Below are 141,488 nucleotides of genomic sequence, written 5' to 3'. Positions count from 1 at the left end.
CTTGCATGACTGATCTGGCCTTTTTAAGTGGTCTGCCTTCCAAAGAGATATGATCCTATGGGAATTCTTTGAACACTTACTTCTCATATGAACAGATCCTACTCTGGGTAGTGACCCAAACTGATCCTCCTGCTCTGCTTCTGCTGCATGAACCAGTCTCTTTGCTGTGATTCCTTGCAACAATTTCCATCCAGGAGACAGGTTTATCTTTTGTTTCAAAGAATTTTGTGAGAAGAATTCAAGCTGCTGCTAACATCTTAAGGTGCTATATTACACACACCTTAAGAGAGCTCTGCATTGAGTTTTAATACATGATTTATGATCTTTGCTTTCATTTTTTCAGCTTTGTTAAGATTCCTTTGCAGTCTACGTGCTGTGCAGTTCACGTGGCCTACCACATCAGAAGAGCTGATGTGTTACTTCTGACAATGTGGCCAAGGTGTCCTTTTGCCAGAACTTGTTTGTCACCAGCAATGAAGCAAGGGGACCCTGAAATGTCACTGAGAGCCATTTTGGCAGCTTCAGTGCATTTGCTGTTGTTCCACCGAGTGTGATCTAATGGAAAGCAAAATATTCTTACTATAGCAAACCGTAATTCACTGGCTGAACTCTCAAGTGTATTCAGTGACCAGCATAACAGCTTTAGAGCAGCAGCTGGGCCAGGAATCTGTTGGCCGCACCATTCTCCCAACAACATAGGAAATAACTATTTTTCCCATCTGCTAAATGTCAGTAATTTAAAAAATGTGTTCATACTGCACTGGGATGAAAGCAAAATATGTTCTTGCAAGAACTTGTCCAGCATTTAGCAGACTGGTTTGAGAAGCTGAAAAGAAATGTATTCCCTACCCTGCAAGGGTGGTAAGTATTAAGTTATGAATTCAAACTGGAACAGCTCTGACAGAGGTGACTGAAAAACTTTCAGATAGGTTGATGGTGAGATCATGTATCTGCAACATGCAAACCAAGTCCCTGGTGTGAGCCAAAACCATGAAAGATGTATTTCCTCCCCAGTCAAGACTATGTCCTTTTCCCTGTGAAAGCAGGGATGGTAGGTACTCTCTTGCGGTGGCCAGAAATTCATTCTGAATCCAACAAACATTTCCCTGATGCTAATGTTGTCAAACCTCATGCAATGTTGTGCACTTTGATTTTAGCAAATGGGAATTTTTTCATCTCATCCTTGTTGAATTGCACTCTGCTTTTTTAGGATCATGGCAAGAGCCTGCTAGGATCGTCCAGAGGTACGAATCTTTACTCCCAGGATGTTTACGGACAATAGATGGACACGAGAGAAGGGACAGTGGGCAGACCACTGCTGAAATGCACATTTTTACATGATGCAGTAACTCTTGACTTGAATGTTCTTCCCCTCTTTCTCCCGTGTCCCCGGAGCCTCCAGCAGTGCTGGCTGAAATAAGCATTTGCTGGCTTTCCCTCGGCCTTTCCCCCGGTACTGCCCTCAGCTTCCCAGTGGGACACCCTTGTCCCCGCGGCCGCAGCACGGCCGCCTGCCCGGGCTGGCAGGGACGCGTCAGCTCCGGCTCTGCCGCTGGGTCCGTCCCCGGCTGTCCCTGCTTGTCGCCCGCGGGGAGCCGGGCGCCATGCCCGGCCTCTGGTGCCCTCCAGTGTCTCCTTCCCGGAACAATTCGGGAGAGCAAAACCCTTTAGAGATCCCGCGTAGAGTGATGATCCTTCGGGATGCGTGAGCATCAGGTGCCGAATTGAGGATTGAAACGAAATTAACTGGGCAAGCCCTGTGCCCTTGACTAAAGGGAAGAAATAGACGCTCTCAGCTGACATTAGGCCAGGCTGAGAAAGACAGGCTTTGCTACGTTCAGTCAAGCATCATGGTGTTCCTGGTTATTTGAGTAACAATTTGGAGAGCAACTTTATCAAAGATACTCCCTGCATAACCATTTGCACCGTAGTTAAAAGGTGGCATTACCCAACACAGAATGAGAAGTTGTGATTTGTTCTGTAGCCGCTTTCACTGAAAACATAAATTGCAGACTGAAAGACCTTTAATCTGAATTTATTACTTCCTTTAGAGAACTTCAATAAATTTACTGTTTGGCTCAGGATAATCCCATACAAAAATAACACAAACCAAAAGCAGTCTGTTCAATTTGCTGTTTCTAATTAAATTCAGCAGAATTCTGACCCTACTCAGCTGTTCTCACAGAATCAGAGTCATGGGATGCGTCAGGTTGAAAGGGACCACAGAGGGTCATCTGGTCCAGCCTCCTGCCTAAGCAGGTCATCCTAGAGTACATGGCACAGGATTGTGTCCAGATGATTCTTAAGTGAAGGATACTCTACAGGTTCTCTGGGCGACCTGTTCCAGTGCACAGTCACCTGCACAGTTAAGTTCTTCCTCATATTCAGGTGGAATTTCTTGTGCTACTTAGGAATTTTACTTATAAAATACATGGTGTCCTTCAAATGAAAAAAGAATACAGTGCCATAGGATTGAGTAACATTTATCTTATAAGCATTCCATTAAAACAAGCAGCACACCAATTTATAGGCCTCTACTTACTGGGTTTAAGTTGCTATAATGGACACCATAAATCTATGCAAGACCTAGAGCTAAATTATGGATAATTCACAGAAAACCAGCTTTCGCAAAGTAAATAGTTCACTCATATTATTTAACTGTTTTTGAAGGGAAATGATGACATAATTAGCTCTAAAACATAACTGCAATACAGAAAAATAAGTTTTCTCCAGCCCTTAAGTAACAAGGCAAATAGAAGAAATAAAGGATCCAGATAGTTTCTACTTTAATCCATGTTTACTTTAGTAATGCTGGAAAATAATGCATTTGTCAAGACTTGCTTAAAATATTTTTGTTTTTATAACACAGTCTAATTGTAGTCTAATTCTAGCAGTTTTTGCAATACAGATTCATGGCTCGACTCTTCAAAACCATCCTTGAATTTTGAAGCAAAATAATCCCTTTTGTTTCCTCAAAATCCTCATCACTCCCCAAGGCAGCCAGGACTAGTGGACATACCAGCATACACACAGGTCAGCCATTCACTCTGGACTGCAGTGTGGAGAACAGAGGGGCAAATAAGTGCTCCAGGCTTGACTTAGTGGCCATAGCTGGACACCCAGTGCCATTTGAAATGCTCTGCAGCACCTGGGGCGTCTGAGACAGACAACTGAGTTCTGACTCCCAGACTTGATGTGCAGGTAAGCACACTCACAGGCATGCAGTGGCTTTTCAGTTGCCCTAAGGAGCCCAGCTGCTGCTCCAGATGTGCATGGGTCCTAGTTCAGAGCCAGCAGGCTCACCTGGCTGCCTTGGCTCTCCCAGCTGTGAGCAACCTGGTTAGAAGAGGAAAACTGCTATACAGAAAAATTTGTTGGTTGAAAATCATGAGAGAGAGTGGTCTGCCAGCCTGGGATTGTGAGGCTGAGGACTAGGCCTAGGAACTGCAAGCATCCTTGCATCCTTGAAAAGTGTAGCCAAGGACCTAGAGAACAGAGACATCCCAAGGTATCAGGAATAAGTGCAAACCCAAGAGACTGTAATGACAATTTACTGCCTGAGAAATTGGAAAACAATATAGAGATATAAAATTGCTGTAAAAATATCAGAAAACAGAATCATCTATTGCCTGTTAGAGGTGAAAACCAGAAATTAAAATAATTTATTAGATTCTCAAAGCAGAATATCCTACACACACTTAATGTCTCTGTTATAAAACAGACTAAAGTTGTTTCCCTCTGAGAACTTCCCAGCTGAATCCCACATGAACTGTCCATTCTCTTGGATTCAGTGGGAATGCTGGCTGACTCCACACTCTGTGTCAGGGATCTGTTCTGAAGGGAAACTCTGTTGTCTTACTGCTTGGGTCTTTCTTCCCTTCTTTTGGGGATGGTTGGGTGTTCCTCCCTTTTGGACTGGTTTGGCTTCTTAAGTCTGGATAATTTTCTGACAGTAAATATTATATGTATTAAGCATATTTGCTGTTATATTATTGTTGATCAGTTTGTTTCAGTGGCAAGCTCCAGTAATTGTAGAAGCACACACCTACTTGCTGCTGTCATTGGGTGTACTACCATACTGCTTGATGCTAGTATTGATTGACACCATACTATTGACTGATATTATTGATTGCTGATAATAATTGTAATAGCTTGATATTCATATTAATTCATATTCATCCATATTAATTCATATTAATTCATGTTCACTTTATTAATCTTCATATTGGCTGTAATAACTATTGGTATACTTGCTAGTAGTGATCTTTGTGGGATTCTGTAATGAAGTAGAAAATTTTAGAGGATAAAGCCTCTGTGTCCTTGTGTATCATGGAATCTTAGGAACCCACAGTCATGACCTCTGCACAGCCACAGGCCAGGTTGTGACCTATACAATGACACTTTGAACCAAATCCTTGGTGTCACAAAACAGGGAACAATTTTTGACATCTCAAACCCTCTCATCTGTGGCACAACTTAATTGCTCTTCAGAATTTCGACTAATTTTTTTTTCCTTGAAATTTAGATGTTTTTGGTTTTGGTACTGTTAGCCATACAATCCAAATGAAAACATATTCAGTTGCTAGTCAGACATCTGCTTTATCATCACTTCTTGTTAGGCATTTTGATTACAAAAGAATGTGAAGTTAATTAATTGTAAAAAAGCAAGTTTTTGTCTTTGTTATAAAAGGGAAAAAATAAAAGTAGTTCCAGTGTCACATTGTGCAGCTTATTGTGAAGGTGGTTTGACAGCCTGGGTGTAACAAACATTCCAGTTGGCTGATATGAAAGCAAGGATCAGCCCAGGGCTCAGAAAACAAAGCATATTTCAACTGCAACCAGGCGTTTGTAAGAAAGGCAGTCGCGCAGTTTCCAACTGATTTTACAATAATTTGTTTGTGCCATGTGTCTACAGCTTTATTTAAAGCACACAATGAAAAATACCAACATGCTGTTTTCCTCTTAAAGACAACTTGCTGCACTACAAATTTTAGTTTTTAAGTAGTAACATTCTCACATTACACTTAACAGATTTTTTTCTGTTGTATTATGTTCCCTTTTGTTATCACAGTCCATCTTCAAAGTGTACACTTAGAAAACCTTTCTGTATAAGCAATCTAACACTTATAAGCCAGGAAAATGCTTCATACAAATAAGTTGTATTTTAAACTTTTCTTGTCAATAAAGGAACTGATAAGACTGCAATTAGAGTAACAACATTTTGCTTTCACAGTGTATCTAAATGTGTGTGTTCCCATTCTTACCAACAGAAATTGTCTATTCCTCATAAGTTTATTAATTGCCTATATTGTTATTGAAAATTTTCATTGAGACAATTATGTCTTTTGCATCCAAAACTTATCTGGTATTAACCAAATCTCTCACACCAGCTGTATAGAATTGCATGTATTTTCCTTTATTCTTTAGGGAACTTCTAGGAACAGAGCTCTGTGCAGGGTCACACTTGCAAATGAGCACCAGCAATTCATTTCTTAACAAGGTTGTGTGTCTGATCCCATTACAGGCCATTCACTTAAAAGTTGAACGCTGTGATCCTTATGGGTCCCTTCCAATTCAGAATATTCTGTGATTCTGTGATGTTTCACCTTTTTTTTATCCAGAAGGCATTTCAGAATGTGTCCTTTTCTTTATTGTGGCCACCACCCATGAGATTTTTATAGATTCACAGTTGAGCTTTTATGCACTGTTCACATCTGTGCATCTTCTTTGGTGCTCTTGACAGTCACTCAGTTATGGATAAGAAAAGAGAAACTAAAAGAGATGAGATCTTCCTCTTTCAAGGAGAAGTCAAATTATAAGCCTGTGCATTATAATGTGCTTATACTCATTCCAATGAGTACTTACACAAAGCAAATCTTTGACAAAAGATAAGATTCATTGTAAAAAGGTCAAGAACCTGCAGTAGGACTACTGGCTCCAATTGCATTCTCTGAGCAAGTGAATTCAGACTTTGAAAAAGATCTCCCAGCTTGGCTAAACAGTTAAAATGGACTGAAAATTCAGTTCAACTGAGAATTGAAATTACTGACAATTGAAAATTGATCTTTGCTTTTCATTAGAAAGATGATGAAAATCTCCGTAACAGAACATAAGCAAAGCTGCTTATGGAAAGATATGTGTTGAAGTAGGTGCTTCTTTCCAGCACATTTTTCTCAAACATCCTTGAGGACTGGGAGCAAAATCTTAGTTTGCTGATGGTCTAAGTGGCTCCATTTTGGCCTTTCCATGGACTAGAGCATCTCCCATCCTGTATGTTGCACAAAAAAACCTTTGGAGTATACATAGGATTTCATTGAGCAGCCAGTCCAAGGAAATATTATCCTTACAGGGTAGTTGAGTCTCAAAAAATGCCATGTGCTGATATGGTAAGTGAATGGTGATGTTGAGGATCAGTCTAATACCCTCATGTTGGCTATAATTAGACATTGATGTTTGCCTGCTCATGGATTTAGTTCTTATATTTTATTTTTCCAAATATAAATCCTTGAGAGTAATTTCTGTAGCAGAAATCCCACTGAATGCAAGAATGTATGCATGCTCATACAAATATTTGTGTGACTGCTCGGTTTGCAACTAGAATTACCAAGCCCAGCTGCTACTAAAGAAAAACTGCTCCTAAACCCAGTATGATTTGGTAAGAGTTCGAACTGTGAGATAAACTAATCTAGGTTTCAGGATGATATAAATGTTCTTACTCAGTCATTTCATTAATTGCATCCCTTTTTTTCTGCAAGAACTGCCATTTAAAAATCTCAACACAAAGCCCTTTTCAGGTTAATTTCAAGAAGAGATTAAATGATCATGATCTTGATTAAGAACTAAACACAACATCTTCCTTTCAGCACAACTTTCCAACAGTAAGTTTCTCCCTCACACTCTCTAACACACTCTCCCATACAACTAAACAGTCAGGACTAAACAAGAAAACAAACCCTTGCAAACTGCTTCTCTCACAGACTGAAGAAAAGGTTATTTTTCAGATCTGAATTTGAAGCACAGGTGTCAAGTATAAAATACATGGACATTTTATACAGAATTTTGAGGATAACAGCTTATATTAATTTGTTTGGTTTGGTTGGTTTTTTTCCCTACTACTAGTATAGCATTAAAGAAGATCCCTGTAGTGCTTTAACAGTCTGCATCTCATACAGTTGGAAGTCCTCTGCTCTACTTAATATTACCGTATACAGTACTTCCTTGTACTTTAGAACTTCTTTTTGGTATACACAGTATTTCAAGTTCAACTGAGATGTCATTATTAAACATGTAGAGATCGAATATACGGTACCAGACAATGAAAGAACACCACCCCATAAAACAGAACATACAAGTAATTTTTCACAGTTCTAACAAAAGAAGGTCATACATAAAATGTCACAAATAGCTCAGTACATAGCATGATTCAACATAATATTAAATCCAGCTAATAGTGTCACATATTAAGGGCCAAATCCTGGCTCAATGTGCAGTTGAAGCCTAAACAGATGTTTAGAGAAAATAATGTAAAGCCAACCTGTATTGTTATATTGGTAACAATACAATTTGTTGATCTACCTAAGATTTTTGGCCTGAAGTATGTACCTAACTTGTGCTACAGAAGGAACACGTGGCCAGTGGTATTTGGCTCCTGTCTTAGGACATGTCTTCATGGATTTGTCATAGCCAAGGGCACTGGAGGCAGAAGAGCAGTCTTCCTTCTAGGTATGACACTTTCATCTACTATTCTGCCAGAATTTGGCCAAGAGTTCAAAATCCTATACATCTTATTCAGCAGTCCCACTGAAGTCAATGGAACCTTTTTTGTGAGTAAGATGAAAAGGATTTGGCCCCCAAAGTTTTTAACCCTTTAAGTAGTAAGAGAGAAGTTTCATTGCACTTAGCCCATCATTCATAAATAATTTACTACTCAAAAACAAGATGGTTGTTGATGTACATGAAGTGCTAGCTCATAAACAGGAAAGCATATAGCAATGTCTGACTATTCATGGCAATTTGGAACTGAATTCCTAAAGGGAAAAAGAGACACTTGTATATGACAATTCCATCCAATGTCTGTTTGAGGCCATAATAGTTGTTTTTTTTTTAATTAATAAATACAACCTCATGGATACTTTATAAAAACTAAGTAACTACACCATGAATACAATTATAATTGAATTTGTACAGGTGCCCTCATTGGACGAGACAGATTTCAAAAATTACAAAAAAATATTGGAATAGATGGTTATTTATAAAGAGCTTCCTAAATGCATTTATATGGAACACATGGTCATGACTTGGGAAAAGAGAAATTTTTTCTCTCTTTCAGGAAAAGCTTTTGGTGACTGGAATGGGCAAGAACAGAGTTTTCTGTTCTTAAAGTAATAAGTACTTAAAGTAATATTACTATTATACTGTTCCACATTAGTTATTATTTAAATTACACAGAGCAACTATATGCCAATTAAATGAAAATTATATGACAGTGCTACTCTGACCACAATTCATTGGTGGCAGTATATTCTAATAACATGCAGCATTCAAAAATACAATTTGAAATTTAAAATTGTGTAGTCAGGATGCAAAGATGAACTCTAAATTAGAACTGGCAAACAAGACTGAGTACCATGGAGTTTAATCCCAACCGACAGAGTGAATTACTTCATCTCTAATACCATGTCACGCTCATGCTGATCCTCAATATGCAGCTTTAACAAAGCTACAAAGAGCCTGGGTCCTGAAAATGCTTGTCTCGACAACATCTGCACTGTCAGACAATTTTATAGTGTTCTCTTTTTGCAAATGAGATTAAAATTTGTCTGCCTTATAAGCATTGCTTAGAGTATGGCTTCTCATTGGCACTGAAGCCTGGAGGTGTTAATGATAATCTGAGGAAACTGAATGTGAAGCCTTCATGAAAAGAGTAAGGTGAGTGCCCTTCTGGTTATAATAAATCATTTTAATTCCTTGCCTTCCCTCTTTCCTCCCCAAAAGAAGGATGTAGACATATGTAGACATTTTGTGCTGATGTGGACATTTTGTGCTGACAGCAGTCATTTGCTATCAAATCTTCACGGGACATGATGGGCTGCATATCCCTTTGGCTATGGGAATAGGATTAGGTTTCATGCTTAATTCCCACACCTCATGCTGAAATCAGGAAGAAAAGTTCTTGGAGGCAAACTCAGTTGAGTGAAGACTCCACTCTATTCACTGGGAAAACTTCAACACAAAGAGCATTAGTCTAGCCTTTGGAATAATATGAATGAAATCTCCATAAAAAGGGCTGTAATGAAGGCTTCAGAAGGAGATGCATAATGGTGTGCCCAGGAGAAGGTTACTTTGGGTTTTGTTGTGCCTACACCTGGCAAGAAAGATGTTAAGGTATCTCTTTATTTCTACTAAGGGAGTTTTCTCATGATTTCCTGTTTTCCACACAAATTCTAAAGGGCAGATCTGGAAGTCTTTATTCCATCTTTGTTCCTCATTCCACTGTTTTTTTGCTCAAGTAATGTAAGGGAGTTTGCTCTGCGCATCTTCCCCATGTTCAGATGCCATTAGCCCTTGGTGTCTCCTGGCACGAACTCAGCTTCCAGGTTTTTCCGCCTGGAATGAGAGGTGTGTCTCCCTGGCATGAGGAGGAGGATGAGGTGATGTTCCCTGGTGTAAACAGAGGTCAGGAGAGCCATCTGGCACCCGAAGTACCCCCTTGGGGCTGGCCCATAGTGCTTATGGGAGCTAAAGTATTTTGTGGATTCAGATCTTGAAAGCCATGTCACAGCATTTGATAGAGGAATTAAAGGATTTCATGGCAGAAGATGAGGAACTCTTTCTACCTTCTGAAAGAGAAAATGCTTTGAGAAGTTTTTGTGAATACTACTGCACCAAAAGAAAAGTATGCACATGCTATGTGTGGTATTTTTGGTTTGCCTTTTTTTCCCCTTCTGTTGTGATAATAGAAAATGCTTAGAAAAGAACAAAACTGATCAATGTTATGATGACATGGCACATTTCTGATCTATATTGAGATTTATTACTGGTCATATTGGTTGATTTATTACTGGTCATACTTTCATTTTGGGTTCTGAAAGTGTTTAAAACTTAGTATTAAAGAACCTCATAACAATATTCTGAAGCAAGTTTATCTCAATTTTACAGGTAAGGAAACCAAGGCATAAAGAAATGAAATGATTTGCCACAGATAGTGTAGTAAATCAGTGGCAAAGTCAGGAAGAGAATGAAATTCTCTGGTTATCAGTTAACTCTCTTTTCCTGCTAAGAAAATTGATCTTATCCCTAATGTGCTGTTTCATGCCACCTGTACTAAAGTTCATGAAAACTGGCCAGTTTGCACTGTTACAAAGCACATTTGCAAAGCCAATGATTTTTTTTTTCTATATAAGCACAAAAATTCTACTTAAAGGGTTAATTATATTGCTGTGCTGGTAAACATTTTTACTTATTGCTGGTTAGACCTGTCTTTAGATACTGACTGGGACAGAAGAGACTGAGCTAGCCCTGGACTCCCTTGTCTTGGTGTTGGGCATGGATATAGTACAACAAGATACGCCCACAGTGGCCTCAGGCAGCTCATCTTCCTCTGTCCATTCATTGAGGTCGGGGTTATAGCACTGAATGCATTTCTTGTACTTTTTCTCTATTTCATTCCAGCCACCTACTAAATAAATTTTCCCGTTAAGGGTGGAGGCGCCAGCCGTGCTAACTCCGGTTTGAAGTGGCGCCACGTAATTCCACTGCCCCGTGTATGGGCTGTAACGCTCCACAGGGAGAACATCAACCCTTTCCGCTCGCCCCCCAAGCTGAGACCCACCCATGACGTAGACCCTCTCCAGTAGGGACACCGCGCAGTGCCAGCCCCTTGGGGTGCTGAGGCTGGCCTTATCCTGCCAGCTATCTTTGCTGGGGTCGTACATGCACACCGAGCCAGAGTAAGCGTTATTGATGTAACCTCCCGTGACCAGGATCTGGCCATCCACCACTGCGCTGGCATGGCAGCACCGGGGCACCTCCAGCGGGGCCTTCATCTGCCACTGATTAGTTGCAGGCACGTAGCACTCGACAGAGGAGAGGCAGCCCTCGGAGTTGCGGCCTCCCACTGCGAAGAGGAGGCCATTGAACACATTCAGGCTGAAGTGGGTGCGCCGCTGATTCATGTTCGCCAAGTGAATCCAGCTGTTGAAACGAGGGTCATATCTGAAAGGATTCAAAAAAGAAGGTAACACTTACTGCTCTGCAAATCATACAGGACTCCTATGCCACTGCTGCAAGAGCAAAGTTGCTAGAATTCTAGTTAGTTAGTTAGCCTATTAAAAGTCAGCATAATGAAACTGGTATTCCTGATTAAATTTCAAAATAAATTTAGCTTTTGATTGGAGAAAAAATATTTTTGTATCATTCAAACCTGGGATTATTTTAAAGAAGTAAATCTGATTCTTCTGTAATTTGATTTTGTACAATAATCTCATTAGAATACTGGGAAGAGATAATTTCAAGATACAATAGAAATTTTAGAAGTTCTTTTGCAATTTACACCCACAGCAAAGACGTCTAAATCTACTCAGAGAGTTTTTAAAAACTTTACGTTGTGATTTATACTTGCATCCTCTTAGTGCTTTCTAAATGGTGAGTATGCTTTCTTCGCCACTCCCATGGAGTAAGTTTTATGTGGAAAGAGCATCTGTGCTTTCTAACACCATTCCTATCTGAAATAACATTCTTTGTCCTTGACATTTAAATGAGCAACTTTGAAATAGGAAATGGCAAATTATGACTCCTGAAGATGCTGTGTGAGGTATATTAGTGGACCCACACATTTCTGTTGCATGCTAAGGGGACCAGAGAATCACATGAGAAAAAGACTATGGGAAAGTAAATACTAATTGTCATTCAGCATTGTCATCTGCAAGTCCACAGACATAGTGACATCACATTATGTGACTTGACATGCTTAAGGTTAAGGGCACAACGAGGATTCCCTCACCTTCTCCCTGAAACCAAGGTCTGCACTGAGGACAACAACTCCTTGTGACAATGTGAGGCATAGCTTAAGGGCAGAAGGTCAAGAGAGCAGATATTTTTATGACAAAGTAGATTACACAATAAAATTGATTTAGAGGATGTTCCTCATTCATCAACTTTGTCTACTGGTTGATGTCCTCGGGAGAAGCAGACTGTTCCTTCTGGGAGCAGAAAAGGAAGCATTAGTAGGACTGTGGCTGTGTAATGTCATTGCATGTCCATAGTCTGTTAGTAGATAAAAGGCAGATAAAAGTTTTCCCACCCCCAGCCTTTGCTTCAAGCTACTGTGCACTGCCAGATTTTAGTCTGAACTATTTAAAAACTACTACTGCCCACGTGACATTGCATGTTAATGTATGCACTCTTCTGACCTTGCTATCACCAGTGCAGTTTTGGATGACTATAGATAGGAACTGCAAAATTTTAGAAGCAAGGTATTATTTGGGGTACACTGTAAAAGACAGACTTCAAGCAATGGCACCATTGTTTTTAAACTCTTGATAATAATAGTAATAATTAAAAAAAAGAGGATATAAAATCCAATATAAACACTGTTGAAAATATGGGGAATGGTGAATAGAAAGTGAAGGCTATAATATCTAAAAGGTGTTTTTCCAAACTTTCTGTGAGGCATCAAAAGCTTTTTAAAATTTGAGAAGTCTCCTTAGATCATCCCATAACTTCCTATTTATGTTCCTATCTATTTCCTTCACTTGGAATAAATTTTCTCAGTTTTTCCTCACTTCTCAGTGTGCATGGTAAATTTTTTTGCATAACTTCAGTTGTATATTTCTGTTCATTCAAAGTTTAATATAGAATAGCATCTATACCTCCCCTACATTGTCCCCTTTCTCTTTATCCAAGTGGTTCAAGTTGCATGACACAAGCCAGCTTATTTATTTACCTGCCTTCTGTGGAATAGATACCTATATCCCTTTTAAAGAAATAGCAGTTACCTGCAGAAATTGCTGACTGCATGCTTGGCTTGGTTCCTGGCATCATTCTGGTCTTCCCCACCAGCCACATAGAGAAATCCATCCATCACTGTGACACACTGATTAAAACTTTTAGCAGGCATTTCACTTAGCTTCTTCCATCCATTTTCAGGATCTCTGTATAAGATGTCTCTGCTAAGAGACTTTTCTGTTAAAGCAGGGCGTCCCCCAACAGTAACTAAGACTCTGAAACCTCCACGGATCCTTGTTCTTCTGGACTGAAGTGTATTCTGGTGATAGGGAAGCAAGTGATAGTTCATGGCATCCACTAGGAGCTTATGGCAGTCTGCATCTTGCATCATTCTTGGCACAGTTTGAACGTAATTGACAAGATCTTGAGCTGAGATGGTACCAAAACGGATGTTACTTAAGAGGTTGGCAGCAAACTTTACTCTTTTTTGGTCAAATTCCAGCCATTTTATTGCAATCTGGAATGCAACAATTTCAGAAGGCAACTGTAAGTCATCATCTGCAAGAAGTTCATTAATCTGATCAAAAGTAAGTTTTAGGAACTGATCAGTTTCTGAAAATTCAATGAAGTTGTCTTTAATAAATTTGTGGGCTGCTTCCTTGGTTGTTTTTAGTCCGTATGTTTCTGCAATATTGGCAATGTACATACAGTTCTCAACACTGATTTCTTGGACTAGAAAATCACAGCACATCTTTATAAGGGTGTGAATCTGTAAATAAATTGCTGTGGAAATAATACTACCTATTGTGTAAAGTGAGAGAGTAAGTTTTCCAGTGTAAGCATAGGTGATGACAGTAGCTAGACCCACTGGGGACACATCATTGAGATCCACTCTTTGAGTGGATGGATCTTTCTTTAAGATGTTGTGAAAGTATTCACTGCTTGAAGCCATCACTACCTTATGAACACTGAATGATTTGGTTTTGGTACTGATAGTCAAGTCACAAAGGAAATTTTCTTGTCTCATTTTGCTTAGACCTTCCAAGAGGTTTGGGCAGTATGATGGGTCGGAAACCTCAGATGAGATGCAGCTGAAACCATTTCCTCCTTCCAAGAGTCCATTCAAGCCATTTAGTTTACTGAGGGGGCCATCTTCCACAATGATAGTAGTTTCGTTGATATCTGCTTTGTTCTTTTTCACATTCTTCTTCTTAGGGGCCATGACTGCAATGAAATATTACAGCCAAGCACTTGCTAAAAATAAAATTAAACACCACAGTTGTGAAATTTAATAGCTATGTGATTATGCAACAAATCTAATCTTTGTCAATACATATAATGCCACAAAACCAAACACACAGGATAATGTCTTCCTAAATTCTAGGTTGCAGCATGGCTGCTTATTAATAACAATCAATACTCCAACTGTGAAGAATATACTACAAGTAATTCAGTAATTCCCTTTTGTTTTAAATAACAAGATCATAAATTAACATTCACCTATTATCACCACATTCAGAGAGTTAAATTCTCTAAATGGGTTTGCCAGAGTGTAGAATTTTGTATATAGTTATTTAAATCAGACAGGTTCTAGACCTGAATTCATTAGCCTGAAGCATAGGAAAGGAACAGGCCCCCAGCTTTATTCATCCTTACTCCAGGGCTGCTACAGACTTACAGGTGAGTTCAGAACTTGACTAGGAAATATTAAGAATGGGAAAAAGTCTTAAAGAAACAAAAGCCAGATGAGACATAAAGAGAAAGAGGATTTTGATATGATGTCATATTGATTTTAGATTTAGGTCCTGCGTGAAACCACTTCCAGGTTTTTGTAACTTTTGGTTTTATAGACTGATAGTGTTTGATTTCCTGTGTCAGATGCACAAATACTTTCTGCTCATAGCATACTTTGATCACTTTGCAGTATCAGTAATTGGAAATCTATAATCCTACTTGTAGGATTTTGTGGAGATTTAGGGAGAAGATATTTAACTTCTATTTGAAAAAAATGTCACACACACTCTTATCAGGATGTGTTATTTTAAACAAGTTCTCCATAGGGAAGGCAAGAATCGATCCCATAGTTACGTTAGAACACATATTTGAATTATATATATCAACTCTAGGTAAGCTCTCAATTAAATAAAGAGCCACTTTTTTTTGTCAAATGTGATGTGAGACAGCGCCTAGTAACAAAGGAGTTACTTTGAACAAATACATGCATGTGCAAATATACTTGAAGGAAAGCACTGATCTTCAGTAACACAATTTAAACAGAATTGTGGAGATCACCATTCAAATAGATTCAAACATAATACTTATTTCCAGTATATCCATTGATTTTAAAACAATTTACACATGCTAATTTTCTTTGTGATCCTTGCAGTCATAAAAACTCGACCATGAAAAAATGCTAATTAATGATAAATCAAATGACTGGTTTATTTAGATAATTAAATCAAAAGACTTCAGTAATATTTCAATCTAGAATCTCAGCACATCATTTCTTCCTTAAGCACAGAGCATGTAACAAAATGATAATTTAATTATAGAAAGGAATGGTTGGTGCCTGTGAGCACCAGCAGTTTGCTGCTGCTGCTGGGTGACGGCCATGTGCAGAGCAGGCGAGGGAGAGGCCCATGTGTGCCCAGAGTGTCAGTGTCAGCCTGTGCTGACGTGAGCTGTGATCCCTGATATGCCAGTGTGCCAGCGCAGGGGTCAGCTGCTGCCCGGCTCCCCCGCTCTGACTGCATTCCAGGGGCTGCATCTGTTGAGACCTATCAGAGTCACCTCCCAGAATAGCAACCTCCCAGCAGCTTGCCATTTTAAGACAGGTTCAGTTGAAGGTATAGCTGGTGTTTTAGTATACTTGGTTGTTTAACACAACTTTTGTTGCAAAAACCCGATGATGTTGCAAGTGTTGCAAATATTTGTTGGCATGAAAAAGAAGCAAAACAAAACTTTTGGATAACTTTGTATGTTATACACATAGTTATAGCTTTGCATATTAATAGTCACAATTTTAAAGGCGGCGATGGCATATTCTTTTGGCAGCCTTATTGTTGTTCTAAGTATTTTTAGAGACTTGTAACTTAAAATTTTTAATAGATGTAGCACTTAATGCTTATTGCCTCATTGCAGAGCTGATTTAAACACAACATTTTAAGCTCTCTGTTCAAAAATGCTCACTATCCAAAGTTTTTTCCTGAGAAACACTTTTTCATCAGCAGAAATTTCGCAAGCTAGCTTTTAGTGTACAAGCACTGTAAGTGACAGGACATGCAAACCTACTGAAACATATCAAACAATCCTATAATAAAACCAAGTTACTGAAGTCTGAAAACCCTGAGTGATTTGGTTTTCTATGATTGTTTGCTTTCACCTACTTTATTTTAGCTTAAGTATCAGTCATGCCAAAGAACACTTGGGGTCCCAAAATAATACATTATACCAACCAGCCTCCCCCTGCTTTAAAATGCCACCTTCTAAAAACTATCAAAGTGAGGAGTTAAAAACATCTTACCCTCCTCAGAAAGATACTGTCCCAGAGCTGTCCGTGAAAAAGCCTCTTCCTTGGAAAATGCGAACACAGAAAGAGAAGAACACAGAAAGAGTGGGGAAAAAAAGAGTGAGAAAGATCAGAGGCCACTTAAGTCCCAGCTCACTGGTTTTCAGTGAGGCACTTCACTGTCACAGTGAGCTCTCGACCGGAGCCTGTGCTCGGGTGCTCTTTAAAATGACCCCTCCTCTCCATGCCTTGCTCCCTGCCTCTGCCCAGCCACAGGAGCTCAGCTTCCCTGGGCTGCCTGGCTACTAGAATTCAGGAGGACAAGCCTGGAAACTGCAAATGCACAGGTACAGGGGAAGAGAGGGAGGGGAAAGTGAAAATAACTACAGCAGGAGTCAGGTAAGTGGAGTTACCTGTAGTTACCTACAGTCAGCCTCAGGTAAGTGTAGGGTGAGCCACTGGGTTCAGCTCCCAGCTGGGAGCCTGGGCAAAAGCCCTGTGGTTAGGGAAGGGCCCAGGTTTAGACTGGACACAAGGAAGACACTTTATGATGAGGGTGGTGAGGCACTGGAACAGGTTGCCCAGAGAAGCTGTGGATGCCCCATCCCTGGAAGTGTTCAGGCCCAGGTTGGACAGAACTTTAAAAAACTTTGTCTAGCAGAAGATGCCCCATGGCAGGGGGGTTGGAACTACATGGTCTTTGAAGGCCCCATCAAAACCCATTCAATGATTATTATTATTCTATGACCTAGAGTAACCCACAGAAAACACCATGGAAATTCTGGCACTTCACACTTAGATTTCCCATGCTAAACTCCAGGAAGAGGAAAGGAGACCAGCTGATGAGGATTCAGTCATGTTCTGTTTTGTGGAGTTAAATCACTGCTTTTGTAAAGACTTGCCTCAGCTTTCAAAGATTATGGCTCACATCGTGATACATTTTCAGAGATGTGAACTTTGATCTTCTGTCTCTCGTGTGTATCCTGACTTGGGGGTTATACTATACACTGCAATAATTTATCTCCACATCCTTGCCAGGCAACTTCAAGAATAATATAAAGCCAAACATCCACATCCCAGGAGAATTTCATCCCATGGGACAGACAAAAGAGTGCAAGTGGGAAGGGAAGAGTACTGGGGAAAGTGGAAGTCTGAGAATAGGAAGATTTTCTCTTGACTGTGCTTTGTATAACGCTTAATCATACAGATTTATTTGGCTGCCTTCAGGCTCAGATGGGCTTTTGCAAAACCGCTGCAAAGTAACACTTGTCACTTTGAACAAAAGGGCATTGCTGTGTGGGTGGAGGTAAGAATGAAAAAACAGAATAGGAAATTAGAGTCAGTCAAATGTGTGAAATGAGAGTGGATGAGAGGGACATAAGGCTCAGCCCTCCTAACAGCAACAAGGTAAACAGCTTTCCTTTTGAAAAATAGGTCCACAGCTATAAAAAACTAAGGACAAAGCCTCATTTTCATAGATTCACGGAATACAAGGTTGAATGGAATACCAAGGATCACCTGGTCCTACCTTTCTTGGCAAAAGCATTGTCTTGACAACATGGCCCAGCTCCCTCTTCAGGCAAATCTTAGAAGTGTCCAACCTTGGGGAATCCACCATTTAGTTCCCTGGGGAGATTATATTATAATTGTGAAAAATTTTCTTCTTGTGTCAAATCATAATCTTCTCAGGAGTTATTTGTAGCCATCCCCCTTCACCTTTTCCTTGGGATTTCCTTCAGAAAGGGAGTCTCCATGTACTATGTTGTTGTGGTTTGATACTGGCCAAATGCCAGGCACTCACAAGAGTCACTCGCTCACCTTCCCCTGATACAGTTGGGCAGAGGAGACAAAAATAACGAAGGTTTCATGGGTGAGATAAGGACCAGGAGAAATATTTCAAGGGCAAACCAGGCTCAACTTAAGTTGCAAAGTTAATTTATTACTAACAAAGTCAGAGGAGGATAATGAGACATAAAACAAGCCCTTAAAACACTATTTCCCCCCCAGCCCCTCCCTCCTTCCCACCGGCAGCGGAGGAAGACAGGACATGGGGATTTGGTCAGTTCGTCACCCGAGGTTTTCTTCTGCTGCTCAGGGAGAGGAGTCCTTCCCCTGTGAGGCCATGGAGTCCCTCCAACAGGAGAGGTAGGGAATTCATTAACTTCTCCAGCATGGTTCTCTTCTCATGAGCAGCAGTCCTCCTAAAGCTGCTGCAATGTGAGTCCCTCCCACGGGCAAACAGTCCTCCCAAAACTGCTGTGATGTGGGTCACTCTTCCACGGGGTGCAGTCCTCCAAGGACAGGCTGCTCCAGCCTGGAAGCAAGGGCTCTCCCGCTCCATTTGGGTCTCCCACAAAATCACCACCTCCTTCAGGCAACCATCTGCTCTGGTATGGGCATCTCCCCCACGGCCTGCAGGTGGATCTCTGCATTCCCCATGGATCCCCAGGGGCTGCAGGTGGATCTTCAAATGCACTAATCTGAATGTATTGGGTAATCACACCAGTTATGCCTTTAGGAAGGGTGAAATTCCTTATGCAGACAGGAGGTAAATGTGAAAGCATACTGAATTTCATGTGAAAGCATACTGAATTTCAGTGAGAACTGCAGTCTTTTCAAACAAAAGAGATGGAAAAGAAACGTAGGGTTTTTTTAAGCTGCTGAATTAATGTAAAAACAACGTTAGGAACAAATGCACAGGGCTTGATTTCACAGAGGCGGCTCTGAGTTACTGTGTTCAGCAAGGCACCCAGCCCCAGTGGGTCACTCAGACCTCCCCCTGTACTTGATCATCTCCTCCCACTTTCTTGCCTAGTTTTGCCAGTCAAGTCTCATTGATCCATCCTCTGAAATTCTCACCAGGCTCTTCTCCTGAGCTCAAACAAAGCCTATTCCTCTTTCTGGTTTCAATCTTTCCTTGGAAACTCACTAAGCACTGGCAGTAGGGCATAGAGAGGTCCTTAAAGGTTAGAAGAGAGTTTGCAAGCCTTCAGCAGAGCTGATGGTACAACACACCCCTTGAGCACGCAGTGTCAGAGCAATTTTTGGAGCAATATTTTTGTGTATGTCAAGCTGACTTCTTCCTAAGAGGAGTCATGCATCAATGCCAAACAAACAAATATTTATGATAATCAGCATTGACTGCAGTTTTGAAGGACTGAATAAACTTTGAATTCTTTCCTCTTGACAGTTATGACAAGCAATATGAAAAATGCTTCAGTTAGGTCTGGGCTAAAAATATTTTGCTCATTCTAGGAAAACATTTGAGATTTTAAATTTTGTTTTTGCTGTCATGAAATCATGATCTTTCAGAATAATTGGGCAGCAAGAACATCTTCCTCATCCCAGGAAATCCAGTAGTTTGATAATTAGGCTTTCAAACAACATATGGGAATTCCAGCTTCAATCACATAATCCGTATGACAATCTGACCCTCAATTTCCCCACTCAATAATGACTTTAATCATAATGCTGGTGTGGGCTGAATTTTTCTCAAGATTTCTTCTGCATAAATACCACACTGTATAAATAATGTTATACTATTTGGGCCAGAAAACTGAAGAGTGACTAGCTGTGAATGGCCTATTTTAAGGTATGGTTAATGAAGTCTCTACATTCTGTGAAAATGACTTAATTATTTCTGTAAAATAAAAACATGAGTATGGTAACTGGAGAGACAGTCTGCATCAAGGACCTGGATTTATTTTTTCCATTTCCAACTGGAGTGCTCTACCTACTGTATTGCCCTATCAGCTATTTTGGTTTCTCTGCTGATGAGTTTGTTATAAAGGGTGCCAAGCTGTAATGAGATCTATTTTGCAAGAGCAGCAATCCTAACGTGCAAACACCAGACTTTTACCTACTTAAAATTCCGTTGTAGTTCAGACTGGATGCACTTTTTTTTAACACTTTCCTCAAACACCACTTTAACGAGTGAAAGGTGTTCTGTGTACCTATTATTATTACATCTCTAGGAACTTCACAGGAAATTCTGCAAACACACATTTTTAGGAGGGACTCGTGCATCTTGGGAGTCTTACAAGCACATGCTCAGCCCCGGCAAGCTCCATGGCAGAGATCTCGCTTCAGATGTGCGGTTCACGCAGCGCAAAGACGGACTCCTTGTCATAAGCTTTGTAGTTAATCCATGGGAGAGCCCTGCTGAAAGTTGTGGGGCCCAGAAGTGCTCAGACCACCCCCGCGCAAAAAACGAACAAAAAAGCAAACAAAAAGGCAGGACCTAAAGAAAAGGATGTCCCCTTCAGCCCGAGTCAGGACTGCAGTGGGCTGCTTGCGGGTGCCAGTCGCGGCTCCATGGATGGCTCGGCCTGGCACGCAGAGTCAGCAGCGATGCCACGGGCCTCGGGGCTGCTGCAGGGAACAGGACAGATGTGCACCAGCAAGTGACGCTGTCCGTGTCCCACCTGCCGCACGCAGCACAGGGCCCACCCGGGGCTGGCACGGCCGCCCCGACGGGCTCGCCCTGGCAGGGACACGGCGCACAGCGCCCTGGGCAGGCCGCTCCTGACCCATCTCCGCGGGCTCGCCCCAGCTGCGCTGGGCTTGCTCAGTACCGCACTGTGCGTTCAAATGGAGCCCAGCGGGGCACAGAAAAACACGCAGTCCGCGCTGTTACTGCTGCTAGCTGGGGAGCGAACAACCAGCCCGGCCGGGATGAACGACCAATGGCGGAGGGGGCGCGGCTACAAGAACGCCGGGCGGTGACGGAGGAGTCCCGGTGGCGGTGCCGAGGCCGAGGCGGAGAAGGGGCGGAGCGGTGGCGGTGCCAGGGCCAGGGCCAGGGCGGAGAAGGGGCGGAGCGGCGGCGGTGTCGGTGTCGGTGTCGGTGCCAGGGCGGAGAAGGGGCGGAGCGGCGGCGGTGCCATGGCAGAGGAGGGGCGGAGCGCTGTGCGGCGGCTGCAGGAGCTGCGGGAGCGGCTGCGCTCTGCGCAGCAGCCCGCGGAGGTAGCCGGTGGGCTGTTATTTCTGTGTTCATAAGAGCTTTTCTGTGCGAAATAGGCATTTCTGCCTGGTTTTAGCGGCACGCATCAAAGAGGAGCGGGGCCTGTCACGCCCTGCCTTGTTCTTCCCGGTCGAAGGAGGACTAAGCTGTTCTTCCGAAACAACCCCTGTAGGGTGGCCAGGCTGCTCAGTCCTTGCGAGAGGTAGCTAAGGGACACCTGAAGCAGGCAGAGATGAGTGGGGAGTGCGATCAGAGCAGGGCTGAGGCTGCTCCGGCCTTCGGAGGTGCAGAGGGGACCGAGGCACGCCCCGCTCTCTGAGCAGCAGCCGGCACTCCCGAGGAAATAGAAGCAAAGTAGCGTGTGCCAAATTGACTTCAACGTTTTATGAAGTAATAAATTTTATTTGACTGAAGAAGGTGTATTCGAAACAGTGATGTGGTTTCTTCTTGTGTTTTTGGAGTGTCACATTTGCTATGAAAAACACAGGATGCTTTTACCTTCATGGGCTTCAAAGGCATTAGAACTTGACACAAGTTTGTGGTTGGAGGCAGAGGGCAGCAGTAAAAGCGGCATTGTATTTGGTAGTTGCTGGGAATCTTAGCTATTAATCATGTCTACAATGTGTTTTCAAAGCATGTGTGTATGCATATAGAAGAAATACTGATTTTCATAGCCACTAATGGCTTGGTTTCTTGAATGCCTGGTATGTAGACGCTATCTGTCTGAAATGCAAATATCTGTGCAGGTGCTTTATCAGAAGTTTTAATTTGCAGTTCAATGAACCTAAAATCTCTTCATATGCTACAGGAGCAATCAGCTGTTACAGTGTCTGAATTTGTACTTGGGATTAGTGTTGATACGCTATTTGAACAAGAGGTAGCAAAGGAACAGAAAATAAACAATTCTAGAGGCAATAAGTTTTTAAGTGATCCCAAACCAGTAAGTTTCAAAGCATTCTACTAAAGTGAAAAATCAGAACAACTCTGGCTAATTTGGATTCATTAAGGGAGGAGATACAATGTTTTTATGTAACATAGCTGCAAGTAGGTGCTGCATAAAATGGAGCTAATGATGGTGCTGCAGCACTTCTGTCCCTGGTAAAACTGTCTAGTGAAATAGAAGTATTTATGAGTAACACGGCCTAAGGAGTGGTAGGGAAAGTGACAAAACTGATAGCTGTAAATTGGCAGTCATGAAAGGTACTCCTAACAGAAGTTGAATCTAATAAGAGAAATTATGTGGTTAGTGTCTTTAAAGGCAAAGAGGAGAGTTCTAGAAATTGAGAAAAGAATTAGAAATCAATATTACAGATGTGTATGTAGGCAAGCATTGTTGTCAAATACTTCTGTTCCATACTGAGAATAATATTTGTCTTTGGACTTTTTAATATTGCTAAAAAGTTTTTGATACCCACGCAGAACATCAATTCTCCATTTCAAAAGCTTCTTGCTGTGTGAGGTTTGATAGCTACCCACTGAGTTTTCAGAAAATTGACAAAGAAAGAACAGTTGTTGAGTGCTGCTTATGGCTCTAGGGAAGGTACGGGAAAAAAGTACTGTGTAGTGTTAAAGGTCAGTGAAATGGTCTTCACTGGCATTGATCATAAAAGAATGATGCATGATGTTAAGATGTACCTGATGTAGAATTGAAGAGTGGTGCCATGATCCATACCACTCAATGAGATGTTACCTTCTGCCAAATCTCTCAAATTGTATTTGGCTGACACTAATTATCGTGAATGTATGCAAGCTTCCAGGCATTTGACTTGCTTCTGTGTGATGCTGATTAGAGCAGCAGTATCATGGGCCTGATATAATACATTAAAGTGATTTCAGTTGCACTAGCCAAAAATAAGAGCCAGACCTCATAAAGAAACAATGTCGGGTTGTGGGTTTGTGGTGGCTTTTTGGGGGGTAGGAGAGTGATTATGCATCTCTTTGTGACATGATGCTGCTGAAACTTCCTTAATTTGGAAGACAGAAAACATTGTAGGGAAATGCTACACATACTGAAGTAATTTGTATCAAATGAAGTGAATCCCTTCTAGAAACCAAATTTGATCATGTGGTAGACTACATTCATTTGAGCAACACATGTTTTCCCATGGCTCAGTGGAAAGTCACAGCTAGGAGCTATGAATATAGGTCATTCAGCATAGGAGACTGTATTTTGGAAAGCATTGACTCAGAAAATGATTTGGAGCTCTGATGTATTACCAGTTGAGCATGAAATTGCAGTAGAGTGCAGTGGCTTATGGAGTAAGTGCTATCTTTGGGTAGCTTAGCAGGGTTATGTTATTATTGCTATATGGCATTAGAGGGACAATTACAGGAATATTATGTCCTGTTCTGAGGACTGTTTTTAAAAACAACACTGGTCTAGCTGGAAAGATAATGAGATAGCCAGAGATTGGCTGTAGCTCTGGCTAGCATAACTTAATGAAACTAAAGAGCCAAGGTAAAGTGTGTGATTAGCATTTACATTTATTTCTGTATTGTGCAAGATGATTGGAAGAAAGCTCCTTCAGTGTAATTAACGGATCATTAGATTTAGTAGCTGAAAACAAAACTAGGCAATTGTTTTAGTGAACAGCTGTGCTTGCTTGGGGTTTTTTTTTGTTTGTTTGTTTGTTTGTTTGGGTTTTGGGGGGGTTTGGGTTTTTGTTTGGTTGGTTTTTGTTAGCTGAGGGCATAGGGATGATCTGCTTGGGACAGGGTTGGGTTTTTCTAAGATGTTTTCCTCAAAGTCCTGATGTTCTTTTAAATGAGTTGTCTAGTTCAGCCAGAAGTTATTGACATGATGGAATTTCACAGGCTTTGTTATAGAAGAGAATAAGCTAAAGAATCATAGGGGTCTCTTTGAAAGGGAAATGCAGCTATTGAGCAAGGAAAGAGAGAAAACAGGAGTTACTGTAGAGAAATGCTGTCAGTCTCCTGAGGACAGATGGTCTGGGAACCTGTTAATGTTCCATCCTTCCTGAGGTTCCAGTCTCAGACAGGAAAATAAGAGGAGTCTGTATAACACTTGTATGAAGGATGATGGAGCAACACTGGAAACGACCAAACCCAGTGCACCTGGCAGCTGTTGTTAGCACTTAGCTTTCAGTTTTGGCTCTGGAAAATTTTGTTTGCTTACATTCTTTCCCATTGCTTCTTACCATTGGTCTCTGCTTCCCATATTCCAGCTTGCTTTCCCTTCTTCCCCGCATCTTTGCTTGCTTTTGTTCCTACTGTCATCTTTGTTTTTGTCTCACACCACTATGTGGGTGCCAGCTCTCAGTTTGTCCATAAGGCTTTGCCTGTTTATATTGCATGAAGACCTAGGTCTTGGTTTTTCTTGGAATACATTTTATGGGAAAAAACTCCTGCCCTATAGGGTTTTGATTGTTCTTTATAAAAAACAGTATTTAGGAATTATGTAGACTAGTCCAGGAATTGTATATGAAGATAAATTTTCTTCAAAATTTTTCTATGAAGTTTACAGTCACTTTTAGAGTAGATGGGGTTTTTCCACAAGGATATAGCTGATAGTGGTATGTGAGGTAAAATAGTCTGAAAACCAGTGGAGGGTTACATATGTATTGTGTGCATATGGAAGGTCTTCCCTGAAGAAATTGCCAGACCCAGTCCAGTGAGATAAGAGCCAGATAGGCCACAAATGCTGTGGTGAAAGAAATAGTTAGAGAAAGATCCCTCAATAGTCAGTCTTTATTTTGTTTTTGAAGGCCTGCTCAGAACAGACTTCATAATTTTGCCTTATTTTATGCAATAATTATAATGGTATACTATATATAGGTATCATGACAACAAAGTTGGTGTTTCTAGCAAGCTGTAGTTTTGGTGACAGACTTTACTGTATCTTGTGGTTCACAGTATACCTTTCTCCAAAGCCCAATAGATACTGGAGCTTGGTATTTGTGCTTTGTCTTTGGTAGAGAAATGGGAGATCTCTAGCAAATAGGATAAACACAAAGTTTCTCTGCTGCTGCAGATGCTTGCCACAAATTATATTTGCTTATTTCCTGGTTGTGACTGTAAGTAAGTTTGGTTCTAAATCCCAGGAAGTGGAGATGTGATTCCTACTGGCAGACTGGATGCAGCCATTTACTTTGTCCAGTTTCAGAACAGAGTCTTGTACTAGTCCTGCATGTGCAGAGCTGCTGCTTCCCCTGCAGCCTGAGCTGCTCCCTGCTTCCAAGTGGTTGTATCACTTCTAAAAACCTGATCGGTGTGTCTGAGCCATTTTTTCTAATTTTTAAAATGAAACAGTGTTATTTGTCTTAATTTTCCAAATGTATATACATTTCAAGTAACAAAAATGAGCAGTGAGATCTGCAGTTTAGAAAACTTTGAAAGTTTTGTTTTTCATTAAAATGTGTTGACTGCTTTTGAACATACTTGTCATCTAGGTACTTTTGTAATTTAGCCGGTTGGTTTGAAGTTGTATGAATAGTAATTGCCTGCTTCCTGAATTTTTTCTTCTGAAATAAACTTGGCTTTATGAGTTAACTTAGTACAAAATCCATCAAGAGAAACTATTCAAAACCCCTATTCTCTGCATCTTGATGAAAACATCCCTTAGTATTCTTCCACAAATAGGTTTGTCTCTGGCAAAATAAATGGGATTTATTCCCAGTGGTTTTCACTGCTTGATTATCTAGACATGGTAAATACCACAATACAACGTGTCAGCAGTGGGTTAGTTCCTTGTTCATTGCAAAATAAGTTAAAGCAATGAGGATATCTATTCTTCTAATTAAATAAAAGTGAAGTAACTTGACACTGATCATCTCAAGCATTAGAAACTATGTTAACATTGTGAGCAATTACTACTTTTCTTGGGGATTGTCTTATCTTAAAGATAAGCAGAACTTCATATAGCTTTTGTGCTGATTTTGAAATCTTGGTGAGGAAGCTTTTTTAAAATTAATTTATTTAAATTTTTTTTTGTTTTTAGGTATCCTGTCATTTTGTAGCTAGCTGAACTTTTTGGGAGAGATTTAATTTGTTACCTCTGGTCCTAGCTGTATGTCTCACATTTCCCCAGGCTGTGAAGCATTTTGCTGTGCTTGTCTAGACTCAGAAGCACTGTTTCAGGGTGGATGATTTACAGAAGAGCTGCATGCCAGGCATGAGATAGAGCCCACTGAACACAATGAAGATCAGTGTCAAGTGTGGGATTCCACTACTCTAATGCAGTATAGGAACAATGAAAATTAGAGCAATATATCCCTGGAGTGCAACTTATATATTGTTTCTTTGAGCTTGCTACTCGTTTTTAGTACCTCTTCCACCTCCTGCAAGGCCATTTCAGAAACAGTATCTAATATAATAAATGACAGTTCATTGGTTATTTAAATTAATATGGCTGGTTTTGTTGTCAGAAGATTTCTGGGTAGTGTGTTTTGTGTTCCTGCTGTTACACTGAGAAGTGTCAATGATCTGAAGCACTTGACTAGTATTTCAGACTTTGTGAAAGCCCTCTGAAATGCTGCTATTTCAGTTGTACATTAATTCTGTCATCTCCATAACAGCTTCATGTGTGTGGTTGGGAGTGTTTTAGTGGCAACACTAAACTGGGGAATGCCATTCTTAAATAGTGACAGAAAGATAAGACAAATTTGCTGTATGTGGTTAGCTGCAAGACTCTGGGGTGCTATATGCTACCCGTTGCCAAATAAATTGGGTTATATTCCTGTTGAAATTTATACTCTGCTTATAAATGTGACTTCTTTGTTATTAAAACACTTCTCATAGACAGGTGAGCATTTTTTATGTGAAAAAATCTTTCCTGCTTTTATGGAAGTGTTGAGTTTGGTAACAGGTGTAAGCTTTGACAGTGCAAAAGAAAACAGTTTGAGCTTATTTAGTTAAAATTCAAATTGCAGTTATGTTTTCAAAACCTTATTTTGTGCAGTCTGGGCTTGCACCAGCTTGTTGTCCTTTCTGGGCCTGGATTGATGGAGTAGTGCTGCTGACTTGCTGATTTTTGCTTGGTGGCTTTGCATAATACAGCTTTTGTACTGGCTTTGTGGCAAATGAGGGTCACTGCTACAGGATGAGTAGGTATATATATGTAGCCTCTATTACTGTGTTACTGATTTTTACTGTAATCTCTGTAGCAGTAAATTCAAACTATCTACTGGATTTTCTGTTGTTACTGAAATTGAGGGGTTGGCAGGACTGTACTGGTTCACAACCCGGACTGCAAACACTGCCCTGATGTGCAATAAAGGAGTGCTTATGTTTTCCAGGAGTTACTGGATGTTCCTTTCAACACTATTGTGTATTTTTGGATTAAATATGTGAGTGAGGATGAGAAAAACAGAATAAGATTTCCAAGTATTTGTTTAAAACAGTAAGTCTGATGTTTCCTTCCAGATTATAAAAACACTTAAGGTACTACAAGGTTTGGATTTATCGCTGGATATTTTAGTGGTAAGTGATCAGTAATAATACATTAAACTCTTCTATAGTGAATTACTATTTAAATGTAAATTTATATTTATATAAATTAAATTTATATCCTATTTGGTTAGATTAATTTCCCAAAAGCTGGACATCAAGCTTGATAAATGCAGTGTTATGTCAACAGTGATAGATCTGAGCATATAGAGGACATGTTGCTAATCAGATTGGCTTCTTTTCAGTGTAAAACTGCCTTCAATCAATGCTTAAAACAAATATGGGTGAATCATTCTTTAAGTCAATTGTCTAACTCTTCCGTTAGCAGTTCAAAGGTAGTTTCTTGCATTTAAAGAGGAGGAATTCCCAATAATGATTCCTGTGACTTTTATCCTCATCCAAGCTGCATCCTATAAAATTCTGTATTAGATATTCTCATACTGGTCTGTGAAGCTTCTAGCTATTATAAGCAATGTGTCTGTGTTTTGAAAAGAAGAAAAATGTGGGTTTTGCAAGCAAATTCTTTGAAGAGTAAGAAGAAAAATGTAGTTGCAAAGATGTTTGAATGGCCTGTTGAGGTAAAGGCATTTGTCTGCCTAGACACCAGCAGACTTCTACTGAAATGAAGCATTTATTTTGTTTTCCAATAAAAATACATAATCTTATATTGCAATTAGTTGTTTAAAATGACAAAGGGTTTCTGCAGATGATTCATGTTCCCAGAAATTTTGCATGCTTTATAATGTGATAGACTTTGATGGAAGCCTTCAAGTCAAATAAAGGAAAGTGATGTCTTACAGCGGAGGGCTCCACGTATTTTTAATGCATTTGGAGAACATAAATAGCTTTATGAAGTAGTCCCACCAGATTTCTTCCATCTGTTTGCAATAACTGACTTACCAAATCAGGTTGCTCAAATTATATACAAGCTAAATATACTTGAAGTGAATTTAAGGAAGCCCTTTCTGGAGGCTGAGCTGTTCATGTGAGAGTTACATGTATAGCTCAGACTTCACAGGAGTATAATTTCACTTAGCAAGAGCATTCACAGGTTGCAGTGAACCTACTGAAATCCATATTTTGCATGCATCTTAAAAGTGAGGGTTTGTGAATCAGAGATGCTTACTGATAATACATTATTAAAATCACCTGTGAGTCTACAAACACTTCAAGTCTGCAAGATATTTTTGCTTAAACAAAATACACTAGAATGAGACTTGAAGACACAATGATATTGTGAAAATAACTCTGCTGCTGTGACCCCTCAACACTGTACTAGTGGTTGAGATGTATTTTATATTACACCATGTCCAACATATATGCTCTCTAATATGCTCAAATGTACTTCATAAGCCTAAAGGAAATTTGAATTGATGCATTTTGTTGGCTTAAGCATTTAAGAGAAGTGAAATTCCTGAAATATGTACATTTAATGGAGGAAAATTACTTACCTTAGTTTTATGAATTAAGCCTGCATTTTGTTCCCCATATTTGGTTATAAATAACTACTTCCTTCAATTCCATTTGCAGTATAAAGAGGGCATTCATTCTTTGGCTGCCATAGGACTGCCCTGAACACTAGGCTAATACTGTTTGTAGCAGTTTAGAGGAGGTTTTATTTGGGATGAGAGTTGTGATTTATTCTGCCCATCTTTCTTGCACTATCTTCAACAGGAAACTGGCATAGACAAAACAGTTAAAAGTTTTAGGGAACATGCCACTGCTGGGAATGTAGCTAAAAGTCTGTTAAAACAATGGAAAAAGCTTATTTCTCCAGAAAGTAAAAGGTAGGTGTGAACTTTTTTCCTTAAAGTTAATTATGCTGTAGTGCAATTTTAAAATACAGATTGGAAACTTAGGAAGGTGTTTGGAATGACGCAAGTACATTGAATTGGAACGTGAATTGAATGCAAGAAATAAGAATGCAGTTGTAAAATATGAGGAAAACAATCAAACCTTTACTGGACAACTAGCCAGTTGGCACCCTGACTTCAGCTGCTTTTTGTGACTGGCACAAGTTCTTAGGTCCCAGCTGGTGCAAATGGAACTAAACCATGATGGGCGCTGCTCTGCACTTCAGGAAATTGGGAAACTTGCTCTTTCTTCCCAGAGGTGGTCAAATGAGGCAGCTCTCCAGTGATGTGGTTGTACAGAGGTTTTTCTTGTAATGTTCTTGTGGACTGAGAGGGCCTTCCAAAATTGGAGGAGGCACAGTGAAGAGATGCAGCTTCTTCTGAGCCTGAAGCAGCCACCACTGCCATGGCCAGGCCTGCTCTGCTTTAGATGTTTTACAGAGTTCCAACAGTTCCAAACAGTTGAGCTGAAAAAGCCAAGGGAATAGTTTGACTAAGTAGTGCATTTTAAATCTGAAGTTGTTCAAACAACAGGAAAGTAAAATACTAGATAATGTGATAAGCAAATCATAAAGCCTGTTAATCTGTATGACCTACAGAGCATGTTGTAAATTTTTCTGACTCCTAGTTATTTCAAGCATCATGTCTTTGTTATAAGGCATGCAGGGAAGCTTTGTGAAAAGTGATGTCCAGCATGTTGTAAGCAGATAGTACTGCTAGGTTTGTTTTCCTGCTCAGGCTTATGTCCCTACTCCCCACTTGTTTTGCAATCAATTCTTGTTTCAGTATTTAGCAGTGCTGCACCCAAGATTTCTGTGATTCTGTACTGATAATGGAAGTGTAAGAACACAGTGCAGAACTAAGTTCTGTGTTTTGTGAAACTATGACACATGCTTTTATGATTTTATGCTTTTAGTTTTACTGATATCAGAAAAACAGATCGTTTAAGAATTTAGCATCAGCTACAGAATGGTATGTAATTTTTTTTATTGTTGCAGTGATCACAGAGGAAGAAAAAATAATGTAAAAGAAAAATGTGAGATGAAATCTTCTGTTTCCAAGGAGATTAAGCCTTCAGAGAAGCCTGAAACATCTGTACTGGCCTTTAGAAGTTCCAGCAGTGCTCCCATTACTACAAAGCTGAATAAGGAGCATATTTGTAGTGAAAAGACCCATCAAAGTACAAATTCTGAGTCTCCAAAAGAATGTGATAATAAAGTATGTAGCAGCAGTGGTTCTAAGCATGCTTCCCAGGGTACCAATTCTCAGGCTAAAGAAAGTGACTTCAAGGAAAGCACCTCCACAGAGAGCAAGAAAATTTCAAAAAAGCAGCATTCCTCTGCAGCCAATGAATGCTTATTTCCCCCGAAAGAAAAACCTAGTAAGGATGCTTCCAAACAGAGACATCCCAAACGTGTGAAGAAACCAAAACAAAATCTTGTCATGAAAGACCAAGCCAAATCATCTAGTGATGAGGAATTTGAACCTCCTACTATGTCTTTTGAATCTTATCTTACTTATGATGAGGTTGCCAACAAAAGAAAGAGAAAAGCTTGTTCTATAGGTGCATGGCCAAAAAAGTGCAGTGAAGAGAACAACTCATTACTACAAAAGACTTCAAAACTTTCCCAAGCAAAAGAGGGAGTTGAAGGTGTAAAAAAATGTGAGAGTGATCAATCAGAAACTCCCAGTAAAAAGGTAAACCACTACAGGGTTGAGATAATAGCAGATAAACAGCAGACAAACAAGTGCTTTGGACTTATAATTTCACTGAAATTTATCTGTATTTATTTTAAGGAACAGATTGCATGACTCTGATCTATCAGCCACATTGCAATTGCCAATAATTACAGTAATGGGGGAAAGAGAGATACAGTTTTCAGTTGAATTACTTGTATTTTTAGCATTGCTTCCAATATTACAATAGTGTTTGATCCTTACCAACTAATCTGCATTTGCCTTGCAAAATGCAAAGGCAGTCACCTTTGGAAAGATGTCCACCTTTTTTCCTTCTTGACCATCCTGGTTTGTGGCTACTGCAGCTCTTTGTGTATAGAACAGTCCTTTTGTCAGATGCTGTGGTTCTTTAATAGCAAATGTTAATGTTTGCAGTGGAACTGAACATTCTTTAAATGCATTATTGCACATAAAACTGGATTATACATATTTTTAAAGTATATTAATATATATTTAATTATTTTAAAAAATATATATTCTCTGAGCTGTCCTAGTCCCTTGAAATGCAAAAAGCATAAGTAGCTCCTCTGAGAAAATGTGTTTGCAAAAACATGTATTAATTAGACCTTTTAAATGAAGACCTTTTGTGCACTGAAAATTAGTATTATCTTCAGATTTATATCTTCACGATGATGTGAACGCTTTAGGCTTTTTTTATTATGGAAGATGTGCAATCTGAATGTGGTACCTGCTGTCCAGATGGGGAAATATTAATGTAGAGGCTTATGTATGATAGTCCAACATAAACTGTTTGAGGAAAAACCTCAGATATTCAACAGTTTTGAAAAGTTACTTTAGATACTTACATGAAGTGCAGGGAATTTTGGGCTGTAAGTGCCTGACTTGCAATTGGAGGACACCTGAGACCCAATTTAGATGTTGCACCTGATCCATTCATAGGAACCCATACTTAATAGGCTGCTGCATCTTTAAATCCATTTTTAGGGGATTACCTGTGAATGTTTTAGGCTAAATGGCTTACTGAGTGTGTTCTAGGAGACTTGATAGGACTAAGTATAAAGCTGTTTCTTGTCTTTTAGAATTATGCTTTTGTCATCTTGCAGTTTTGCCTCATTCACTGCATGCCTCGATAGTGAATTATCTGAAAGCCCATTAGCTCTACATATCTGCCCTGTTCTTTAATCTTTCTCTGTGCTAATTGCAGATGTCCCACTAAGTTCCTTTTGTGGTATAGTCTTGGTAAGTGGAGTATGAAAGGATATACTGAAAAGTAATCCTATGAGTAAATGTTAGTGTAGAAAAGCAAGAATTCTAGATATCCTAGTTAATTTTTGAACTTGCATAAATCTTTGGGGGTTTATTGTAGCTTATTTTAAGCCTGGTTAACCCTGAATTTATAATATTGAAGCAATCTTTCCGTGACTGTGCACAGGCCAAAGTGGCATCCCTCCAAGATCTTCTTAATACTCCACTACCTAAAACTCTGCCAGGCATCTCAGAATTATCTCCCCAATATGCTGCAGACTTTACAGGTAAGTAATATACAAGGCTGATAAATGTGAAATAGTGCAGGTGTTTATAGCTCTGTGTAGAAATGTTTTATGCCTTTTTTTCAATACACTGTATTAGCTCATCAGTCCATGGCAAAGAAGGGCCTCACTTTCTCATCTGTGGAAATCTTGTTGAAGCTAAAGTGAGTTATAAGGCCTTCCTCCTTATGGCTTGCTGAGTAAAGGAATACTGAGGACAGTTACCACAGACTTAGAGAAGGCATAAACCTAGTGGCTGTTCTACAGGCTCTATTTATCTTTACTCATGTCTATACCTTACAGCAGGCAAAGCCTTAGCAGAAATTATCTTAAGTAAAACAAATATATGAGGCACTAGGTCTAGCTTTGGCATAGGAACCACTAGTATCATTATAGGTAGGTGACATAAAGTACCAGTGGTTCCCCTAGTGGCTCTTCTGATGTGGTTTCCTACCACTGGGATCTTGAAACATTGCTGCTATTGCAGCTTCTGGCTTCTCTAGGATAACTCAGGAGGATTAGTAAAGTTCTGTGGATAGGTAACAGCAATCGAGATGTGAATACAGCTCATGTAGACTGGAGATAAATAAAGCAAGTCTGGTTTGAGTTGGTGTAGTTCACTTGCAGTGTACATCTTGGAGTTAGATGATAGTGAATGGTCTTTTGCAATTCACAGTAGGTGCAAGGGTCCCATGCTGCAATGTAGTAACTTTGTATTAAGAAAATACTTTGTATATGTAAGTAAAAGTAATTGATGTTTATCTCGGAGCTGAATGTTTAAAGCCTTGTGAAACCTGCCTGACGTTTTGCTTGCAGCATCTGCAGTACCTGTTGTAGAAGCACCCCAGCAAGTCAATGAGATAGTTCAATTCCCAGGACAGAGACTGAACTCTAAAATGCAGGTGTACTCTGGCTCCAAGGCAGTCTGCCTTTCGAAGATGCTTACACTGTATGAGCAGTGTGTCCGCATGCTTCACAACAACATTGAGTGTGAGTACTTCAGGGGATTTGTAGCACTTGTGACTCTTAAGGGTATGAGATTTTTTTTCTCCATGCCAACCACTGGCTTACTAAAATATATTCTCCCTCCCTACAGATGGTGACTTGGAGCAGGGTGAAAAGCATTTGCAGAAATGGATTAATGACTGTGCTAAACTGTAGCTTTGTTTTGAAAGCTTACAGTTTTTAAAGGTCCAAGTTTACTTAAAATAATGTCCTATAAATGATAAATGAAAAATTCTGCCCCTCTACCCCCATGTTTGTTGTGATCAAGATATTATTCATTTCATAGGCAGAGGAGAAAATGATGCATAGCAGTAAAGATGGGGCAATGACTATTCTAAGATTCTTTATCCATCCTCAAGTATAACTGCTAGTCAGTATGGAACTGCTGATTTATAAATATTTTCATAGCCTGACATAAGATGTTGTGTTAGTGCTTGCTAAAATTAACTTGTGATTTTTATTTTTAAACTGAGTGGTGTTACCCATTGAGTAAAATAAGATACTGAAAGTACTGTCCTCTTTTGTAGTGCTACAAGAAGCAGGAGGTGTGCCCTTTGAAATTCTTGAGCCTGTGCTAACACGTTGCACACCAGAGCAGTTGTTTCGAATAGAGAAATGTAATCTGGTAAATTCTGCCTTGTTAAATTTGGGGAACCACAAAGTTCCACAACTCCATGGGCTGCACTGGTTTTCTGTTTTGCCTACTAATTTCTTTGAATTCATCTGTCATTATCAAGTCTCTCTTTCTCAAGTTTAGAACATTGAGGAGAATGACTACTGATGACTAAGTGAAAGACAGTGTGTATAGAAGAGTATTTCTGTTTCTAAAAATAAGAAAGAAAAAAAGATGGCCATAGTATTTACCACTGAAATAGCTGGGAAAGTCAGAACCATCTGTTTTCAAGTTACAAACTATTAAGCCAGCAAAGCATATCAGTCAGGAAGTAGCTGAGGTGAGATTTCATGTACGTGGTAGTTTTCTTATCTACACTGTCAGGACTTGAGCTCCATGCCGCACTTGGACATTGATGTTCTGAGTGTGCAGTCCTTTGCAGGCAGATTAGCCTTCCCTCTGTGTGCTTCAGGTTGAGAGCTGGAGTGGCCTGAGCCTGTGCTGTAAACACAAGTCTGGCCTGTAAGCATGGCTCACTGACTCCAGCTGTGCTGCTTGAAGCTGTGTGATTTCCAGGCTGTAGGCAGTGTCCCTGCATGGTATTGCCATGGTGTGGGTACCTGTGTCAGCACGTGTGGTGGGATTTGTTCTGCACCTTCTTCCGCCAAAGGTTTGAGTTGTGTCTGTAGGCTCAGGTAATAGGTACTCTTGAAAATGTTATTTTTAAATCTCTGATTTAAGATGTCTGTGTTTAAATTAGATGTTTATAAAAGAGACTGACCACTTGTGGAAGGAACACTGCCAAAGAGACTTTAAAAATGAGAGCATTCTGGAATATGAGTCTTGGCGTGAAATGTACTGGAGACTGTTTAATCAGAGAGAAGAAAAACTGAAGATCCTTACAAAAAATATTCTTTCAGCTCAGTCTGAGAAACCAAAAGGTAAAATCTCTGGTTAGCTCTTTCACCTACAAAACCCAATCTCTTCTGCTGTTCTTGACAATATGTTTGTTTTAGTGATTTCCTTGCAGTGAGTACTAATGCTGTACTTCCATAAGAAATCATCAAGAACAAACACTGTTACTCTTAAATTAAAATTTGCTTAAAAAATAAACACATGCATGAATACAATACATTGGTGCATCCTGCAAATATTATGCATTAGACAAACATTACTGGCTGGACTAAGGATTCTAAGCAGCAATGCAAAGAGTTTTGGACATAAAGGTCGTGAAAAGTCGTGCATCCTGTGCTCCTTGCTTCTACATTAGGCAGGCAAGTGAAACTGGCTTATGTGACTGGTGCAGCAAAACCACCCAGGAACATTTGCCGACAGCAAGAAATCCATGGGACAGCAGGACCTGTCATCCAGCTTCATCCCACAGCAAAGTGCAAGTAAGTGCTATGTACTATGCTTTTGAGTTTGTGTCTTTGTCAGTTCAAAATCATGCTTGCAAAATAATTTTAAAGTTCTAAATAACTCTGTTTACTTTCCTAAGTGGCTAGGAGCTAGAAACAAACTTGCCTTTTAAGTCTTGTGTACTCCTCTGCCATGTTGCACTTTTCTCATAAGTGCCAGTGAATTCACTCTCCCAGCTGGAGTGGAAGTGGATGCTGTTTCTTTTCTCTGGATTGCACTAAAGCTGCTTGGCATCCTAGGGCAATTCCATTGTTGATGTTTTGGGTCTATTAACCTGCCTAGTAGTCTCACATGTTCTCCTGCTTTGATAAAATCCCAGTCAGCTGCCTGGTGTGATACAGCTGACCAGAATGAACCTCAGGAACTTTTAATACTTTTTTTTTCTCCCTGTGAATTTCAGAAGCTTAATCGAACAGCCTTGCTGCTCAAGGTGGTTGTAAGTATGGGTTAGGAAGGGCAGCCTGGATGTAAGAATTTTCTTAAATTCAGCTTTTACACCAGATAAATTTTCATTACTGTGCCTTCAGCTGGTGAGATTTGGAAGGTTCTTTCCATAGGGTTGCTATTTCCATTGAAAAGATAGTCCCTCACCAAGGCAGTAAGTAGCTTAAGGCACTTTGAGTTGCACTTCTGCTTTCAGCTGCTCTGTGGGAGGTTGATTCTGTATTGTGACAGACCTGCCTTTCCAGTTTAGGTGTTTCAAGTAGACTAGCATACAAGTACATATGTCCTTTGTGCTCCAGTAATCTCTGGACCAGTAGCTGAGTGATGTAGACCAAGCCTTGCATGATTTTTTTTTTTTCCCTCAGACATGAAAGAAGCTGTAAGAGAGTCATTGGTTAGTCTTCTGGAGAACCAAAGGATTTGTTTAGGCACAATGAGTTAAATTTCACTACTTTGACCTATTGGTTTTTTAAGCTGCAGAATTTGTATGGCTGAAATTCTCACTTGAGAAGCTAACTTGCAGGAGCTAAAAAGTCCTGCTAAGGATTGGTATGCAGACATGCAGATCCTTAGCAGGCTGCTGTTCTCACTGTATGCAGTGGTCATGAGTGTGCAGTGTGCAGTGGTACTGAGTGCTGGCAGAATCCTACTGCCTGGCTCTGAGGAGTACAGGGCTGGTCACATTTGGTGACATTGTGCTGGCACTTTAATGCAGTGTTGGGTTAGCCGTCTTTAGCAGGAGGCATCAGCTCTGTATAGGTACCTGTCTCAGTCCTTCTCTTGCTGATTGAGGAGTCCAACATCATGTTTAGTTATTGTGCCTTTTGCTAGTCAGTTACAGTTAAATGTTTTTAAACATTTGCCCTCATTTTCTGTCAATGAGTTAGTTAGCAGTTCAGCTGTGTTCAAAGAGGAAAATAAACACAAGGTGCAAACTAGAGCACAGGGCATTATGAATCACAGTGGTATTGCTGGCCATTTTGGTTTGTCACAAACTCTGATAATTTCATTTTAAAGACTAATAAGAAACATGAGATCTTATAAATGCATTATTTGTTCAAGAATTAAAATGGAAAAGCTGGTCATCTGCAATCCCCTCTAGCCTGAACTATCTATCCTATGACTTTGAAATGTATAAAGTCTCTTGAATGTATCCAATCAGGCTGTTGGTTTTGATTTTTTTTTTCCAAAATGAGCCAGAGCAAATAGTAGCTTGATATTAAATGCTAACTTTTTTCTTACTTGCTTGTTTTAAAAGAACAGGGATTCCAGAAATGAGAGACAGAAAAAATACATTATCAAATCTGATACGTGCAGGCAACAGTAGAAGTTCTAGCTCAGGTGTCATGATTCAAGATGGGAAGAAGCCTACCAAAAGTAAGTGGCATTTCCTAAGATGATCAATTTAAATGTTTTAATGTTTTGGCTAATATATGCTTAATATTATTACCATTTAAAGTTGCTCATAGTTGTAATCCTAACTGGTCTCTTTGTTTTGTTGTTATTGAAGAAATAGCACCAATCATGAAGAAAACTTTGAAAGCGCTGAGGAATAGAGTTGGACAATGATAAAATGAGGCTGTGTATTTGAAGCTTATTTGATGTGACTGTGTGTATATTATGCTACAGTGAATGAAAGTAATGTCCATGTAAGCACTGTTCAATTACTCAAAAATAGTTCTGAAAAATTGCATGGTGAATAATTAGCAATAAATACTGAAACCTCCAAGTCTTTTCATACTGCTGCATTCTTACTTGAATTGACATAAAGTCTGTACACACTAATCACAAATCAGTTTATATGAACCTTTATAGGCGATGTATTTATCAGTTTAAGCTGATGAAGGGTCCGGGGCACAAGGTTTTTTAGGAATGTCTGAGGGAATGGGGGTGGCTTAGCGTGGAGAAAAGGAAGCTGAGGGGAAGACCTTATTGTTCTCTACAGGTACCTGAAAGGAGGTTGTACACAGGTGGGGGTTGATCTCTCCTCCCAAGTTACAGGACGAGAGAAAATGGCCTCAAGTTGTACCAGTAAAGGTTTAGATTGGATATTAGGAACAATTTCACTGAAAGGGTTGCCATCATTGGAATAAGCTGCCCAGGGAAGTGGCTGTGTTGTCAGCCCTAGAGATATTTAAAAGGTATGAAGATGTGGCATTTGAGGATCAGAGTGCTGGTTTAACAGCTGGATATTGATGATCTTCAAGGTCTTTTCCAACCCAAACAATTCTGTGATTCTATGATTGCATGTAAGTGTGGAGATGAAAGGAAACGTGGACTATACTCTGATCTGCTGCTCTCCTAGCTCACAACCTCACAGCCAGCTGTCTTAAAGTGAAGAAGCTATTTGGTCTTGGATAGCTGTCCTTTCAAGAGTTAGGGGCTGCTGCAATTTGGGATTGGTCTATGAATGGGTTTAGTTTTAGAAATGAGATATGTCTTTGTAGTTTCTTTTACTAAACCAGTTCATTTACCTGAATTGTAAGCCTGACTTTGCCTTGAAGGCATGTCTTAGAAATGGAGGAGCTCTATCAATTGCACTCAGTAGTTGCAAGTAGGTCTTATTTCTTCCTTTGTACTTCCATAGGATTTGACATCTTAGAACTCCTCACAAAGCACAGGGTAAGGGTGTCATGAAACCTTTGAGTTGATGTCTTTTACTCAAAACATCTTATACGTGAATTTAATCATCGCATATGTTAGGTACTACAGGTAGATTACAAAAATATTGCTACTAAAAATGGCTTTTACAGCCATTAACTTAGTCACCTATACATAACAGCTTGTGCAAATGCCCTGTTTATACGGGGGTTTGAAGTCAGCAGGTGTGCTGTTGTGTTGTGTTTTTTCTCCATGCATTAGAGTTGCACTAAAAATAATGGAAATTGAAAACATGCATGTTGAGCTGGAAATGCTGGGGGAAGCTTTTGCTGTTTCTGGAATCAAACCAAGCAATAACTAGTAGGAGAGGTAATGCAGCATCTGTCATACATACCTGAACAGTTCATCCCAGAAGCATTCTTTACAAGACTTAAAACTGGCTGAATGACCAATGTACCACTCTTTGTTGCTAATCAGTTGGTGGCAGAAGCTGAATTCAGCTGGAGATTTCTATCGAGTGTGGTATCCTTTTGTGTAAGAAAAGACAAAGTCATTGGTTTGGCTCTGGCATTTGAGAACACAGCTGTAGCCATCCAGAACAGATATAGATGATGGGAATATATACTTTGAAGTCTGAAGGATAAATAGTTGTTGTAACTAATAGGCTTACATTATTGATTGGCAATAACTTTTCCTATCCTTGACAATGGTAGCAGAGTAATGTGGAGGGCAGATTTTACTTCAAGATTAGGTGACTTTAATTTTCTCTTCTCACTTTCTCTCACTTCAAAGGCTCTAGATATAGTTCTGGTAAGAGATGTGCAGAGGGTGCTCATGGGATCAGATTGTCATCCTGACAATTTCTAATTTAGAAAATTCAGTAGACAAGCAAATCTCTTTACTGTAAATTAGTTGGTGCCACATACACTTTAGGGTAGGGTTTTTCTTTTGCTTGTGCTGTGGTCTGGTCCTATGGACTAATGCCTATCTGAGGCTGCAGTATGCTGGAATGCTCTGGGAATGCATCTTTGTGAGGCATCTTGTTTTTGTGGTTTGGCACTGCTTGATGATACAATGCAAATCAATCATGGAGGCAAATTCAAAGCCAATTTCAAAAGTATACCCTTTTAATCTGAACCAGAACGCTGATGTAGATGCTTCTGCAGTCTCCTGCCTTCCATGCTACATACCGTTACTCCAGAACAGAGGAATTATTGCTGGGTAAGTGTTCCTGGCATTTGACATACCTAACAGTACACAGTGTGTTGGAGTATATTGGCCCAAGGCAGATGACCTTCTTTCTGGTGGATGGGTGAAAGATGTTTGGTTGGTTTTGTTCCTCAGGCTGGCTGCCACATCTCATCAGAGGAGACCTTTGATCCTTCTTGGATAAGGGATTATTTTCACAGAAAGACTGAATGTTACAAGTGCATGATGGAGTCCTCTTCCCTAAAAACATATTGCAGCTTCTAGTCCTCCTGCAGTATCTCTGAAGCCTTTTATCCCAGCAGCACAATGCTTTTCCAGGTGATAAGCAACTTCCATATTAATTTCTGGAAAATGAAGTAAGTAATGGGAGAAAAATATGGGCACAAAAGGAATGTCCTGCTGTTGCGGAAAAGACCACAAATGCATAATATTTCTTTTCTTCTTGAGCTTTTTTCTTCTTTCAAGCATAGAAACCACTTTCCACTTCCTGACAGTGTTTCATAGCATTCGGGAACGTTTTCCATCCTGTTAGTGGTTGGGCCCAAGAAGAAAGCTTGGCCTGACTGCTCTACCACTTAAAAAAGGAGGATGTGTGATGTTGCCATCTAAACAGTCCCTGTGGTAGGAGAAAGAAAAGAGTTTTGCGGTGAAGTGTTCGATCTATGAGACCCTGCTCAGGAGGCGTGTGAATTCCATGAGCTAAGCTCTTCTTGGGGACCTCGTAGGCATTTAAATGTTAGCTTAAGTCCTGGGCCAAGGCCAGAATGGGGTGTAGGATCCTTCTGGAAGAATTTGTAGACATCAGTGTAGTGCCCCATGCATGCTGTTGTCAATTGTTGCTGTTCAGGGACCAGTATCTGAGCTGCTGCTAAAGCAAGGGATCCCTGTCGGCATGGAGGCTGTTACAGCTCTGAGCATGATGTCATTGGCTGTGTGGTACCTGGGGATGTCTAAGGATTTCTGGTAGTCATAGGAGATAACCTCAGCAGAGGGAAAAGAAATCCCCTCATACAGTGCAGATCTCAGATTTGCCATCTGAAAGCTTGGCAAAATATCTGTGCCAAGGCTTAGTGTGGTAAAAAGTCTTGATGGATAAGAAGACCATCCTCTATATATTGCTGTTGGGGAAAAAAAAACAAGCAAACACAATACCACTTGACAAAACCCCAAATCACCTAGTGAGAGTTGCCTTGTTCTTTTATTTATTTCCTTTCCCTGCCCTTCCTGTAAAGACAGGAGAGATTTTTGAGTGGCTGATTGAAGGCCTTGGTTAGACAGCTTAATGTCTCCCTGTTCAGCCACCCCCACCATTGAACAGAGGTGAAATTTATCAAGATTGTTTTTCTGCAGTTGTAACTAGTTATTGCCAGTGGAGGAACAAGTCTCTCCTGGGTCACCACAGTGGCAGAAATGATCTTGGGTTTGTTTATATACAGGACAAATGTATTGTGATTTTTTTTTTCTTTTTTCTTTCTTTTTTCTTTCTCGCTAAATTCCATATGAGTGATTCTTGCCTCCGACCCCAAAAATATTTCCTTTCTGATCTGCTGAGTCAGTTGGAGGGGAAAAAGAATGGTTCTGATCAATCATATTTGATCCAGTGTAGGGGCTGGGTTCAGCATTTCTTGGTGTGATCATTTGCCTTGGGTTTTCAGTGGTCTCTGTTTTGGGTACCATTGTTCAGCAGCGAAACCTTTCAGGAAAGTGACGAAATCACTGAGTTGTGCTGCTTGACATGAGCATGGGAATAGGTTGTTCTTCTTCCTGCTTAATGGAAGTGATGTGCAATGTATCTGCTTCCTCTCACAAATTCTAGTAAACATTTTTAATGTGCTTTATTCAATTTTCTGTTTTGCACACATGAGTTGCATCCTTACACAGCTAACCGGTCTTCTCTCTCTCTAAACCTTTTTCACAGAGCTGAATTATGTTTTATTCTGTGGTACAGAATTCTTTGTACAAAATTCCTTTGATTACATGTCTCGGGTTGTTTTTAAAACTTCAACCCTAATGGTTAGCAAAAAAGGGGCTCTGTGACTACACTCATTATACAGACAGAATTGCAGGCTTTTCAAAAGATAAATATAATTTGTAGATAGTTTGGATCTAAAACAACAAAAAAAGCAGATGGAAAACAAGCATTCCCAGATGTGTAAAGGAGTGTACTAATCCCAGAAGACTTGAGGAGATTGTTTCCACAGATGGACATACCAAATCCAACTCTCTGATGGCCTGGAGATGAAACATCCTGGAATCTGAGGTCTAACAGTCCTGTACCTACCCTACCCAACTTCCTCATCAGTGTGCCCTAGACAAAAATTATACTGGATCTTGGAAGAAGAAAATGGAGCTTGGAAGTGCTAGGTTTTCTAGAAGAAAATACATAATGAGACTGTCATAGTTTTTTTCAGAAATGAAGCATCAAAAACTCAGAAAATTGCCAACTATTTAAAGGCATAGAAATCTAGTTTCAGAATCCAAGTGTTTCTCCTAATTTCTGAAGATAAAACTAATTCAGGTCAGAATAGTGCCAGAGGTTGCAGTTTTGTTATTTCCCCCCCCCGCCCCTCAAATTACAGAACTTTAAAATTCCTGCTTTAAATGTGAAACTACAAAGTCATGAACGTAATCTTTGTAGCTTAAGCCCTAAATGGTGTGCTTGCTGTGGGAAGTGCTGGTGGAAGCTTTCAGCAGCATATGTTATGCGAACTCTGTTTACAGAGAAGTTGTCTCTTTTGATCCCTGGTGACAGACCTAAAAATGGCACTTGCTGAGGGACAGGGCTGAACAACTCTGGAAAATCTTCTGTAGCTGTCCTCCTACAGAACTGTAAATAGGTATCCCAGAGTAGACAAAGCTTTTTATGGCATCTCCAGGCCCTCTCCCTTTGTGTTTATGGAATTGCTGAGGCTGCAGAAAGAGATGCTGCTTCAGAAGCAGGAAACTTAGCTGCTCAGGCAGAGATAAAGAGGAGCAAACTACTGCTGGCCTCTGGAAGAAGGAAGGAATCTAACCTGCAAGATGGGGAAAAAACTGCTGAGACCAGATTGGGAAGCAATATTCCCCCTTTTCATGTTACTGACCTCTCTGAGGGGCACACATTGAAGCATTCTTCCTTATGCTATCTAGCTCTGTGTATTATGTGAGTTTCTTTCACCAGACAAGGCACTTCTGCTCCTTACAGCTCCTCACAATGCTCAGGGCTCTCAGCTTTTCTCTCCCATGACGTGCTGTAGATGGCTCTCTGCAAAACGCATTGTCCCACAGTTAGCTGTGTTGATATGCTTTTTAATACTTTTCAGACCTTTCAGTCTGAAAGTTAGTTGTCCCACAGTTAGCTGTGTTGATATGCTTTTTAATACTTTTCAGATCTTTCAGTCTGAAAGTTAGACAATTAGTCTGTCTCAAATTTTAGATAACCACTAAAGTGGTGTATTAAAGTGTGACTTTTCAGAGCATTGGTATCATGCTTGGGCCGTGTGGACAGCTGAGTTCTGGGCTTAGGTGTTTAGAAAAGCATGAAGAGAATGAAATGTTTTAAAGAAGTCCAAAAAGCTTATGCACAAAGCAGCTTCTCCAGATTTCCAGAAAGCCTGAAACTTGAGTTTGCTTCTGCAGTTGAGGGATGGAAGATCACAGGCCCTGACCAGAGGTAGCAATCCCTCTATAGGTAAGGAGAAAAGTATTCTATGTGGCTCTGAAAAAGCAAAATTGATATACTGGGCACCTCATTATAACAAGGAGATCTCTGTGCCACAAGGTTCATTTGTGACCTGGATGTTGATCTCCAGCTGATTAATTAGCTGGCATCATTTAAAATTCCTTTCTTTGATAAGGTGCAAGATCCATCACTTTTCCTTGTTAAACTTCATATGGATGGTGATTGCCCAGCTGTCTAATTTGTCATTTCTCTCTCTTCAAGGGAGTCAACAACTGCCCTCAATTTAGTGTCTTCTGCAAGCTTGCTCAGTATCCCTTCCCATCCTGCATCCAAGTCACTTATGAAGATGTGGAGGAACAGAGGGCCTAAGATGGAGCCCTGTGGAACCCCACCAGTGACAGGTCACCAGTCTGGTGTCACTGCAGTCACTGTCACCCTTTGTGCCTGACCCACGAGCCAGTCGCTCACCCATCACATGATGTGTTTATGCAGCTGAGTGCGGGACATTTTGTCCAGAAGGATACTGAGAGACAGTATCAAAAGCTTTGCTGAAATCCAAGATTACATCAACTGGCTTCCCTTGATCAACGAGGTGGCTACTTTGTTGTAAAAGGAAATTAGGTTTGATGAGTAGGACTTTCCCCTTACGAAGCCATGCTGGCTGTGAGTGATGACTGAGTGATCCTTCAGGTGTTTTTCAATAACTTCTAATATTCTGCATAATTTTGCCAGTTATAGAAGAGACACTGCCAGGCCTGTTTTTCCTGTACTTTTCAAGTTCATCCTTCTTGCACTTGAAAACTGGGCCAACATTTGCCAGCCTCTCCAGATTCTCCAAGACCATTCAAAAGTAATTGAGAGAGATCTTGTGATGACATCAGCCAGCTCTTTAAATATTCTTAGATGAGTTCTGTCAGGCCTTATAGACTTATAGGGATCCACCTGGAACAGCAGATGCCAAGTACATTCAGGGTTGACTGGGATCATAAAAGGTTTTACAGGTCTTAAGAAGAAGTTAAAAGTTAACATTCTCAGCAAGATATGGGTCCCTAAGAAGGGAAATGTCTCAAGTCTGTATTGAATGCCTTTTCCAGAAGTTTCCTGATCTGGAGAGCTGTAGTAAGCTGTACCTGTGTTTGCTCTGCTGTTGGTACAGCAACATGTTCTTCATTACTGAGAGCTTGAATCTCTTTGGCTTGCCTGGCAAGAGAAGCGTAGGAAAGAGTTTCCTCAAGAAAACCTTAGAGTTTGATTTACTATGAAGTTATTTAATCATTCAGTGTTATCAAAACTTTCAACACTCAGTGTATCTTGTTTTGCTATAATTTGTATCAAGATCTTTGTGGAAGAACTCATGCATAATGTATGAAGTGTTTTTCTAGATTGTTTAAATAAGACTGAGCTATATTTTGCGTATAAGTTAGTGTTAAGCATTGAAAACATGGTATAATTTTCTCAAAATTATGGCACTTACCGCACAGAAAGAATTTTTCTGAAGATTTAAGTGAAAAACTAAAGATGTAAGAGACCATGTTTTTAGTGCTGCTGTGACTAGCAGCAGCTGTTTACATTCTTAGTTCTTGGTAGTTAAAACCCATTGATATCTTTGAGCTGGTCAGTGAGAAGACAGCCATTCTTTTTCACTAGTATTTTTCTCATTGCTCTAAAATAAGAAGCTTCATCTCTTATCCCTTGCTTATAATAATCTGCTGAATTATTTTGAGAATGCTTTTCTTCTAGGAGTGAATTGCTATAATTCTCAAAAAATGACAATTTCCTATGGCACTGCTATTTCCCTTGGAGAGAAGACACTTTTGTTTGGGTGCTGACTGTCTTCCTGGATGCCCATCTATTATTCCCTGCTTTCTCTGTCAGCATGCTGATGCTGGGGAAGTTAGGGCTCTTACCTGTGGGGAGAGAGCAAAGAGCTGCCTTTTCCTTATTATGCTCTGAGATACATCCTGCTTACCTAAGTTTAAAGGTTATTCAGTCTTTCTAAGGTAGTTATCAGGTAACAGAATGTGGTAAGAATTCCAACAGCAGAAGGCTAACAGTGTCACCACAAGACTGCAGTCCTGAGGGTGGTAAGGATTTGGGTGGGTGCTGTGCATCCCATCTCCTGTGCTCTTCTTGGAGCATGGCTCCTGTCCCTACTTGTCCATCCTTCGTGGTGGCTGCTCCATGCCCCAGGAAGGATTGTTACAGAGGGTTTCAAGTGCTGCAAAGGAGCTCTGAGAACCAGGTCCTTGATTCCTCCTGAAGCTGGATACAGTTGGACTCTGTAACTCCTCTGGGCAATTATGAAAATTATTGTTTGGGTCATTTCCGCCCCTTTCCGAGAATGTTGGTGTGCATGTTGGTGTGCAGCTTAGAGGGTTTATTTCCTCAAGACAGATGCCAAGCCACAAGCATGGAAAATCTGAAAGATCTGAGAAACCTCTGAGAGGTCAAGAATAATATAAAGTTTTTTCAGTCTGTCATCCAAAATGCTAGTGTAGTGCTGTGCCTTGACAGCTCTCCCAGTAACATTGAGTAAGGCGACTTTTGGTTCTACCTCTTTTTTAACCAAAGCCTGCTGTGTCCTTACCTGCCCTCCCACCCCAACCTCCTCTGTTCACCCATATCCTGCAGTCTGTCTTTGTGCCTCCTATTTTTATCATAACCCTTCCTCCTCCAGTTCCTGATGCCATATAGAATGCTGTACAAAGAAATGTCTCTGTGAGAAGCCCTAGGGTGTACTCTGCCTTCTCTTGTGTTGCACATGCATGCTTTTCTTGTTTTTAAGGGTTTCACCATAGTTTAGTTCCAACATCAAAACCATTCCCTGTTCATCATTATAGATAATTCCATAAATGTATTTCCAGTGGCATTTTTTATTTTTCATAACACTCCAACAGGAAATTAAAGCTTCCTAGTTTCAGAGATGCAGCTATTCCTTGCTAATGTATCCCAAAACAATCCCAAAAATGAGGATGTGTTTGCTGTCTTCAAGTGTTTGTTCATACTTTTCAATCTGCTAAATTTGTTTTCTTTGCGCTTTGACTTGCTGATTTTTGTTAAGTGTGAAATAGGTACTTGTGTTCCTGAAAGCAGGTGCTTCAAATTCAGGTTTAGAAAGTAATTTCCTGTGTTTGAAAATGGGACTTGACAAAAAAAGGGAGCTTTCTCTTTGCCCAAAACCTGCCCCTTGCTCTCAGATAGTGCTTGTCTGCAGCTCTGCTTACAGCCTCACATAATGAGTGGGCTGTGCCTATTTGAAAGTGATAAACATGCTGTCCTCTGCTCACCTAACCCTGGCTCCCATGCCTTTTGGCAGGTTTAAAAAAAGACTGCTTTTTTTCTTGTTTTCACAGAGGAAGAACGTTGTGCTATTTTATCTAGTGGAGACAAGATACTTCAAAGCAGTAGTAACTTTGTTGGTCTCCATATGAGACCACATATGGCTCTGGTGGCCTCAACACAGCAGTCTACAAAGATCAGAGAGCAATGTCTGTGCTTGCATTTTTGCAATTTAATCAGGTGTCACTTGTCCCTGTTAAATAAGAGGAAGACTTGCTAGAGGGAAGACTTCTTCAAATGCCTTGCAAGAGCACCATCATTTTCTGTCTGGGCTATGTAAAATAAATCCTCTTGTCACACCAGTCCCTGCGGTCCAGCCTGGTGACTGGCAGCATGGCTGCAGCAGGCAGCAAACCTCCAGGTTTCATTCAGGAGAGCCAGCAATTCACTTGAGTGTGCTGCTAATGGCCTGCCACTTTCCACTACAGAAAATTAAGCACAAAAGTTTGATGGAGTGTGACATTAGTTTCAAGATATGCCGTAATGTATTTGTGTACAGACTATGAGGCTCACTGCTTCTCTTCATGGGGAGCTTCACTGGCCCTTTATACTGATCCTCTTTTTACCTGCTCTAAATAGAGCAGGTTGTTAAGTCATCTAAAAATCTCTTGCTTGCATGAGATAAAGCTTACATAAAAATGAGTGTTTCAGAAAGTCAGAGAAACCCAGTGCTGCCAGGACAGAGAGGTAGTAATGCTTACTTTAGGGGAATGTTAATAGGCATAATCTTCTGAAGTCCTCCAGGCTTTGATTGGAGAATAAATCTGAGTGGAGATGTTGACTCCAAACACTGCAGTGGATGGGCGGTGGAGGGCATGCAGATTGAACTTAGAAAAACTAATTTTCCATTGCTTGGATAATCTCTTCAGAATCTATTTTTTGAGCATCAGGGCAAGATCCTATCTCTTTATTAATGCCTCTGTGGTGCCTGTGTTGGAGTGGAATGGGTGTCAGTGGATGAGTAGCTGTGCAAAGGTTGATTCCATAACTGGTCAGCAGGCGACAGCTGTGAAGCTGAACCATTTAAATCTGTGCTAATATGCAGCACTTGGGATTTATTCTAGAAACTGTGCTGGAACTTGAGAAACATAGGAATGGCAATATGCACTCAAACAGTCAGATGAATTGCAATATTCACAGTCCATTAAGTCCAATTAAAAAATCCATTATCAATAAAGTGGAAAACCAAAAGTCTGTGATATACTTCTGTTGTTTTTCAATATGTTAAGTGAAACTTGTATCCATTAGGACTTCAAAATTGTAAGCTAATCTGGTGAATGTATGGATGAATCTCTTCAAAACACAGTATATGTTGCCTCACTATTTTCAAACCTCAGCAGGAAATAGCCAGGAATTCTCTCTTATATTTTATGGGTTATTTTACAGACAACTGGATTAACCCAGATCACTGGCTCAGGCTGATACAGACAAAATGATGATGTTGTAGCATCCGGTTTGTATTAAAGGAGAATAGGGATTTATTTATTTATATTTTTATTCTGTAGAGAATGAGCCATAGCTGCTACATAACTTTCTGAATATTTTAGCCAAAAAGAACAGCTTTATACCATAAAAAGTAGAAGAGGGGAGTATTTAGTCACCTCCATAGACATCTAAGGTTGATTCTTATATCAATAATGGCTCTATAAACTTTGTACTATTGGAAAAATCAAAATACATATTTGCTGTTGTTTTTTTACTTACAGTACTTACATTTTTCACCTTGAAGTAGAAAGGATGACAAAATTTTTGCCTTTATGCCTCTCAGATGAAAACAGGCACTTTGAAAGCAAATTAGACACATGAGTGGAAAGTAATGTGGTTGTTTTGTCATTTTCAGCCTGCGTACTTTGAGGTTTCTGTCTGATGGGCTGGTGAAAGGAATGCAAGGATGAGTTGCTTGTCATCATGTAACCTGTCAATATATAATTTGTCAACATATAATCTAAAGCAGCCTCTGGAGAAATAAGTACATGCTTTGTGGTTGCATTCATAATGAATTCAATGAAATGCAGATACCTTGTGTAAAGCCCAGATAATCTAGCCATAAAACTATGCTAATTGAAAAGATCTTTCTAATTTCAGGATGAAGCTCTTGTGAGCTGGCAGGGCTCTATGTAAAAAACGTTTGTGAAAAACAGTGCTGTTGAAGGAAGAAAAGCACCTTCTGGTATTGGTGTTCAGTTGTTTTGCCAGTTTTAGCACAGATTGCAACACCTTTCAGAGTTCCAAGCTACTTTTTCCCCTTGTCCCTGCCTGCTGTCTGTAATTTAGGTGCGCCTCATGAGCTCCTCTGTGAAGTTTATATAATTAAAATAACCTTTGTGGAGGAACAAAGAGCAATTCAGTTTGACTGGGAACCTTGAATTGACTTTGCTTAGTGCACTGTTTTCCTCAACACAATGTAAAATCCAGTAGCTGAGTATGACACTAATGGTTCAGAAAATATATAAGATACTAGAGACACAGAACACTGAGTAAATGGGAGAAAAATAACCTGAGTTTCTCACTCATGCTCTTTGTTTCCACATTACAATGTGTGAAAGACAGCAGAAGCTTGTATGCTGTTAGCCAGCAGGCATGGCCACCCGAAATACCACCTATCATTCAGGAACTTTTTAATACAGGGTCCAGAAATCCATGGTGGGATTCTCATTCTACTCTTCATAAGCTCCAAGCCAGAGAAGAAAAATGTGTTATAATTCTAGGAGAGTCAGTCTGTGAACACTACAGCTCTCTGTCAAAGAAAGTAAATTCCTGGTACTTCCCAGCACACTTTTTGCTCACCATTTTATTTTTATGAGCTCCAAATATAGTTCCCAAATGAAAAAGCTATAAAATTTTCAAGTCTATGATAGAACAATGTGAACTGATCAAAACTGGCATTGATACAGTCTCTCCTCTTGCTGTATGTTCCTGGCACCTTCTTTGCACCAAGCGGAGTGTTTTTCTGACTAAGCTGTGAGCCAAACTGGTAAAAATAGACTCCCAAACTGCTGACCAAACATTTCCAGCTCCTTTCTTCAATCAGATCTAATGCTCGTGTACTATATGCTGTGTTGATTCAGCATTCAAAACCAATGAAATAAAAAACAGGTCTGTTTCTTTGTATTTCTCATATTGGTTTGGTTTCCCACAAGATCAGCAAGCTTGATCTCTACCCTACAGATGGGACCAAGGCACAGGAAAGCTTGGAAAAGAGGAGGCAAAGGAGAAGAGCTTTTTTTGTTGTTGTTAGTAGAAGCCTAACTAAAGAAGTTTAGGCTGAAGAGTGGTTCAGGATGGTGAAAACTACCTGAAGCCCTCTGGGAAATGGTCCAGCCTGTGCTTGGCGGCAAGAGCACTGGCAAAGTGTGAGAGAGTTGTCTTGCTGGGGAGTTTCAGGGCTAAGCCCTCTCTTTTGCTGATCACAAGGGCACTGGGTTCAGTTTCTGACATAGTGGTATAAGCCTAAAGTCTAAGCCTAATCATTGTCTAAGTGATTTAAGTTTAGACTGAAAGTGTAGCCTCAGAGTCTAAAAACATGCAACTGATGAAAAGTATATTGAATTGGTACTTGTCCTATGGAATTGGGAACTGAAGTAGTTCAGAGAGCAGATTCAGCTACTATTGATGGCTGGATTGGATTCTAGTTGAATCAGCTTGCATGAACTGTCTATAGTGGGCCTGCATGAGCATTAGTGCTGGTTGGCACTGGAGAGAGTGCAGGGGAGAGGAAGACAAGGCTATAGTGTATCATAGGCTGAAATTGCAATGACATTTTGTGCTGGAGTGAGCTGAGAAGCAGGGTACATCTGTCTAGGTGGGGAGACTTAATCAGTGCAACTACAATCAGCCTAGACCAGAAAAAAGCAGGGGGAGCAAAAGGTGGAGAGTGCACCATGCACTCCATATTGAAATGGATTGGTGGAGGATTGGGAGGAGGTCTGGGGTGCTCTTTTCCCCTCTGTTTTTAAGTAGTTGGCTTTGCTGGTTCAGAGGTATGAATTGTATGGAGCACTACCTGAAAAATCTTCAAGGGGTTACTCTGGGGCATGTAGATACAGTCCAGAGTGACATTTGTTCAAATCAGCTTTTGAGGAAGGTAAGGGTTTTTGTTCTTGCTGGCCTTATCCAGCTCATCCTGGAAACTCAGCACAATTTTGCAATTCCGAGATGCAACATTCAGTTCCAAATGAAATTTAGTGCATAATGTTGGATGAAATGTTTCTTATAGCAGACAGTGATATTATACATGTTACACAGGCCATTCCCCAGGGGAATTCATGGCCTGCAAATGTGCAAAAGCTCTACTGGCCCATTTTCTTTAGCTGCTACTTTACTTTTTTCATATTTTCCTTCTGCTTCTCCTATGTTCTGTACAAGGCACAATATTCTTGTCCTAGATAGTGATATTTTTGAGTCATGTGTTACTGCACTTTCATGGCAGGAAAACATGAATTTGATCTATTATTATTTTAGTTCTTCTCCTATATTGTGTATTTAGAATTTAGATTAATTACTGCAACTGGTCTTTAAATATTTTTGTAATATAGGAACTAGGTGTAAATATTCAAATTGATACATCTAAGGCAAAATTACTAAAAGCATGATGTATGACACTTGCTGTACAGATTGGTTCCAAAGGGACTGGCTGGGTGCTGAGTGTTTCTAAAACTCACAGCCATGTTTACTCTCTGTTGCTAAATAAGAGATGTAGAGACCAAACTAGAAACATGATGGGATATAGAAACTTGCATTTTTAAAATTTGTTTGTTTTTACTTGGGTTTTTATTTTGTTTGGTTGTTTTAAAATATAAATTGACAGGGAAGCAGAGAAAGAAAGGTGAAACAATATTCCAGGTATTGGAGCTTGGAGTGATTGGAGCTTGCCTCAGTTTGTTACAACCATGAGCCCTGTAATTAAGTAGAATTCACTCTAGCACAGAGGATTTCTGTAAAAAGCCTTTGCTCCACACATGACCTACTTCAGGTCTCTGTGAAGGGCAAAAAATTCGGCATAACTGGTGAGATTCTACCCCAGACATAAATCCTTGATGAAAATCCCAGTTATAATATTCAGCCACTGGATGTCCTCATTTTCAAAGGTCTGCAAAGGTTGATCAGCTGGAAAGCCACGTGTTGTTGACAGTTTGCAGAGCATTGCATAAAAACATTCTGTGTGTATTGGGTGTTGCTAAACTCCAAGCTTACCACCTGTGTAGCAATGGAATCAGTTTCACTTATCAAGATAATACTACTGCATGCAGAACGTGTATTCTCAATTCTCACTTTCTTTTCTCTTATTTTCTTGGTTTTTTGTGGCTTTTTTAATGACTTAAGAATAATTTATGTAGCACCTTGCTTTGCAGGACTTGCATTCCTAAACACTGAGAAGTACACTACATTTCTTCCTTTTTCTAGTGCTGCCTTTGCTGGAATTTACTGCAGTTTTTCCTGTGGCTTTGGACAGCAGCTTGGTTTTTCAAAGTTCTTGTGAATTCTCAAGGGTACATCCCTCTGCTTGCAGGCGTCCTGATTGTCTGATCCCATAAAGACTTTGCCAGGGTTATGTATTCACATTGTGTGTGTAGCTACACCTGCCCAGAGAGCTTAACTTTGCTTCTCTCAGGATCATAGAATGGTTTGGATTGGAAGCAACCTCAAAGATCGTCTAGTTCCAATGCCCCTGCCATGGATAGGGACACCTTTCACTTGACCAGGTTGCTCAGAGCCCCGTCCAACCTGACCTGCTTTCTCCTGCAGCTCATGAGCCATCATCACCCACCTTTCCTTTGCTGCAGGCTCCCCTGCCTGCAGCATCATGGAGGGCGTTTCTCAGCCCAAGCTTCCCCTGCAGCTAAAGCTCTCATCCAGCCTCCTCATTCTTGCAGCTCTAATGGCATCATCCTCATTGCCAAACAATCCTGTCTTCTGATTATGATTTGACACTGCTTGTCAGACACCCTTCAACAACTTAAAAAAATCTGAGCTGGCAGAAGTATTGACAATGGGCTGTCTGTAGTGCATGTGGGCTTCATGTTTGTCCATGAAATGTGGAAAACACATTAATGAAAATCTGTATGCTGATGTTTTTCAGTTTGAAATTTCAAGGAAAAAAGGTCTACTTCTCTTAGCTTTCTGCCTTTTATTTCTTTAATTTAAGCTGCCCTTAAACCACCAAGGCAGCAGCTTGTGCTCTCTAAACATTTGTTTGACATTCTCAAAGCAGGTTTTACTGTGAGTGGAAGACAAACTCAGAAAAAAAATTAAGGCTAGGCTTCTTTCCTTCATTAGGGAAACTCACCTTCTGGTATAAATGGATACACTTACACTAGATACCTACCCTTCATGTACCAGGACAGTAGTTTTGTTCTTACCAGGCTGGTGCATAAGGCACGTCTCCAGCAGGAGTCAGCCTCTGTAGCTGCTGAAGTCTCCTAAGATGACTGATGCCAGGTATGCATTTATTTATCTCCTCACTCAGTAGTTCAGCACCAGGTGAATGCTTCAGAAAAACAGATGAACATGTTAAGTTTCCACATGCAGCTCTGCAGGACTGGTAGATGCTCATGGAAAGTTGCTCACTCCCTGTGCATTCTTTCATGCAGACTGTGGAAAGGGAGTCATGCTGCTCAGGTGGGCAGAAGCCTGGGGTGCTCCTGATAGGAATCTCAGTCCTGGAATTTGCTCCAGCTAAATAACTGGGGTGATTTCTGGACTCTGGAACAAGTGTTCATTAATTTCTTTCAAAATTCATGTGAAAGATTCAGAAGATGGAAGACAGAGAAAAAACCACCATGGGCAGATCTGGATGACACAATTTTTGTCACAATTCTGTTACCTTAATCCCAAGTTATGTGCTTACATTTCCATAACGAGGGGAAGTGGAGCCAAGGGTGGTAGGAGCAGATTGCTCTGCAGACACAGTGAAGAGCAAAGAGCAGCTTCTGAAGAAGATGGGTGTTGCAGGACTTCTTCCATCCCAGAGCTGTGCCAGCAGCTGAGGAGCCAGGAAATGGTTGACTGGAAATGAGCTCTCTCCACTCTTGGAGACTAACTTGGCTGTGGGAGTGAATCAGAAGTCATTTCCCTAGCCTAGAAACTGAGATACTGCTCTGAAATTTGCTCACCTTAGGCTAAATGATTGTCTCTCAGAAAACACAGCTCCTAAACTGCTTAGGAACTGGTGACAGCCTGCAGACTGCTCAGCCTTCTCCCTCTAGGAGAAGACTTACTGATCCCTTTCTGTCATTCTGAAGGGCATTGTGGGCCATGCAAGCAGTGGTGGCAAAGACAGGTGAAGAAGAAATGGGATTGGAGTCCAGCGTCTATGTACTGAGGTTGGACACTTCCACTTTTCCTTCTGTTGCTCATGGTCATCCCTGGAGAGCTGAAGCCTGCTGTAATTGTGCAGGGATCTACCTACTCTTTCCTCTTGTGGCTTTTGAAGAGCTCTTTAGATGATGTTGGGTGCTGCTTTTAGAGATTGTAAAACTGGAGATTTAACTTGGAGTGATCAAAAGAGATTAAAGGTTTTGCAAACAGCAAACCCTAGATTTATAGCAAACACAGAGGATTTTGTTCCTCAGTACAAAAGCCCTGATGCAGCTCAAAATCAATAATTGATCTATTTCCATTTACAGATACATCTCCATTCAGGCTAGGAAACCTTACTCCTGGGTGCAAATTTTCCTTTTAAGCAGCTTGTACTCAGGCTGCCTACATATGTATATGTATCTGTTCATCAAGTGGGCAACACTTAGTCCTTTCTAGAAATGAGCCAGAGACATTTTTTCTACAGGAAGCCAAGGGTAGGACTGACAAGACAGATGGAAGTTGCTGAACTGTTACACGGCTTGTTAGGGAGGTGCAGAGCCCTTTAAAGCTGAGGCTGCAGTCAGGATTTACCTCTTGAGAAATGGCAGCAATCCCCAAAGTAAGTAGTTTGCTTGGGCTACAAATCTACCTAAAAATAAGCAGCATGGATGCAGCCAGTAAGGCTGAACTCCAAATAAACTCTTTTTATTTCAGCTATTATAAGGGATGACACTGAGCAAACATATTGTGACTCTCCCTGTTTGGTGCTCTGTATCCCAGATCACTGACTGTGCAACAACACCAAGCTGTGGGTCACACATCTATAGTCCTTATATAGATAAAAATTCCTGCTATGTTAACAACAGATCTGTGAGGAATTTTGTTTCTGCTTCAGCTGGTTAATGAAACAGTGTTTTGCTCCAGCTGGATGCTTAATGCAGCACCTGGACAGCCCAGGCAGCATGACACAGTCCATGGAGGATTTGTGGGATTTTTAGCTGCTAAATACTAGGCTTGTTACATGCACATGCTGCTGGGCCTTTGTGAACTGATTTTTTTTTTTTTTCCCCAAAGGAATCTTGGACAAGTTTCATGATTGTGGCACCAAAAGGCCCATTGGTGGCAGGAGGCTGAGCTTGCTGCTTTTTGGTAAAAAGACTCTTTTTTTGTCCAAAGCAAATGGCCACAGCAGCAAAACCACTGTGCATCTTTTCAAGATACACATACTGTATTGTCTGCTAAGTGTATTCTTAGAACCAGATAATAATTTCAGCTGAAACTTTCTTAAAATACCTGAATCTGAGCCAGACATGTAAGGCAGAAGACATTGTCGTGACAGTTTGGGGAGGTTGCAAGCAAGTAGAAACTAGATCTTACAGAAGGAAGTACTGGGCTAGCTAATGATGGAGATTATAATCTCTTCCCATTGCTCCTGATGACAGAAGGACAAAAGGTGCCCTTTTGCTTCTTAGGGAGGTTTCCAGATTACAGAAAGGGCCTTTGTTTTTGGTGAGGAGGATTTTGGCTGAGGAAAGTTAGCAGGGAAGCCAAGATAGGAAACCTGCAGCAGCTTGGCATTGTGTGTGAGATAGAAGCTGCCCATTTGGTGCTAAGTGTATCCCCAGGAGCTAGAAAGGGCAAGATGCTTTTGGCTTTATTTATAGCTGTTGTGTACTCTCAACTTCCCTGTTTTCAGCTTGCAGCCCTGAGATCAATTAAAAATATAGCATAAAGCTTCCCACCTTCCAGAAAATAAATGTTGTGATCTCATGGTGGTCCTGGAGGAGATGCACAGGGTTGAAGTAGGAGATTGAAAGAATCAAGGAAAAACTGCATCATACAGCTACATCTATATTAGGCCCAACATCTTTATGCTGTGATCAGATTCCTGCTGAGATTTTGCTGGAAGGCAGCTTGTCCTTCCTGCTGGGAAGAGACACAGGGTGAGCCACAACATGACCATGGCTGTGTTGGGAAAGTTGGAGGAAAAGTGACATATAGGAAAACCTGAAAGCACTGATGTATCTGGACAACCTAAACCAAGGAAGCCCATGGTAAGGAATGGGAGATGAGAAGTCAAGTCTCTGCCACAAGCAAAGAGCCTGGCGCCATGCACAGCAAAGTGGTATGGACAGCTAGGCTGCAAAATTACAGCCAAAATTACAAACTGCTGCTTGCCAACTGTGTGACTGGAAGGGGCATGGCAGAGCAGACTGGGTTTCCCTCTCACCCCTGTCTGGCCTCCTTGTCAGCCTACGCCTCTGCACAGTGCCAAGACAAAGCGCTAAAAACTGAGAATAGAAATACAGAATTAAAAACTTGAATAAAATGTCCAGGCTCAGGATTTGTGTTTCTGTGATGGTTGGAAAACTACTGGGCATTTCACAATTAAAGCTGAGCAGTATCCACAGTGGGTGGAAGTGCTTCCATGCCAGGATTCCCACAATGAGCAAGACAAGATGTATATTGCAACTCTGGTGTCAGCTGGAAGAAGTCTGTTTCTTGAAGCACCAGACCCTTTTCTGGTCCACATATTTTCAAGTCATCTCATTTCACATTTGCAGTCATCTCAGATGTTCTCACAATCAAATTAATTTCAATATTTTCTTGAAACACAAAACAGTCTTAACTGAGCACATGGTACCTTGGAAAACCTCTTCTCTCACGAAATGAACAAGGATAGGTAGAGTAGTTCCGTGTGACAGGACCTACAGTGATCATCTAGCTGAGCTTCTGGGCTGGTGGAAGTTCCTTGCAGTTAGGAGTTTGCTGAAGGGTCACGCTCTAGCCCACTTTGCTTTCCATTTACTCCTTCTGTTTGCCTGCAGAGCTTTGGAGGTGCGTGCATGGACTTACTAGCTCACCACTGTATCTCTGTTTGCCAAGTGCTTACTTGACCTAAATTCTTTTGAAAACCATCATTTGTGACAACTTAGCACAGGCTTTACAGAACTGGGTAGCTGATTAATAAGCACTGTAAACTGGACTCACAAGCTCTGACATTTTATCAACAATGCAAGCAGGCTTTTTTTAAAAAAAATATTTATTTTTTAATGCAACTGATTTCTTAAACTGCATTTTTTCTAACTGTAAGATTGAGCTGTTGTATATATGTCCTAGACTGTTAGTTCACCTTTCAGTCCTCAGCATAACATCTCTCCAGAAAGGGATTTCATTCTGAAGACAGTTGTGATTCTTACTGAGTAGCTACATCATACCAGGTAACTCACTGGATTCAGATGTCTGCTTTTAATGCCAGTTGTTATTGTGACATGATTAAAGGCAAAAAAATATTTTGCCTGATGCAGTGGCTTACTATAATTTTTCTTTTGTTATTACAAATAATTACTGTTACATTTTATTTGTCCTTGGTCTAATTCCTTAAATAAGCAACTTTCACAGTTCAGTTCCTCTTTCTCTAAGGAGAAATGTCTTCATTATTTTTTCTGAAGATCAGTACCATTTTTATTACATGGTATTTTATAATTTAAATTAAAAAAAATCTTCTGTGGTAAAATTCATTGAGGTACGGCTTTCCAATTAACATAACATTATATGAGCTAATATAGGAAATTAGTGAAGGGTAGAATAAACGTTAAACTTGCATTTCTGAATGCTAAATATGGAATTGTGTGTGTGCAATTGTTGATAATACCCCATTTGACTGTTGTAAGGGCACTGAATTCCCTTCCAGCTGAGAGGAAGAAAATAAGAAACCACATATAAAAACCACAGAGTTTAAAAAAATTACAAGCCAGTCAAAATATTCTTCATTGCTGTAAAATTTACATTAGCCCTGGTACTAGTTGCTTCTTCCTCCTTTCCATAAAACATGCTCCAGGTCCATCAATGAGTCCATGAAATGGGCTGTAAGAATGCTCCTGATACAGGTTCTTGACATGCCAAGTGGTGTTCTGTGTTGTGACCCTTGCACTGGTGGGAACCAGCAGCTCAGTTTCCCCAAGAAAGAAGTGACTGACACTTGCAATGCTGAAAGCCCACGGGTCTCTCATCATTCAGCCAATAGAGATCATGAAATGACGGTGAGGTTTAATGCCTACCCAGATCATGAGGCTGGGCTGATTATAGGCAGGGTGACCTACCTTGTGCTTGTATCTGCCTTTTTACTTTATGCCAAATCCAGCAGTGTGGTTGTTTCTGCTGGCCATAGGAAATCGAGCACCAAACTATATCCTGTCAAGGATTATTTAGTTACCTCACAGTGTTGATATGAAAAAATAAACATAGACCTGAATGCATGTCTCTACTTGCTTTCTTTATGGTGGTTAGAGAAGCCAAATTTGCTGTGCAAAGTTGTAGGGAACCAGCTGAAAACAGCAAAAACCTGAAAAAATGGTTGGGACTCAGAATCTACCCATCAGCTGCCACAGCCAGCCCAGCAACTGGAAGGGGGGAAAAAAAAGAAGTAAAAAGCCCATCCCAGCTGCCAGACTGTCTTTTCCTTATTTGCATGAACACATCTATCTGTTCTTCTGGCCAAAGAAGATGAGGGGTGTCAGCCCTTGAAAGTTGGTGTGAAATATGAAACTTCTGGATACAGTGCAACCACATATGACTGGCCACTCCTTACAAACCAAACTGAAGCAAGAAGGATTAAATCAAAGTAATACCTCATGTGATTACAGCTCATTGTGTTCAAATAAAAGCTGACGTTAACAGGAGTGATTTGTTTGGTGGTGGGGGTGGAGAGGATAGGAGATGCTACAACTTCTGCTCACAGTGATTGCTATTTATAACACTGTAAAACCACAGTGAATGTGTTAAATGCGCTGCCATGAGCGTGTGCCGCTTCAGCTTGGTATTATGGCTGTAATAATTCATCGTGGCTCTTAGCTGTGCCTTTGTACTAGTAATACATTATGTGATCCTGTACCAGTTATTCTAGGCATACAAAGACCTTGTAGATGTAGTGGTACCTGTGATGATTAAACCATAATTTGTAACTGTAGCTGTGTAATCAGTATGGAACGCTTTAGAGTCACATCTACCTGCTGTTTTTACAGCCCTCCTCTAAACAATTTACATAGAAACGAAGAACAAATGAGACCAGAGTCCTCAGCCAGCAAACTGAGCAAAGAGAAGTATGTCAGTGCTAATTACCTCCAGCACCCTGCCGGGGCTGGCTCTCAACAGCTCTACAGGCTGTAATACAGTGGGGTCAGTAATATTCCTGTTTAATTTGCTCAGAGATGCTGGGGAATTAATCTTCCAGCAGAAATCCGGTGCTAGTTAAATTATTTACCCCCAAAACTAGTCCTGTTAGCTATAGTACTTGGGTCTTTCTGTTTTCATACTCTTGTTTTACCCTGGATTCTCCGTGCTATGTCACTGTATCTCTTTATAGCAAGGCTTAAAAATCTGGGGGAAGGAAGAAGTCCTGAATGCAGAAAGAGACTTCAGGAACTTGGTCTGCTTTATTTTTATTTTATCTGTGTGAGTTTTGTTTTTGGGGTTTTTTTTGGTTTTTTTTTTAGTTATTCACTGTACTTTTTCTAGTGTTAAGTGGATTTTGAACTATGAGCTTTATGAATTACTTAAACTCTGCTGATACAAAATATATTTCTATCCATTCTTTATGTTTTCTCTCTATACCGCAATGTACATTTCTATTAAATTCTGATTATTCTGACTATTACTGCTTTCCTTGTAGCAGCACTAACCTCCTCTGCACACACTCAAGCCCATGGATATCTTTGCTCTAGGCCTTTTAATAAGAATCTCAACTTGAAACTTGGTGTACTTTGCTTGAATTGCCTTTTGACAAGCCAGAAAGCAATTCTGTCTGAGCTGTGCTGAGGAGGGAGAGCTACAGCATGACCTTGCTCTTGCTTCTTCCAAACTGTAACTTCCAGGAATACTCCTGAGATCAGTCCAGCCTGTATTTCACATTTCATTGTCTGAGTTCTTTGTAAGTCACAGAGACCTAATTTTTTTGTTCAGGATCACACAGGATGATGGTATCTAATAAGAGAAATTGAGATTTCCAGCACTGAAGCTCTTGGCTATATGCCCAGACCAGGCTGGTAGTGACTGAAGGATGGTTCTTTGTTTGATGCACTTAAGACATTAATTTTTTTGGTCATGACCAGTCTCCCAAGTTTTAACTGTGAGGTGACTGTGTGTATAACTGGTACCCCTGGTGTCATTTCCAACAGAGTCCTGGAAGCACTGAACTGTTCAGCAGAGTGATCTTTTGCACTCAACACAGCTCTGCTGGCAATGCCATGCAGTAGAGTTTGCTCACATCCTGCTGTGTATGTCCTGCAAATAACCGGCTGCAACCTTTGTTTATGAGCACCTTAACACCATCTAACAGGGGCAACAGTGACTGTCACAAGCCCTGATGTGGGTTCCCTGATCACAGTGTGAATAGCAGGAAGATATGTGAACTGTGATCTCACAGTGAGAGCAGACTTAATCTGTTCCCCTCTGAATCAGAGCTGGTAGAAGTCTGACCTTGTCTGCACAAGGCTGAAGAAAGCAGTCAGCTGGGAAAGAAGCACAAAGCTGCTCCCCACACTCATTTACTCCTCCTGCAGAAGAGGTAGTGGCTCTACCTCTCTTATCAAATGGCAGCTGGAACTAGGTAATCCTCCTGCAGGACTGTGAGACCAGCACACCTTAATTCCTTCTGCATGTGAGCCACACCTTAGCTTGCTGTGGAAATGTGTAATGCAGCAGGACTGCTTCTATCAGAGATGGCAACACTGCTCCGACCCCCGGGGGGCACAGTTGCCCCAAATAATAAGGTTGTCAGGTATGTGTTAGTATTAATCCTGGCAACTTGCTGGCCTCCTCTTCTTTTGCACAACTTGAATGCCTGGCTATAGGTTCTAGTTACTATATTGTGTAGCAATTCTCTTTTCTTACCCTTTTTTCAAGACCTCTCCCACCAAAACTTGTCCCAATATTAGGTAACTACACACACAAGTAACTTATTACACTGTGTGCTTGCCTGGGAGGTTGCTTTCTGCTGTGAGAATACTATTTCCTCAAGAATTGTACTGGTTTGCCTTTTGACTTCCTCAATGCCCATTTCCACACACCATAGCTACACACCATAGCTTCAGGCTGTATCTTCACCTCTGCAGTGGGCCAGGGGCACTAGCATTGAATTAATTTCCTAAGCTTCCAAGGATTTTATCAAAGATCCTATGACAGTAGCTGTCCTCCTTAGAGAAGGGAAAGATCTTTATCCTTGTATTGAGTGTCAGCTGGTGAAGGCAGATCTCATAAATAAGTATTAAGATTTCTTGCCATCACTCTGTCCCCTGGAGTCCCTGAGACTCATGAGAAACATGCAAATAGTTTGACTTATTCTTCATTAAAGTACACAGACGCACCCAATTGTCAGTCACCTTCCTGTTACTGCCTAGACTTGTCACAGTGAGGCCTAGTCATGAGACACATGACAGCATCTGCAGAAGTGACATCTCATGTCAGATTTTATGTCCATGTCATGGAAGAAAGGTTTAAGCTGTTTACAAGCATCTGAGACAATCAGTGTAGTGCTGGGATCTGAAGTCTGAAGTCCTCTTTGTCTGGAGGGGATGCTGGGCGTTTCTCCCAAATGGCACAGAGGACGGCGGGACAAAGAACAGCATAAGATGGTGAGAGAACCTTTCCACTGAGGCCACTGCTAGAGCTCTTGCCTGTTGTCAGTCAGCTGTGGGACAATGTAAATGATTCCAGACAAGCAGAAGATGGACATGAGGTCCTTAGGTGCCACTGACCAGTCTGTTTTTTAGAGCTGGCGTCCAGGAGTCAATGTGTTCATCCTTCTATTTGGCAAATAAGCAAGTCACATTGTTCTCCAGCTTCATAAGCTTTGATTTATCCCATCCCCATGATGTAGTCCTTTGTAGTATTGCATGTCCTAGGTAAACTGAGGGTAGTCAGCAGTAGCCCTCCCTTGTTCGTGTGCCCTGCTGCATGGTTCCTCTCTAGTATCACTTCTTCGGAGGGTTTTCTAGGAACAGAAGAACTGAGGTCACTGAATTTAGGCAAAGCAATCTTGGCAACAAATCTCAGTTGGTCACAGAGCCTTGTGAACAGTTTGAGTCTTATATCTGCCTCAATATTTGTTCAGTTGATCTCTGCTGAGCCTCCATGTTCCCTGCATCTGGTTCAATACCTTCAGTGTTAAATCTTGGGTTGGAGCTGCCATGAGAAGATTGATTTTCTGAACCTAGCTCCTCAGCCTGACATCAGGGAGGACCAGCTGCACCAGCCACTGCAAGAAGTGCATCTGAAGTGCCTGGCTGGCCCTGGCTGGGACCCACTAATTGTGACAGAGATGGTGCTCCTCATCTCCACCTCTGAAATTTGCTGGGCAGCTTCCTGCATCACTGTCTTTGCAACCTCTGCCAACGCACAACAGCTTGGTTTGATTTTGTCCTGTCGAAGTTATCTAATTACCTGCTGCAGGGCTGGGAAGGCTCGGGAGTGCTGGTGTGTGCCTGCCCTGTTTCTGAGCGCATGTGAACACATTTATGATTGCTCTTTCGTAATTACTGAATATATTGATGGAAGGAAGAAACTATTGGTTCTGACAGCTATTTTAAAAAGATATTTATAAGAAAAAGTTGACTTTTTTAAGGTTTCTTGTTTTGTAGGTCTGCAAAGAGTAACAGCATGCAAGCACCTAAAATGTCCTTTTTAAAACCAAAAAACAGGCAGATCACTCTAATTCCCATAGAAATTTAACAAGTGCAGCTTGTAAGATTTATCAGCTGACAACCCAACAATAAATACATTGCAACTTTGTAAGATTAAGTATTGTTGGTACCATGTAGAGATTGAAGAACAGAGACGATTACAATAAACTCCCCCCTCCCCTATTCCTATATCTGCACCCAATTATAATTATGCAAGAAATTAGCAATATTTCAAGAACAGCGCTGATGTTAACTGCCTGTTTTCAAAAGTATTTTGTGTTGCTGTATAGATTACAAAATTGCTATTATGCAACCAGAAAGACGAGATCCTCTAAGACTGTTTTGCCATCAGAGCTCAGGAGCACATCGCCCCACTCACAGGGGTGTGGAGTGGGACTGCCGGAGCCCAGAGCTAGAGAACACGGGCAGAGGACTGCCGGAGTATTGGTCTTTGTTAACCCTTGTGACCTAACGACTGCCGTTTTCAAAATGGATTTAAAAAAAATATTTCAGAAAGCCTTGAGGATAGCATATATTTTTCTCATTGCTTTTTTTTTTTTTTTTTTTTTTTTTTTTATGTTAGACCAATGCAATTTGAGAGAGAAAACATTACTCACGGCCGTGCACCTAGAGTGCGTTCCATACCTTTTATTGTGTTACTTTCCAGACAGTGTTCTAACAATTGAAAAGAAACTGTGAGCGGGGTCTGCGCACGCTCCCGCTCGGTGTTCCCGGGCGCTTCAGGTATGGATCGGCATGTCCCAGAGTCGGTAAAATGAACGTCCCAAACCGCTCCGCGGCACTCCCAGTGATTGCGGACACCGCCGGTGCGACAGCAGCTGCCGCCCGCCGCGCGGGGCGCGGGCAGAGCCCGCCCGGGGCGGCTGCCGGCCCGGCCGCTGCTGGGGGAGCCGCGCCCCGCGAGTTCCCCGGGCGGAGGGGTGCGGTGCGAGCCCTTCTGCCTGGGTAGCACGTCGAGCTTCCAGCCGGGGAAGCTCAGTGCCGGCGCCGCTTTTTTTTTTTCCCTTGGCAGAAAGTTGCGCGGACGCCCGCCCCCGGCTGCCCGGGGCGAGGCGGCGCCGGGGCGGGAGCGCGGGGGGGTGTGCGAGCGGCGGGCCGGGTCCGGGCCCGGGGCGGGGCAGGGCGGCAGGGCCCGGCCCCGCTGATGTCAGCCGGGACGGGGGAGGAGAGGAGGGGGAGCGGGAGCGGCCGCCCGTGTTCCGGGTCAGGCGCGGGAATGCGCGGCGGTGGCCGGCAGCGCTGCGCTCGGCGCCCCGCGATGCCCCTGCGGGGAGGGCAGCGGCCCGCCGAGAGGCACTAGGGGGACGCCCCCGGTTCCGCCCCGCTCCGGCTCCCGCCCATTGTTCTCCCGGGGCCGCCGCGCTCGCCCGGGGCTGCTTCCCGCCGGTGGCGGCGGCGCGCTGGATGCGGCTTGCGGCCGCTGGCTCGCCGGGATCCGCGCTGCGCGGCGGCGGAGCGGGCAGCAGCTCCCGCGGCCGGCGGCGAGGAGGGGGCGGCGGTGAGCGGCGGCGCCCGCCCCGCGGCCCCCGGCGGCGGGGCGATGTTCCACTGCATCCCCCTGTGGCGGTGCAACCGCCATGTGGAGTCCATCGACAAGCGGCACTGCTCCCTGGCCGCCGTGCCCGAGGAGATCTACCGCTATAGCCGCAGCCTGGAGGAGCTCCTGCTGGACGCCAACCAGCTCCGCGAGCTGCCCAAGGTGAGCGGGAATGGGAGCGGGCGGCCAGGTGAGCTGCCCCGGCAGGTGCCCGCCGAGCTCCCCGGTCCAGCGCCCGCAGCGAGGCGGCGGTGAGGGGCTCCTGGGGCCGTGGGTCTGTGGTAGCAGCCCTTGGAGTTAAAGGAAGAGCCGGAGTTTCAGGTTAGCGTTTCCCCGGAGTTTGATGGGAAATGAGCTTTCTCGAGCAAAACCTGGAGATCTCGCGTCTTGCGGCAGGACGGGTCCTGTTGGAGGGCAGGGGGGTTGGTGCCGGAGTCGCAGGACATGAGTGTATATTGTGATTAACATGCACGTCATCGGAATTACGAGACCTTGGAGGGTATTCAGCCCTCCCCTTTTTCCCCTTTCGGTAGATACTATCTGTTCCGTACATAGGAAAACCAAAACCCTCCAGCAGATAACCGCGTTCCCGTTTCTGCCTTCTACTCCTGGAAACTTTGTTGTGCAAAACACGAGAGACGAATAAGCCTTTTTCTGTGTCTCAGTCTAAGTCCCGCGCAGCTGTCAGTGTTTTGCTTCTCACTAGAAGCATGTACTCAGAGTTTTATGCATACTGTATTTTTGGTATTATTGTCAAAGGTGAATTCACTTTCAATTCAACATGGTTTTGAGACCTTGAAGTGGTACCTACCAGTGTGCCTCTCCAGGTGGCACTTGCAGATTTTGCCAGAGGAACTCCATCAGAGTGATTTCAGCGAAGCACTGCGGTTCCACAGATGCAGAGGGAGTGGGAGGCATGCTCGACTTCTGACTTGAGGACCCACGGGCTTTTTTCCCCGTGTTTGTTCTTTAAACTTTGGACAACTCAGAAGCCTTTGTGAGTTGTGATTGGTAGAGTTTGACACGGGAAGTGTTACCTGGAAGCTACGTCTTAAAGCTATGTGGACACTTACTAACTTGGAATCCAAGAAACTGAACTCACTAGCCAGAAAATTTTTCAAAAGCACCTTTGTTTGTACCTGAATCAAAGTTTCTCTGTTCATACCCAGACTTAAACAGCCTTACATTTTCCTTTTTGAAATTCAGTGCACTCACATACACTCTCTTTTTTTCAGCTCTACATAGTAAGAGTAATCGTGGTGGCTAGGTTTTCCTTCAGACAGTAGTAAAAATATTCAGTTGAACTGACGTGTTAAATGTGACTTTTTCTTTTGAAAAGCCTAGGCACAAGTTTGCATCTTGTTGTGACTGAACTCTTTATACTTCTGAAGTAGAGCAAAACTGGTTTGCATAGCCTGTGTGTGGATGCTATTTTTACTTCCAGCAGTTTTTGCTGGCTTTGTGCACAGACCAAACTCAGGAGTCCCTTTGTACTAGACCTTTCTTCTTAGTGTTGGCTTTCAGGCTTGTACACATCATATTACAGGGGTATTTAATGTGCATTTGACTAAAATCCCATTGACACCCATGGTTCTCTGATTTTTTAAAAAAATAATAAATTCACCACCAGCTGGTTGCTGTGTATAAATGTAAAGGATGATGTCTGTTCATGGTGTTATATGGTATTAATTTCTGTAAATAGAGTGCAACCATTTATTGTTTCTCTTCTATTCCTTGAACCATAATATATGAAGTAGCCTTTTTTTGCCCTGTGATGCTTAAAAAGACCACTTTTTTTTCCCATTAGTTACATGTGACTATGCATAACATCCCATACCTGTAAGAAATAGCTGAGGGGGTTAAATAACTCCAAAAACCAACCTAGGCTCCTTGGCATTGTGGTGGAATCAAGCAGAAGTTGAAGTTAGAAAGAAGGTTCTTTTTGTAGTTTTTTTTCTTTTTTTTTTTTAATGTGCATGGATCATATTACAGGAGTGCCTAAATATACTGTAGGAATATGTTTGTGGGTTTTTAGCTGGACTAGGAGGAATCTGATGAAATACAACCACAGAAATATACTTGTATGTGTCCTAAGTACTTTGTGCCTTGTCAGCAATGCAGGGAGGCATTTTTATTGGGGCTTCCTGCACAAACCTATGAACTTTTCTTGTCAGTTCCTTATTAATGATTTGTGATAAATGGAATATAGCGCCATTGCTCGTGTAAGTGTTGACTCTGCAGGATTTTTTAGGTACAAAAGTAGAGCTGCAGTTCTGAATGTGAAACTAATCTATTGAAGGTGAAACTGATGGGAAGAGCCCTGTTCAACTTTTCTACCAGCAGATAGTTCTGAAAGTTCTCCTTTAGGAATCTGGTTGAGGAGGATCATGGAAGATCTCTCAGTGGAAGGTACCTACAGCTTACATTGCTCATTCCTGTTATATTTAAAGGGTAGTGTCAATGCAAAGTACAGATACAAAATTGGTAATCAGTGCAAAAAGCTGGGCTAGACCGTACCTCTGGTAGAGAAAATATGGGGGAAGTCATCAGAGTGTGTAATTAACAAACTGTTAGGTCAGCATAGATAAAAGTGGTTGTTACATCATTAATTTAGTGTAATTCATTATATTAGTCTGAGCTCCATTATGTTTCTTCACTACGTACATAAAGGCAGTAATACAAAATCAAGCTAGATTTGGGCTGAGTTGAGGCCTAAACAAGTCAGGAGAATTGTGTTACTCTCAGTGGCTGCTTAGTTAGGTGTTTTTCAGTGCTTGATGAAGTCCTGAAGTTCACAGTGATCTGTGCCAATTCCTGGTGAATCACCTGTGGGCTGTGCTGATGCCATAATATAATCCTTCAACACTGATAAGGTGTTTGTGTTGCTGAGATGGTTGTGATGCCCCTTAGGAAATTGCTGCTGTAAAGCCTCACCTTGGCACGGTGAAGAAGAATTGTCCTTTAAACTTCCAGCAGAAGTTGCCATGGAAGGAGGAAACCCCAACTCTGCTGCTCAGCTCTTCATTGTGCACACAGGTAGTTCAGATTGATTTTCCCACTGTGGGCAGCTGTGGTCTGAAAGGTATTTTGCATTACAGGTCTTGTAATGCTTCTCTGCAATTAAGTAGATACTGGTGAGTTCTTTTACCAACTTTGCCATGGCTACAAGTCAGACAGTGATGATGGCTTTATTTCTAGACATCCACTTTCCATCCACTTGTATGTAGGAATCCCCTGACCCCCTCTGAGCACGGGGAGGGGCAGGGCGGAATCCTACCATGGGCTGAGATAAAAGACAAAAAGTGCTCTTCTCTTCATCCCTTCAAATGTAAAGCTTTCTGAGGAAGATAAATATCAGCAAGTGGCATGATGAAATATGTGGACCTGCTGCATTTCTCTCAAGCTGATGAGGCAATTTGTGTTGGATGCACATGCTTCCCCCCTCCACCCCGGTTCTCTCCACCCCCATTTCTATCAAGTAGCAATAAAAGGTGTTCTTTGGTTGGTTTGATCCAATATACCAGTTAGAGAATATACTAATCCATCCTAAAATCTCCATTTTGAGATACAGAAGTAGTCCTTGGCTTTGTTTAATTTGCAGTCTTTCCTAGCATACTTAAAACCTCTCTTATTCTAGAATAAGCTAGTAGAACATGGCATATGTTAGGGTGTTAATGAAAAAACCCAACAGAAGAAACACACATAAAAATCCTTTCAAAATACAGAAGGCAACTTAGAGAATTGCTGTAGCGTTTTGAAGGAAAATGACTAGCAGGACTCAGCACTATTGCTGAATTGTATGTTATGAGAGTCATGTGAAATATCCTCATGAGAAACAAGGAATACACTTGAATCGTGTTGAGGGAATTACTTCACTAGTTTTATTTTTGTTCTGTAAGCTGACCAAAATGCATGGTAGAATTCTTCACCTTCTTCTAAGGGGAGAGGGTGGGAAGGGTTCATCCAGAAAACATCTGAAAAGAAATGTCTGAGAAGCAGAGAGGTGGATATCATTGCCCCTGTTATTTCTACTCTTCCCTATGTTTGCTTCCTTGTGCATTAATATGTGGACCAGAAAAAGAACTGTTTCTCTGCCCCCCTTTTCCCTGCAAATATGTTTTTTTTCACCAAGTTGTGTCTGTCAGCATCTCAAGAATACAAGGTAATAATTTCTGTTTGTAGAGTAACTTAAAGTTTTTTTTCTGTGATTTTGCTGCTGCACATTTGGTTTCCCAAGTCAGTAAGTGAATCTTTGTCAAGGTTTCCTTAGCTGCTCTGCTGGATTCTTGGGTCCCTTCTTTGCTCCATTCCCCAGTTACCAGAACTTGTTCTTATGTTGACAGCGACCTTTTTCTGTCTTTACCACTGGTGTCTCAGACTTCTCACCCTGCATGTTCATACTTTCCCATCCTCCCCCATCCTTCATGTTCCAGGATCTTTGTTATTTCCTCCAACCTAAAGAGCTCTGTCTGCCATCTGTTGCTGATGCTCTTCTTCTTCTCCTGTCCCTTCCATGCTGGGTTCTTGACTGCCCTTGCAAACATCTTTCTTTCCTCTGCTCTTTCCCCTTCCTTTCTGCTGCCTCCCCGGTTCCCTCCTCTGCTCTTGCCCTTCTTGCAGGATAAGCCAGCCTGGTGGGATATGCTGGAGGAGCAAGCTGTATACTATTAAGCTGCTGGTGGTTTTCCACAATAATGAAGTCTCTCTGAAGCCTTTCTCAGCAGATGTGGCTGTTTTCCCACAGAACAGCATTTTCTAGCTGTCAGCATGCTTCTCACCACTTCTGTTTTACAAGACAAATTAAAGAGCTGCACTCTTTGGTCTGAAAAGGATGGGCTATGTATAGGGTTGGTGGTAAAGTGTAGCTCTTAACTTGCTTAAATAATTCCTTCTCCTGTTGGATCCCATGTGCCTTCTGTTGATTATTTTGTGTATCTGATTTTATTGGAAAAAAAATAAGTGGTTGCCAGTGTGTGTAGAGCGATTTAAAAATGTAATTTGTGTGGTTTTTTTCTAAACCCATAGCATTTTTATTTTCCTTGGAGTGGAAACTTGAGGAATTTTTGAACTCAAGCTGTAATGTGTAGTATATCATTTGCTGCACGTCAAAAACTATTCTTCACTGAAGAGTAGGCTTTCTGGCAAATTGCTTTGATAGAAGAAAATAACACATTCTGCATGATGCGTTTCAATAGCTTTTCTAATGAAAAGCATCAGATAAAAGTAAAATGCTTTCAATTCTATAGATCAGTCTGTAGTTGAGGAAATGGTGTTTTCTACTCTTGTACATGAGAATTTAAGGGCAAATACATCCTATCAGCTTAATTTTGATGTGATTCAGATTTGCAGTAGAAAACTGAATCCCTGTATATTTCTTTTCCAGAGGGAAAAAAAAATCTTAGGAACCCTTGAATGCAGTATTATATTTTGGCCTTTGTATTAAATCACAGCATTCTTTGCATTGGTGGGTGGTGGAAATAGCTTATAACTCTTGTTTTGCTGCTGTTTTGTCTTGCTGCTGCTCAGTTCTTTAACTCAAAGAATAAAGACCACTTTCCCATGATACTTGTAGCAGATGTTGTTTATGGAAGAACTCCAGTGGCAAAAAAAAATTTCAAAATTTTTTCTATGCACTTAGTTTAGCCTGAGAGTCTGAGGAAGTTTTTTTTTTCCTTTGGGGAATGATTTTTATGTAGCGTTTGTAAACCTAATATAGTGCAGCACGGAATCATTTCATATCTCTGAGCTTACAAATTATATCTGTCATCTGTAATTTTTCTTCTTGGTGTTATATACTAAAGCTTTTCTGTAAAGTTACTAGGTAGATGTGAGACCCTTTTCCCGAGAGACCTGTTTAAACCCTGGCCTCTTCCTGTGCCCCAGTTTCTTTGTTAGAGATGCTGCTGTTCTGCTGCTGCTTGGCATTCAGCGCTGTCGGTATCTCTGTTATGTGTGGTGTTGAAATCCAGGGTGCTGTTATCTTACAAAGTCATGTGGAAGCTCCTTAAGAAACAGTCCCTCTGTTCTTCCCATACCATACCTTTGTCTCAGGAAAAAACCTGTTCTGGACTGAGTTCCACTGTTCTATCATTGTTTCTATCATTATGCAACCATAAGCCTGAAAGACACTTGTTTGGTCAGTGGCCAGTAATCTGTGGAAAGACATGATTATTGTACTATACCCCTCTTTAAATTTGTGTTTATGGCTGCTTAAGTTGTACATACATAGGAACTTTATTTCCTTTTATTGAATGCATAGATCTCCTTGAGTTTGGAGAGATGTGATGGGATACCTCACATGGCTGGAGTGCTGCAGTGGATGAACACAGGCTCTTTAAGGACAGGTCAGGAAGGCAGGGATGGGGAGTTGCCCTTCGGATGAGAGAGCAGCAGAGATTTGTGAAGTTCTTCTTTGGGATGGATGATGGCCAGCTGAGAGCAGCTTGGGATTAGTGGATGACATTGTTTTGGGTGTCTGCTGTAGACTGTTTGATCAGGATGAAGTAGTAGATGCCTTCTTCACATAACTGGAAGAAGTCTCGTGTTCGCAGGCTCAGGCCCTCATATGGGTCTTGAACGACATGACAGCTGGAAGGACAGCACATCAGGACATAAGCAATCCAGGAGTTTTCTGAAGTGCTTTGGTGGCTTCCTAACACAGGTGCTCAAGGATTTAATGGACGGGTGGTCTGTTGGACCTCATACTTAAAAACAAGAAAAGGCAGGTTGAGATGTGAAGATCAGGGTTGCAGTAGCTGTACTGACCTTGTCACCTTGGCTGTAGTGACCATGAGGTAGTGGAGTTCTGGGTTCTGAGAGGAAGGAACAGGACAATAAACAGCATCTTGAAAAAACAATCTTTGGTATGTTTAGGATTCTTCTTGTAAGAGGTTGGTAAAAAAGATGTTTATGCTGCCATTCAGCAGGACAGGGAGAGGCTGGAGAAATGGGCAGAGAGGAATCTCATGAAGTTCAGTAAAGAGAAATATACCTGGACAGAAATAACCCAACTCTCCAGTACAGGCTGAGGGCCAACCATCTGGAAAACAGTTTTCCAGTAAAAGGCCATGGGTAACCTGGTGAACGAGTTGTCTGTCAGCCAGCAATGCTCCTTCATGACAGAGAGAGCCAACAGTATCCTGGGCTGTGTAACACAAAGCATTGCCAGCAGGTGATCCTTGTCCTCTGGCTAGCTTTGGGGAAACAGACCTGGAGTGCTTTGTCTAGTGCTGGGTATCCCAAAAGAAGAGTCATGGACATACTGGATATGCACTGTAGGGGCCACAAAGGCTGTTAAGGGCTTGGAGCACCTCTCAGGAGAGAAGGCTAAAGGAGCCAGAACAGTTAAGCCTTGAGAAGAAAAAAGGCTCATGGTTGTATATAAATACATATTAATCAGCATGAAACCTTGCTTGGGGTGCCCTGTAACCTTACAAGAGGCAGTGGGCAAAGGCTGAAACACTGGGAACTGTCTGAAATATGAAAATACTTTTTTACTGTGAGGATGGTCAAACACTGGCATGGATTGTCCAGAGAGGTTGTGCAAGCTCTGCTCATGAAGATGTTGTAAACCTGACTGAACATGGCCTAGGTGACCTTCTCTAGGTGACCCATGCTTTGAGCAGGGGTGCATTAGGTGATTTCTAGAGCCCCTTCCAACCTCACCTGTTTTATGGTTCTGTAGAGGGCATATCAAAGATTTTGCCTGTCTTTAACTTGGGTGTTTTTAATGATACAAATTGAATTGTTGTGGTTTTCAAGGTTTATTCACCCTCAAATGTTTAATTGATTTACTTACTACATTGATAGTGTCGTGGTATTTTTGCACATTTTGCTGTAAATCCTTAAAGAAATAACCACTGTATGATTTGAAGAAGCCTGTATTTACACTTAGTGTCAGAGAGAGAACTGTGCCACTGGGTGAACCTGAAGCAGACTGTATGCACAAAATAAAAATAGTTTTCTTTAAAGTTCAAGAATTTTTTCAGTATGACAAATGCTACTTAAAATACTTGCTAAGAACACCAGTATCTTGAGAATATGTTACCTTTTGTAACCTGTTGTGGGTACAGATGATTAGTACTATCATGCAGTATATGTTTGAATTAGTAAAATCCATAATAGTTTGTAGAGAAGCAACATTGTATCCTTTTATTAACATAGCTCTAAACATAGAGCTCTGTGTTGAAGGCTACAAAGAAGTTTAATACCAGATAAGTATGTCTAGGTTTTCTCCTAGTTTCCAGATTTTTCTGTTGTATTGCTTTGGACTTGACACCAAATATGAAAGACTACAGTCTGATGCAAGCAGAGGAAGAACTAGTCTGCTGTTTCCTAAACAAAGGAAAGTCATTGTCTTCCCTGTTAGTGTCCCTGCAATTGTTCAGAAGATTTTTGAAGTTTGCTTGGTTTAAAATATTTTCTAATGGCAATTTTTTGTACTAACAGCTTGGCTCTACTGATTTTTTTCTGCTGAGTTGAAAGAAAGTAATTAAGTAGTTATGTTTCAATACCTTTAACTTTTTTTTGTAAGGTGTGTACTGCTGTAGTAAACTGGTAGCATTCCCTTCTCTTTGTGATGTACACATGTGAGACAAGGTTTGTGGGCAGAGATTATACGTCTGTACCTCTAAAATACATTTTATGATTATACATAGACTTATTTTTCTAATTATATCAATTGGTCTAAAAAAAAAAGACATTGCCTCCTGCCAACAGTCTTGTGTACTGGAAAAATGCATGCTAGAAATTCATTAGAGAGATTAATGTGGGCTTTGGTTGGTGGTTTTTTTTTTTTTTTTTTTTTTTTTTTTTTTTTTTTTTTTTTTTTGGTTTTTGTTTTTGTTTTTGTTTTCTCCAAAAGGCAAATGCATTTAACTGCAATGAATCTGTATTTCATTGTAGTAGATGTTTTCTGGCTTCTCTGAAAGGCAGAGGTAGTCCTTCTCACCACTGTGCTCTAACAAAAAGCTCTAGCATGGAGTGCTCTTTAACCTTTATTGCCTCTGCTTAATTGACATAAAAGAGAAAGTAAATCCTTGTCTGCCAGGAACAGTAGGAGACAGCCTGGTCAATGCATTGCTTGGCAGCGCAGCATTTTGATTCAGTGCTGCAGTGTATTGGTTTTTGAGAGTGGATAGTCCCCTATTTGTCTTTTAAAAGGAATGGTAACAACTGAGAGTAGGACCTGCAATTGGCCCATCCTTGTCAGTGGTTCAGAAAATAGCAGATGCTTTGAAAATGAAGTGTCAGAAGCGTAGCAGGTCAATGCTGAATACTAGCTTCAGTGAGGCATTGGTATCATTATTTGCTCTGTCTTCTGTAGGCCTTCCCCCACAGCCCTTCTTGCCTGGCTGATCTTTCTGTTCGGCTTTCATTTCAAGTACCCATTGGAGGGTACAGCAGTTGCAGCATCTGGTTTTGTTTAGGATATGTGCCCATGAACTGTGATGTTTCATTAATATTTTTCTCTTGTTGTGAAATCTAGTAATTTTATTAATGTTTTGTATGGACTCCTGCTTAAATGTCTGCCTCCATGATGTCTTTCATTAATATTCATGGTGACAAAGTTGGTAGTAGAATGTTGCAAGACCAAAGGATAGCTTGAATATATTCTGCATACATGACTGGGTGTGTGAAACAATCTTTCATCGTGCCAAATATATATAACAGTTCTGGTTTTGCTCATGGCACATGTGAAGACAGAATTAGAGACCTCAGCTGCATGGAGTGGTTGTCCATTTGCCAGCTTGCCACAGAGCAGGCAGGCAGAGGTCTGTGTGCTGCTGTCTATCACCAGCTGCTGCTGCATCTCTTCATGGCTCCAGAGGAAGTCCATCAGCTGCTTCTTCGATGCAGAGTCATCAATTGCACGATGACCCTGCTGTGCTGCACCGTGAGTTTGTCCCTGCCCTCAGACATTGTCTCAGTAGCTCAGGGAGTGTTTTATTTGAAAATTAAAGCGTGTTCTGCCCAAAGGATCACGTGGGATCTGTATTTGTGAAACCCTGTTGCCTTTGCCAGCTGTCCTTGCTCTCAGATGAAAGCAGTGAGTGATTTGAGGGGTCCTGATGTTGCTAGCAGGCTTTGTGGGAGATGCCAAACTGGTAATGCCCATGCTAGGCTTTACTGGAGTCTGCTGAGATAATTTTTCACACTTCATGAATCCAGAGTAGGATTCAGCTTCCTCAGCATTTTATTGTGCAGCTAGTTTGGATGTGCTTCTGTGAGAAAGATGTTTGTTTTCTGTGCTCTTGCTGGTTTTCTTCAGCGCTCCCACCCGTGCTACTGGTAGAAGTCTCTGGGTTGGATTTTAAGACAATGATATACAGAATTGCAACCTAGAAAGAGTTTTTTGCTCACAAGTTACTTGTGGATTTCGACTGAGGGTGATGTCTTGAGGCTGGAGGGGAGTGCAGAGTGCATTACAACTTGCTGAGAGCTCCACATTGGGATGTCCAGTGGCTGACTGGAGTAGAAGTGATAATTGAAATCACTGTGTGTGTAGGGCATTGAGTGTCCTATCTCCTTAGCAATCCTTAGCACTGAGTGACCCTTACTGATAGGCTGTCAAAGGCCTTGCTGTTGATGATTTTGACAGAAGTGGCTTGGAGAGAAATGAGGAAAAGCTCGCCCTTCCCTCTTTGCCTTTGCCCTTCAGGCAGATGGGGAATGTGCATGTCTGCTTGTGCCAGAGCCGGGTTATGAAACCCATTCCAGGGAAGCTGAATGCTTGAATTCAGTGGTGCTGCTTCACTAGGGGATTTAGTCCTTATTTTCCTTATGGTGTCCTGACCACCAAGCAGTGTGTTCACCTAAAGTGAGTTGGGCCTCCTCTGCTCTCACTGAAGCCTTGCAACAGTACAGACAAAATGGGAACTTCTAGGGGCCAAAAGCAAGGGGCTAGGGACCTTGTTGGGGAGCAGCTATGTTGCAAGGTTGTTTCATGGATTTGATGCCTTATCTCTTGTTCACTGCTTTGCTTACCAAAATTACCTCTTCTACTTGTGTTTGCCTGAAGAAAGACCTCAGAAGAAGATCTTTCTGAAGCAGTATAAAAAGTGTGGGGAAGGATTTGCTGTAATTTCCCTTGTCCAATGACCAAAGGAGGACACATAGCTGGTGATTGGAAATAAACAAATGAAATGGTGTCCCCATTGATTTTTGTTTACAATGTGGGAGAAGAAAATGGAGCCTAAAGTAAGATTTGAAACAAGAATACATTTAGGAGTTAAACTGTGTTTAAATTACTATGTACCACTTCTTAATTCTAAAGCACAGATAGCCTTTAGTTGGTCATTTGTAAGTTTGGAAAATGGGTGAAATAAATACATTATTAAGCAACAGATGTATTTAAGAAACAGAACCTAATAACATACTCTGTCTTATAGCTTACTTAATTCATTTTAATGTAATAATGTAATTGCCTGAAGAAGCCTTAAAAGCTGAGGCAGCACGTGTATGTGGAAAATCCATATTGGCATCTGAGGGAAATCTGACATAAGAGCAAATGCTTACAAATTCTTAATCTTGTCAGCAACAGCTCAAGTGCCTAAAAAAAAAAAAAAACAAACCTGAAGCAAAAAACCACCAAACCCTCATCCTATTTGGTGTGTACGTAACTGTGAAACAAGTTAATTGCAATTTTCTTTCTCCATTACATCTCATTGTAATTTCTACTGCTTATGCTAGCCCATTGTGAGAATTAGGCAGTGAATTCATAAAGGTTCTAATTTTTAATTCTCTTTGCTGCTAGTAGTAGCCTTTTAATGGAAATGTTTTGCTTAACACAGTGAACATTTAGCTATGCTACCTGTGCCAGATGAGTTTGGAGTGTGACATGTCTCTAGCACCACAAAGGCTCTAGTAGCTCAGATGATGCTGAAATGTTGCTCCTCCCCTTAACAGCATTAGCTGCAAATAGGTCTTTGTTCCCTCCTATGTGTTTTACTTCAATTGTTTGTTTTCATGTATTTCCATTTATGTTTTATTTTTTATTCCCATCAGCTAAGGTGCTGAATTTTCAGGACAAATTCTCAGGCATGAGTATTTTTTTGTTTGGGAGAGAACCATTGAAAGAAAGCCAGAGATATGTTGTCTTGGCCACTTGCACAAAAGAAAATATCCTACTAGTTTGGCTTAATTATCTTAACTTTTTTTTTTTTCTACAATTGAGTGCCAGTTGTAGTGGTATTCTTAAAAAAAAAAGGTATAAAAAATGAGAGCTGTGGGATCACACTGTCTGTTTATACTCTTCAGTGAGTCATGCACTTATCTGTTACTTTTTTTTCTTTCGTTGGCTGATGTCGACCCAATTTTGTCAGAATGAAGTTGTTTTTTTTTAAATATGTGTCTGAGTGAGAGAGTCTTGATTAGTTTTCCAGTGAGTGAAGGGATCTGTATATTCTTAGAAAATCCATATAATAGAAACCTCTATAAATTCTTTGATAGCAGGAAAAGCTTCAGTTGAGGGTCAGGCATGGTTACTAAATAGCAAGTTGTAGGCTACTTCAGTGCTTATGCTCATGGGCATTATTTTTCTCATTGAGGCACTATTAATTAGGCTGACTAAACTAAACAGCATTACAAGTGTTGCCAAGATACTCAGAGAGGCATTGGGTCTGCAATCAAAACCAGCTATTAGAGTGTGCTGGGTGGATATACTGCTCTGGCCAACAACCCCATTGCACTTTGGATTGTGTTACAGCTTATCAAATAGAGGCAGAACTGTGTTAGATACATCAAATTAGGAACATGTTTCTTGTTGGCATGTATTTTAAAAATTGCAGGTATTTATACACCTACCTATATATACATACATACATATATATACGTTTACGTTTGTTGAATTCGATTGAGTAAGCTTTTAATTCTCCTTGTTCCCTGTTTTCCCTTCGTTCCCTTTGTGGCTTTTTTGGAAGGTAAAACATGTATGGCCAAAAGGAGTTGCTTGCCTCTCCAGCAGTGCTTCAGAGCACTAATGAAGTGCCTTAGATAAAGCAAGAACACTTACCAAAATGGGAGTAGGATGCACTAAACGTGCAAGAGTCCTGTTGTTTAAAGGAAAAAAAAACCAAACAAACCATTAGTTCAAAGAAATGCCATTTGTGTAACTGCAGTTTGATTTTATCTAGGAAATGGTGTCATTCATTAAAAAATGTTATGCAGATGGAAAATAAAGCTTCCAGTTAAGTTTTCTTTTAAGTAGTATTCAGCTGAAGAAACAGGAATGTGTAATACTGCTTGTTGCACTCGTGCTCTGCACATTTAATAAATACGGACTGCATTGACATGTGGTACTGTGAGCACCCTCAAACCTTCCTGAGGATATCCAGCTCTTCACAGGCTTTGGATGACTGCTCTGTCTTTTAGCCATGTTCCTTCTGTCTTTGCTCACTTGCCATTGAATATCTGTCAGGGACAGCTGTTGCTCAGGTAAGATTTGTAGGAGAACATCAGTATTTGTAACTGTCATATAGTTTAGCAGCTACACACTGCTTTGAGGAACACATTTTGGCAAGTATTTATTTTTGAGTTAGGACAGATTGGGATCTCTTCTGTGGAGCGTACTCTTGCTGTGTTTTCACAGAAGTGTCTTTAAGTGCTTTTCTAAGCTTCTGATGGATTCTTGGTTTAGTCATATTAATAAATATTTAGAGAAAGGACTACATTTGTTTTAAAGCAAGAATGGTAATGATATAAAAATGCAGTTATGGGTCTTTTGAGGACTATGAAGGATTAAAAAGCATTTGTGGCTGTTTTAATTGGAATATTAGTTTTTAGGGACCTAGAAATACGGAATTATAGAGCATTTTACATTCCTCTTAAAATTTCAACTCTGTTATAGAACACTTTTAATGTGGGGGAGGGTAGAGGAGTGCCATTCTGACTCAAAAATGCCTTTGAAATTCCACATTCAAATTTGGTGCATCTTTTACTGTTGAGTGTTTATAAATTTTTTAAAGCTCTATCCTTCTTATCCCCTAAAAGGAACCCATGTTTTTGAGGGAAAATACATTTGTTTCAGTTGTGGTTTATTTGTCTGTGACACAGTGTATACTGAAAGATTGATGCAAAAGTGCAAAACTTTGCACTTAACTTGATTTATAATCTTGACCACAAGACACTAAAAATAAGATTGAAAGCCTGTATTGTAATACAGATTGATTAAACTGCTTTTGCCTTGTGTCCTAGTAAGATGCCTTACTGCCCTTTTTTGTGTCAATCTAAGTCATATCTGAGTGATGTTTAGAGCATATACTCCATCACCTAAATAAAATAAAAACTCAAAGAGAGGTGCTAATTCCCTAGAAGGGATTGCAGGTGATGAAATGTGAGTGGGTATCCCAAATTTACAATAACTTCCCGTTACCCTAAGGTGGCAAAACCATGGGGGTGCAGGCATGCACACATGCTGTGAGTGGGTGAGATGCACGTTTGACTGCTGGGTCAAACTCCCTATGTACCCCAGGGGCACAAAACTCACTCAGAACTGGAGGTGTCCAGTTTTGATCAAGATTGACTTGTGAAGACCTTGTCAGCCCCTCTTCATCAGTTTTCTGGATCTTGTTCTTTAGAAGTATCCCTGTGCATTAACTTCCTAATGAGCCCTGGTGTGCAATTAGGATGCTTTTAATTACTGTGCTTGGTAGCCTTGCCCCATTAATGACTTGAAACTGGCACTCTGGATTTTGCTAGTGTCTATCTGCAATGATCTTTAACAGCAAGCTTTATGGATTATTTTTTTTACATACATTTTCATTTTAGCTAAAATACAGGTTATAGTTTGTCTGCATGTGAAAATTAAAACAAAATGTTAATTCTGGTTACAGGTGTGAAGGAGATCTGCATGACTAATGCCATGCAATAGCTTTAATTAGCTCACATTTTGAAAGTGATTCCAGTTGTTCCTCATCATTTATCATGCCTATATGTGAGTTATGTGAATATTTTCTGAAGTGTAATTTTTTTCTGTCTTTCAGCCTTTCTTCCAGCTTGTGAAGTTACGGAAACTTGGACTTAGTGATAATGAAATCCAACGGCTCCCTCCAGAAATAGCAAATTTCATGCAGCTGGTGGAACTTGATTTGTCTCGAAATGGTAAGCTCCAAGGTTAATTTGTTTGATTCTCTACTGTCCTATGACATGGTCTAGAAAACAGTGTTAGCAGGGTTTTTCTATCTCAGAAATTGTTATCTATGTCCTACAGAACGCTTTCTTGTCTAATTCATGGATTTACCTCTAGTTCTAGAGGGATGGAAGGAAAGAGCAGAGGGGATCTTGTGGTAGAAATACAGTAATAAAATAGTGCTTGACTGTAGTTCTGTGTTTCTGAGAGCCTGCTTTATTTTCCAGTTTAAAAAATGTGGTAGTTTCATATGTGTATCTATCACAATGTTGACTTCTTTTCCCAAGCTCTCTGAAATGCCTGGCATTTAGAGATGGAAAAAACAAGAAAAAAAGAAAAAAAAAGAAGTTGAAAAAAATAAAGTTGCTTTCTGTCCTAAGAAAAGGACTGCCTGTGGGTTAGAAGTCCGGTTCTTTATCTCTGCTCTGCTCTTTACTTGGGATTAGCAAGAGGCAGAGTGGTGGTATTTCTAGTTGTACTTTTGGAAGAAGAGTCAGTCTGTTTGTCAACTGCAAAGATAAATTCAGAAAAGAATGCTGGGAGAAACTATCTTCTAAAATGCGTTGTTGGAAACAACATGGATTTATTGTTTGCTTGCAATGCTTGCTGCATATATTGTCCTACATTGTGATGGAGTGAAAACATCTTTTTTTTTTTACTGTGGTCTGGTGAACTTACTAGTTTTACAAGAAGTTCAGGGGCTGGTGGGTCACCTTTAAGCAGTTTTTTGACCCAGTGATCTAAAAAGAGTGAATCTGTGTTAGCAAATTAGAGCAACTGTCAGATATTTTTACTTTCTTGCATGCAGTGGATGTGCACAAAATGCTCTCTCAGCTGTGATGGAAGGGGTGGGAGTGATCAAAGTTGTGTAACCTTGTTAATAAATGAGGGTTGTAATTGAATATTCAAGAAAATAAACAGTGTAACAGGGAGCCTTTTTTTCTTGATGGTTTAACTTCACATCGACTCTTTGTGACTGAAGAATATTGTTGGTACTTCACCTTTCTATAGCATATTTCCTTTATTTGTTTGGTGCTTTAAATTCTGTCTTTATCTGATAATATAATTGATGACGCGTGATGAGTCTCCAGGCAATTGCTGAAAAATTTCTGTGAACCATATAATTTTATGTACATTAGGAAAACCTTTTAAGAGAAGAAAACTGGAAAAAAACCCAGAGTCTGAAGAGACAGATTAGTTAAAACATTTTAGAAATACTTGAACATTAGCTGATGTGGTATTTGGCTACTGAGTTTGGCTGAGTTGGGTGCTGTCAGTGACAGACTTGATACAAAAAGAAAACCTCTGTTGGCTTAGTAATTTTCTTTGCAAATGAATAACTAGTTGGAAATGAGCTGGTGGATCAGAGCCATGTGAACTCTTGTCAGCCAGACTTGGAAGTTGGCTTGAGAACTCAACTGTAACAAGAGCAGATGGTGTGAATGTTTATGGCTGGGTAGATGCGTGTGTCATTAGAAGTTACTGCACAGGGAAGTATTTTTTCCAGTGATAGGTTGAACTAATGCAGGTGGCAGGGAGCAGTTCCTTTCCTATATCCAAGGTTCAATGTTAATTACCCATTTTATTGTGTTGCTTTCTTTTCTCTGTGGTTCATTGCAGAAGGTGACTGATACCATTTCCCTCTGATTAATTATGTCACAGTTACTGCATGACTTGACTCTGCAAATGAAAAATGCACTGTACAATGTGGTGCAGGGGGGCTGTGGTGGAAGATAACTAGTCTTACTTTCCACTGTTCAGCCATTTTTGAGATTGTCTCATGGTTCTCCAAATCAAAAGGCAAAACACACAGCATCTGGGATGCTGCAGGGGGAATTCTCACAAAAGGTTTTTGAGATTTACAGTATTTTTATTTATTAGCTTTGTATTTTGAATCCACCCTCCAGCATGTCTCATTCTAAACCTGCCACAGGTTTGTCCTGTTCAGTGGTTTGCACTCCAAAAGGTTTTGTTTTTCTGACTGCCCAAAACTACTTAGAAAAAAAAAAAAATAGGAACTCTTCATATTCCTTTCAGGCAGAGAAAAACAGCCCTGCTCTTCAAAATGCAGTATGCTGCATGAATAGGAAAGTGTAATGGTGACATCTGAGCTTGGGAAATAAGAGATCATTGTTCTGTGTTTTTTGTTGTTCTAGTTGTCTGGTTTGGTGCACTAATTGCCTTCAGTTCTGGCCATTCTGTTTCCTCAAGAGCTTAAAAATGCAGATATAAATCCATTTAATATCCTCTGCACGGGAATCGCTTTTTCTAGTTTGACCTCTCATCACAGAAGGAGGAAAGGGTTTTGAATAAACAGAGTACTTCCATTTCTGCTCTAATGGTAACACGTCTTCCTTTCTCCTGCTTTATAACCCTTTGGCCACCGTATGATCTTTGAAGCCATGTGAGATGGTGGGTATGTCATATGGGTGGACTTGGGTGCTCTTCAAGCTGCACTGGCCAGCTGTGCTTGGAGCAGCCATGAGGTGCTGAATCTAGAGGAGGGATCAGTCCCTGCTGATCTTTGGAGGTATCAAAGATATACTGTATACCTGTGCCATACAGCATTCAGTGAGTGCTGTATAAGTAGCCCTGCTTTGTAGACATGTAGGAAGGGTCCATAGGGAAACTCTGAAATGTCTCTTTTAAATTCTCAGGTGTTTTAAAATGCTCAAGACACAGTATATATGTTAAAAATGTGCTACAATAATGAATTCTTCAAGCAGTTTCTTGGTTAATGAATGAATATAGAACTACAAAAATCCTTCAAAGAAATAAAACTAAAAAATCTTGAGCAGATGTAAATTTGATGCTTGCTGTGTATGTGGGAGAAGTCTGGGGAGGGTAAGGATAGCCTCAGTGGTGCAGAAGGAAAAGGATTTAGGAAGGCTAGCAGCCATATATTCTTAAACTTTTCCTGGAATATTTGCATGTTGATGCTATTTCTCATACCCTGAAAGGCCCATGTGTTCATGCAGATTTTCCTAGGAAGCATCCCTACTGTGCTTTTCTAGTCTGGCTGAGGCTGTTATTTGTGCTAAGGTTGAAAGGATGAATCAAGTACTGGAATATAAGAGGACAGAGAAGCTGTGCTAAGAAAACAGCATAGTGATGGTGAACACTTTGAAGGTTATTTGGCAATGCAATTTATCTCTGCTTCTTGGTATCAAGTTGTTCAAAAAGCTCATGCACTCATTCTAAGGCTAAAGAAAACAGACTCTTAAGATTTCAACAGTACATGCCTGAGCTTTTGACTTGCTGGCAAAACATGTCTGAAACTCAGTCATGTTCCCTGAGGAATGTTCTGAGATAGATACTCACCTGCTGTGTGTCTGAAGCTACTGCTGGTTCCCTCAGACTCCCCAGGGTTGATTAAATCTTTTCCTGGATTCTCATACCACGGGTGAATTCTGTGAAGACACTGGGTCACTGAAGTATTCTTGCTTGATGACCCTAAAGTTTGGGTAGGGCTCAGGTGCTTTGCATTGAGCTCCAGTGCAAGTCTTTGCTCTGCATGATGGAAGGGGAGATTCTGCTCTAAGCACAGTCAGAAGTGCCTGTGTGCTGTTTTTTTCCCCACGGCACTTGGACATTCTCTCAGGTAAATCCTGAAAGACCCTGTGATTCATAAAGTGCAGTCTCCAAAGATAGAAAGATGTGCTCGAATTTCTGCAGTTCTTTCCTGGTGCCTCGACTGGCACTTCATTTAGCTTCCCTTTCTTCCAAAGGCATGCCCTGTGTTTCAGATACCTGTGAGTTGTCACAGGTTGCTACTCATGCTGCTCATCCCCCAGAGATTTCCTTCAGCAACTCCATCCCCCCTTTTCTTCTTGCACAACCCCTGGAGCCCAAATTCTTAAAGCTTAGAGCCCTGCTATCCCGAGTTCATTAAAATATTAATGGCTTTTCTTGTTCTGTAGCTTCTTCTAGACAGGAGGGGCAATGCATAGTTTCTGTACTTAATTTATATGTAGTTCTGTAGTTAATTTAGCATGCTGATATTCAGGATTATGTATACTATGCATGTATGCTGTGTTCTTGCAGACGTGGTTCAATCCTTTTTAGTATCCCTCTTCTCCAAGAAAGGGTATTGTTTGCCTTTGACAAATATTAAATCCTCCAAGCTCCACTGATGTGTTTTTGTCATGATATTGCATGTTCCTTAAAATGCCCTGAAGGTATTAATTTAACTGTATTCTTATTCAAAAGAAATTTCTATCCTGTACACTTTCTCTTAACAGGTGTGCTGTGGAAGACAGGTTTAAAGTTCCACCTTTCACAGCCATTGACAGATTGTTCCATTCAGCTCTTTTAGTGTAAAAAGAAAATCACTTTGAGCTAGGATAGTAGGAATTAGGCACTGGAGTGGTTTTCCTATCCTTCCCAGCTTCAGGAGTGCCATTTGAACCGTCCTGCTGTCCACCCCTTTCTCTGATGCAGGCTGACCCCTGCATCAGAGAAAGCTTCTTGCACTGCTGTGTCTACTTGTGAGTTGCTGTCTGTTCGTGATCAAAGCCTGGCAGGTTTTTCTGCTGCTCCTCTTGCTTCCATTGAATGTGTATATCAAGGACTTGGTCATGCAAGCCCATAGCATTGGTAGTTGCTCTGTGCTGGCAGTTTTGCACTGTCTGTAGTGACTTTCCAGCTGGCAGCAGGCAAGGGGACTCAGATGGTGTGGTCTTCTGTGGGAGTGGTCTGTAGCCTTGCAGTTTGGTGTTATGTCCAAGCCCCGAGACTCAAAACTGTGGAAAAGATGCAAGTGTGAATGCAGTGGGAGAATCAAACTGTTTTTTACCTTATTGGTAGATAGATTATTCCTGTTCTGTTTGCTGATTCAGCTCTCGGTGGAGCTGAGATCCGTTACTTTGTGAACTGAGGAGTGATGGGTTTTGCTGTGACATCTACTGAGGAAATCTGTGTGTGGGCACATCTTGTTAAGCTATATTTGGCTCTGCGTGATGCTTGATAGCAAAATCTCAACATGATTCTTTACTATGATAACCAATAAGAATAATACTGTTTGTTTAATGTGTACAGTTCATATTCCATACTCACCTTAGAGATGAATTCTGGGTACATGATATATTAGTTGCTACCTATTTTTGCAGTTTCTGGTTAAACTGAGCTTATGGCTGTATTGATAGTGTGGTTGTTCAGGACACAAGTCTTGAAACATGAAGATATTCTCATTTCAAAATCCTCTCTACACAGTTGCCATATGCTGTCATTTATATGAAAATAATTACAGATTTAACCAAAGGTAAATATGCTACTTTAGGATTACTGTAACAGTAGAGATGGTTCCTCACAAGCACGTCAATAATCACTACACTGTGGGAGGAAAGGCTATATTGCTGCTATGCAAGGTCTGAGCAGCGTCCAGGACTTCGGAAGTCAATCTCTAGAAGATCACTATCCCAAGTGCTCCATTATCCTTATTGTTAAGTTCTCCTTGCTTCCAAAATGGATCACAGTTGCAAATTTAGAAACTTATATGTTGTTTTGTCTTTAGCTCTCAGAGAGCTTGGAGAACTCTACAACAGTGATATTTAACTGTCCCTCTTTCAGCTGCAGGCAATTTGATATTTCTGCTTTTTATTTGAAGTGTTTATTCTTTTTAGTCACTTTACAACCCAATTGTAAGTCTCTTTAGAGATCTTGGTCATCCTCAGGACACCACATGCATTGTGTGATAGGTAAATTTTATTCAACAAGTAATTAGAGGGCCAGGTGAGTAGGCAGAAGCTTTCCTGCAGAGCATCCATCAGTCCATCTTGCTGAAGTGGGGTGTAGAATCTTTGCTTTGCTGTCTGAGACTCAGCTCACTTGTTTGTATCAGTGCCTGCACATCAGTGCTTTCCCTTTTTAATTCAGCCACCTGCTCTCCAAGGTATGCTTGTCATCTGTACTGCAGGATCCTTCCCTTCTGCCCACAAAGAGAGGAAGTGTTCCCTTTTTCCTCTCCCCCACTGAAAACAGGATAACCAGTATTTTTTTCAAACTAGATATTCTGACATAGGAAAGGCTTGAACACTTGTTTTGGTTCAGCCTGGGCTGGTGATCCAGGTTTTTTTTTTTTTTTTTTTTTTTTTTTTTTTTTTTTTTTTTTTACAGTGAAGAGATAAGCTAAGTAGAGAGAAGCACTTTTGAGTCTTCTGATCTTGTCCTGCAGCCTCACATGGACTCTGCTCTCTTGTCTGGCAGCTGCTGCTGTTGCTTTGTGCTCTTGCCTGGAGTCTGGCTGTCCATCTCTGCTGCATTTCCACAGCATCTGAGTAGAGACTTCCTCCATGAAATCCTCTTCTTCTCTGCCTGCCACCAGCTGCCTTAACATGAATGTGCTGATACAGATCTGGTGGCAAATAGCAAAACCTAGAATGCTAATAAATAGATGGGAATTGATGCTTTCTTGCTCAGTGGACAAGGAAAAAACCCCAAGCCAGCAATCTGTTTTGGAAGGCAATGTAGTTGACAAATGCATCTATTTTGTTAACATATGCAACTGCTGGATGTTGCTTGTTTGCCTTCTGAACTGATTTGTGCCCACATGAGTGCTTACAGACAAACAAGAATTGCTCTCCTACTCCTGCATGGACATGTCTTACCTGATACAAGAAAGCATCCTGTGAATGCAGTTGCTGCAACCCTGGTGTGTACACCTGAAAGTGATGGAACACCCCTCCAGAGGCTGTTGTGTTCTGTATGGTGGTAGAGTAACTTAAGCATCAGTCTGCATGTGAATAGTAACTGGATTTTGGGGATTTTTTTTTTTGTGCTAATGAAAGCAAAGCAGGCTTGGAGATAAGAGAACTTTTTTCTCTTTTAGATGGTTGCTTGCTAACAGTTGTGTTGCATGTTTGAGTTTTGATGTTGGGGGTTGGGGTTTTTTTAACATGTTTAATTTCTTGTGACATACCTTTTCTTTGTATTATCTCCCGTTTCTCCCTTGAGGTTAGTTTAAAATTTGTGCTTAAAAACATCATCACTTTAATGTCTTACACATGAGGTTTAGGGATTGATGTAGAGGAGCATATTAGGGAAGAAAGAATCACCTACTGCAAATTACTTTTGGACTCTGGTGCTCTGCAGAGTGCCTCAGACGTGTAGAAATTCTTACTTACTTTGAAAAAGTGATGTTAGAGTGAATCTGATTTGTGAATCTGTGTCACTATAATTGATTTGATGTCAGTAGGTTGGAGGAAGAGGAGAGCTTTATATGCAGCAGGAGAAGTAAGGCGAGAAATTACTGGACCATATCCTTGCGCAGGGCTTCTCATCAAGGAGAAGGAAGAAGCAGCAAGTGCTGACTGTGATTGAGAAAGAGAAGATAAATGAAATCTCATGATAGAATAATTTAATTAGAGAAGTTTAGAAGATGTTATTTTTAAATGGATTCCAGAAAAGTGGGTTTTTCCATCATGGCATGTTCTGCCAGATTTAACTGTTCTTTCTGATGAGACTTTGCTAATGTACTTATGTGTGCATTGAGCAATAGTGCCTTCATACAAATTCAAAGGAGAGCTATGGAGAGGAGCAGGCCAAGTTGGAGGAACCTTAGGCTTGCCTCAAGTGTCAGCTAGAGTATTAAACATCAGACAGTACATATAGCAGTGACATAAAATAAAGACTTAATTTTCTGGATAATCTAGATTAGAGATCATAAAATGGTAGTCTGCAGACAAAAGTTGTTAATTCTTGTATTCACAGATTTGCTTGGGTTTTGGTTTCTATTTTATTGAGAATGTAAGATGACATGACAATGAAGTTACTGAAGAATTAATCTGGAATAAATCTGGAACTTTGCTGTTACAACACTTAAAACACTTTCTCTCATCCACAGCTTTGTAGGTAGAATACTAGTTTTCACATTTTTTACCCCTACTTCTCAGACTAAAAGTATTTAACTATTATCCTTAAGGTCCAAGGTGGAAGTTCTTATAAAAATATCTCCATTAACTCTTCTGTTTAACTCTTGACTGGCATGTATAAGTAAAAGATAGAATACATAGATTTGTTGTCAAACTTCGGCTCTTCCACTTAATTCACCTGGAACTATTGTTTCCTTGTGATCTGGTCTTCCAGCTCTCCCCTCTCTCCCACCCTTCTTTATTCCTCCTATTTCAAATTTACTGCTCCTGATCTCTGTTCCTGCTGCTTGCTGCAGCTGAGAAGGATAGTCTCTTGAATTACAACATGCTATCTGTTCAAAAATCCAGCTTGTTCTTAGGTCCCTGCACACTTTTCTTTCAAGTAACATGTCTAATATAAATGTATGTGTGACATACTGTTTTGTGAGGACTTTGTCCCTGGTGCTCCTGTTGTTTTGAAAAGGGATGTTTCCAGAAGCAGTGAGGAGGAGAAGTGAGACGTCTCTTCAGTTTCCTGTTAATTATTCAGTAAGGGATTTACTTGAGAAAACGCAACCTGAACCTGTTGGTGAATTTTCCTTAAAGCTTTAAAGACAGGTCTTGAAAGAGTTTTATCTCTTCTATTGTTGTTTATCCTCAGCCTCAGAGTCTGAAGATGAAAATGTTACAACCTGTTCAAGAACCACTTAATCTCAACAGACTTTGCAAGAACCACATGACTCTTGTGTCACATTGTGCCCCAAAACCTGTAGCACTTCATTGAAAGAGGTTGATTATTTTGACTTCAGGGCTAGTAGCAGAGCCTCCTGGTTTAAAAAAAAAAAGGAAACCTGTCTGATGAATGTGAATGTTGTGATCTTAGTATGGAAATGGAGGAAGAGGATGAGTAATCTTCCTCCATCCCTTCCCCCTGCAAGATCAGACCCTTGGGAGCTGCATTTGGCTGCTTTTGGGAGAGTAAATAGACGTGGTAAGGACATCTGTGACACAGCAGCCTGCCCAGCTGGGCTTTCTAGCTGGAGAGCCCTTCAAAAAGACAAACAAATGCTTGCAGCACAAATTCCCACTTGAAAGGTATTTGACAAAGTGGGCAGTTTCCTTCCATGTTTAGTAGAGGGAGGAGAGAAGGAGAGCAGGGCTGGAAAACTGAGTTTTTCCAAGGGCAGGCTTCTCAGAGATCCCTCTAGAAGGTGGGTGGCACAGAGGAACATCCCTGGAAGTGAAAATAGAACCTTAAGGCTCCTAAATCATTTGACTGTTGCAGTCCTTAATGCTTCAATGGGCCTTTTGTGTGTGTTGGGTGTATGTGTAAATACCATAGTTGATAATGTATATTATACATGTGAAAAGAGGAGGATGAAAAATAGTCTGTGTATTGAATTGGATGAATGAGACCTGGTTTGCTGCTGGTTATCTCTCTTGAGGGATAATGCTGCATGGATTCACAGTCTTTGAGTCTAGAATGGGCTTCCTTGGGTATAAATTTGGTGTAAACTAATCAGCTGCTGAATTACTACTAGTTGCCAAGCAGTTAAAGGTGTTCTGTTGTATGTAAAAGTGCTGTATATACATCTTGGTGGACTTTCCACTATGACCAGGTAAATCAGGTCTGTTCAGCTGATCTTGGCTGGGGTGTATGCAGTGTGTCAGCTCCAGTGCTTCTAACACACAGTGCTCTGTGTTGCCTTCATAGCTGGAAAATATGACTGCATCCAGCAGTTGCTCCCTGAAGGACTCTTGAGTGTGGTAGACTCTCCCTGAGGAATGTGGGGCATCTCTCATATCTGAGAATTCAGCAAAGTTCTTGCAAAAATATTTTTTTTACTTTTACTCTTTTACTCAAGAGTCACTGTTTGAGTAGCACTGGTTTGGCAGCCCTGTCACAGCCTAGGACTTTCCTGGCCATTGCTGCTGTGATATTGATTAGGTGTTGGAAATGATGTTCAATGTTGCAGGATGTACAAGGGATGCTGGCTGTAGTGTAGCCTTTGTCTAGATGCAATATTATCAGTTCTTGAAATTTAATACAGAATGCTGGAAAGATGTCCCATACAAAAATTTTATCAGTTTAAAAACAACCCTCCCAGCCATTAGAGGAAGAAAAGTGGGGGAATGTGGATTGAGTGATGTAACTGTTGTAAAGACCTTCAAAAAAAAAAAAAAAGGGGGGGGGTAGGGAGGAGGAAAGGATTATCATCAATCAGAAGGAATTTTAGAATTTCCTTATCTAGGCAGTACAGAATTCCCTAGTGTCAAACTTACTTCTAAAGTTACTTGTACAGGGCTTGCTAAATTGTTAGCAAATGCTTGTGCAAACTCTAACAATAAACATATAAACATCTGATGAGATGTTGGATGGAGAAGGGGACACGTGCCCTCTTGTATACATGACTGCTGAGCTTGATTTTGATCCACTGCTGCTGCCACAACTTCCTTTCTGCTGTCAGTGTATCTGTACTGTCACACGTCACAGGGCTTATGTTTGGTTTATGGCTTTATTATTAGCAGTGCTGCACAATCTGCATGCCAGAACATCTGGGGCATCGTGTAAATGCAGAGCATTCATCAGAGTGTAGCATTAGAAGAATCCTAGATATTTAAGTAGGATTTGAGCTGGTTATCTAGCAGTGGCAAGAAAAGTATTGAACCTTACTGTTGCTGATATTGGCAGGTATATACATGTTAATGTCTGTAACAAAATCGAGTACTCAACACTAATGGTGAAAGGTTCTTAATTCATCAGGAGACACAAGGACTTCTTTATATATTTTAATATCCTCTGCTGCATTCCAATTGATTATGTCAGTGGTTTTATTATGTACCATTATCTTCTCTGCTACAATTATCACTCAATTTTTTTTGTGATATAGTAAAATGTGCCTCTTCTCTTCTGAATTCATTTATCCAATGCAATGTTGCACTAGTCTTCACATGTAGCGATAAAGTATCTTAACTTGTGTTTTGCTTGAGAAATCTTTTTAAGATGCTTGGCAATGAAAATGAGTTACTTTTCAACCTTTCTGAATTCAGTAAGTGTATAATGATCCTTGCTTCAGTGAGCTGCACTGAATTTTTGTCCATCCTTTTGTCCAGATAGGCAGAGGAGAGAAACGAATAGTGAAAAAGAATCAAGTGAGGGGGAGGAAAATACACTTTACAAAATCAGAGAATGGGTAATACTGGAAAGGATCATAGTGGATCATTGATCCAACCTCCCTGCTCAAGCAGGGATTATCCTAGACCACATTGCACAGGATTGTGTCCAGCTGATTCTTGAATATTTCCAGGAAGAAGACTCCACAAGCTCTCTGGGCAATCTGTTTCAGTGCTTTGGTCACCTGCACAGAAAAGATGTTTTTCCTTATAGTCAGGTGGAATTTCCTGTGCATCAGTTTCCATCCATTGCTTTTTGTCCTATTGCTTGGCACCACCAAGAAGAGCCTGGAATCATCCTCTTGACACCTTCCCTTCAGATACTTGTAGACATTGATAAGTTCCCCTCTCGGTTATCTCTTCTTGAGGTGAGCTGGCCCAGGTCCCTCAGTCTTTCTTGGTAAGACAGGTGCTCCTATCCCTTAATCATCTTTGTTGCCCACTGTTGGAGCTGTTTCAGGAGCTGCCTGTCTTACACTGGGGAGCCCAGAATGCAACACAACTCTCCAGGTGTGGATTCACAGCTCAGTGAGTTCTCTGTCCCCTTCACTGGCCATTCATTCAGTCTGCACCTACTCCGTTTCCCTACAAGGTTATTGTGGAAGACAGTGTCAAAAGCCTTGCTAAAGTCCAAAGAGACAATATCCATTGCTCTTTCCTCATCCATCCAGATTCATTGTGGAAAGCCATAAATTTCATCAGGTGTGAATCCATGCTGACTATTCCTGATCACCTTCTTGTCATCCATTTGGAGGGATTGAGGTGAAGCTGGCAAGCCAGCAGTTCCTTGGGCCCTCCTTCTTGCTTTTTTTGTAGACTGGGCTGATATTTGCTTTTGTCCAATCCTCAGACACTTCTCTTCATCCCCATGACCTTTCAGAGATGATCATGAGTGGCCAAGCCATGGTGTCCACCAGCTCCCTCAGCACGCGTGAACGTGCACCAACAGGGCTCTTGCATGTGTGGAAGTCAAGTCTGCCTAGGTGTTCTCTAACCCAATGCCTCTTGACCACGGAAAAGTCTTCCTTCCAATATTGCTTTACCCTGGTCTCCTGGACAGAGACTATGGGGAAAAAAACCCCAAAAATAAAATTTCTCTTGTTTTTGGTGTGTCTGTTTGCATTTCTTATTGAAGAGTTTTGCTCATGTAGTGACTTCATAGTCTGGGAAAGCACATTTTATTTGCAGAACAGATTCAGTAATTTGCAAATGCATCCAAACTATATGCAGTACCTATACGCATTATTGCAAATGGTATCTTATATATACTGGAGTAAATTTTTCCTTACCTTGGATAATTGTTGGCTTTTACAGATAGTATCTAATACTATTATAACAGAAAAAGCATGTCAAAATAGTTTTGCCGAGAAGGCATATTTTCTGGGTTTTGTAGTACATCACACAGAAGTACAAGAGAAACTATTTGCAGCATGGCAGTGAAACTATATTTTGGTGGAGGAAATCAGTAGCATGATTAGTTTTAGAAACTTCTGCATTGAGGATTTATCTTCTGCTTTATATGTTACATTTTTCTATGTATATATTTTTTTCCCCAAACAAATGAGGGTAGTTATTTTTACTTCAGCTTTACTTTTTGTTGTTTGCTTGTTGGTTTGTTTTTAATCAGTGAGAATGATTGTCATGCTAAAGCGTGTATCTCTGTGTGAAAGGGTTGTGTGTGTACATAAATGCATTTTAAAGTTTGTGGATGCTGGCTTGGTTGCAAAGAAATAAGTAATTCTCAGTCCTGAGAAGCTTTGAAATAGAGATGTCCTTTTCAGAACATTTCCAGCTAATTCCCAAGGAAGAATAGCATGAAGACTAGATAGTGGATGACACATTCTTTACTTGCTGTTGGTTAGCCAAGTTCAGCGTCAGTATTTGTTGTTGTTGTAATGCAAGATAAAAGTTCCAGTGTCTATTTGACTAGATTTAGATGAGATTTTAGGAAGAAATTCACTGCTGTGAGGATGATGAGGCACTGGAAAAGGTTACCCAGATAAGCTGTGGATGTTCCATTCCTGGAAGTCTTCAAGGCCCGGTTGGATGGGGCTTTGAGCAACTGTGTCTAGTGGAAGGTGTTCCTGCCCGTGGCAAGGGGGTGGGACTAGGTGATGCTTTTGGTGCTTTCCAACTCAAACCATTCTGTTCTAAGTTTGTTTCATTTTGTTCTAAGTTTGGAAGCATTCAAAATAGATGCTTTTGGTGAGATTACCTGGCAAGAGATGAACCTGGTGAGCAGGTCTTTCCTCTTTTCCACCCTTCTTTCTCCATCACATCTCTTTTGGGGAGAAAATCTGAAAAAAATGCATAGGTAGTCAATTCTGAGTTACTCAGCTAGGTAGGAAAATAACTAATTTCCATTTTTTTTTCAATGTATTTAGATCATACGTGGCTGGTGAGGTCAGTGGAAATAGCCGAAAACTTTGAAACAGAAGTCTGACCTTTACTTAAAATGTTACCTTTTTAAATTACTTTCAAAATCAATCATAAAGATTAATTTTGACATTCAGGGAAAGAAAAGATTTGTTTAATTGTTGCTGGATCTCAGTGACAGTAAACAGGTACTTAATCAGAAGACTCACAGCCTATTTGTGGATATTCAGTGTGCTGTAAGAGTGCCAGAAGACAATTTTATTTCTAAGACATACTTGACTTGAGTAGATATATGTGCTGTATTGAGGTTCCTTGAAAAAAAACACACTTTTTTCATGTACAAACATCTCTGTTTACTTCCTGGCAATGGTGTAGTAGCACTTATTTGTAACCCCATGGTGTAAATATAATTTTCGAATTACTTGGCTATGGTGTAAGGGAGGATGTTTCTGCTCCATGAGTGTATGTTACATGTGGAGAGACTTGCACATTCTCTTCTTTCTTCCACTGTTTTCCTTTCCCGTGTTCTTTCTTCCACTACAGAATGTGGGCATGTATTGATCAATTCACCAGAGGTTCAGATTATAATTAGCTCTTTAGGACAGCCCTCGCATATCGGTTGTCTGATTCTTTTGATGGGCAGAGTCCAATAAAGATCAGTCCAAGGACAGGTTAGTATTAGGAAGATGAACATGGAGCAGGAGGGGAAAATGGAGTGTGAAAAAGCACAAAATGGGTCTGCTTCTATAGTTCTCTAATTGGACAGGGAGCAGTCTTGCATGTTGAAATGTCTTGAAAGATACCAAGATAACTCCTTGCAGTAGTGAGTTACTGTCATTAAGCAATAATTTCAATGCAGTTGCAGTACAGTTACTGACATTTTTTTTCCTTTTTTTCTTTCTTCTGCAGATATTCCTGAAATACCAGAAAGCATCTCATTCTGCAGAGCACTACAGGTAGCAGATTTCAGTGGCAATCCACTGACTAGGTAACTTTACCTTCTTCTTAGTACATGATATACAAGAATTGCAATCTTGCTGTAACAATTACAATTTTAAATAAACCCTTAAAAACTGTGACCTAGACTCTGTGTAATATTGTCAACAGTGTTTGTTTCTGTCAGGGACTGCAGCAAAAATTCAGATAAAAAAAGTGATGTGCATCTCTCTTTGGGTGGGGATTAAATTTGTTAGCCAACCAGAAAAATCTGATTTGGTAAATCTGATTGTCTATAAAATTATTTTCATTCCTTTTCTTAAATGCATAGGAAAACCATGTTCATACTTGGGAAAGATACAGTAATAGTTAGAGCGAATGAATTGGCACAAACCCAGGTGCCTGACAATTTGGAATAGACTTTAGATCAGCTGCTGCAGATAATGGCTTTTACTAATGATTAAAGCTGGGGCTAGCATTTCATCACCCTGCCGTCAATTGGGACACAGTGACATGCAGTAACACGAGGCAGAAACACACTCTGTCGGTGGCTGCTGCGTCTGCTGCCAGCCTGTGTTCTGATCAGCTGAGGTTTGGAGGTTATGCACACTTTTAAAATGGAAGAGGAGTTTTATTTACAATTCTCTGTTCTATTTGCTAAATAATTTGGAATTTATGTAATAAAATGAGGGTGGAACTGGCAAAGAAGAGGTTATTTGCTAGTTAAAGCCTTTGAATACTATTTGGAGAACTATTTCTTAAACCAGCCGTTGCCACAGAGCTCCTTTGTGATGCTGAGCAAGTCACATAAGCCAGAGTGTTCACAGTGGGTACTCACTGACCTGCTTTGCTTTGTACTGAGATGGCCAGATACTTGCAGGGTTAGCTGGCTGGCTGGGCTGCTGCAGTGCTAACAAACAGGAGTCTGTACGAGCTTAAGCCGCTCCAGTGGTTTTGCAAGACTGCTTCTCCCACGTGTACAGCTCAGATTCTTCAGAAGTGTGCTTTGAATATTGCCCATAGTGCCTCCTAAGTTCTCTGAAAGTCACATCACTGAGCATTAAAGGGACACTTGTGATCTTAATCCCCGTGGCTCTGTAGCTTATTTATCTAGTGAGGATAATAATACCACAAAAATCCAGCAAAGCAAACTGAGGCTGAACTGATGTTTAGATACACAAGTGGTGAGGGTCACTGAGCAGCTTTTTTCCAGGCATCAGTTGCAGTGTATAAAACTCAGATCTGTGTCTTGTGGTATTGAAATCAAAAGTGTCAGTAGTAGTGTTCTAGTTATCCTCCTTCATTCATTCTGTGTGCTCAGTAAGGCCTGAGGCCTGAGTAATCTGTTTCCTTAAACAATACTGTAATGCACAGCTACGGCTTTGTGGAATTCACAAAAGAGTTTTTCAGTGATGTTGAAATAGATCTCATAACTCTGTGTTGATAATTTAAGGGAATTCTAAAAATCCTTGATAAGTGGCTCCAAAGTGTTTGCATGCCCTGGAAAACATCACTCCAAGCAGTTCAAGTTAGAAAGCACAGATTCCAGGAACTGCTGATGTATGGTTGCCAGGTATTTCTGTGATGAGATCCAGAATTTCAGTTTTACCTATAAAATAGCATGTAAGTTTTTGCACTGATTTGCCCAGGCAAAGTGGGAAAGTCAGTTATTTTTGTGTAATATTTTGGAATATTTTTTTAGCCATTAATTCTTGTCCTTATTTCCTCTAAGTTTAAAAGCTAGTTGGAGATCTTTGCAATCAATGTCCTACCACTAATGCAATATGTTGCCTCATTGTCAAACTTAAATAACTGATGAAAATGAGCATGGCAGACCGTTTTCCCAGCTGTTTTCAGATTATTTCAGGTTTATATATTATTTATATCATTAAAAAACAGATGCATTTATTTATTAATACACATGTAGAGATTTATTACAGGTATGGAAGTCCACTGCCTGCTGTAGAGAGAATAGAATAGTTCTAGTTGGAAGGGACCTATAGTAATTATTGAGTCCACTTACCTGTTAACATCAGGGCTGAGCAAAAGACAATCAAACCATTTAACTCCACTCTTAAACCTGTTAGAGTCTAAATGGTAATGAGAGTCTAAAAGCTCCCAGTGGAGCTTTTGAAGTTCCATTTTGAAGATATTGAGCATCTTATGTTAATAAGGTCCAGAATATGAAGCAGTGCAGTACAGAATCGATCACATGAAAACTCCCTCTCGCCCCGCACTGTGATTTACCTTTTTCCTTCTCCCCATCCCCCCTGTGCAGAGTTGTATTTCTCTGTTGCTGTGTCTCCATTTGGCAAGTTGCCTGCAGGTCATACCCTGTGCCTTGAACTGGGTGATGGGAAGAGCAGGAATCAAACCAAAGCTGTAGAGCTTGATCTTAGGTTGTATACTCTGGGGGTTGAGCAGAGGTTGAGTGGCTGGATCAGGGCCAGGGGCTTCTTCTTCTTTACCTAATTGGCTCCCTTACCTCATCCTGTCTCTTGTGCAACTGCAAACTGAGCTTCTTGGTATTGCCAGTAAGCAGCAGTGGCACAGGAGCCCCTCAGTGTGAGGGAATGGAGAGCCACACCTTGCAGAAGACCAGCTGGGTGATGGACCTAAGGGCTTTGGGAACTTTGGAAGTGTTCTGCATGTGACTGCATTTTATAGGGTAAGAAGAGGGGGTTATTGTGTTGTGAACCAGTAAATGTGAAATGCTGTAGCAGCAGAACATTGTCTTCATAGTGAATAGCATGTTTCTTCAAAAAAGCAGCAATTGAAGAGCAGCCTAGCAGCTAGTACAAAATGGCCATGCTATAAATAACTGGAGCCTGAATATTAATAAAATTTAATCATTTTACCGTTGGTTATACAGGAAAATAATAGTAAAAAAGTTTGTGGTGTTTTTTTTTTTAATGTGTTTGATTTTATTTTTCAGTTTTGTGAAAATGCTTAAAATGTTCTCAAGCCGTATAGCATTTTGAAGTTGTAAATTGGGTGCAGGGAAAAGAGTGGTATATCACCTGTTTTTTGTCACAGAATAAACTTTAAAGTCCCTAAATAATGGGTGTTTTTTTATGATCCTTAGAATTTTCTAGGAGTCATGCTAGAATCTGGGCTTTCCTCCCTCTGTGTGTATTTGCTAAATAAAGTCTTACTCACATGAAAGAGAGTACTTCTGGAAGTCCTTGATTTGCATTAATATCTCCATAGGTTGCCTGAAAGCTTTCCTGAATTGCAGAATCTGACATGTCTTTCAGTAAATGACATCTCTCTGCAAGCACTACCTGAAAACATTGGGAAGTAAGTTCTTGGCACTTTATTACTTTTTAAATTTATTTTTTTCTTTATTGTTGCACTTCTTGTATAATTGACTCACATAATTATATTTAATACAACTATAAAATTATTTACAGGTCTACCCTTATTTTTTCTATTCTTTCAAGTTGAAGGGAGCTGTTTAAAAAAACCCTAAAAAATGGCATTTTCTCTTGCCATTAGCAGGTTAATGCAGAACCTATAGTGTGTATGTGTACAGTTAACTCTGTTCTTTAGGATTTAAAATAACTTTGAATTTTAGATGCAAAATTAATTTGGTGTTTTGTCATGCTGATCTGACCTTTTGCTTTCCTAAGTAGACCATTGATCCATTATTGTGAACATGTCAGATGGCTTGCAGCTTAGCTCAAAACCAGGCAATTGCTGGCACAAGAACAGATGGGTAAAAGCTGGCTGTGATCAGGATGGAAATTTAGAAGCTTCCTAACTAGCTGTGGGAGCAGTCTGCTTTTGAAAAAACTTTAGTGGGAGTTGTGGAGATGAAAACTCATAGAACAGCTCTTAAGATGAAATTTTATACATTTTTAAGATGTTTGTTCAGTCTGGAAGGTAGATCAGTGTTGCAAGGAGAGACTTTCAAAGTGGAAACACGTGGAAAGTGAAGTGAACAATATTTATGTGCCTCCTTTTGACTGAAATAAACATCCACACTGTCAGATGGGAAATCTCTTTCCCCTTAGTGGAGAGAAGGGTGTCTCTTCCAATCTGAGGGAGAAGTAGTAGTCCCATGTCTCCTCACTTAAATATGACTGTGCTGATTCAGCTCATCTAGCCCAGCTTCCTTCTGCCCTGTCCCTACGTGGATGCCTAGTGAGGGTTTAGAAGAACACTGTGTGTGTGTGTGTGTGATGATTCTTTTTTCCATCCCCTGGCTGCTTCTGGTTCAGAGGATTTCCTGAGCTTTGGATTTTGGTTTGTCTAACTGATAGCCCATAATGAATATCTTTTGTGTACTTGTCCAGTTTCTCCTTGAGCATATGTAGACATCTTTAGTATTCTCTCCTGGCAAATGGCTGCATACAACTATTACCCATTTTACTGGTTTGTTTTAGTTCAGTAAAATCCAGATGTTTCTAAACAGAGGAGTCCTGCAGAAAGGATCTTAATCATAAGAGCTCCTGCAATGTAGTCAAGTTCAGACTGGCATTACTTTAGCCACTTCCCATGGGTATGAAAGCTCTCAGCTGGCACCACACCAGCTGCAACAGAAGTGGAAAATATCTTTTGAAACCTCCCGCAAGCACTAACAGGTACAGATAGTTGGTGCCCAGTGACTAGGGCAGAGTCTTACCTAAAAATTGCATGGGCCAGGACTTTTGTGATATTCTTCCTTCACTGTAAAAGTTCACATAACTTTTCATGCAGCTTTTTCAGCACTGGCAGCTAAGAAGAGGCCTGTTCAGGCTTTGCATTTACTGAAAATCTAGGCAAAAAATTTGGGATCCTGCCTGATTCTGAAAATAAATACAAGAAACATGACAAGCACGATTCCCAAAGGCATGGTGTGGACTGCTGCTTCGCAGACAGTAGCTGCAGGAAGGTTGTTGGCTTCCCTGAGAGCTCACTGGCTGTGGTGGCTCTGGCTTCTTGATTGTTCTGCCTCTCATTTGGCAGTGAGAAATGGTAGCCTCTGTTTTGGAGCAGATGACTGGAAACAAGTATGGTTAAAATGGGGATACCAAAATTCGTAGTGATACTGATATGTGGAGCTGTGCAAGAAGGAAAGGTAAAAATTTGCCTCAGACTGATCCTAAGCAGTTTCAGCATGAGCTCTTATAGAACACAGCAATGCAACCCAACCTTTTTTAAAGTCAGTATCTGATCCTTGATATTGAAACTAAAAATCTGCCATCCTCACTTGTGCCAGGAAGAGCCACAAGCTTGTCCTCATGGTCTTGGTGAGTCTTCCTGGAAGGATAGACTTTATTATTCAAGTCTGACAGGCCTGTTTTGCTCTGGGAAGTGTTCCCACATTAGCTGTTTAGGATATGAATACTGTATTTTTACAAAAACACTTTAATCTCATTATTAGAAACTTTTATTATCAGGTTTATATTTAAAGAAGCAGAAACAGATATGTGGGGCTGTTGTTTTTGCCTTATCAGGTATTTGAAATAGGTGGAAATATGTTGGGAAGTTGACAGGAAGCTTGGACTGAAAATGCATAGTTTCAAACTCAGAAGAATGATAATGTTGCATGAGGGAAACTCATGGGGTGTCCACCCAAAATGTAACTGTTCCTGAAGTCTGTTGAGGAATGTCCAACAGAGAGATCCTATCTGATTCCAACTTGAAATTATTGGGAAGTCTTGTAGTGAACTGGAATTGCAGCCTGAAGTCCTTATGGATCACTTCTGACAGTGAATTTTACTGACTTTTTAGCAGTAGATCTCTAAGTAAGAATTTTTTTTTCAATCTGGCTACCAACAAGTGCAACTGTCCTATTTTAGTTGGCAAAATTTTCATCATTTAATGCAAGTGAATTTAATGGTGCTGCCAATCACCTTGTATTTGGTAAAAGCAGTGAGATGCTCTGTGGCTTTTGCAAAGGTAAAAACCACAAACTTGTACTTGTTCCTTCCTTTGTTCTTTATCTGCTGGGACCCCATTCCCCCAATGCTGGGAATTGAAAAGTAGTGCTAATTTTGTTTTTCTGGCTGAGCAGACTAAGTAAGTCTGTAAAAGGTGCTTGGATATGTTTGCAAATGCCTTACTGGAGTTTGATTATGCTTTGGATAATCATGTTTTTATTTGATGGAATAGGCTGGACCAATGTGCTCTATATCTGCCAAATAGTAAGCAAACAAATATATACTGGTAGTTATTCTACTATAGTTGGACTTGTTCAGGGAAAAATTTGAAGTCCCGTGCTTGCTGTAGGTCTTCTGGCCACTAGAGTATGTGAAAACTTGGGGAAGTGCATCCTAATTGCTTACAATCTTGTGGTGCTGTCTAGGAAACTGCCTAATACAGCCAGTGAAATCTCTAACTCAGCTTCATGTAGTACAGAGATCAATATGTACTTAGTGTCTCTTTTTTCTTTTTTTTTCTTTTTTTTTTTTTAGCTAAAAAATACCTTATAATCTTGTGGTGATGGAAATTTGCCCTTAAATGGGGAAAGCAGCAAAAGCAATGGCAAATCTTTTACAAACAGCAGTACTTTAATGTTAGTAAGTTCTTAGTAATGGCAGATAATAGACCTGAATTGCCTTTCCCTGAAGCCTTAGTGGAAGTGTGTCTTCCTTGTGAATTCAGATCTCCAGTCTGTTTTTCCCATGGTCTGATGTATGAGTGCCAGAGTTCAGCTTCACTGTCCCAGGCCAGTGTCTGAACTTGTTCAAACTACTGATATGTAGAGTTCATCAGTACTTTTACTGTGCTGTTAAGCATTCTTCTGCGCAGATATTTTATATTTTATTTTCCTTTGTATTGCCAAAAGGAGTATATAAAGTACTTTCAATTGGATGTTTGAAGAACATAGGCAAGGCTTTCCTTGAACCTTTTGTCTTTCCTCTTGCTTATGCATAGCCATGCTCTGAGTATGTCAACTTTTCTTCCACTGTGTGACCACTCAATTGGCTTTTCTGTGTGCCGTTTTTTCTTGCTGGATTAAACTCACTTCTTTTAAGCTCATGTATTGTTTCAGGGCTTTCTAGAAAGATGTGTGATGAACACAAGACTGGATAACAGACTAGATGTCCTAATATTACCAGTGCTGCTTTTTGTGTTTCTCTGTGATTCTCTTAACTCGTGGTTTGGTTCCTATCTGGAGTAAAACAGTGAATGCTAATGCATGGGAGATACTTAAACTGATAATTAGGTGGGTGCAGTTTGGAGCAAGACTTGTCCTGTTGGCTAGTTGAACCATTTGGAGAAACAAGTCACACCATTTAAGCTGTGAGTAGGAGTGTCTTTTACAGCCTTTCTCAGTCTAATGAGAGCAAGTCTAATTTCCTTGCCTATTCTGCAGGGCCGTCTGTGTCTAGAGCTGCCCAACAAGCAGGCATAACCTGTTCCTCCCAGCGTGGGTAACATTTAGGAATTTCCCTTTGCTTCTAGGATTATTTTTCTTCAATACTTCCTTATTCACATAGCAGCCAAAACACAGGGCATAACTTTTTCTTGAAATTGAAAAATCAGAGTATTTGTACTTGTAAGGATATTTGAATAAATTGGGATGTCTGTGAGGCTTCCTAGGGCATGTCTTATAATAATAGCATGAATATTCCAGCACCTTTCTTGTCCATATGTGTTCATTCTGTAGTATTGGCTTCAGGCCACTGTAATATTGGCTTTTTACCAGTAAAGACCGATGATTTTAGAGCTTTGTGTAGTGGTCTTCTGGCTTAATGTCTAGAAAGAGAAGAGAGATTGTGTCAGCTCTGTGTGTTTATTATTTATTTGTGGTTCTTAGGTTTGAATAAGATCCAGGTACCTTCTTCGGAAAGTCTTTTATGTGTCTGTAAAGTTTAATCTAGCATTGGACTCTCAGAACAGTGCTCCATGAGGAATTGGCCTTAGCTGAAAAAATAGTCTGTTCAGCATGAAATGCATATCTGAAAAAGACAGTTATCTGTCACATTCTGTAAGGGTAGCAAAATCAACAAAATTCTTAAACAGCTGAAGCAAAGGGCAGAGCTTCACTAGTGTGTTTTAAATTATGATTGAAGACCTGCTGCCCATTGGCACACCAGACACCTAACTCATATCCAGTTTTTAGCTGTCACCATTTTTTCAGTCTTGTCTGTGCCTGGGAAAGATAAAGATTACCGGATTACTTTTTTTTTTTTTTTTTTTGGGCTCTTAAGCTTTAAAGTAAAAGATTATTCATGACTGGCAGGTAGGGTATTTTGAAAGTTCCCTACATGGCAGATAAAAAAAGCTTTCCTCTGCTATGCACAATCTTTATTCCTCCCTAAAAATGCACAGATGGTCTCCTACTTGGATATGATTTCAAAATCCTGAGGATTCAACAGAAGATCACAGAAATATAATGATTTGTAGTATCCCCATCATTCACAGTTTCCCCCTCCCCCCAGTCCCTTTTTTTAAAGACAATTGCACAATCAGTGATGCAAGAAAGTAGCAGAGCTTTATTTTAGCTTCAGAAACTTTTGATGTGGGGAGGGGTGAATTTCTTTAGATGTGAAGGATATTCTGATGCTGATGACTGATGAGTCTGGTTTACCCCCAAGCTGCAAGCAGGCTGAATGGATCTGTGGAACGTTACTACTGAAAGGGAATTACCAGGTAAGCAGAGATACTTTCCTCTTACATTTGCAGCTAGCAGGTAGAATGCTGAAATAGGCATTTCATTATGAAAGTGAACATAATGAAAAGAATAGAACAAATGTTGCTGTGCTTTAGGAGCTTTTTTTGCAGAAGGATTTGTTACAGGCATGCTTTTCAACAGTCATGGAACCACAAGAACCCAGAGATTTCATGATAGTCACTGAGGGTGATGGTTTTGCATATATATGTTTAATTCTAGAGGTTTTGAAGTTTTCAACAGCTTCTGAAACAGAATCTCTAATGTTGATCATGGAAGAAGTAGCTGGAGAATAAAAGATCTTCAAAAGCAAGGGTGACCTGTTCAATACAGATGGTCCAGAAGCAGATCAGAATGGCATACTAATCCTTAGAATGGATTGCTGGGCCAGTCTGTGCCTGTGTTTTTCTTAGTGTATGCCTGGATGTTTCAAGTGTAGATTATGTATATGTAGGATCACACAGAATGGAAAATGTTCTTAAAATTGTGTGGAACAAGACAACTTAATTCTGTTTTCAGGTTTAGCATAATAATGTCTCATTAACATAGTCTTACATGATACAACAGAAGTGATGGAGAAGCTTATCTCACAAATACGTAGAAGGAGGACTATATGTAGGTGGTCTGGCTAGGCTGATATAAATAGTATTAAAAACTCCTACTGTGGCTTAACTGAGTTTAATATGGCAAGAAATATTTGCAGAGTTTGAGTAGGTAGAGCATTCAGTGTTAATCACAGCTGGTTGGTAAATGACAAAACTGAATGTTAAAAACGGAAGTTTATTTCAGGAACACTAGCAATGTAATAGTGAATACAGTGCCATCTGGCCTTCAAATAAGGGATGTTGCATCCTTTATGTTACACAAGAAAAAGATATTTAACATATATTTAGCAGTATTCTTTAAAAGTGAAATAATTCCATTTTTGTTTAAGTCATTGAAGATTGATGTTGAATGAGTGGACGATATTTTAAAAAGAAAAAATTTGTTGTAATAGTGGGCTGGCTTAGCCTTCTCCATCTATTTCTGTAGTCTTGATAAGCAAGTAAGACCAATTTAGACTGTAACACATTTAGGGAATTCCTTGGCCATAAAATGTAGAACTTTATTTTTAAAATTTGAATGTGACTTGTTCTACTGGCCATCTATTGAGGCTTTCCCTCAGTTAGGGATTGATAACAATGCCTTTTTATCCTGTTTTTACTTGTGGAAGATATGTAGCTTTTTATGAGCCAATTAATGGTATTGACAATTCAATTCAAGTAACTGACTATGCAAATGCACTTTTCTCTGACTTTCAGTCCGAGAGCCCTTGCTGTTAAAGTCCAGGATGACAAAATTGTGAACTTCACTTTTTTAGTCCCTATTTAAAATCAGTCTTCAGAAGGAGTATTTCCCCACCCTAATTTGTGTCCAATTCTCCCAGCTCTGTAGAAATTACAAATGTTAAGAACATAATCCTTAATTTCAGATATTGTTACAAGAATTACTGCTAGACTGCTGTTACGCTTATCAAACTCTAGAAGTAGACAGCTAAGGAAAGCCTCATGCCTTTCCCCTGAATGTTACACATTTAAACTTGAGAGAAAAGAATAATATTTAATTTAGATACAAGTTACATGAAGTTACTTTGCCTCCAAAAAGGAGGAGGAGGAGGAGGAAAGCTTTCAAAGATATTTCTGGAAGAATGGTCTTTAACAATACTGGTGAGACAAACTAACAATTTAATCAGAACCAAATCTAGTTACTTTTGCTTTCTAGTTGCTTTTCCAGCTTCTCTGGTATTCAGAGGTAGAACCACAGGACTTCATGTATATGAAGTTCAGTTTGTTTTGAAATAAGATAGTGCCCTCAATTAGGAAATTAATACTTCCTATAATATTAATATAATATTCCTATAATATCTATCTATAATATCTAGTCCTATAATATCTAGCTCATCTAAGAACTTTGGGTGTTCAGTACCTAAGAATTTGCATAAATCACTCTCCCCTATTGCATGGTGTGGGCAGCAGGTCTCTTTTTCAGTTGTGTCAGATTCATTTTACAAAAGTTCATCATTGCTCTTTTTTATCATTCACATTGTAAAACGAGTTTCTATGGGCAAAAAAGTAACCAGCTAAGGTCGGACTATTCTACTATTTGTAGGTTACCATATAATGGATATGAATTCCAAGGTTCTTTCATGGTAACTTTGTCTAATGACATGCTAGCACTATGCAGTAGTTGGAAGCATAATAAGCATGTAGTGTTGAACCTTACAAAAAAGGTGACAAAAGTGCATGCCTGTAGCATGCAGACCACCAACTATGTGGTTATGTGTTAAGAGACACTTAGTAATTTCTGGAAGCATAATCCTTCCTTATGTAGCCAAAACTGCTTTTGTTACATTGGAAATGTCATTACACCAAAAATCCACGTGGAGCTGGTTGTTCAGACACCAGCATTGTAATCAATGCAGGGAAGACAGGTTGCTGGCAGGTGTAGTACCTGGGTGAAATAAGGCAGACTCAGGGAAGAACTGAAGTGGTAATTAACTCTGGAAATGGGTACATGCTACAGGAGCTCTTGAAACAATCCAACTTAAAGCACCTAATTTGATAGAGTGGTTTGGGTTGGTTGGAAGGGACATTCAGAGATCATCTAATCCAACCCTTCTGTTGTGGGCAGAAACACCTTTCATTAGTAATGTGGTTGCTCAAAGTCCTTTTCTATCTGACTTTGGCTTCTAGGGAGGAGGCAGTTTCTCAGGGTGTCCAGTTACAGTATCTCGCTGCCCTCACTGTAAAAATTTCTTCTCCAGACTGAAAAATGCGAACCCTCTGAGCCTGTCCTCACAGGATAGGTGCTCTAGTCCTCTCATCATTTTTGTGGCCCTGCTCTAGATCTGCTCCAGAAGGACTGTGCCTTGCCTGTGCTGGGGCCCCTGGAGCTGGATGCAGTGCTCCAGGTGGGGTCACAGCAGTGCAGAATAGAATCACTTCCCTCAACCTGCTGGCCACACTGTTTTTTATGCAGACCAAGATGATGTGGTTGATGTAGCCTTGGGAGTTTGGACTTTTGGTCTTTTCAGGGTCTGTGTGCAGTTGAGGAAACAGTCAAGAGATGAGAAGAGAAAGAGGTTTTTTTTGGGAGTGACTTGGAACAGGAACCTATCCCAAAGGTGTATGCTGTACCTTCAAATACTTAGAGTCTGAGTAAGTGGTATTTTGAGAGCTGGCTAGTTATTGATTAACTCTGTCATTTTCCTGGAGAATAAAAGCTGCTAAACATCAGACTCAGTGCATTTTTGATCTGCAGCTGGAAGCCTTGTGGGATGGGAGTAGCTTACTAGGATTCTGTCACATGAGTGCGTAGTCATTTAACTGGGGTGTCCTGGGGCAGGGTCATACATGTTACTGGTAGTTTTATTTGGCCAGTGGAATATATTTAAATATGGCTAGTTTAATGCATTTTTATGCCCTTGTCAGAGTACCACAGTTACCTTATCTCTTGGAAGACCCTTGAATAGACAGAAAAACCATGTTCCTTTTCTGCCCAAAAATGGACAGTAAATTGCCTAGTTTAGACTCCTTTCCTTCCCAGTTTACTGTCGTGATGAATGTTTCAGTGTATTGCTGTATCTAAGGCAGGGTATCTAAGTATCAGTAATCTTCAGATGCTGACCCAGTGAACTGAAGTCCTTTGGAACTGGTGCACTGGTCAAAATGTGGACTTAATCTCTCATTTCTGTGTGCTGCATCCTGGGGCTGTGTTCTGGAGTCATTGCTGCTGCTACATAAAGAGTGTAATACCAGACCGTATTCAGAATCTATACTGTGTTCTCGCCATACCTATCCTTATTGTACAGGACCTTATCTTATTCTGTATAAATATGAGGGCTATGCCCATTCACCTGTGTTCCCCTTCTTTTTGCAGTTTTACAAACGTGTGAAAAAATTACAGTTGAGATTTTATATTCCCCTAACTAGCTGAAACTTGATGGAAGGGTGCAGATTGGGCCATGGATTTCTGCAGGTGCTTTATTTAGATCATCATCTCTTCCAACTTTGCTTCCTTATTTCCCAAAGCCTGTACTCTTGTCTTGCTGGCTTAGCTATGTGCTTTTGACATAAGGTGAAAAAGTGTAGCTTTCATTAATCAAGAGAAGGGCATTGTTCAGTTTTTATTGACTATGCATCTTCAACTTTTATATCAATTCTCTGTTGTTATCTGTCTTTGTTTTATCCTAGCTTTTCCCACATTTCACTTTCCACTTTTGTAATTTTAGCTTTTTTTTTCTTCCCACAAGGAAATAGCATATGTCTTATCATGCTTCCCAGTGCTTCTCTCAGAAACTTTTGCTGGTCTCTGTCAAGGGCTTGGAGCTTCTAGTCTTTTTGCAGGGACTGTGATAGAAATGGGGTGTGTGTATTGTTGTCTATTTGTTACTCTTAAGGCTGACTTTCTGTCCCCATGGATAGAGGAATATGCTGCAACTGTTCCTCAAGGTTAAAGTTCTAGGATAAACTCATAGCAGTTTTGTATTTTATAACTTTAAAAAACAAAGTACATTTAATGTGTGCTGTACACTGAAAATGTAATTTCATCCAGAGTAAGTACGGAACATCTTTTTTTTTCTTTTTTTTTTTTATTTTAACTTCAGTTATGTTTTTAACATGTTGCAGTGAATCTTTGTTGTTAGAGAGTCATCTGTCTATGAAAAGGTTGTTTTGTGGAACATGGTGGTGTGGATAATCTCATTGTAATCAATCCAAACTGACTTGCTTTGGAAGAAAAAGGACAACAGGCTTTGTTTCTGGTTTTAGCAGATGATTCTAGTCTACTCTTTGTTTTAGACTGCTGCAGTTGATGAAGGAATATTTGTGGTATTCCCTATCAGTAGATTGTGTTGAATTGCACGTTTCTCTTTCAAAACCTGACAGGAATGATCAGGAAAGACACTTGCAGCATTTTTGTTTGCTTTGTTGCTGTTAGTTTTGTTCTCAGTAATTGATTTCACATTCTCTTCATTTTTCTAGCTCACACAATGAATACCAATATCTACAGTTACTGTAGGTAGGGTGCTGAACAAGTGTATCTGGTTTATACTGAAATTTATACTGTTATTTTTAGCCATGTTGTACCTTTAAATTCAACTTGGTTCCAGCCTTACACCAGAAGTCATCTGGAATGCTGAGATGGAAAACTTGTAATTATTTCAGTTAACTTCATCATCTGCTTGGTTTGTCTGTTTCCTTGTGCACAGTAATTTCACACACGTGCTCAGTGTTTGAGGTCTGTGTGATAGCTTTTATAGTGAGCATTATTACAATTATTAATGCTTTTTACAAACTATGGTGAAATAATATAATCTGATAGTGGGGGGGGGGTTGTATGTTTGTTTTTTGTTGGTTTTTTTCCTCTTTTTGCTGTTGTTTTGTTTTTCTTTCTCCTTTAGAATATAAATTACATTTGCTTGTGCATTTTCTATTGGATTTTTTTGGAGGTAGTAAGGACTGTTTGTGGGAAAGCAGCCTGCAATGCTCTGTGGTGCGTTTGCATTTCTAAGTGCAGTTGGTGAACAGCTGCTGATGGATCTTTCTTTAGTCTGAGTAAATTGGATTGCTATTGCCTTTGTGTTTTATGGTAACTTCCCATGACTGATTTTTCTCTACAAGATGGAGATTAGAATTAGGGGAAGATTCTGAAATCAATAAGGAATGGCTTGCTTTAGTTCTTTTCAGGGACTTAAGAAATACTGGACTGACAGTGCACCTGTAAAATTAAGAGTGTAGGGAAAAAAGAAATTATTTCATTTAGTGTATCGTGAAAAATAGCTATTTGTAGCTGAGAAGAGGAAGGATTGCACTTTCTGGAGAGAGTGTTACTAAATCAGCAAAGATATTTGAAAAATAACAAGTCATGTAGAATTTTTCTTGCAAAAGACTTAAAATTGTGTTTCTTAACAAAACTTAAAGTCAGAAAAATGTTAGTAAATACACAATTTATTAAGAACCTGTTGGTAAATGTAAGGACGAGCTATACCTCCGCTTTTTAGTGTATTGGAGATTAGTGCTTCAGTGCATCAGCATGTCTTTCATACGATACTATTTTATATGATAGCTGTCACATTTTAGGTTGCAGCACATGGGTTTGCTGGGAGCCATTTCTGTAACTAATCAAGATTTAAGAATAATAAATGTCAAAATCCTTTCATTTTCTGACCTCTTTATGAAATGGATTCATCTTAAATACAGTATTTCACTCTAATGATTCAGCTTTGCTGGTTTGAACTTCTTAGACTTAGGTCTCTATATTGATGGGAAGCTTAATTTTGCTTATTGGGGTCTGCTTATATTGGATTTGGACTCAAGACCTTGGACGAAGTAGAAAGGATAAAGGAGTGTGGGGCAGTATCTTTTCTTTTGTTCCAGGGTGGAGTTAGGGTTGTGAGCATGGTGTGGTGAGAATCGCTGTAGAATAAATAAAGCATTTCTCCCTCAGTCCTTAGAGATGAAAACATAATCTGGCAGGTTGCTGACTCCCACAAGAAGAGAACCTAGGCTAGGACTGTGGTGGGCCACAGTCACTCTGCAAGGATGCTCACAAGGTACTCACAAGGTCACAGCTGCCAGTGAGTGAGTGCTCAGTGCTGCAGCACAGCTGCCTCCCTTGCACCTTCTTGGCAGCTGTCCTGGCCCAGGTGTTTAAGGGGATTTATTCTGTTTTGGACTGTGTATCTGTGTTACTGTCCTTGATAGGTTATTATTAAGCAGGATCAGTTTCTTGAGCTGATTCACTGGCCTGCCCCAATCTAATGATATGATGAGGCTGGTTAAGATGGTGGTTCCCAACTTCTTGCTGTTGAATATGCTTTTCTGACAAAGATTTCTGTTCAGCCACAGCCAAAGTAGTGTCTGAGGTAAGAAAAGAATTTAAGAGACTGGACCATTTTACTCATCAATGCTTCAAGGTGATGGGGAAGGAGATAAGTAGATGCGGGGTGATGTGTAAACACAAGATTACAAGGCAGCTTGGAGGTGTGCACAATCCTTTTGTATTCTCTTGATAAAAATGAATCATGGACCTCATCTAATACAAGTTTGAAGAGAAAGTGGAACATTCAAAGGAAGGTGGAAAGAGGTTTCTAGAAAACCTGTGAACATGAATGCAATGGTAGTCTGTGGGTGGCAATGCCAGCAAGACCAGACCCACATTCCTTTTGGAGAGAAGCTGTTCTCATCACACCTTCCCTCTCTCCCTCCACTTGTTTGGCTTCCTTGAGGATGCTGGATACCCTGTCCCATCTTGACTTGTGTTTTATAGTGTTAAAATTTGTATGTGTGAATATTCTCTTGTGTTGTTGGAGTGACAGCTTGCTTATATCTGTCAATGATTTTGAGTGGCAGTAGCAGAGTTATTCTCACTTACCTTTTAATTGAATTTGTATTAGGCTTCTACTAAAGTATCTTTGCCTGTATGGTATATTTAAACTATACTTCTGGAAGGATACAGAACCCACTGTGTAAAATATGCTTATTTTAAAAGCTGGAAAGGGCTGCTGAGACTGTAATCAAAGCTCCCGTGAGATTTCATTCACTGAGTTTTTGACTGCAGTATGAAACAGGTGCATGAGATAAGGATTTATTTTTCAGACACCATCAAAAGTCAATCCATGAAAAATCTTCTTTCCCTTTTAAATAGTCATTACATCAATTCTGTTGCTTTTCTCTGCTTAGATAACTGTACTGAAGTTGCAGTGTGAAGATTTTTTTTTTTTTGAGGTTTAAGTTCTATTATCAGCTGTTTTTTTACTAACTAATTATTCTGTAATTTGGTAAGCTGGTATTGTTTGAGATGAGATTTTAATTTTATGTAGTCAGAATGCACAGACTTGTTTGTTTTTTTTTTTTCCCTTAAGTGTACAATATAGAATTAACATATATTTCAAATTTAGTGGAATTCTTGTTTTTTATCTAGATTTTATTCAAGGCCTAGCACACTGTCCCCCTTCCCTGCACAGGAGGACAGAACATAATTCTGTTGTCGAAAACTTATTTGCAGTCACTATATCTGATTTTGATTTTTCCCTGGGATGGTGGAGGATTAGAGCAGATTATGGTGTTGGGATAATGTCTGACTCCTTGTGTTCCATTTAGTCATAAATAAACCCCTGAGAAATCAGAATGTTGCTATGGTGATGTTAGTAAAAGCTTGGGATATGGAGTGAGTGAGCCGCTTAGCAGCCTAATGTCACTTAGAGTAATGAGCACGCTGTCATTAGGACAGTGATGGGTTTACCTGGTACTCTCTCACTTTGGTAGCCCATGCCAGATTCTGAAGGCAAGTAAGTAAAAGCAGTTCAGATATATCATAGTATACTCTGTTTAGTAGCTTCCAGCTACAAACCTTTTAACATATGGAAATCTGCATTTTGTCTGTTTACTTTCTAGCTTTAATATGTTGAAGTATCACAGAAAAACAAGCAAAAACGTAGTCTTTCTATAATGCCTTTCTCAAGATGATCTGGTGTAATTAAAACAACAAAAAATCAGCTTATAGCAACTTGTTTTAAACTGTGTGAATGCACACTTTTCTTCATAGAATGTGGAATATAAACAGTAAGATGGTATTAAAATGTGATTCTTTGGGTTTTGTTTTTTAGTCTTTATAACCTGGCTTCACTGGAACTGAGAGAAAATTTGCTGACATATTTACCTGAGTAAGTCATATTGCATGTGTTTCATTATATTAACATAAAGTGTTCTTATTCTTAAAATCTGCTAACATATGAAACTGAAAGACAGCTAGAAAAAATATTCAAAGCCAATTGATAATGAGATACAGCCTTCTTTTAGCAACATCTACTTACATCCATTACTTCTAGTTGTATGTGATTAGTAGCAGGAACCTGTAGTCTGCATGGATTGTCTTTGTTCTATAAAAAAGTATTCTGTATGACATACAGCATCACTAAAGACATCCTGCATGGATTGAACAAGCCCATCTGCAGTGGGAGTGGTGGTTTGGGTTGTTCTCATGGTGAAACTTTGTAACTGTGAAAGTAGAGCAGTAAGAGCGCTGAGATTTTCATAGACCCTTACAGCATTTAAGTAAGTGTTTGTATTCAGGGCTGAGTAGCCAAAAGCTTCTAACACCTGGAGATGAAACCCTTGGTAGCAAACTAGGCCTACTAATGTCTGAAGTCTAACTTAACTTTTTTCTCCAAAAATCACAGTGGGTTATCTAGATGTCTCTGTACTGTCTGTATTGTGGCAGAGGAGTTGGTGGTCTTTTGTTAGACTAACATGGTATGTTATACTTTGGGGATCCTTTTTGTCTGCCTGGAAGCAGCCTCTTCTTTCTCCAGTGAAGGAGTTTCCTTCCTTCCTTCACTAGCTGGTTGCTTCTTGCAAGAATTTTGGTGTCTCCTGTTCTGCTTCTATAGGTAATCTAATAGATACTGTAAAAGATTTAACTTTTAAAAATTAGAATCTCTTCCCCAGTTGTTTTGGGGTAATTTTTTCCTGTCAATCTACCCTACCCAGTGCCTTGGTTGTGGCTGTTCATAGCAGTGAGCCACAAGACACTTCAATGCCAGTGGTCAGAAGATAGGAATTGCTAGCTAAGTTTGGCCATGCAGTATCAGTATGAACCTATCAAAAATGTTGACAGTTTTATTGCTCCATGAAATTTCTGACTGTCAGTAATGTAGCAGAGAATTCTCTCTGGTTTTCGTGCTACTGCAGCTTTGGGGAAAGTAAGCAAGAGCTCTATGAGCCTGATTTTGAAAGGTGGCCCTCTCTTGTCTGTTGCTTTGAACTTTTTTTACATCCTTTTGTGCTTCCCTCTGTTTGCAGTATCAAAACCAGAAGCATTTCAGAAATTGATGGATCGTGTTGAGAGGTTAAATGATGGATATTGAGTCTTGAGTCATATAGTTATGTGATCACTATGGGGAATTTTTATCCAGTTGCATAACTAAATTTCCCCTAAAAAATAAATCTAACTAACTACACTAAAGTATGTGGCATTTGCTACCCCGGGGGACTTATTGTTAAAGTAAAAAAAAAAGTCATGATTTCATTGTCTGTACTAAGTTATAAGTTTCAAGGTCATACAGTTAGACTGACAAACTAAATTATTTTTTCAGTAAGATACTACTGCAAACAGTCTGTGCCTGGTAAAATAACTGTCTGCCTACAGTATATTGTAATTTGAAAAGCAAGTTTCAGTAAAATGAGCTTATTCAAATACATGGGGCTTCTGTTGCTGTTATCTAATGTGGTTTTGTTTTGATTTATCTCATCTCACAGATCACTTGCCCAGCTGCAGCGACTAGAAGAACTTGATTTAGGAAACAATGAACTTTATCATTTGGTAAGAGAACATACCACTGAAACTGCACATTGGTCTTGTTTTATGCATAATTTAGATTAAATAGGTTGTATGATGTCCAAAACTGAAGAAAGAAAAATGCATGGAGGGCGAGTCTTTTTATAGGTACAGATGAATTTTGACAGTGAGCTGGTGCTTTCATATCTGTTTAGTCTTGTTCAGCACAGTATCACTTGACTCAAAAAACCACAGCTGATCTCTAGAAAATGAGAGTGCAGCACAGCTTTTTTTATGGAAATAAAAAGGAGTAGAGGGACACAAAATCTCGTCTGTGCTTGCAGTTACAATGACCACATGGACTTGTGTCAGGATGAAAGTTCAATTTCCAGGGTGAGAGTGAGAATCTTTGGGAAAGGGCTGAGGCAAAACTGTTGAGGGTTGAGAGGTCCTACATTGTTGCACATCTATCTACCAAAAATATATCTGTCATATCCCTTAAAGTGATTCAGGTAAATGTTGGATGGATTTTCAGTAGATCACGGGTGTGCAGGCAATTTGTTAGTGCATACCAGGAAAGCATGGTAGATTATTAAGCTATAGCAGTTAATTTGTATGATGGAATTCCCAAATACTTACAGTCACCCTTGCTATTTCTGACCAAGGTACCTCTAAATAGTGCTTGCAGTAAGAATTGGTTTACTTAGGCTGTAATTGTGGGGTGGCAATTTTTTTTTACTTAAAGCTCCTATGCTACTTAACTTTACTGCTTTTTATGTTGTAGCCAGAAACAATTGGTGCACTTTTCAATCTTAAAGACCTTTGGTTGGATGGAAACCAATTAGCTGAAATACCTCAGGTAAAAACGATCTCTACTGGTACTGTTTTGAATATATTTTTGAAAGACAACATTTTCATTCATTCCTATAGGGAAGTGCTTTAAAATGGAATATTTTTCTCAGTTTACTTTGCCTGGGTTTGGTTTTGGGTGTGTAAGGGTTTTCTCTTGAAAAATTCCTCTGCAAGGGATTGACCATGATACTGTATGTTGTCAGAAATTTTCTTTTAAGCATTTTGACAAAGGAATTGTTTCCTAATAGGCACATTGTTCAGTTTGTAGAATGACACGTCCTCTGTTTGTAGTTCTTGCCCTAAGATCAGGGAGCCATAAGTTGTCTGAGATAATCATCACCTTGTGTATCTGTCTGAATTGCAGTTTTAAAAGTTTGAGTATGAATTTTTTTTTCATTTTTTGTAGTTATCTTCATCCATTTAAGCATGGTGTTTGGAAGAAGTACAGTGATGGAACTGTTGCCATAAATAGAAATTTTGATTTATGCAGGCAAATCACCCTTCTGACATCAGTCATGGGAACTTAGCATTTAAAGCTTATAGCACTCTATATTCCCTTTCTTAAGAACTTTTATAATATGTGGGATGGTTCCTCTTCTCTCTTTTTCCCTTACAGCCAAGTCAAAACCTGTTTTCTTCTGTTCCTTCTGCAGTTTGCTGTTACTTGCTTTGTGGATCTCATTGTCAACTGTGTGTCTTGTAAATCAGTTACAATTTAGTGGGTTTAGTTGACTTTGTTTTTGTTGGCTTGGCCTAATAAGTAGAGATGATCACTCATAAAAGGTTAAGTGTGACTTCAGCAGCCATTTTTATTGAAACTGGCCATTTTTGTGTATTTTGTCCAAAGTTGAATGGATGAACTTGTAGGATAAAGGGTATGTGTTTAATGAAAGATCCTCTTGAGGGGCCAGCAGTTTAAAAGTAAAAGAACTGATCTTGTAAGTTAGAATCAAGGCCGTTGCTGTATGAAAACTTCATATATGTAAAAGTCACTTCTTCCTCAGCTGTTCTGTTCTCTGAAAGGTGATTTGGATGACTAAACTGAGATCAGTCCTCAAGTGTGTATAGGGATGTGTGTGGGGAATGGGGGGGATGCTCTGATAGCTCACAGAGAGAAAGGTATTTCTCTGTCTGATAGTTGGATTGCCATGATAAAAACTTAAGTAGTCATTAATAATAGTAGATGGTGGTAGCATAACTTGGCAGTTCAAATATGCTTGCTAGAGCAACACTCCCAATTCCTGTTTCTGCATTTGTTGTAGTTGGGAGATGTGAAGATATGAAATCCCTAGATGTCATGGCATGTTGCTGTAGCAGCCAGGAGAGACTAATCCTAATTTGCCTAGGGTTGATTGGGAGGGGTAGACTTTAATTATGTGGTGGTTGATAATCTGCCATTCTGAAAAAAACAACTCTGCAGTCCTTACTTGAGGAAAACTCCAGGTTTGGCTGGTGCTTGCCTGGGTGTGCTCAGCATAGCTTGCCTGACTACTGAAGCCAGTTTAATATTTAAAATAAGAAACCATGACTGAATCACTTGGCTAGTTTATCATATGTAAAGTGTAAATATTTACATTTTTTCTGCTTTTAGAGGTCATACAAAGAATGGCCAATTAAGAGGTCATACAGATAATTGTTTTTCTTTGTGGAATTTCATTGTGATGGTACATTTTTCAAAGTGCTTTCTTACGTGTTGGGGCATGACTTAAATTTTTTTCCTTGTATCGCAGGAAGTAGGAAACCTGAAAAACCTGCTTTGTCTGGATGTTTCTGAAAATAAATTGGAATGCCTTCCTGAAGAAATTAGTGGTCTGACTTCTTTAACAGACTTGCTTGTTTCTCAGAATTTACTTCAGGTCTTACCTGATGGCATTGGTGAGTACAAAGTGAATGCTATCACACAGAACCATTTAACCCACTGTAACTGGAAGTCATTTGGGTTTTAAAAATCTTTTTGTGCAAGAGATGAGCTTGTCTTGTGTTGGTTTTTATTTCTTTTGCTTAGTAGCAAATGCATAGCTCTATTAATGCTGCATTTTAATTGTCTGTATAGTGACTCCCTCATAATCCTCTTTCAGTCTTCACTTTGTACCTCCCAAACAACATAAATGTTATGTCCCTTCAGTTCCCATTGTATCTGTTTCACCATCAGAACTCTTTAACACTGTAAAATTTTAGCCATGCCGTGGGTCAAGTGATAAGACTGGCTGAAAGTATCACTACAAAAAATACAGAATTTTGAATGGTGATATGTATTTATCTTCAGTGGGACAATGTGATTAATCCTCTACTGAACCTAGTGGAAGACTGGTTGCCTTGCAGCACAGTAATCCTTGCCTTGAGGATTCAAACTACAGCCTTTCTGTCCCTGACCCCTTAGATTGGGTTCAGTAACTGAAGAATGTTTCCTGAGGCATTACCAGTGCCTTTTTTAAGGTGTATATTTTTTACCCATTCAGTAGTTGTGACAAGTAGATGAACAAGAATTTTTTTTCCTCTACTCATCAGCTGTTTTTCTGGAAAGTTCCACATTGTAGGAGTATGTCTTCTCCTTGAGAGGACATTTTTTTTTAACCCCCCCCAGAATAAAGGTGTAGGGGAAGGAGGACTTGTGAATGTGGTTTAACTATATTTAACAGTCAGAAAAGACTGGTCAGACCTTCTTCTTCCTATATATTCTATACTAGACTAAGAAACGTTTCTCTAGAAGTTCGACTTGGGGGAGTGGGCTGACAACTGTGGGTCCTAGAGCTGCCTAATATGTGTTTGACAGGGAGTTGTAGCAGCCCTCTCTGATGACCTGTGCTGGCCAGTAGATTTTTTGTACATCAGAAACGGAGCTGTAGCTTCTGAAAGTCAGCAGCTCATGCACCTGGCTGGATGGAGCTTGTTGGCAGAAGTGATCTTTGCTGGTCTCTGTGGAAGCTCCTGGGCCTTGCCCAGCTGATCACTGAATCCTTGGTGGGACTGATGGATCTGTAGAGCTCTTGAAGCAGGGCTCTCACCAGCACCAGTGGCTCAGGTCAGCTGTGGCAGTGTCTCCTCAGTCTCCAGAGCTCTGATGGAGCTCCAGCACCCCCAGGCAGCCTGTGCCAGTGCTGCACCACCTCCCACTGAGGAAGCTGCTTCTGATGTCCAGATGGGATCTCCCACGCTGCAATTTGCAGCCATTGCTGCCTCAGCTGCCCCTGCAGAGAAGAGTTTGGCTCTGTTGTGTCCATAACTGCCCTGTAAGGGGTTCTGGGCACTTCCCAGATGCCTCCTTAGCTATCTCTTGGTGGGAGTCAACAAAGCCAGCTTCTTCAGCCTCAGCTCACATGTGCTCTGGCCATCCTGATAGCTTCCTTCTGGACCCCCATCACTTAAACAGGGGAGTTGAGGGGGAAGACAGGACATCACATGAAACTGAGAATGATTTTACAGGTGTGGTTTCATTAATTTCAGGTTGATAGGATACTTCCATTGATCTGTTTGCTAGAATTCTAATGTTGTCTAGTTGGTGTTTGTTTCTGATGAGAGCTCACTGCTGTTTAGTATTCAACCTGGCGCTCACCAGAGTATCCATGTCCTTTCCAGCAGGGCTCTTGTACAGCTGTATATTTCACTTCCCAGCCTCTGCTGGTGCACAGGTTTATTCTGCCTGGGTGCAGAGCTCTGCAGTTCTCTGTGCTAACTGTCAGGTTTCTGTTTAGGTTGCTATCTTTCTGTGTCAGACATCCCTTCATGACTTAGCATCATCAGTGAATTTGATACTCCAGACTATTACAGCTGTTTTGGACCACACAAGGATGACAGTGAAGTACCAGCACCTAGTGTTGTCTCCTGGATTCTCTATTATGGGCTCTGCCTGAGTCAGCTTTTGCACCAAAGACCATTCTGATACAAAGGAGTAGAACAAATTGAGTTTTCTGCCCTGAAACAGTATTTTGTTCTTCATGAGAAAATCAACTTCAGAGAAGTTTGATTTCTCATCTAAAGAATAAACTTGGGTTTCCTGTCTGACTAATTAGGTTGTCTGTTAGGACAAAGAGACCTTGATCCTGTTTGGGTTTGGGCTGTCACTTCAGTGCAAGGTGTTCTCACTGTGATTGATTAGGTGTAGGTGATCTTCTGAACATTCCTTTGTTAATAAGCATTGTATAATTGAGGAACAAACAGATAATTTTCACTTTTTTATAGGCATTTGGGTGGACACATCCTTGATATTTACATGGGATATCATTCAGATTGTAACTTCTTTACAATTTATTATGCTTAAATGTTGGATATGAATATTTATATTGAGTATTAATTCAGTGATATTAAAACTTGCAGAAATAGTGCAAGCACTAAGTGAAGCAGTGCTTGGGTTCTTTTATTTTATCTAAAAAAACAAAAAGTCATTGTTTTAGAAGATTTTTGGAAGTTTTGCAGCAGTAAAAATTTGTCATTAAAGGTATTGGAGGATACTAGACTAAAAATCCATGTTGTTTTTTCTGTCCAGGAAAATTGCGGCGGCTCTCCATTTTGAAGGTTGATCAGAACAAACTGATCCAACTAACTGATTCCATTGGAGACTGTGAAAGCCTTACTGAACTAGTTCTCACAGAAAACCAATTGCAGGTATGCATGGTCATGGCTGCTCAAATGGCAGGTGGTAATAAGACCTGCTGTTAAGTGCTGAATCACTTAGCTCATCAGGTTACTCACCCTTGCTACTGCTAAGTAGTGCATTTTCTTTAAATGCATCTTATTTCTTACCTGTTAAATGAATGCTGGAGATCACCTTGTGTGTAGTAACAATCCACCCTTCAAATGCTTGAGCTTACATATTCACTCTTGAGTCTTTCATGACCAGTGAGAGAATTGGAGCATGTGGAGTGCAGGTATCACTTACTTAGTTGTGGTTTTTATGCAGGGGTTTGTGCTGTATTGCATTATTGCCAGTTTTTACTGTGCATTATCTGGATCAGTCTTGCTGGAACTGAATAGAAGCCCTGAGCACTGCAGAACTTGTACTGCTCCTTGCTCTGCTGATCTGCTCTAGACAGGTGTTAAATATGATATGTGGTCAATTAAAATAAAATCTCAGAATTCCCTCTGTTAGGTGTTTCCTTCCATTATTTTGAAACTGTGTGTAACACTGACACTTGGAGAATAGCTGTCTTTAAATAACCTAGGTTTGAGCATTTCTTAAGCTGAATTGGTACTTGGTTGAGTTAGAAGCTTAAGACTGTTAAGAAGATGTCTCTCCAACAGTGAGTTCATAGCACCTGTGTCAGGAGATAGCTAACCAAGAAGCAAATTTGGGAGTGTAAAGTTAGATAATACATTCTATGTACATGCATTCTGTACACAGCTGTTTTGTGGCTATTATCGTAGTGCAGAGATAATTCATGAGTGAATTTGTGTTAGCAATTGACATTCCTAGGCACTTGTTCTGCAATATAAACCTTTGGATCATCTTTGGAAAGTCTGGTGGTAATGAGGATTAACTACACTTCGATTTTGAAAGTAGATCAGACTGTTAATTAATTTTAAAAGTGAGTTAAGTGGTTTTTCCTGACTATTTATGAATTCTGTTTGTATATTCTTTTGTTTTTGTTGGCACAGTCATTGCCGAAGAGCATTGGAAAACTAAAGAAGCTGAACAATTTGAATGCTGATAGAAACAAATTAACATCTTTGCCCAAAGAGGTAAGTTTTATGCAGATGACATTATAGAAATAGAAACCTCTTGATTTCAAGTGCCTGTGAGAAGTAGCAGGCAACTTTGGTCCAATGGATATTCTTTCCAAACTGATCACAACCAGAAACTTGTCCACTAGATCTGAACTGTAATGATTTGGTGGCTTGGAAGTGCAAAATGTCTTTGCAGTTGAACAGAAAGGCTTGGATCTAATTAACTTGGGTCTAATTAGCTTTTAACTGGTAATTCCCAGTGTGGATGTCAGGTCTTGCACTATTTGAAGACTTGGAGTTCTGGTAGGGTGAATGCAGCACCAATATGTCTCTTCTGCATGTAGTATGAAACTACTGCCACACTCTTCCTCACCTTACTCCTGTGACCAATATCAAAGTTTCATACTCTGAAAAGTGGCTCAGTGACTGTCTTGACAGTCTTTTTGGTTTTGGAGATGTCTGGACTACTTTTGCCCTTAAATATAAGGACCTGATGTGACCAAGATACCTCAAATTTTACAGCTATGAGTGCTAGGATTTCTTGTCTGTTGTAACAGTATGTGGAAAGAAATGAGGCTAGAGCTTGTGTTGTGAAACTAAATATAATGAAGGCTTTACATGTTGAGTTCAGCAGTAAATTGTGGGAAGAATTTGGGAAATCAGCATCCTGTGATTGGAACATGGAGCTGTGAGTTGGTTCTGTTTGTACTACTTTTTCTCTGTAATTTTTATCCAAGTAATTCTCCCTCTTAATTTTCCTATCTAACATGTGGCTCTGAGCTTTTGTTCTCCACTTTCAGTCACCTAAGGAGCAGGAGGGTTCTGTGCTAAGGTGATAGCTGATGGAAATTGAGAGGAGCATCAGCTCTGGCTCACTTCCTTAGGGAGCTTGGACAGCTCAAGAAGGAGGTATGAGAAGTAAGTGAAGTGGCAAAGAGATGGGTGAGAGCTGATTGTCTGAAGAAGAGGGATCAAGCAGGGGCAGAGGATGCTGCAGTGGCACTGGCAGCAACAATTCCAGTGTCCTGGTCTGAGCTCCATAGGCCAGTCACCTAATTGAGGGAAGGTGAGGGGTGAGACATGTGAGTACTGCAGCTTTTCTAGCAAAACACTGTCTTTCCTACTGTGGTGCTTCTGCTTCTGAACAAAGAATTGTGACGGAGCTTACCCAGACAGGTGGTATGATGGCTAGCAAGAGACAAGACCCTGGGAAAACTATTTGGATTGGTATGTGATAGCAGTTTTCATCATAAGATATGCTGAGTTGGAAGGAACCCATCAGGAGTCCACCTCCTGGCCCTGCACATGACACCCCAGGAGTCACCCCATGTGCCTGAGAGCATTGTCCAAACACTTCTCAAACTCTGTCAGGCTGGTGCTGTGACCACTGCCCTGGGGAGCTGTTCCAGTGCCAAACAACCCTAGATGAAGAACCTTTTTGTGATATCCAACCTACACCTCCCTTGGCACAACTTCAGGCCATTCCCTTGGGTCCTGTCACTGATCAACACAGAGAAGAGATCAGGGTCTGCCTCTGCTCTTCCCCCATGAGGAAGTCTTAACTGCAGTGAGGTCTCCCCTCAGTTTCCTCCTCTCCAGGCTGAACTGTCCAAGTGACCTCAGCTGCTCCTCATACAGCTTCCCCTCAAGGCCCTTCACCATCTTTGTTGCCTCCTTTGGATGCTCTCTAGTAGCTTAATATCTTTCTGATCTTGTGTTCATTCAGCAGAAGACTTTCCTTGCTAAAATACTTTTACTTGAGACTTGTGCAATTTTATGTCCACTCCACCTTTGAGCAGAATTGTTTTGAGTTTTGCATGGAAAGTTTTACTGGTACAGTTTCTTTCCAGATTAGCCATTAATAGCTTGTGTAGTGTATAAGCACTTTTCTCACATAATGGAATATATGGTATTGGAGGTGGTGCATAAGAGCAATCAGTGTGGCTTGGAAGAAGCAGGAACAGGAGCAGGCAAGGGGAGAAGGCTCAGCTGCAGGAGCAGGTAAAGCAGGGTGAATATGGAGTGTGTCTGTTTGGGGGTATAGTGGGGTCAGGAGCTCAGTGCAGAACAATAGTGGGACTCCTACTGAGCAAGATACTGATCACTTGGAACCAGCGCCGTTTTTCAGAGGTGGAATGTGTTGGTCAGTTGAAGTGAAGAATGAGAATGTGTCTAGAGAACATCAGTGCACATGAGAGAGGGAGGGGCACACCTGCACAGATGTGGAATGAAGACAGGGATGAGCCTGTGTTTGGAGAAGGTGAATAATGAGAAAATGGAAGGTAGTGTCTGGAATGAGTTGAGCTTTGGGGAGCTGTGGAAATCCAGGAAATAAAAATGGGAGAGGATGGTTCCCAAGGAAGCTTGGCAGGGAAACAGAGGAAGCAGAGCTCTTTGGCTCCCTATCAGTGACTTTGAAACAGAATTTTTATTTTTCCTTTAAAGGTGTCCATGCCAATGTGTCTGTCTCATCAGAACAAATGCCTTGAAATAACATGTAATGTAAGATTTTATGCTTTGCTCTGCCAATATTAAATTTTTTATTATTTAATTTTAAAAGAAGTCAGCCCTTTGCTAAGTGTGGGATCATCTCTCTCTTGATCAGTGCATTTGAATTCCAAGCTGGTAATGTTACAAATAGAAAGCATGAACAACTGATGGCAATGGTGTGACTCAAAAATAACGGTTAATATGTGTGTATTGCAGAACCTACTGTCTAGCTAACAAGACTTCTCAGTTTCAGTTTTTCAAGTTTCATTTTGAATTCTTTCAAAAAACAGGCTTAGGCTGTGCAGTATACATTTTTCCCTGAATGTTTTTAGAGTGCCTTCTTACAGTGCTGAAATGGTAGTTTCAAAAACAAAGGAATCTGCTGCTCTTTGCCCATGTTCCATCTGTTCCTGGAGTTGCATTTTCTTGGTATAGTATTTTTCTTAACCAGCAGCATTTTGCTTTAAACCAAGCATGAGAATTTCATAGACAGGCTTTATGTTTAAAATTCAGATTAATTAAGTGAAGAGTCACATTTCATAGCTCTAAAAGAGAATTGTTCTACATGAACTCAGTGCACAGGTATAACAAGTACTATTTGCTGTTATGCAAAGCATCCACAGGAGCAGTTTTAGGGGGCTGATAGTAGCAAAGATTCGAGTTCTGAGTTTCCCTTTGGATGGCAGGGAGGAACCATTTGATGTCTTGGGTGAATGTTCAATTTCCATTTTTGTTCTCATCATTAGTAATATGGAAAAAAAATACAAAATGTATGGGTAGTGCATTTGGAAGGCTCTGCTTGACATTGAGAAAGCATACTATGTTTTCTGTTTATTTTCATCCTAAACTGACTAACTAAGATTTGAAGCCAGGCACAAGCTTCTGACAGAAGTAATTTTAAACACTTCTGCCTTCTCTGTGTTGCTTTAGATGTTTCCTGAGACAGTATGGCCAAGACTAGAGTCTCAGACCTCTGCACATCAAAATTAGTACTTGTATTGTACAAAATTAGTACTTGAGAGTACCAACTCACAGAAGCAGAGTTGGATGCAAAAGCAGAGTATACACTGCAGATATTTTTTCTCAGTATCTTTCCCTCTTTTCCTTTACGTATTTTTCTTACCTCTTCCTTTCTTTCTTTGCCTTACAGAGTGCTAGAGCAGCTGTGCATATGTGGTCTTCATCCTGATAAAAAATGGATGTGGGAGAGGCTGTTATTGGTTTCTGGTGGAGAGGGATAGAGAGGCAATCTTGTAATGTGTGTAGAAAAAAGTGGAATTCAGCTGGAGAGAAGAGTACATGTACCCAATACTGTATCTGCTTAGTGTTGCTGTCATTTCACCCGGAATTATTCCCATAGCAAAGACCACTTTTATAAGTAGGATGGTGAAAATTATGTGCCTGGTGAGATAATCTCTGAGTTTTAGTTTTTCTGTGGTGGTCTGTGTTTTTTTTGGGGAAGGGGGTAAAAGGATGTTGATTTGGTTTTGTTTTGTTAACAGTTTAAGAGAATTGGATTTTGAGTTAGTGTGTTAAACCATTACATTGCAAGATGGCTTCAAGGCACACTTGTAAAACCACTCTTTATCTTTTGGTGTAAAATGTCCTGACTTGGGATTTTTTTTATTGAGGAGCATGTATGCAAATACACTTTTAAAGTTTCCTGGTTCAAAGGTTTTTCTGTATTGTGTGGTGATAAAGGTAAAACCTGGAAGAACTGAATGTATGACCATGGATTGAGTCACTGACAGATTTCATCTACAGCATCTCGTTTTGCAGCTTAGTGCCTCTGTGACTGAAGTGGTAAAACAGACTTCAGCAAGAACTGAGAATGTCTAAACCTGTTCATAGTTAGAAATGTTTTTCCCCTAAACTTGAAAGACCTGCCTGGTGACTCTTTGGTATTGAAATCCCACCCTGGCACAAGAACGCTGATGAAACTGGTGTGTTGATTTTGGCACTTGCATAAATAACCTCCTTGGAATGTTTTCCAGTTTATGTGCTTTTGTTAATGAGTCTTTACAACCAGCAGAGATCTGGTAATGTGTCCTTCCTGGCTCTGAGGTATATTGTGAGAATTATTACTCCATTAGGTAAAACTACAGGATTTTTTTTTTTTTGCCAATTACTTTGCTTTTTAAATTTTATTTTTTTTAAACGAGTAGGGACCACTTTGTTTTTTCTGATTTTAACTTTTGATGTCCTATCTCTTTCTTCATTTGTGTAGAAGTATGTGTGTGTCAGAAGTAAAAAAAAAAGGACACTAAGGAAAAGTGCAGGAAAATTTGTCTTGAGTCAGAGGGCTGAGAAGCTGTCTTGGTGAGCTCCTCTCCTAGTATTCACCAGTGGTGCAGGAGGTGTTGAAGTGAGTTTGCTGAAGATTTTCCTAGCCAATTTAAAGTTAATAATAACAACAGAATAATAGTTAATAATAATGAATAGGGCAGTTTTTTCCACCCCTAAATGTATTCTGTGCTTGCAATTAAAGAATTAGTATACTTTATGTGGAGCCAAGGAAGATTCTGACTTTACTTTGAACCCAAACAAAATTTTGAATATGACACGCTGGAAAAGATTTTACAACGCAAGAGGAACTGTGTTTAAATTACCACTATATTTATCAGACTTGTATTAGTCTGAGACAGTTTTTGGCACTGACAGCTGTTTTGAGAGTTGAATAAAAGAGATGCGTCACTGGACTTTTAGATATTCACACGACAACTGAAGGCTGATCATTACAGTATTTGTCATAATGTAATTTTTTTGCATTGCTTATAGCTGTGTGAAAGATGCTAACTGGTAAAGGACAGCAGTATTGATTCATAGCTTTTGAGTAGTAAACAGATCTACTTTAGAGTCATTAGAAACACCAGCAGAAAAGCATTCTGTTAAGACTTGCAGTTGTGGAGGACTGTCTAAGATGGACAAGTAGTGGGTGTATGAATGGCAAAAAAGCAGGAGGGTAAAGTGCTAAATGCTGGTCATGATGAGAACATGGGGGGAATTTCAGCAACTGAGTTGACTTCCCGTTTATATTTGTCTAAGCCTTACTGTTTTCCCCAGAATGAGGAAGCTGTTAGAAAGATGAGCCTCAGACTGAGATAGAAGAAAAGAGCAATAAGATCATCCATTAAAGGGTTTAAAGGGTTGAAGTTTTGTGTGGAATCCAGAGGTGTCCTAGTGACAATCATCCTCTCAATCAAGCCCACCTGAATGCAAATATGCAGTTTTGTTCCATCTTCATAGTACCAATGTTCTTAAAATTAATACTTCACAGTAATGACCATTTACTGCCTGACTGACCTGTGGGTTTGTTTTTGTGGTCTTCCTTTATCTAGGCTCACTGTTCTTTGGAGTTCGCGTGATGTGACAAGTCAATAACCCTTAAATTAAAGTTGCTAAAATGAACTAAGTCTCAGGAGTACGACTTAGGCATGCACAACTCACGTGAGATCTTTTCCTGATGTCCTGCTCACTACAGAAGAGTGTGAGGACTTCTTTAAGCCTCCAATCCTTGGAACAGTTACTCACGTGCCTAGAACTAAGCACATGCTTGTCCCCATTAAGTGAAGTCTGTGCTGGAAATGCAGTGTGTGTTAACTGGTGAATGGGCTTGTGGCCTCAGCTATGGCCTTGGTGCAAATGTGGTGGTCTGGCACAGTTTGTTGTGAGCATGTGACCCTTGGAAAGCATGGCTCTTCCTCAGTTAGCCACTCTTAGCCAAACCAGTGATGTTCTGATACTGTGTAGCTTCATGGTGGCCACAACAGTGTTTTCCTTTCCGCATGCCATGTAGTGTGTGCACTTTGCCTCCGTGGTACGGCTTCATGTTTAGGTTTTCAAACATTGGACCTGATGTCTTTCTGTACTGCTGGATGGGTGCCATCTTTGTTTAAATGACAAAGATTTTAGTTGATTTTTAACTGTCAGCTTGTCTTTTTTTTCTTTGTGGTATCTCACTCAATGCTGCTCGTTAAATGCTGTCTGCATTCTCTAAAAACAGTTTCATTGAAAAAATTCAGTGTCTTTTTTTTATCTACCCTACTACCTTATTAAAATAAAAGGTCTTCATTACCTTTGAATGGCACAAAACCTTTGAACAACAGCCTGTTGACTGATAGAGAGCAAAGTTAAATTAACTGAAGTTTAAATGATTTAGGAGCTACAACCCTCTTTGGCAGTAGAAGAATGTATGTTCTGTCTCCATTTGTTGGCATGCTCTTGACCAGTATGGATAAAGAAAAATAAATTGAACATCTCTTGTATTTTCTTAATTGTTAGCCGCTTGGAAAATTATGGGTCAGGTAAATTGATAACCCTGTAAGTATTCTTCAGTCCACGGTTCTCCTATTACCTTTCATTAAGCTGCTTTAAATGCATGATGGCTCAGGCTGTCCCGATTCCACTGCTGCATTTTTCCATTGTCAAAAGTATAGAAATTTTGATCTCATCAGGGCTGCATGGCTTTACTTTGTTTGGCTAACCTGTTTGGATCTCCATGCTCCAAGACTGAATAACACAAACTTCATTCATGAAAAGAGAACACTTTGTGTACACTGAGGGCATCACTTGCCAGCTCATCAACATTCTCTAATTGTATTTCTTGCTTTTCATGGCTCCTCATGTTAGCAACACCAATTAGGCACTTAGTGTGTATATATTTTTTTAATATCACACCGTGTTCTGTGAACGTGTGAAGGCACATTATTTAAGAATTTATACATGCTTTAAAGTGACTAGCAGAATTCTTGAACCAAGAAATGTTTGCTTACTATTTGAGTGCTGGTTTCTAAGGGCTTGATTCACAAGCTAAAATGATTTGCAAGGTTCATGCTTCTGTTGTACACACAGGGCTGGGAAAACTGATAATCTTGTGAAATAGCTGCATCTTAAGAGTGCAGTGATTTAAGGGAAATATCACAGATTCTGTTTTGTCAAGAATGTAGCACTTTAACTTTCTGCTGTAAATAGCTTGTGAATCAGAAGCCTTGAGCAGCTGATTGCTGTTTTCTTCCATTAAAAAGCATTTATGATACAAAGGAAGGTGAGTGGAATGTAAATGTTCTGTTTGATTTATTTTGTGAGTCACAGTTGCATCCTTTAAAAGTGACTTTTTCCTTAGTAAATAGTGTATGTTAAATCAACACTATTTTTGCTTTGACTAGTTAAAATATTTTGTGCTATTTGTCTGTAATTTCAGTCTTGGGTTCGGACTGAATTGTGGGTTTTGCAAAGACATGACTGACAGTTAACAAGAACACAATAATGTCAGCTTAGTTTTGGGGACGCCTGGCCAAGGTGTAGTTACATATTGGCTATAGTACGAGAGGAGAACCTTCTTAGATGTATGTCACTATAGATGTCCTCTAATTTTTGAACTGAGATTTTCCACTGTGTTTAGTTTGGACTCTAACTCTGTAATTAGATTCTAAGTCCGCTTAACTTGAAAGCTTCAAATGGCATTGGGATATTTTGCCTCTGTTACTTGGAGTAAGAAAAGAAAAATCTTTTTTCCCCTTCTTATGGTGAGTTTTGGAACTGGCAAACAAACAGTGGTGCTTTTTGAAACTCTGTATGATAAGCAAACAAAGGTAAGATTCCTTTGTTAATAGGAACAAAGAGTTACTTGAAGGAGCTTTGAGTTGCTACAGCTAATAATCTTCCTCTTTATAGAAGTTCCGTTTGGAACATAAAGTTGGAATCTGGTTTTTTTTTTTAATCAGATGTGGGGGGTTTATCTTTCTGAAAGCAGCTACTTTTGGTGCAAGATGTAGATTTTTAAAGGTAAAACTGAAAAGTCCCATCTTTGCACCCAAAGAATGTTTATATTTGGGTAAATTGATAGAGACAGAGGATATTAGATTAAAATAGATTAAAGAAGGCCAGTTCATGTGGGAATTGTGTTGAAATGAATTACTTCTAATGAATTGAGGGATCAAAGATTTTACTCAGTGTTCTGCTTCTAGTGAGCTCTTCATTAATCCTTGTGGACTCAACAAATTTTGGGAATTGGTTGGTGTATTTAGCATTTTGCCTTGCTTCAAGGCCCATTGCACTTGCGTGGATATAAAGTTGCCATGAGGAAAGAATGAATTAATATGTAAAACATAGAGCTAGCAAATGTTAAGTATAGGGTTTTTTATCAATGTTGGGCACAGAGTAGCTTCTGTGTGGTTACTGATATCTTCTGGGTATGGAAGGCTCTGAAAGGTAGCTAGAATGTGACCTGTATGTAAAGTTATCCATTATTTGCAGATACAGATGTTCAAGACAGTGCTCCTACAGACTTGCTTCAGGTCAAACTTCTTTGAAGCCAACGCTTGTTTGCAGTCTGTACCTCAGGGGGAAGTGTCTGGCAGGCATTGTCACTTCAATGTGCTGTGACACACTCCGTGACCCGTACTGCATGCCTTTGTTACACTATGGTACTGCAACAAAACCAGACTTGCTTTTTTTCCCCCCCTCTCTTCTCAAATGTAGGTTGGAGGCTGCTGCAGTCTTAACGTCTTTTCTGTACGTGACAACAAATTATCTCGAATTCCCTCTGAAATTTCACAGGCCACTGAACTTCATGTCCTGGATGTTGCTGGAAACAGGCAAGAGACCTTTGTATTTTTATGTTCTTTTGCTGAATTTACTTAATTCTTTCTGATAGCAAAAGATATTATGTCTAAGAAGAGAGTAATAAAAAACCAGTTATGACATTCATGTTAGTGTTACTGTTGAAATTGTCAAAGTAGTCTTCCCCCTGGGCTAAAAGTAGCATAAATTGTGTGTTATCGTGAGTGTGATTTTTGGATTTCTTTGACCCTGAGGAAGAAATTGGATTTTTTTAAAAAAATCCTCTGGATTCATATATTTCTGAATTAAAACTGGGAATCTAGGCAATGGATAGAGATTCAGGTGAAGCTACCAAGCTGTAATGTCAAGTGGCACCAATATTGAGTGTTGTGTCTTCGCAATACAGTATGAGTAACAGGGAAGGCCACTTTGACCTTGCAGCTTCTCACAAATCTTAGTGCTTCAAACAACAAGCAAAAATGAGTGGATTAAAGCATAAACCAGCAAATTAGTTCAGTTTATTAGCAGGAAGTTAAATTAAAAAAACAACCCCAAAACAGAAGAAAAGCAAATGGCATCTCGTCTATGCAATATAATTGTCTCACAGGCCCTTATGTATTCCTATTCTAGCCACTGTTCACATGTAAAGCTCCTGATGGGAAGCAGCTGTCTGCTTTCCAGGTCACTTTGCTGCGCTTTCTCTACTGCAGCATAGTTTTACCTGGTTTTCAGCTTCAGAGGATTATAAAGTTATAATAAATTTAAGCTGCAGGTTTGGTTTGTTGTTTGGTTTTTTTTTTTTTTTTTTTTTTTTTTTAAAGAACGGAGTAGTTGGAATTGATGACTACTGCAATGCCTTCTATTAGAGGCATTCATTTCAATCCTGTTTGTTCCAACTCAGCAATGTATACTGCAGTTGACTTCATGACCATCTATTAATTCTCCCAGGGATTGCCCTGAATTTTTTACTTTGCTTTTTTGAACTAGGCTGACGTATCTTCCCATTTCACTGACTACGTTAAGGCTGAAGGCTTTGTGGTTGTCTGATAACCAGTCCCAACCTCTGCTGACATTTCAGACTGATACAGACCCTGAAACAGGAGAAAAGATTTTAACATGTGTATTACTTCCTCAAATGCCTTCTGAGTCTGGTTGCCAAGGTAGGTGCCTAGAATCAGCTTTTCATTATGTACAGAATTATTACTTCTTTCTTTACTGAGTTGTCCCGTAAAGGTTTGTAAAACTTGCATAAGCCCTAGTGAGCAAAGTAGCAAAGTTCTGGTTGAATTTTCAATATAAAACCTTTTTTTTCTATTAACCTATTATTCTTCTGAAGACTTCAAAACTTGGCACTGAGTGTTATTGAAAATCTAGTGACAGCTACGATAAATAAAATACAAATCTAGAAGAAATAGAATTACTCATATCACTATTTTGAGGCTTGCCAATGGGCCCAGTAGTAGTGTCCATATTTGTGTACATTGATTATACATCTTTTATATATATATATATAAAAATATATATTTATATATGGAAAAGTGGTGGCTTTCCAACTTCAATCTCTTTACTAGCAAAATAAATTGCATAGCAAATAGTGAACAGTGGACTTTTTATTTTTTAGCAAGCTAATTTTCTTTCAAGCAGAGGTGCCATACAGTAACTTTATTATATTCATTAACAAGTGTAGAATTGCAGTATAAGCTGCTTTTCCCTTTTGTGATGAAACTTGCCTCTGAGCCAGATGGAACCATACACTCTTTCGTTGGCTGTGTAACTACTCCAGTAACTTCTGAATGTTTTTTGTCCTCAAGCTTCTAGAGCTGTATGTGAACATTCAAGGGGATTCATCTGAGCTAATATTTACATTTCTACTGTAATGACTGGAGAGTGATTTATCCCACCCAAGAATGGACTTTCAAAAGAAAATTATGTAGATTCTTCTCCACTGAGTACAAAGGGGCCTGAGAAGAAAAATTCAGCTGTGGGTATCTGTATTGTAGGTACCCAGGCTTAATTCCAGTGTTTCAATCACATATGGCTGGAGCAAATAGAAACCATTAAAACAGTAGGGATGTAGAAATGTCTCTGTTTTCAGCTCCTGGATTTTAAGAATAGTTAAGAATTAAAATAAATATATGAATTAACCCCTTTAGAATTAGAGAGGATTAACCTAGTTCAAGTAGAGTAACAGAGGTTGACTTGACTTTCTCTAGAGGCCTTACTACTAGAAATTAGATTTCCTCCTCTCCAGATGAATCTCATGGCTTCAAGGGTAGAAGGGATGGAATTTAGATTGTTGGATGTGTATGCCTAGCAATACTGAAAGGATCAGTTTACTAAAAGCAATGATCCTATGTTATGGAATGCCATTTAGGGAACTGGCTAACGTCAGCTGGCAGCCATGTTCCACAAGAAAAGCATGTATAGTGGCAAATATATTAAATTATATAACCACTACTCGAAAACTCTGAAACAGTCCAAGTACAGAAATACCTAATTTATACAGAAATAATTTAGTGTATGTACTTGATAACAGAAAACTAATGCAAGTTCTGTTTTCTACCAAAAACAGTAGAAATAGCCACTTGTAAGTATTGGAGGAGTGATTGTTCAGATGTTGCAATTATGAACAATATAACATGTTGATTGTGTGACTTCACATGCATGTTGCTGTGAATCTTGAGTTACATTTTCCTGTTCGAACAGATAACCTACCACGATGTGGTGCATTGGAGAGTTTGGTAAATGAGATGTCAGATGAAACATGGAATGAGCGGGCAGTGAACAGAGTCAGTGCAATTCGCTTCTTAGAAGATGAAAAAGATGAAGAGGAAAATGAAATGGTATGTTTTCCTAGCCTTTGGATACCTCCAGCCACTGTGCCATTAATGCAGAAGTATAAAAAGACTCTGAGCATTCTTGCTGTAAATATTTCAGCTTGGACTGCATGCTTTGTGTGTACATTTAGAGAAGAAACAGTTCATGTTGGCTGCTGAAACTTTTTATGTTGACTTTAAATGCCTTTGTTTTTTCTGCTTTGAATATAACTTATATTCTGATGCAGGACAGTCTTCTGTTTTGCTTTGTTTTCCTCTGTCTGCTCAGGATGTTTTCTTTCCAGAAAGAAGATAGGATCTTTCTCTGCATCTGTGAAGCTTTACTGCCTGAAAGTATATAGGGTCTAATTTAGGATTCCAGCACTCTGGCATGTGTCTCCATTAAGTTGGCTATTGTTTGTCTCTCTAATTTCTATTTCTAATCTCTTTCGTGTTCTCTCTCATTCTTTTTTTTTTCTTTTTTAACTCCACCATTTGCATTGAACCAACCATAGTGTCCATAAACAGCAGGAATGTTGCTCATTAGTTTCCCACTTAAACAAAGGATGTGGGAACATCTGTCACTGTACTTATAAGACCTCTCCATTAAGTTGGGCTCTGCATATCCTGCAGATCAAAACACAACACAATCTGTAGTTTTACTAGCTTTTATTAACAATTAAAACTCCTTGTAAACATTAACACTGCTTCAGTCACATTTTTGATGTGCTTCTCTGATGCTCTAAAATGTTGCTGGTGGTCCTCATTAGATCTCAGCTTGAGATACTTCAGGGCACTGTCTGGATTATTGTAGTTTTAAAAATGACTACAAAAACTCTTACTTTAGTTTAGAAATGAACAAGTAAGGTAGTTGCTTACTCCAAAGCAGCAGAAACAACATATCTCTTAAGAGGCATGGTTCACTGACTGATAGGGAGTTCAGAATCATGCTGGGTGCTGCTTAACAGCTCTGCCAACCTGAGAATGTCCATAGAGTAGTAAGGGCTCAGGTGTTGAAGATAAGTGCTTGATTTGCCTGACTTGAGGCAAGAACTTCCCTAGGGGAAAAAAGTTGATGATCTTATTGAGGAGAAGGAAGGGCAGATTTCTGAAGCAGTCTTGACCAAAGCACCCACAATGTGGGTCATCAGTTCTGCTGTTCTCTGCACAGTTTACATGCATGCCACTAAAAAGTAATTGCATGTATACATGTATTATACGTATATTGTATTTGTGGTGTTCTGTTGTCTCCAGCCTGGATGCTAACTGGAGTTTTTGTGAATCTTGTTTTCCTTGTAAAGGTTTCAGCACAATGATATACATTCTTCTGTCTAAGTTGGGAGAGAAATGCTCCCTCTAAAGGTGCTTGTTCTCAATTAACTAGAAAACCAGACTGTGTGGTGGGGCTGAAAGGCAAATGGAGCTCCACACAAATGCTATTTAAAACTGTAAAGAGATCTTGTGGGATTCCTTCAAAATCAGGTGAATGTTTTAAGTGTGATCTTAAATCACTTGTATGGTTCTGGGGAGAAAAAAGTCCCCAAGTATAGTAATGAAAGAATCTTCACTTGATAACTTGTAATTGTACTTCATTTGAGTGGCTTTCAGGTTAGTAGTCCAAAAGAGGACAAAATTTGCTCTTAGAGACCTCTTTCCCTGTCTTCATAAACAAGTAGCTTTTAAAGTAATGCTCAGCACAGAGCATTGTAGTTTGAAAAGGAAAAGGGGGGAAAAAAGGAAAAAAAAAATTGATACTTGCTATTTGGTATGTGAATGCTGAAGCCTTGTAAGTGTATGTTGTTTTTGCAGAGAGACAAAGGCAAAACCACTTATTGCACTGTTTATTTTTAGAGAACACTTCTAAGGCGAGCCACTCCACACCCTGGAGAATTAAAGAACATGAAAAAGACAGTGGAGAATTTACGGAATGATATGAATGCTGCTAAAGGACTGGATTCAAACAAAAACGAGGTCAATAATGCCATTGACAGAGTGACCACTTCTGTGTAGAGTTGCATCTCCAGGTTTTACCTCCTGTGTCTTCCCCTGCTGTTGAAATGTTCCTGTCGTCTCCTGGGACCTCACTGAGCCCCTTTTTGTTTTTAACCAGAACCTGATTCATCGTCTCCATACACATGAAAAGTGCAGCCTGCTGGAAGAAAGTGCCTTATTTCATCCAGGCAGTGAACCAATAATTTCCAAATCAATATTGTAATTTTAATAGTCTTAGGCTTTTTTAAGTTTAATACACTACTGTATTCAGAATACAATATTTTTGTCTTAAACACAGGGGAAATAATGCTTTTCTTTTCCAGAGTGCTGGGATATCTTCTTCCCAGTGGCTGGATGTGCTGGTGAGAAATATAGTTTTGTGGGAAATCGATACACTTTTTTTATTTTTTGGCAGCTCAGATGGTGTAAATTTTAAATTTTTGTATAGGACTTTCATAACAAGATGATGTATTTCACTTTTAAGAGAAAATTTATCTTGAGCGGTACATATTTTAGTATTTGTGGAAGAGAACAAGTTTCATGGACAACTGTATTCATTTGTTTGTACCACCCATTGTGCCTTATTGTGTTTGGTATGTCATATTAGTCTTAAATATAGCAATTCTCGAGGAAAGTGAGTAAATTTGGTCTCCTGCTTTAGATATGTTTTTCTTTTTGGACAGTAATTTGTTGGGAATTTTACAGCAGAGAACTTACGTTTATATGATGGGATCTTAGGTTGTGAAGCACAAATGTTAATTTTGTTGTAAACAGAATTGAGATGAAATGACCAAACTGCTATTGTTTAATACATAATGCACTCACACTTTAACTTAGTTGTAATGAAACGTCTTGGTTTGGATGCCTTGTTGCATTGCAGTCACTAGAAATTCATGCTTCCATTTTTTTTTTTTTTAATGTGCCATCTGTAAAATAACTTGAAAAACAGCACGATAGACTTTCAGAAGCACAGTATGAAATTAGTTTTATGTATTACACAAGAAAGCATGATTCTTTAAAGTGCTTTGGTGGTTTTATAAAAATTTATAAAACCATAATAAAAACATCTTTAAAAGCTTCAGTAGATGTGATGTATCATTAAAACAGCAATTAAAGTATCTCTGCATTAATGCTGTCATTGTTACTGTGTTGCACTTCAGTTGTCCAATGCTGATTTCAAAAGAGTAAATTTTTTCAAGGTCTTACTAAATCTGTGGGTTCTGATTTGTTTATAAAGGTAAGTATTAACTCAGTTGAATTCAGTAAATAACAATTTTGCAAAAGCCTGATAAAGACTGATGTTGATGTCTCTGGGTTCTGTTCATTTCTCTTCCCCAAGATTCCTCATTTAAGCTTCTAGACATGGTTTTGCAGGAGGATGCTGGAGGTTTGTAGGTGTTAGGTCAGTTCAGTGGTAGTGCAGTTTTATTGTTCTCAAGGGGGAGTTTTTCTGGGTATTCTTTGTAAGCTGCTGTTAACATAAAACCAGAAAGAAAATCAGCTTTTGGTACAACTGACTCCAGCCTTGGTTAGAATTTTCTTTTTGAAGTACTTACTGGAATTGACACAACAGAAGTTTAAAAATGTAGTAAACACTGTACCCAAGAAAATAGCAACAAACCCATGTGAGATGAAAAGAAGTTCCTAAAAAAGACAGTTCCTAAAAAAGCTGAAGGCAGCACGACTCTGTGATGCCAGTTTCTCATTTGGAGGCTGTGGCTTGTTTTGTTTTTAGCGTCTGCTCCATCAGCAAGTTGAATGTTTAAAGCCTGGATTTGGGCCTTGCCTGACCTGCCACCAGATGAAAATATTTAATTGCCCTTACTACTCCTGATTACCTACTCCCTCCTGCTGCAGGCAGAACAAGATGTAAATCTCACTGCAGCTCCGGGATCTGTGCGCTGTGTTGCTCGGCCGTTGTTTTCGTACCTGCCAGCAGGCTCGTGGGTGCTGCTGCAGCCCACAAACTCACCACAAGGCAAGCACTACTTCCTGCATCCACTTTGCCACAAAGTAACTGGTCAGCAATCACTATTTTTTACTTTGGTGATTTTTAAATTTTGTTTGTTTTTTTTTTTTTTTTTGTAGTAGTGGAAGGAATATTTATTGTGGTTTCTCTGGCTACAGATGGCTAAGTGGGTGATCCAGGCTGGTTGCCTTCATCTGGGACAGTTTCACATTCCTGTAGCCAAGGGTGGCTGGTAATTGTTTGTTTGTGGTCATCTCAGCCAAAGATGGGTGGTATGAATTGCATATTGAAGGTGTTTGCTTCCACTCAATTGTAACAGAAAATTAATTGAGCTCAGACTAGAATCCAACAATTGCTTAATGAGAGATTAGAGGAGCTGAAGTCCATCATCAGACCAACCAGCTACTCTCCCCAGAGGAGTGTTGCCATTCCTTGCTTTTCACTGCCGTCTCTTCACTTTGTTAACCTGTGTAGAGGAAATCTGGATTTTTGTTATGCTTTTTCAATCAGTGTCTGGGGAGAGATAAAGGAGGAGGTGTATTTTTCAAGCTTCTACAGTAATACTGTGTAGCACTGTGTCTCATTAATGTCTTTTGTTTATGCTTTTTGGTGAGGCAATTTGAGATTCTGCTCTGCTCCAGGTAGTTCAGCAGTGTGCACAAGGTAGTGTAGTGTTTGAGACTGGCAGTAAGTGTAGTTTCCAGAGTACACCTTCAGGTATGGCAACAGCTGCCAGTGGTATGGAATAAGAGCAGATAAAGTGTTGTTTTTCAGGGATGACTAGGTGCTTGGATTCTTGCTGTGCAAACAGAGACAAGTGGCTACCCTCTCTCTCCTCCTAATGCTGGTTCAGAGTGACTTGCGTGTCATTCTATTTGATCAACCCTCCATCAGCCTGGACCTCAGGAGTCCCTCTCATCTCTTGAGTGATCCATGTGTGTGCCATTTTATAAAGTGGTTGAAGTACCTTTCTCCATCCAACAGAGTTGATAACATGCCAGGCAGTTTTAACTCTGTTTTATAGCCAGGAAAAGTTGATGACACATGTTCTGATGAAGCAATGTCTGTCCTTGAAAGCATGAGCCTCTCTTCCCAGTCTCTGTTTTTTTTCTCTTGCTGATGCTGTGAGGAGCCTGAGTAGTGAATATGATCATGAGTTTCTTTCTCTATAAACTTTTCCTTCTTTACTTTGTCTTTTGAGAGGTGGGTTCAATGCAAAGAGGCTACAAAATTTGCATGCTCTTTTATTAGCTATAAACAGGTAACCAGGGAAAATCAACTGACTGCAGTGGTAGAGTGGATTTAATATTAACCTGCCATTTACTGCATACAAGTTCTCTTTATTCAAAGTCACAATTCCTAGTCTTAAAAGAATAATAAAAAAAAAGGCACTCTTGTGCTACTGTAGTTAGTGTAGCAATGGATTTTTCCATCCCCTGTCTGTTGCTCCAGGCTTTTCCCACAACTTCCCACAAATTTATGTGTTGAGATTATTTTTCTGGCTTAAGTTCCATATTTTTGATAATCAGTGTATTGTAGGAAAGTGTGTACTGGAAACTTGCATAACACTGTTCTTTCCAGCAAGTGACTTGTGTCCTGCTCAGCCTGCTTCTGGTCTAGCACTGATGCTTTACCAGTGCTGGGTGAGCGGCTTTTTGCTGATTAGCTACTTAACAGGTTTCACTACTTGGAGCTCGTAATTTCAGCTTTAAAGAGAGACTAGTGATGCCAGGGATTTAATTTTAATAAAAGTACATTTCTTAGAATATTGGTTGATAATATCCAGGTTTGCTGTAAATGTCTGCCTCCCACTGAGACAGAAGCACACTATTTATCAGAAATGTCTAGACCTTTTGTTAATGCAGAATTCACCACCATTCTTTGCCTTGAGTCCAGAAAATAAAATTACTTTAGTTTTTCAATTGACTTGATGACAAGAGTGTTTCCCATCTTCAGTTTCTGACAGACACACAAATCTCTTTCTGTGCTTGGGTTTGCTGTCAGGAAATATGACAAAAGCTTGACTATCAATAATTGTTTGGGGTGTTCCCTTTCTCCTAAAGCAGTTGTGAAATTTTCAGTGGGACAGTGCCTCTCTCTTTTATTGTAAAGCCAGGACTATAATCATTATTCCACCAGCTGAATGAAAAATGTGAGGTGGGTTTTTTCTTTTTTTTCAAAGTGGGTAGCACATGTCTGATTTGAGCTGCTTTTATGAGCTGCTTTGCAGGAGCCATCCTGTTTCCTCTTCTGGTGGATGTGGGAGACACTGTTTGTTTTATTCCCTGTTGTGCAGTTCTTGTGGCAGTGGGCTGGTCAACCATGAGTTCTACCAGAGCAGAGGGCTTGGAGGAAGGAGCTCAGTGAGTGTAGCTGGACTGTGAGCTAACTTCAGATGTGGGGGTTTATGGCAGTCTGGCTTTGAATTTGTAACCTGTTCAGGGTGTTTGCTAGTAGTAACACTGTTACTAGTCCATTAACTCTGAGCTCTTAACAAGTAGCTTATCTTTTCCCAGGAGGAGACCTCTCCTGAAAATACAGTATCACTACTGTCCATGGAGAGAACTGTGTGGCTCCTCAGTGATGTTTAAGAGAAGGGTTTTAGGAAAACATCCTTGGCATTAAAACCAGGAAATGGACACCTGGTGGACAGTAACCTTTGACACTGTTTCTCTGATGTGCTCATCTGTTGCTGGGAATGCTGTCTTGGCTGAAATCTCTGATGTGCAGCTGGTGGTAACAGCCAAACACAAAATGTTAGCAGCGCTCACTGCGGAAGACCAGTGCTGACTGCAGTAACTTTCCTCAAGATCCACAGATGCACACAGAGCTTGGAAATACCACTAAAGCATCAGCAGCTTGCATTTCAGTTTGTAAGCATCCCCAGTATAATGCAGAGAAGGTTATAGTTGGACACAAAACTAATTAAATGCTTCAAAGTCCTGTCTTCTTTTTCTCCTGAAGCAAACTCAAACAAGTTGTGGCGATGTGCTTGTGATGGAAACAGTCTGTGCTATGATCACTCTCAGGAACTTGCCAGTTTTACTCAGTTCCAGAATAAGTGGGCTGCTTTAAATAATTTTGAAGTTGCTCATAGGAGATGGGATTGTCCCATATTTCTGGAACATGAAACATTATAATCATGACTACATGATATAAACATGAGTGAATTTCTTTATGGCATCCTGAACTTCCTGAATTTGTTAATGGCATCCTGAACTTCCACTAAGCAACTTAAAACCAAAACAAAATCCAAACTAACTAACAAAAAGGTTTGTTTGAATATTACTGATGACATCATTCATAAGGGGAGAAAACTTAAAGTCTGAAGAGCATTTGCATAGTGGATGTTTTTAGGATAACCTACAGCAATTTTTTTAAAATTGTATTTTCAGGAAATTAAAAAAAAATCTTATCTGGATAGTTAATACTTGAGTATCTGAGTTTGAAATTAAATTGTGTATTTACTGCTAGCAAAGTATATAAGGCTTGCTTCCATAATCAGTTCCGGCAGCTTTTACGCTGCCTCTCCTCCAGTGGAAGCATATTCAAGGATGCCTTTGTTTCAGCAGCATTTTGTTGAGCTTTTGTGTCATGTGAGTTACACAAAGCTTAGAAACAGACTTTTGTACTTTAAAAAGGGAGTCTGAAATAGTTTTTGAATGAGTCTGAAATAGTTTTTGATTAGTAGAATATGTTATGTATAGTTGTACTTTGAAGCAGGAAAGTGTTTATGTTCTAGGAAATGCATCTTTAAAACCATTTTCTCTCCCATAATTGTGCTATTTAAGGAAATATTTTAAATAGAAAAATAGGTGAGAATGTGTGTTTGTGTTTTGAGTTGAATTGTAGTAGCGGGTGTATGACCATTGAAATGTTCTAGGTAACTGGATTCTACTTGCCAGTGGAGACCAGGCTGTGGCTGTAAGCAGCATGTTTCACTGTCACTGTGATTTCAGTGTGGTGCTTTCAGAGACATGGGTGGCTTTCATATCTTGGCTTTTATTGTTAGGCTGTTTTGGATTCTCTTTCATTTACCAGAATGTTTTAGGGTGATACATAGCATTTGCACACCTTTGTTTTCTGGAGGAAATATATTGTCTAGGGCATCTGTTAGTGAGATCTTATCAGAATAGATACCTTGTGTTTTATTGGAACAATTTATCCTCTTAACTGCAGGGGTATGATACAGAGCAGTAGTTATGTTATGGAGAGACAGCCTTTGAAAAGATGAAAAACACGTTGAAAGGAGGTGAAAACGTCACTTGACTTGCTGGTGAAATACTGAAGCAAAATGATCTGTTTCCAATCAGTTAGGCTCATTAACAGTGAAGGGAGAAGAAAAATGTGTTTCCAGGGAACATAATAACTGCTGGGCTTATAAATATTTTCTCCCTCCAAACACTTCTGATTTTACAAAACAAGCGGTGTTACACCGCCCACATACCCACAAAGCTTAAAGTCCTAAATACAAAATTTACCTTTGTTTCATTCCAGTTACTTTTAAGAAAATGTAAATCTATGTGCATCTCACTTTGTGTTTGCTGCTAATGACTGAAACCAGTCATGTTTTTAATCTTTTTGGGTCTTAGCTTCCCCACATATGAAACACAAGAAAGAACTTCCAAACTCTACCTGTGTAGTAAGAAGGCCAATTATAATCTGTAAAATTCTGTAAGGAGAACTGATTTTTCTTTCTTCATATTAGGATATTTGCCTGTAGCCTCCTGTCTCAAAGCATGGTCCTATAGTATTTAATAAAATGAGAATGAGCTAATAAATTACTGGAAGTTTTTTAAGAGAGCTTCATTTTTGGAGTACAAATCTGCTATCTGTTACCTCAATGAAATTGAGGGGTAATAGAAGCTTGTTGCCTATCTGTATCAGTTTTCATTAATATGTCAGAATAAGTAATCAGTTTTATTTTTGGCATGGAAAACAAAATCCAGTAAAAACATCAGACTGAGAGGTTGAATTCACGATCTTATTTCCAGCCCCTCTCCCTTTTCTTTCATCAAAAAGGATCAAGTTGTAAAAAACAATTGGGGATTAAGATTTGTTTGCAAAATAATATTAGCTTGCACTCACAGCAGTAGTATTCATTGGCTTGGTTTCTCCATTTTACTTTGTGGAAGTATAATTCATGTGTTTTGCATATAGCAGGTACATGAATATGTAGACTAAAGGGCATTTCTAGTTGTTCCATTCCATCTTTTGCTATTGATACAACCAAATAATGAAACTGCTTTCATAAAGATAATGCTATCCACAGTATTATGTAGACCTGGTGAAAATTCTTTGCCAGAATTGTTCTGTTGTTTCTCTTTTACTTTGTACTACTGTAGATCAAGAATATTAAATACTAAAATTTCTTGGGTTACAGGTGTTAAACAGGTACTGAATTTTCCTTACACCTGTATGTCAGCATGAGGAAAAGCATCATGCCATAGGAGAAGGCAGACAGGGAGCAGGAGTGCCCTGTAGCTCTGTGTTCCCAGCTGAACTGCAGGGGGCATAGGGATGTAAAATCTACTGATGTTCATCACCATGCTCCTTTGCATACAGGAGGCTGCCACTGGAGCTGAGTCTATGCCTAAAATGATGAAGGGATTGTCAGCATAAGCTTAATTTGAAATCTGTCTGTTACTTTGAGAGAATAGCCTTTTACTGGTTTTACAGAATTTGGCAGGTTGAGTTTGAGAAGCTGTTGTTTAGGATTAGAGATCAGGGTCAAACAAGGATGAGATGTTTTCTTGGAAGAAGTTAAATGCTTCACTGTACCCATTTTTATTTTTAGAGTGAAATTGCTTTATGATTTCCTAATGAGCTTAAAAGTTGACAAGGATTTAAGCTGTGTCTTGAAATACCCTGAACATTGAGAGATGGCACATTAGTTAATCTGAAATAGAACTGTCCAAGCCACTAGCAAACAATTTCACCTAGTGTACTGTTTATCTGCCTGATTAGAATTGCTATCCCCCTAGTTAATGTTCACAGAAAACAAAGTTTCTGGTTAAGGGCACCCTATATTTCCTTAT

General features: G+C 40.1%; 3 protein-coding genes across 3 annotated transcripts; 2 read left to right on the top strand and 1 right to left on the bottom strand.

The window, feature by feature from the left end:
- Nucleotides 1-10,481: 10,481 nt before the first annotated feature.
- On the bottom strand, nt 10,482-14,167 carry KLHL31 (kelch like family member 31). Its single transcript, XM_053939236.1, has 2 exons — nt 12,996-14,167; nt 10,482-11,214 (listed from the first exon to the last, which is right to left on the bottom strand). The coding sequence occupies exons 1-2, from the start codon at nt 14,165-14,167 to the stop codon at nt 10,482-10,484; spliced, it is 1,905 nt and encodes a 634-aa protein (XP_053795211.1).
- A 7,170-nt stretch (nt 14,168-21,337) lies between these two features.
- On the top strand, nt 21,338-38,065 carry LOC128786000 (elongin-A-like). Its single transcript, XM_053938936.1, has 11 exons — nt 21,338-21,418; nt 27,798-27,854; nt 29,496-29,608; nt 30,673-31,372; nt 32,805-32,904; nt 33,718-33,891; nt 34,434-34,531; nt 35,280-35,460; nt 35,790-35,913; nt 37,641-37,759; nt 37,893-38,065. Exons 1-11 carry the CDS (start codon nt 21,338-21,340, stop codon nt 37,949-37,951), a joined length of 1,806 nt encoding a protein of 601 aa, XP_053794911.1. The 3' UTR covers nt 37,952-38,065.
- Nucleotides 38,066-64,426: 26,361 nt separating this feature from the next.
- LRRC1 (leucine rich repeat containing 1) lies at nt 64,427-134,562 on the top strand. The gene is made up of 14 exons (XM_053939523.1): nt 64,427-64,889; nt 79,709-79,826; nt 94,161-94,239; nt 97,398-97,487; nt 111,440-111,496; nt 113,091-113,154; nt 113,894-113,968; nt 115,692-115,836; nt 118,445-118,563; nt 119,554-119,637; nt 128,593-128,708; nt 129,661-129,833; nt 131,380-131,516; nt 133,341-134,562. The coding sequence occupies exons 1-14, from the start codon at nt 64,731-64,733 to the stop codon at nt 133,497-133,499; spliced, it is 1,575 nt and encodes a 524-aa protein (XP_053795498.1). The 5' UTR covers nt 64,427-64,730; the 3' UTR covers nt 133,500-134,562.
- The last annotated feature ends 6,926 nt before the right edge of the window (nt 134,563-141,488 follow it).

This window comes from Vidua chalybeata, chromosome 3, assembly GCF_026979565.1.
Source record: "Vidua chalybeata isolate OUT-0048 chromosome 3, bVidCha1 merged haplotype, whole genome shotgun sequence".
NCBI classification, from domain to species: Eukaryota; Metazoa; Chordata; class Aves; order Passeriformes; family Viduidae; genus Vidua; species Vidua chalybeata.
The sequence above is the reverse complement of the archived record's forward strand: the minus strand, read 5'-3'. Positions and strand labels throughout refer to the sequence as shown.

Excerpts from the sequence above, each read along its gene's own strand:
- KLHL31 (XM_053939236.1), bottom strand. The coding sequence starts at position 14,167 with ATGGCCCCTAAGAAGAAGAATGTGAAAAAGAACAAAGCAGATATCAAC. Across the intron at positions 11,215-12,995 it reads GCAGTCAGCAATTTCTGCAG|ATATGACCCTCGTTTCAACA; the intron begins GTAACTGCTATT and ends GAATCCTTTCAG.
- LOC128786000 (XM_053938936.1), top strand. The coding sequence starts at position 21,338 with ATGGCAGAGGAGGGGCGGAGCGCTGTGCGGCGGCTGCAGGAGCTGCGG. Across the intron at positions 33,892-34,433 it reads GCTTCACAACAACATTGAGT|TGCTACAAGAAGCAGGAGGT; the intron begins GTGAGTACTTCA and ends CCTCTTTTGTAG. Across the intron at positions 35,914-37,640 it reads CATCCCACAGCAAAGTGCAA|AACAGGGATTCCAGAAATGA; the intron begins GTAAGTGCTATG and ends TTGTTTTAAAAG.
- LRRC1 (XM_053939523.1), top strand. The coding sequence starts at position 64,731 with ATGTTCCACTGCATCCCCCTGTGGCGGTGCAACCGCCATGTGGAGTCC. Across the intron at positions 94,240-97,397 it reads AGTGGCAATCCACTGACTAG|GTTGCCTGAAAGCTTTCCTG; the intron begins GTAACTTTACCT and ends ATATCTCCATAG. Across the intron at positions 113,969-115,691 it reads AATTAGCTGAAATACCTCAG|GAAGTAGGAAACCTGAAAAA; the intron begins GTAAAAACGATC and ends CTTGTATCGCAG.